Source organism: Arvicanthis niloticus, chromosome 14 (genome assembly GCF_011762505.2).
Source record: "Arvicanthis niloticus isolate mArvNil1 chromosome 14, mArvNil1.pat.X, whole genome shotgun sequence".
Classification (NCBI taxonomy): Eukaryota; Metazoa; Chordata; class Mammalia; order Rodentia; family Muridae; genus Arvicanthis; species Arvicanthis niloticus.
Window position 1 is genome coordinate 34,743,443 of NC_047671.1, and position 144,179 is coordinate 34,887,621.

Genomic DNA, 144,179 nt, shown 5'->3' on the forward strand with positions numbered 1-144,179 from the left:
TAGAACAGCTGTTCTCAACCTGTGGGTTGCAACCTCCACAGGGGCTGAATATCAGATATCCTGCAAATGGATATTTAAATTATAATTCATAACAATAGCAGAATTAGTTATGACGTAGCAACAAAAATAGTTTTATGGTTGGGGTTCACCACAGCATGAGGAGCTGTATTAAATAAAGGGTCACCACGTTAGAAAGGTTGAGAAACAATGTAGGAAGGTAACACATTCTATTCTGCAGAGAGGTGCCTTAAGCTTAGGAGGTAAAGAACACGAAGATTGAAGGAAGTCCCCAGATACCAACCAGGTATTCTAAGCCCCTCTCCCCACCAACCATTCTTAAATGTTAAGAACTACTGAGAGACGTTCTCAGACAAGCTGAGCTGTATTGAAGACTGTCAAACTGATTTTGCTGTGTGGAAAAGACACTCTTCAACCATTTGTGCTGTCTGCAGGCTGTGCAATGAGCTCCAGACTTTGTGATTTGTCACCCCCATGCTGGGCTGGACTCTGATGATGCCCCTGTCTTTGACTTATCTCTGCTTCCTTAAGTAACCATTCCCCCATAGTCCTGTAAGTAATCCCAGTAAAACTCGTTGGTTCGCCAAGTTGGACTTTGGTGGTAACCTTACTTTGATCTGTCATTTGGTTCTCTAGGATGAATAGACACTTGCTCACATCTCCCCAAGAACAGTGTCACAGAACACCAGGCTGGTCTAGAATTTGCTATATAGACCAGGCTAGCCTTGAATTCATAGGCCATTGTTCTGCCTTTGTCTGGAGTGCCAGGATTATGAAGATGTGCTGTCACACCTGGCTTACAATCTTCTTGCATCTAGGCTTCTATGAGCAGAGCCCAAGATATTGTCATGCTACTCAGTTGCTTAGTTTATATATACTACCCCCTCCATACCCCTCAATCAGCCTCTCCCTCAAAGTAAACTCAGTAACATAAGCAACGATCTTGTGACAGTTCACCCTACTGGTAAAGGGCGCTAATGCTTTGAATCTGCATGTTCAGACAGTGAAGGTTCTTATTCCCAATTGGTTTTTGATCTATCAATAAAGATGTCAGCAGCCAATGGCTGAACACAGGGTGGAACACTTGTGTGGGGAGGATGCAGAGAAAATCGCCTGGACTGAGGAAGGAGAATGGGACTTAGTAGTGGCAGTAGATAAAACCACCAGACCATGTAAAACTTCGGGTAAGTGGCTACTAGCCACTTCCTGATTGGGCCTGGGGTAGCAGGGGAAGGTGTAGGAATGCCCAGTCTTTGAGTTAGCCAAGGCATTTTAAAATTAACTGCCATGTGTGTATGTTTTCCATTCGAGAGTCAAGATAGCTCCTGGGTAGGTGTGGCTTTTTTCTTCGATCCACTGAGAGCACAATGCAGTACAGTTTTGAAAACTCACCTCTACAGAGGTGAGTTTCATTAGTTTCTTTACAACATGACAAATATATTCTTTCATGGTATCTCTTTTGTAGTTTATTTTCCCTTTTTAATTTTTATAAGCTTTAGCATTTGAAAAAAAGCTTGCAATAAAAATATCACATATTGAAATTAACCAGATCCAAAGGCTATATACAGTTAAAGTAGCCATTCCAGAACTATGGAGGTTGACACTGGATTTTAAACTTTCCTTATCAAATATTTTTGTGCCACCACACAAAATGAAGCCTGTGGCAGAGTTGAAACTAGAAAAAAAAACTAACTTCATAACCTCATGTCCATCTCATGTCCTCACCTGCATTCAGTCCATCCTTCCTGAATATTTACCTTTCTTCTTCCACATCTTATCTGTGTACATTTGTTTCTATTATTATCTGGATTTAGCACGTGAGAGAGAACATACAGTGTTTTTTCTGACCTTGTAATATTACACATTCCAAGTCCATCAATTTTCCTGCAAGTTTGTGATTATGTTTTTCTTTAGAGCTGAGTAGTATTCCATTTTTATGTTACTAAGATTTCATTATTTATCCATCCATTGATAGACGGGCAACTAGATTTATTCCAGTTCTTTGATATAGTGAATTAAGCAGCAATAAACATAGGGTGTAACTATGTCTATGATGAAGTATGGCGTTCTCTGGGTATATGCCCAGAAGAGAAATGGCTGAGGTGTGGTAGTTTTATTTTTAGTTTATAAAGAAATCTCCAAGCTGATTTCTGAAATGGCTATGTCAATTCTCACTGCATCCAACAGTGAATAAGGGTCCGTCCTTCCTTCCTTCCTTCCTTCCTTCCTTCCTTCCTTCCTTCCTTCCTCCCTTTCTTCCTCCCTTTCTTCCTTCCCTCCTTTTCTAACAAGCCCTGTGTCATTGAACTGTAGTCCAAGTTCTGCCCTTTCTACTATAGTACAATACTAAGTGTATTGTAAGTGAAATGAAATCAAGCCCCTCCCACCTCACATCCTCTGGAACTAGCCAAAGTCAGCATTATTTTCTTATTTTTTTTAAAAAAGATAGTACCAGGCCTTGAACTTGCTTTGCATTGGAGGATGGCCTTAAACTCCTGATCACCTGACTGTCTCCCAAATGCTAGGATTACAAATGTATGCTACCACACCTAGTTTGTGCAGTACTGGGAATAGATCTCGGGGCTTCAGACATGAGACACAAACTCTCTACCAACTGAGATACATCCACCATATCTTCCTCTTCATAACCACAGAGAGCGTCACATATTCTTGCTAATCCTTTCCCTCTTCTCATGTTCTCACTACAGGCTCCTCCCGTAAAACGTCTCTTTCACATGCTTCAGACTGTGCCACTCCCAATTTTGAACCACCATTTAAAAAAAATTGCTAGGATTAGATTTTTGTTTTGCACTAGGCTTTCTTCAAAGCAAGGCAAACCATGTACCCTATTACTTAAAATGCATCTGTTATCAGAAAAGGATCCCAAATATTAAGCATGAATAACAAAGGTTAGATCTTCCCTGGACCATAGTTTATGCTTGCTTTCCCTTTCTCGTACATATATCTCATGCTCATAGATATTTCATGTTCTTACCCATGCCTTTAGCTGAAACTCCTACTTATGTGCATCTTTCCAGAACATCTGTTCCTCTTATTCATTTAAAGTCTGACTTTAAATATAGGTCAAGTGCCTGTGTTAAATATTTTATTGCACTTCATTTTTGTTATGGTGATTCTCACAAGAATAATTAATTTATTATTATGGTAGATATTTAGGGAATCACTGCTCTACCAAACTAAAGCTTTAGGAGGTAAGAGACTGCATCTATCTTTTTCTACACCATATTCCTAGCTCCTAGGAGGTCTGTCCCAAGGAAAGACTCAGTGTTTGTTAGGTAGACAGTAGTGAGGGGAAAGGAGGAAGGGGTGGCAGGGGAAGCAGGTAGATCTAAGATGATAAATTGAGGAAGCTGTGTTTTTTGTGGCTTTTCCTTTTAGTAGAGTGGGAGACAAGAGAATCTTCTAGAAATGTCTAAAACTATAAAAGTGAAAGAGAGACTCGTGATGGTAATGGTCCGTGTTGATTTTCCAAGCTTGGCAAAATGGCATTCACCTGTAATCCCAGCAATCTGCATGTTATGGAGGGAAAAACTACAAGATCAAAGTCAGCCTACGATGCAGAGTGAGACCCTGTCTGAAGTAAAATGAGACAACTCGATCTAAAGAAAACAAGCAGTTGCTTATTGACTTGACTGGATTGTAAAGCACCTAAAAATTAGCAAATTGTGCTTCTAATGTGTCTGTAAATATGTTCCCAGAGAAGAGTGGCATATGGGTAAGAAAACTCACTGGGGAGGACTCTCCCTGAGTATGGGCAACGCAATCCAATGGAAGGAAGGATGGAGGAAGCTTGTGTGAATTCACTCTTGACCCTTCCTGAACAGGTGGGACTTTTGTGTGACTATTATTAGTATGGACATGAGATTCCAGATTCTTTCTCCTTGGACTTGGAATTGTGCTGGCAACTCTCCAGGAACTTCCAGGCCACTCCTTAGACTGGTCTCTCTCCCACTCTGAGACTTCTGTTTTCAGCTAAGCAGACATTTATCCCAGTCTCCAGGCAGCCATCACAGATACTCAGCCTCCCAATGTGTCAGCCAATGGAACGACTCCTCTCTTGTACTTGCGTATATATATTCTGTTGGTCCTGGCCCTCTGGAAAATCCTGACTATATGTTTTCAACCCCATCAGAAATCCAGAATGACTGAGTTAACTATAATTTTGGGAAGCACAAATCATAGTTTCTAAAACTTAGCCAATTTATAGAGACCTCTGAACACCTGGACACCCGCTCTACTTCAAAACGTTGGAGCATCTGTTCTTCTGCCTTCTGGCCCAGGATCATCTGACAGACCTTAGTGCTGCAGAATTATTAAGGGCTGATTACTCTGTCTAGGCAGATATAATCAGTCGACTATTCTGCAAGTGTGTCCTTTTCTGGACAGTAATTTGTCTGTAGAAGGAAAGTGGCAATTCTTGCCTAGTGGCTGTCTCGCCACAACTGGAGTAACTCCAAGGATGCTCAATTTCTTCTTAGAATTCAATATAGGAAGCTGTCCGGAGCAGACAGGTCTCTAATGAAAATGAACATTAATACTGAAATGTTTGTCATGTCAATTCTAAGGATTTCTGATGTTTTGAAAACCAGCTATCCATGTAAGGTAATCTGGACTGTTGCCTGTTAACTCCACTCAGCTATTTCTAAATAAAACATAGAGAACACCCTTATAATAAACTCCAAGCCATGAATTTGCTATAGTCCCTTAACTCACAGGCTGACCATCTCAAATCAGTTAAAAAAGTTAAAGAAGGACTGGGTCTAAGCTTTGTATTCCTAAATGTGTTATACTTGACCTTAAGAGAAAAGACTTGAGTGGATGGTCGTCAGCTGACATTCATCCTAAAGCCAGGTTCAGAACTACATGGTTTAGTTAGAATAGATGACAGAGGAGCTGGTTAGTCAACAAAAGGATGGACTGGGTATTAGGACTATCCTGTACCTCACTGGTACAAATTGGCATAATTATGTTCTAATTGTATTTTGAGAGAAAAGTTTCATTTTAACAGGAAGGGTGATGTGTAGGAGGAGCTAAGGTAGGAGGAGTACTGAGAGGAAGAAAAGGAGTAAGAAGAGGAGAAGAAGAGAGGAGAAGCTAGATGAAGAAAGAGAGAAAGAGGGGGGAGACAGGGAGGCAGATGTTCAAGTATCTCCACCAGTCAAAGATAGTTGTTATACCTAGGTTGGTCAGTGGGTTATACCTCTGATTGAACAATTCCAAACTTATAAAGCCTATGATTAACATTATTTTAAAAAAATGTATAAATGCAAAAAGGAAAAGGGGGCATGGGATAGGGGTTTCCTAAGGGGGGTGGGGTGGGGGAATGGGGAAAGGGGATGCCATCTGAAGTGTAAATAAAATATCTAATAAAAAAAAAAAAAGAAAAGAAAATCCTGACTAATACCAATTGCATCAGATTTGAAGGGAAATATTTTTTCAATAATCATTGAAAAAATTAAATGTAGGTAATGTGAGGGTTAAGGTTCATAATCTCAAATATATGGCAACATTAACCAGTATAATGTGGTATTTGTATTTAGTGTTTCATTTAGGGCTGTTAACATTTCAGAGGGTAAGATAGAAATACAATTGGGTGAGGAGACTAGGAACTGGAAAAAGAGTACTAAAATGTTAGCATCAAGCAACCTAGCTTTATAAGAAAGGAAATAAAACCAGAAAGTCGCCAGGAGATTGATATGAGGCCCAAAGTCTAAAAATACAGAAGGCTTTAGACAACCATGGCTTATTACACTTAACATGATGATTTCAAGCCATTGTCACACGCACTTTAATTGAGAAAAAAAGAACACAGTGAGAAAGAAGGTTTTAAAAAATGGTGACTCACTGTTCTGAGAACTCCAGCCACCGCTACCATGTGGCTATTCTCATAAGCTGTCTGGTCACTTAAGCCAGTAAATATTGGTCACTGGCAGCAGAATTACCTGCTAACCAGCAGTTGCCTGCAGTACACGGCTGATCTTGGTTAAGACCAGAAAGGCCACTTAGCCATGTTGGCTTTAAATTGTCAAAAGGAAACAGTACAAGTGAACTGCATGGCTATTGTTTCAATTACTTTAAATTTGGGAGTGGTTTGTTTCATGGTGCCTCAAAAGAATAAAATAACTGAAATTCAACAGTTAAAAACAGAAAGAGAGACATGGTGATTACTTTTAGTGAGTTTATGAGAAATTGTAGAATGAATGTAAGAAATAAAATGGAATCTTTTCATAAATTATTTATTTTTATTTTGTGTGCCTTGGTTTTGCCTGCATATATGTCTGCGTGAAGGCAACAGATCTCCTGGCACTGGAGTTTCTGACAGCTGTGGGCTGCCATGTGGGTGCTGAGAATTGAACCTGGATCCATCTGGAAGGGCAGTCAGTTCTTTTGCTCTCCAAGCAACCTCCCCAGCCCGTAAAATATAATCTTTTGCCCAGTTCTTGTGGTGCAACATGAGAGAGATGAATCTGGGGGAAATAAGAAAGTTTAAGGCCATCTGCTACTTACATAGGAACTTTAAGGCCAGCTTGAGCTATGGGAGGCCCTATTCAACTGCTACCTAGTAACAGCTTGCATCAATGCCTGCCACGCTCCAGGTGCAACAGCGAGGACTACTTGTTACCCCAGCTCGGTCTCCTTCTTTTACTCTCTTTCTCTGTCTGCACAGGTTCCTGACTGGCCTCTCTTTCTCTCTTCCTTTATCCCCCTTTTTTCTGCCTCTACTTCTTTCCTGGTTGTTACTACCCATTCCCTCAGTAAATCTTTAATTAGGTCTGTTGCATGGCGTGACACCTGGGCGTGGGCCCACCAGGTACCTCCTTACTCCCGCCGCATTATACCGCTTTGTAATTCATAACAGGAATGTTTTACTTTACCCTTCTTTCTGATTTTCTGGGAAATAAACAACTATAAGGCATAAGAGAGGTTTTTTTTTTTCCCCCAATTTTTTTCCACATTAAAACACCTGGGCCTATTATAATTATGAATTGATTTTAAATTTTCTTAGGATAGCCCTTCTCTACGTAGACTACCAGTTTGTTTTGTCCTAGTTTCTAAACTCCTCTAAAAATGAAGATGAGGGCAAACCAGGAGAAGCTGGAGGAGTTGGAGCACGTCCAGGGGGAGACAGGGATGAGGAGGAAGAGTATGGGGAGGGAGAGGAGAGGAAGGAGGAGAGGGAGGGAAGGAGGAGGAATATGGGGAAGAAAGGGAGAAGAGGGGGAGGAGGGGGAAGAAGGAAAGGAAGAGTATGAGGGAGGGGGGAGAAGAGAGGGAGGAAGGGAAGGAGGAAGAGAGTCTCTAATCTGGTGCAAGCATTGCAGCTCTACTGTGTTCCTAATGAGAAACTGTCACACGTTACAAAGATGATTTACTCCACAGGGGAAAAAAATTCTGCTTATTCATTCAATGTGTTTTTTCCCCTGATTCTGAAATGACTGTTTCCAAACACAAAAATTTCATCTATATGAGAAAGAAGTAAAAGCCTAAGGTAGAACGACAGCCTTGCATATATGATAGTCTGCAAAGGAAGGGAAGGACAGATGACAGTGAACAGCTGCCCTGGGCCTCTGAGCAGCAGCCTGGCACAGGCAGTGCATTTTGAAAGGCTTAACGGTCATGATTTTAGTGCTACATGGTCAACAGCAATGGTTCTCAACCTGTGAGTCATGACCCCTTTGGAGGCTTAACTGTCCTTTGCACATGGGTCCCATATCAGATATCCTACATATCATTCATATATATATATATATAAATTACAGTTCATAACAGTAGAAAATTACAGTTATGAAGTAGCAATGAAATAATTTTATAGCTGGGGGTCACCACAACATGAAGAACTGTAAAGGGTCACAGCATTAGGAAGGTTGGAAAACCAATGGCCTAGATGTGAATAATATTGCTCTATATAGAATATAGACTATTATTATTGCAATCTTCAGGATTTTATAGGATCCTCAAGTTTATCATCAAGAATATCATACACTATAGATATTTGGAGTTATCAGAGGATAAAATAGTAGGCACTATGCTTTTGCTACACATAAAGGGGTCACTCTGTAATTTGTACCTTATGTGTTTTTTGTACATAAAACATCGTGTGACCTTTTATTATCCAGGGGACAATGAGTTATTGCTAAAACCTAGAAATTTCTATATTATGTAAACTATTTTTTAAAGCTTTGAAAGGAGCATTTAAAGCTATGCACATGAAAATACATCACATATTTGAGATTCCTTGAATCCAGATTTGAGGCTTTAAACGTGCTGAGTCAGTGGGGTCACTGTGAATGGAGAGCAGAGGGCAGCACCGCTCTTGCTCGTGCTAAAGAAGAGCAGTGATGAATGAAGGGTGGACCAAACAGCAAGTGTCCAAATGGACAGCAGCCTGGCAGAAACTACGGCAAGGGTACAGCATTGGCAATTAGCTAATGTCATTGATACACTTAAGAAACACTGTGCGAGACAGATAATAAATCACAGCCTGCCATCATTAATAATCCATGACAGAAAGGAAAAGAAGGAGGGAGCAGTCGGTAACCAGATCCACAGTGAAGCAGAAGTGTCCTATAATTAGAATTATTTCTAATACCAGAGGACCTGGGAAAGGCTTTGTAGTGAGCAGCACAATAAATGGCTGTGGGGTGGGCAGTTGTGAGCTTGTTACTTATTCTACTTCACTCAGTCATATACAGGATGCTCTTAAGGGTATATGGTGTCGGATCGTGTGGGTATAATAGGGTTATCTATTCCCAAGGACTTTGTAGCTCCAGATGAAAAAGTGTATTGCCAGTCTATCCTCTGTTTGGAGTTTTTAACTAGACAGTCTCCCCCAAGACAGCAAATACTGCTACCTACCATTTTCAGATTCTCCATACACAGGGAACTGAACACTTTTCCAATATCCAATCGATGTTTCTGTCCAATGTTATTAACCTTATCAATGATGCCAAAGTTCATCGTAGTAAGTGTACAGTGCTAATTTTTAAGCACGGATTGGGTCAGTAAACTGGCAGTGTGGTGTGGGGTAAAATAAGTGAAACGTGAGAGAGAGGACAAGGCAGAGTTGCCAAGCTGAAGATTTTGAAGGTCAAGGAAAGCTTCGTGCAGGAAATGTCCTGCAGGAGATCTAAGGGATTTGTAAGAGGTAAGCAGGCAAAGAGGACGGAAGATAACTTTAAGCAAGAGATGTGTGAAAGCCTAAAACTGGAAAGCAATTTGCCAATATGGGAAACAAGAAGCGATTGAATCTCTGCTGCATAGATTCTGAGGTCTGAGTTGTGAGGGTCTAATTAACTATAGAGATCTAAGCTGGTGTGCTAGGCCTGGAGCAACTGCAGTCATCCCGGGGAGATCTGATGGAGAGAGTGGGCAGCAGTCACAGCAGTATTAAACAATGGGTTTTGAAGGGATTGAAAAGAGGCTGAATTTAGAATAATAGAATTTAGTGTCGATTGCTGAATCATAAATTCCTAAGAATTCTTTATTACTATTTCATGTAACACAGATTATCCAGTAAATATTTGTTGAGTGAATAAAGATATAAATGCAGCCAAACTTGCTTTTCCTTGCAACCCAACTTGGGAGAAAAGTTCTTATCCCCATTGTACTATATTGGACTTTAAACAATGACCTTTGTAGGATTATCTTTCATTGAGGTCTACAACATGGGGAAAGAGAGACTATTTTCCCAAGATTTTATTTTAGAAACTGCCACCCCCAAAAAAAGAGGATAATCAGGTACTATCTTTTCAATAACATGCTCTTCTCTTCTCTCCTCTTTCTCTGGAGAGAAAGTGTGTGTGTGTGTGCGTGTGCGTGTGCGTGTGCGTGTGTGTTACTTGAAAGTTATAGTCAGCTGAACGTGTTGGCTTACCTATACTCCCAGCACTAAAGAGAATGAGGTTAAAACCAAACCAAACCAAAAAAACAAACAAAACAAAAAACCCACAATTTTGTGGCCAGCCTTGAACTGAAAAACTATCTTCGAAGCCTGAGCTGCGTGGCAAGGTCCTATCTCAAATGAAACAAAACAAAACGAAAACCTGCATTTACCCTCCTTTGCTCATCGCTTTTAAGAATATTTGCATTTAGGCCGTATTTAAGGTGCATTCCTTAATTCCAGAGCTCAGGAAGCTGAGGCAGGAGCATTGTTAAGAAATCAAGGCCAGCCTTGACTACATAGTGACACTTCTCAAAGTACCAAATAAAAAATTACCCCTAAAAAATATAACAGTCTAATATGGTTTTGAACTCTTCCAATTAACCCCAAAATATCTTGCCACAGTTCGCAGTTGTGCTTGGTTGTTAACTCAGGAGAACGAGAGCTTTCTAAATAATGAATAAAAGCAGTAGAATGATTTAATCTGAGACGAAGGTGCCGAGGATAATTTAATATTCAGCAGGCAATGTTGAGAAAGCTTGCTTGTTTTCTGATTTCAAATACTTCTCGCTTTTTAGCCAATTAGTTCAGGTGGCAGAGACATTGTAATTTATGAGTCTCAGGTCAAGGGCTCACCTTCCATAAGGGTCCCTTCTTGGTCCTAGGAGGATAATCTCTGTTGGCATGATCAGACAGTCTGCTCCATGCCCCGGGTATTGATTTAAAAGAAAAATGGGCCTTTGTCACTGCAGGAACTGAATGAGCATATAAAAATGGTTATGTCAGATAGTAAATATTCATCTGGAGCCATGTCTTCATAACTAGTGTCCCTAAATAAGTCCATGCCTACATCATGGTGTGCCTTTTTTTCATTTTGAGATAGGGTCTTACTATGTAATCCTGACTGACCTATGTAGATCAGGTTGGCCCCAGGCTCAGAGCTATACATTCATCTGCCTTTTGAGTACTAGGATTAAAAACATATGTCATCGCCGGGCGGTGGTGGAGCACGCCTTTAATCCCAGCACTTGGGAGGCAGAGGCAGGCAGATTTCTGAGTTCGAGGCCAGCCTGGTCTACAGAGTGAGTTCCAGGACAGCCAGGGCTACACAGAGAAACCCTGTCTCAAAAAAAAAAAAAAAAAAAAAAAAAAAAAAAAAAAAAAAAAAAGACATATGTGATCACACCTGGCATGGTGTGATTGTTGTGTATGGTATTTCCACAGGAGGCTGGCTAGCAACACAGAATAAGCTGAGAGAAATACCAAAGGTAGATGGACATCAATCACTCCCTTTGGACCTGTCAAGTCATCAACACACAGACAATATTAAATACAAACATTGGAGCTTTCATTCAAGGGCTAATATTTTGTTTTTTTAAAATGTGTATACATATATGTGTATACACATATACACACACATATACACACATACACACACATATATATATATATATATTTAAGTCAGGGTCTCATGTAGCTGAATCTGGCCTTTAACTCATCATGTAACTGAGGCTAGTCTTAAAACTCCTGACTCTCTGACTCTCAAGTGTTAGCTCTCGGGAGTGTAGCATACTGGCCCGCTCGCTGTCTGCCCTCGTTTCACTGAGCTTTAACTCTTTCTTTCTCCTTTGCAAACACACAAAAGAGGTATGAATTTGGGTTTTGTTGCTGTAACAAACACGAAAGGCTAGGTACTTCTAAAGAAGCGGCCAATGGCAAGAGGGCTTAGGCAGTAAAGGTGTTTGCCACCAAGCTTGATGTCACAGTTTGATCTTTGAGTCCTACATGGTGGAAGAAAAAAACTGTCCTCTACCTTCATATGAGCACTCAGGCATACACCCCTACACACACACACACACACACACCACACACACCACACACCACACACACACACACACACACACACACACACCACACACACCCCCCACACCCCCCACACCCCCCCACACACACACCACACACACACACACACCACACACACATACACACACACACACACCCCATGGAGAGAGCAACAAACAAATAATGAATGAATTAAATGTAAATCAAAGAAACAAACAAATAAGTAAAAAGAAATATAAAACCAAACCGCAAGAGGATGGTGTAGCTCTCAGCCTCAAAGGCTTCGAATCCTAGCAATATGATAGTAGCCCTGGTGAGGACCCTGGTAGCTACATCACCTCATGGTGGGAATGTTTGGGGAAAGTGTGATCTCAGGGTGAGGCATGAAGTCTGAGCAAGTCTTGTGACCTTCCTTCAGGTCCTTCCCACCCTCTAAATGTCCCAGAACTTCCTATATTGCCACAGTGGGAGCCAACACTTAAATACGTGGGAGACAGAACGTATCCAAACTATAATGACGGAGAGTTCTTGCTTTCTTCTTCCTTTTAAAATGCATATATGACATCTACCTTCCTGTGCCATGTAGTCCGCTTGTATGTGAACACATGTGTCCTGGTTTTTCCATATTTTTTTTAACATAAATGCTTATATGGACTGGGATGATTGCATGCTCACATTGCTTGTGGGGTTCAGGTATGGTCCTCTTTGCCTATGAACGCCCTTTTGGGGCTCAGGGGCTGCTTCTGTTGTGTGTGGAGCCTGACCTCAGTGATGAGGCTTTTTCTCTCTTAAGGTCTCCTCAGCCTTTGTTTTAATTGTTGTGTGCCAGGCTGTGCCATCTCTTTTCTGACAATACATGGTCTCGAGGCTGAGGCTGCTCTCATGCAAATCTAAGGGATTTCTATGTAAAGCCATCTAGTCATGGTCCCTGCTCATGCAGCAAAATAAATGTATGCACTGTCAAAATGCAGAGATGGAGCGTTCCAGAAGCCAGTTGTTAACGATGCTCTTAAGCACTGTCCTGTTCTATTGATGCCAACTCAGAGGCAGAACTCACAGTGGTACGTAAGTGTTGTCTTAGTTAGGGGTTGCATTGCTATGAAGAGACACTATGGCCACAGCAACTCTTATAAAGGAAAACATTTAAGTGGGGCTGGTTTAGTCCATTATTGTCATGGTGGGAAGCAGGGCCACACATAGGCAGACATGGTGCTAGAGAAGTAACTGACAGTTCTACATCTAAATCCGTAGGCAGCAGCAAGAGAGTGAGACGCTGGGCCTGGCTTGAGCATCTGAAACCTCAAAGCCCACCCCTAGTGACACACTTCCTCCAACAAAGCCACACCTACTCCAACAAGGACACACCTCCTAATAGTGCCACTTCCTATGGACCTATGGGGTCACTTTCATTCAAACCACCACAAATGGAATCAGATTATGTTTTAGGATATATTAGCCATTCCAATCACCAATAGTATAGAAAAGATTAGTGAACCAGGGATTCCCAGTTGGTATGGTGGAGTAACTTAACAGAAAATCTAGGGAACGATTCACAGCTGGCCTTCAGATTATTGTGTACAGCCACAGCCAACTATACCTCTGATGAGGCTGTGGTGATGCAGGTATGCTGTCCTGTGTGCATGCTCCTCAAGAAAGCCCTGCAGAAAAGAGTACTCATGGCCCCTCACCCCAGTATTTGGAAAGCTCTCCAAATAGCCTCATACATATTCATTTTCCTTTCTGCTTGTCATCATCGTGTATCTCAAAGAAAAAGCCTTCTAGGTAATATTAAATCAGTCTATTGCCTGAGCTGGTATAACTTTGAATTAAACATTTGATTTCTTTTTGAAAGTTAATTTAGAACCTTGTTAATATTGTGGGAAAATGTGATGCGAACTGGTTTCAAGGAAGTGTGCACACTTGGGGCTATTTAACAGCACTGCACACACTCCGGGCTTTTCCTGTGCTTGCTTAGCGGTATGCCAAAAATATCACAAAAGCATATGGAAGCCTTTACTTTGTTTAGAAAATACATACATGGAAAATAGTGCAGGAATGTTCCATTGCCCAAAAGGGATCACTACGCAGGCAGACATTCACTACTTGCTTAAATGTGGTTTCAGGATTTCCTGACACCTTTGTGCAGCCCAGAAGGAAGGCATCAGAGCCACCATCCGAGGCCTGTGAGGAACTTCTGTTCAGGTTTTTTTCCAGAGCATGTTTGCAAGGCATTTTTCTCACTGAAGAATAGGAAGGAGACAGGAAAGGTAAGGTAATCTCTGCCTCATGTTGGTGAGCCAGAGACCCAAGCATGGTGCATAAAGAGGAAGAGAAGGGACTTAAAGGTGAATGTTCTTAAGACATGACATCTAGAAGGAAGAGAGAAATGTCTCTCCCTTCTGCGTAGAAAGGTCCATGACTTTGGTGTAGTGAGACTCCTGGCCATTCAGTTTTCGAAGCATCTATATTGTAGGATCAGCAATAAGGGAGTCCAAAATAACCTGAGATAGCGTAGACCCAAAGTGAGAGAGTATGGGGCCAGAGTTGGGATAACTTATGAAAACCACAGCTGGAATCCCAGAAACAAACTCCTGAGGTTTTAAATGGAGCTAGAATTCCTGCACTAGCTATCAAGGGAGTGAGCCAGTGTTGTCCCCTGAATATTAGCTTGCATGCAATAATGTTACACTATAAATAGCAAGCCTGATCATCTTATTGTCCTGTGTCATCAGCCTGTGAGATGGACGCTATCATTTATCTTTTATGAGAAAACTAAGGCAGAGGGGAAGTGAAATGATGATTTGCCTAAATCCTTGGAGTAAGTAGAACCACAAATCCTGCCCACCCAGGGTGGTTTGGGTTCAGACCCCACTCCTTACTCCTTTACTGAACTGTCTTACAGTGTGACACCAACAACCTGGATGAGACTTTCAATTTGACTTTTGTAACATCATCTGTTCTTTGTAAATCTCAATGAAAGACTATAGTACCATAAACTATCACTGAAAGATTTCTAGATATAGTTTGATTCATAAGATACATAACTTCTATGTGGTTTTATATATATACATATATGTATATATATATATTTTTTTAATGTGGTTTATATGTATGTTTATACACATATATATGTGTGTATATATGTATGTATATGTATGTATGGGTATATATCATTTTATTTGCTTATGTGTGTGTACATGCATGCCACAGCATGGATGTGGAGGCCAGAGGACAGATTTTACTAGTCAGTTCTTTTCTTCCACTATATGGGATCCAAGATTCAAACTCAGGTCATCAGGGTTGGCAGCAACCTCCTTTACTCACCAAGTCATTTTGTTAGCTCAGCAAATTGTATTTGCTTACTGTGGTTTTTGCATCAACAGCCATGATTATCTCGTAGACTCAGATTCTATACAAGCTGCAACAGAAGTGATTTCATAACATACTTCCCACGGGTCTCCTTAGGCTTCGTTCACCATATTCCCTCCCAGCCAAATGACTTTCTGTTTTATATCTTATTCTTTCCTAGAGTTCAAGTAACTCGAGGTCAAGGAATATTGGATTTACTTTATTCGTGTATGTATGTATGTATGTATGTATGTATTTACTTATTTATTTAGGCATAGAGGCTTGAACCCAGGACCTCACACATGCTAGGCAAGCACTCCACCGTGGCTATATATCACCAATCCTTTACCTTTTTTTTTAAAATTATTTAAAGAGTCTTGTTCAGTTGTCCAGGCAGGCCTTGAACTCACTCTGCAGCTCAGGCAGGCCTTGAACTTTCCATTCTCCTTTCTCAGCTTCCCTGGTCCTTGTAATTCCAGGCCTTGGACAACATGTATGACTGGACTTATCTGTATTCTTAAGCTCCTGCCAGCGAATAAAAATACAAGCTACAGAAGTATAAATATGCAGCCTATCTATGATTCATGAATAGTCATCAAGATGAATATATCAAGAAAATAGGAATTTTCAACAAGTGAAAAATGTAAATTCTCAAATAATTCTTGAATGGAAAACAAAGTTGTGTATTTTTAATTACTATACCATATGTTCTCAGTTCTGGTTTAAATTTATTTGTGTGTGTGTGTGTGTGTGTGTGTGTGTGTGTGTGTGTGTGTGTGAGTGTGTGTGTGTGTGTGTGTGTGTGTTTTCAACCTCAAATTGTCAAGCTGTGTGGCAAGCATCTTTACCTGATAAGCCATCTCACTGGCTCCTCAGTCCTAGTCAACATGCTTAAAGATATACCAATTACTTTGGGCTACTAAAATCCCTTTTAAGTTAAAATAAAAGCTCTTACTAAATGGTACCCTAGTGACCTTTAAGCATTAATAAAATTGGTTTGACATATTCCTGAGGCTAGCTCATTTTTCCAGTGAAGTTTCACCCAGAATACAGACATAAATAGAACCAGGGCTAAGGTCATTCCAGGGGAGATGAAGCTTCTGCTCAGCCTGCCAGGGAGCAGATGCTGAAGAATGTGGCTTAGTGAAGAAGTGTGCCCTGGAATCCTGCCTGCCGCCACCTAGCTCTGTCACATAAGCCAATCCAGGTTGAAGCACCAGTGCCCCCTCAGCTGCTGCTCACCACAAAAACAGAGAGCATTCGAGAGTCTTCTGAACAAATTCTAAGACATCATCATAGAAGAAAGCATAAAATGCAGAGAAAACATTTTTTGGTGTTTTATTGCTGTTGGTACTGCTATCATATATTGGTTTTCTTGTTCTGGGGAACCCAGGAGCCTGACGAATGAGTCAATACCACTTAAAAGATTTAAAATCTATGAAATGGCTAGAGATGTAGCTCAGTTAATGTGTTAGTTTTTGTTGCTGTGATAAAATTCCATGACCAGGACAATGCACAGTAAAAAGGGTTTACAGTCCCAGAAGTGTCCATTATGGAAGATATAGCATAACAGTAGGCAGCAGTATTAGAAAAGAAAACCACACTATCAACTGCAAGCATGAAGCAGAGAGGAGGGGGGAGGAAGGAAGAGGGGCACTGAAAGTGGGGCAGGTTTATAAACTCTCAAAGCTCATCCTCAGTGATGTAATTCCTCCAGCAAGGCTCCACCTCCTAATGGTTCCATAACTCCTACACATAGCACCACCAACTGGGGACCAAGTGTTCAAACATACTCACCTCTGGGCAACACTGCTCATTCAAAGCACCACAGATGGTAAAGTTCTTGCCTAGTAGCCATGAAGTTTGAGGTTTGATTTCCAGTACTATGTAAAATGGAAGCTGTGATGTATACAACTAGAATACCAGTATTCTGCAGGTAGAGACAGGAGGAGCTCTCAAGATAAGAGCTCAAGGTCATCCTCTGCTACACAGTGACTTTAATGCCAGCCTGTGATACAGCCTTGGGGGGAAAGGGGGGGGGAGGGAGAGACAGATAGGCAGAAACAGAGATGAAGAGATACGGAGACAGACACAGACATAGAGGCAGAGACAGAGAGAGATAGAAAGATAAAGAGAAAGACAGAGAGACAGACACAGAGGCAGAGAGAGAGAGAGAGAGACAGACAGACAGACAGAGGATACAGAGACAGAGATAGAGACAGCCAATGAAAACAATATGAGCCCTAACACATCTTTCATTCTGAAGTTCTAGGCCTCCTCTGTTAACAAATATTTGTGTGGAAGGAGACAAAGCTGTCAATGAGGCAGAATTTGTTCTAGCTTTCAAGCCAAAGCCGACCCATCACAGTAATAAGCTTCTCAAGAGGCTAAGCAGTCTATCTACAGTGAGCAGTCTGCCTGTAATAAAATAATGCCTGACTCCAAGAAGGGTGCTCCAGTCTCTACAAATTTAAATTTTACATCAAACAAATCTGCCACAAACAATCACAGTTACAAAAAATTAAAAATTACATTTATATTTTTTCCTTAGAGTTTAAGCAGATGAGACGTGGATTTTTTTTTCAATATTGCTTATTGTGTTTTTAAGAGGTAAACATTTTCTATTCTGTATAAAATGCCAAGTCCTTTTTTTAAAAAAATTAAACACAGTAAAATTATCTTGTCTGCATCTCATTGACAAAGGAGAACAACACAGTATGTTCCAATTAGCCTAAACAGACAATAGAGATTCCCTTCTCCCACTGTCCTCTCAGATCTCATAGGAGACACTGTGTCTGGCACATGTTATCGGGTTAGGATCAAAAGTGTTTTGTAGAATGATAGAAACAAAGTTACAGAAAACAGAAGGGACACAGAAACTGTAGCCACTGAGGTGATAATGAGACAAGAGCATGTTACTCTTTCCCAATGTCTGAGTTTCACTAGCAAGTCTAGACTGGAAACCAGCTGTTTTGTGGAACTAAAAGTAGAATCTGGATATGTCTAACATTCCAAAGGAAGAAAAAGGCAGAAAGTAAGTGATTGTTATAAAACTGAGAATGGAAAAGAACAGAACTATAAGAACAAACATATGTGTATATGTATATACACATTCCTTTTTTATGGGATAGACAGGCTCTCATGTACGTCAGACCTTGGACTCCATATGTAGCTGAGGGTGTTCTTGAACTTCTGATCCTCCTGCCTCCAATTTCAGAGTGCTGAGATTACAAGTGTCTTAGTTAGGGTTTTGTTGCTGTGAAGAGACACCATGACCGATGCAAGTCTAATAAGGACAATGTTTAATTGAGGCTGGCTTACACGTTCTGAGGTTCAGTCCATTATCATCAAAGTGGAAGCATGTCAGTGTTCAGGCAGGCCTGGTGTAGAAGAAGCTGAGAGTTCTATTTCTTCATCTGAAGGCTGCTAATGGAAGACTGGTTTCCAGGCAGCTAGGATGAGGGTCTTAAAACTCACACCCAAAGTGACATGCCTACTTCAACAGGGCCACAACCTTCTAATAGTGTACTCCCTGGGCCAAGTATATAAAAACCATCATGACAAGCTTATACCACAATCTCTGGTTTTATGTGGCAGTAAGAGTAGAACCCAGGACTTAGGGGCAGGGTGTAATTCAGCGGTAGAGCACTTGCCTGGCATGCATGAGGCTCTAGGTTCAATCCCCAGAACTGCTGGGAATGAAACAAAACAAAACCAAAAGCCTGGGGTTCCTGATGCTATGCAAGCTCTATACTAACTGAGCTAATACCAACTATCTTCGGCTATAGCAAGTGAGCTATACCACCATTTTCAGCTCCTAATCCATATGCATGCATGTTCTTATAGCAAATTGGACTTTATGGTTTCAGGTATATAAATTAGAGCCTGTTGTCCAGCATTGTATACTTTGAAGTAAATTAGTAAAGCAACAGGCTCCAATTAATATTCATGAAGCCATAAAGGAACACTGTAAATGTAAATGTCACTTTTATTTCCTCTGAGGAAGGGACGAGATGAGAGCTGTACTTACGTAAGTTGTGCGAATGTGTGGCTTGGACTGAACCCAGAGCATTTCTAACTATCCCTAGGCCTGGAAGCTTTTAGCCTCCATGCAATCTAATCTTCTGTAATCCCAGACCATGAAGGCCTTAGCTTTCAGCCTTCATCTGCTCACCTAGATCTAGAATGTTTCAGCCTCATAGACTTACTGCTGAATAAACTTGCTCTTTCTGGATCCTTCTGAACTCTGGCTGGCTGGTTCAATTCAACTGTTCTGATTCAAACTCTCCAAGCTGACTGACTCAAATTGTCTTCTCTCTGCTTCTGACTAAATTGCTGTGCTTAGAAAATCTGCCTCTGAACTCCACAAACTGAACTTCCTCAAACTGAACTCTATGTGCTCTTCTCTTTCCTGTCTGTTTTTGTGACAGTTGGGTGTATCCTAGCTCTGACTCATTCTGTCAAATCTTCCTCTGATTCTTCACTTTGTCTGTCCCTCAATTAGATGTCAGTGTCTAGGACTAAAGGCATGTACTAAAGTCCTGTCTGTATCCCAGCCAGAGGGATTAAAGGTACGTGGCATGTCTGCATTGCCAGAGCAGCCATGTTGCTGGATTAAAATTCCTCTCTAGAACATGATTTCTAGATGCAAGCTTCTAGACTATTACTGATTTTATGACTGAAACTGTTGCAATATGTGAAAATCTGAGAAAAATTTCCCCTTTGATCTCTCACATTTCTATACCTGTTGTAATTTCTGTTTGTTCTGCACATTTTTCAGGATATTCGCATAGGAAACAGATGTGGAAAAGTAGAGAAAGTGTTCTTTAGAACAAAGTATGATTTGGCTCATTGCCTTCAAAGCTACAACAGCAGCCTCAGGAGCAATGAGCAAGCAAGTACGGGATACAACAAAGATAGAACCATTCTCTAGGGCAAAGGGCAGGCATGCTTACTGTCCATTATAAAAAATTCTGGTTGTTAAGATTAGTTTTTTTTTTCTAGTAACTGATCAACAGCATATTATAGCCATCTGCACTTAAGTTGTCCTAGAACAGTTAATGCAGGGCAAGCCAAAGGCAATACTTTATGTTCTGGCTACTGCTATTAATGGCTTTCATGAGTTTTGCCTTTTCTTCCAGCATTTGACACTGTCAAGCATAGTTTGTAAACTAGCAAAATTTCAGAGCTCAGGTCTTGAGACTGACAGAAAACGACATGATCTCTTTTCTTAAGTTCTGGGAAAATCTGAAAAAACTCCATACCTCATCTGAGAAGAGACATGGGTGGTTTGTTTGACCATGATGATAAACCTTCTGAAGTACTACTACCTGCAGACCCATTTGAGGTACATCTTCTGGGTCCTTAGTGTTGACACAGCTCAGGGGACTAATCAAACTCATATAAAATTTGTAGAGGGTCTGTACTGTTGACTATCTTCATTTCCTTTTAAAAAAATCAATTTCCAAGGAGATGAGAAGTTTGTCTATAAAGATGGGGAGGAACCATGTCATATATGCAAAGCAATGGAATCATGTGATTGCTGTCATCAAGTCTGATACATGCAGCATGGTATGAATTTGAAATGTTCCCCTTAGGCTTATATGTTTGAACAACTGGTCCCCAGCGGCTGGCACTGTTTGAAAAGGCTATAAAGCTTTTAGGAGGTTGAGCCTCATCAAAGAAAGTGGGTCACTGGGGGTAGGCCTTGAAGTTTAGAGTCTGATCCTGTTCCTGAGCACTTGATGCTCCCTGACAGCAGATCCAAGGTGTATCAAGTGCCTTCCCCTTGATGGACTGTTTTCTCAATTTACTGAGAACCAAACAAACTTTTCCTCTTTCAGATGCTTTTGTATTTCGTCATAGCAATAAGAAAGGGAACTAATCCAAAGCAGAGCACGTTATGTGACAGTCCAGGTTGACTGTTCAATCATTAAAGACATTCTTTACAATGATGAGCAACTACAGATTTTACACTGGAGGGTTTCATTTCTAGAGATCCCACAGATCCACATGGAGTGCTGTTATTGTCAGTGTGCCATTCATGGCTGCTCTTTAGTAATTTAACTTCATTCTATGTATAATCTGGTTTTTTACCTGTGAAGGAATTGGCTATTCCCAGGCCTTTCCTGTCATACTTTAGAGATAATAAAATGATTAGTTTCACCAGCTGTGTTTCTGGCCTCAGATGAGTTCGGAGGCATTTCGCCTTACATGCTAAATACAGGAAATGAGCCACAGGCTCTGTGATTTTCCTCTTTGGGTTCTTAAGGCGCATCTCCAGGCCCCATCATTACCATCACTCAGCCACTCCTAAGGCTCCAGCTAAGTCTATTAAGTCTGGAATTCAAGGCGTGAAATCAAGTAAGTGTTTTGACGTGTCCTGCATTCTAAAGACATCGCATTAGGTAAATCTCATTAGATGAATAAGGCGAAGTCCAAAGGACCATTAAATTATTAGAAAGTATCTGATGCTTAACTGGGAATAAATCAAGCATCAGCTAATGCCTAAAGCTTGAATACTTTACTTTATATAAAGATATCTATGTTGATCTTTATAGAAAGCTGAATGGAGTATACATGGTGCCCCTATGCCATTTTTATGACTGGTTGTTGTGAAGCTATACGTATTTCAAGATACATGATTTTTTTTGTTTTTTTAAAAAGATATATATATATATATATAGACAGCTACTATATATATATATGTATACATATATATATATATATGTATACATATATATATATATATAGTAGCTGTCTCTTTCTCTCTCTTTCTCTCTCTCTCTCTCTCTCTCACACACACACACACACACACACCCTCTTTTGAAAAGCGTTTGATTTGTATGTAAATCTAAGGTGTTCTCACAGTACTTAAAAGAGGTATCAGAGAGAAGAGTGCATCAGATCCCATTACAGATGGTTGTGAGCCACCATGTGGTTGCTGGGAATTGAACTCAGGACCTCTGGAGGAGCAGTCAGTGCTCTTGACCCCTGAGCCATCCCTCCAGCCCCAGATACATGTTAAAATTAAAAGAAAAACAACAACAACAACAGAACCTCTCTGGGCATGTCAGTGAACACCTATAATGATGGTAAAAGTTTGGGCAATGGTATAAGGGCTACAAGATTCTGAGTCAGTCTGAGAAGACGATGAAGTCCAGGACAACCAAGGCTACATAATGGACCCTGTCTCAATACAACACACACACACACAAACACAAAATGCACACACACAAACACACATACAACACACACACAAAACACAAAATGCACACATACAAAACACACATACAACACACACACACACACACATTCTCTTTTGAAAAGTGTTTGTTTTGTATGGAAGTCTAAGATGTTCTCACAGTACTTAAAAGAGGTATCAGAGAGATTTTCTGGACAGCCAGTGTTACACTAGAATGTCCTTATGTGTTTGTTCTTCATACTGTAGAGAGGAAAATTGAGATTTGTCTCTCTTATAAACATCCAATGTCTATTTGGGAATGATAATGACAAGCCACAAACAATTAAGCTGTCAGTTCCAAAATGAAAAATTACACAGGCCGGGCAGTGGTGGCAAATGCCTTTAATCTCAGCGCTTGGGAGGCAGAGGCAGGCAGATTTCTGAGTTCGAGGCCAGCCTGGTTTACAGAGTGAGTTCCAGGACAGCCAGGGCTACACAGAGAAACCTTTTCTAAAAAAAAAACAAAAAAACCACACAGAGTTTGTGACAACTGTCTCAGAAGTTTTGCAACTTGTGAATATCAGGGTCTTGTTCACAAAAGCACCGGTGTAACTTTGTAGATACTCATGGATACAATCACGCCTCTAAGGATAAAAATGGCTATATAGCGAAGGTGGGAGGCTTCAGATGAAGATTTTCTATTGCATCCCAAGGTGAAAATGGAACTACAACTTCCATGCATCTAATAAAAAACCTATTGTAATTCATGAGTCCACCACTCATGTTTTATATGCAATGCCTTTATTCTTATTAGCATATATTAATTATACATAATGCTTCATTATGATATTTTCATACTTGTATATAATCCATTTTGATTCTACTCACTGATCCTGGTTACCCTGCCATGTCCCCCAAACCCCTAATATCTCTGACCTACTTCCATATCTTCTTCTTCTTTTTTTTTTAAATGTGGCTCAGTGAGTTTCATTAGGGTTCTTTACAGAAGCATGGGTACCTTGTCAGTGGCTACACCACTGAAGAAAATATCTCTCCTTCTTCCATCAACCTTAACTATGTATAAAATCCTCAGGAAGGCAGGGCCCAGTAAGCCCCATTCTTTCCATTAGCAGGATGTTGATGGGCCCAGCCCTGTGCTGGTCTTGTATACAAGGTTGCTTTAAGGTCAAGGTCAAGGCTGTAGATTCATTCAGAGCTCTGTAGTGACATACATCCACACATAGCTACTATTAATGACTTGTTTGTTTCTTTGTTTTTAACTGCTAGACTTGAAACTGGAGAAATGTCTCAAAGGTTGAGGGCGCTGACTATTCTTCCAGAGGAGCTGGGTTTGAGTCCCAGCATCCACATGATGGCTCACAGCTGTGATTCCAGTTTCAGAGGATCCAGCATCCGTCTCTGGCCTCCCTGTACACAAGGCATACATACATATAGGCACAACACCCTGTCTTAGTTAGGGTTTCATTGCTGTGAACAAACACCATGACTAAGGTGACTCTTAAAAGGACAACATTAAATTGGGGCTGGCTTACAGGTTCAGAGGTTCAGTCTATTATCATCAAGACAGGCAGACATAGTGCAGGCAGAGCCTAGAGTTCTACATCATCAGAAGGCTGCTAGGAGAAGACTGGCTCCCAGGCAGCTAGGATGAGGGTCTTAAAGCCCACAGTGACACACCTACTCCAACAAGGCCATACCTTTTAATAGAGCCATTCCCTGGGCCAAGCATATACAAACCGTCACACACTCATACACATAAAAAAATTTAAAACAAAGATTATTGATCAGCTCAAAAGTATAGGATAGTTTGGAAGTTTATAGAAAATTCGAGTAAAAAAATACCACATTTTCATACACTCCCTTGCTCCTGCTCCTTCTTTTGACCTCCTGGATTTTCTCCTATTTTTAATGTCTGACTTAGGCTGATGTGTTTGAGTTAGTTCCAACGCATTGTTAGCTAAATGTCAGAGTGTCTATTCAGGGGTAGAATTTGTGTGGCACAGCTATGGTCTTGGCAACTTCCTAATACCATGTGCTCACCATTACAGTCTCACGTAGAATAGATTCACAGCGCTAAGCATCCAGTGCACCAGTGTGTGTTTTTCTCCCTTATCCACCTGTGTTAATTATTTCCTCTTGTTGCCATGACAACATACCCACCAAAAACATCTTAAGGAAGGGAGGGCTGATTTTAGTTCAGCTTCAGAAGAGATGCTATGCTGTTCATTATCATATCAGGGAAGGCATGGAGGTAGGAGTGGGAGCAGATAGTCACATTGGGTCCCCAAACAAGAAGCAGAAAGGGGTGAAGTCTGGAGCTCAGCTAGATTTTCACTTTTTATTAGGAAAGAAGTCCCCAGCCATAGGGTGATGCTCTGACACTCTGTATAGGCCTTTCCATCATCTTAGTCAAACCTTTCTAGAAATATCCCTCTAGGCATACTCACAGGTATAGTTCCACGGTGATTCTAGAGTTAGTACAGCTGACAGTGAAGATTAACTGCCATCCTACATCAACCTCAGGTAGTCATAGACTCTTTTACAGTAGATTTGCCATCTCCAGAATATCATGCAGTCAATGTATTCCAGTCTGTAGCCTTCTCCAGTGTAATATATATATATATATATATATATATATATATATATATATATATATATAATATTTTTATAGACAGGGCTTCTCTGTTAGCCTTGGCTGTCCTGGAACTCACTTTGTAGACCAGGCTGGCCTCGAACTCAGAAATCTGCCTGCCTCTGCCTCCCAATTGCTAGGATTAAAGGCATGCGCCACCACTGCCCAGCTCCAATGTACATTAAAGATACAAATTTAAGTGATAAGATTTAGGGTTCCCTCAAGTCTTTTCAGACTTGATATGTCCCTGGATGGCTATACCAGAGTCGGTTTATGCATTCATTCATCTGTTGAGGGACACTTGGGTGCTTCCACGTTTTAGGAACTCTGGATAAAGCTGTCATTACCATTTACATAAAAGGAAGGTTTTGTTTGAATATAAGTTTTCAATACATATTTTTAAAACCATATACCAGGTGGTTGTGGTAGTGGTTGTGGTGGCTGTGTGTGCCTTTAACCCCAGACTTGAGAGGCAGAGGCAGGTGGATCTCTGTGAGTCTGAAGCTAGCCAGGTCTGCAGGATGAGGACATCCAGGGCTACATAGAGAAACCCTGTCTCATAAACAAAACCAACCAAACAAACAAACAAAACAAAGAGTATCATAGTCCAGCATGGTGTCCTAATTGTATTCAGCTTTGAAAGAAACTGCCAGGATACCTTCAAAAGTGGCCACATGCCACCAACCACCTTCCCTCCTTTATCCTTCCTTCCTTCCTTCCTTCCTTCCTTCCTTCCTTCCTTCTTTCCTTCCTTCCTTCTTTTCTTCCTTCCATTTTTTCCTTTCTTTAGAGCTATTCTAACTTTAAAGATTAAAATATAGCAGTTTTTGAAACATCTTACTTACTTAGAGACTCCAATATAATTTCCTCTTCACGTAGAAGAGATTAATAATCACATAGTACTGGGCGTGGTGGCACAGGCAGTTAGTCCTAACACTCAGGAGGTAGAAGCAGGAATTCAAGGTCATCTTGGGCTACAGGAGACCCTGTTGCAAACAGATCAAAAGAGGGAGGAGCAAGAATGGTTTCTTTAACTCGAAAGAGCCCTAAAACTTCACAAAACAAAGCTAAAGTCGAAGTCGGACTTTCTGAACACAATGTTTACAGCTTGCCACCTTAACCTCAGATACTAATTAACTTCCTTTGCAAAAGGACACTTTATGCTTTGTAACTAGCCTGAGTCACAGAATGGAATTCCAATACTTTATGCATTGTTGTTGAAAGTTTCTAAGGAGTCCACCGAAAATAACAACCGAGGGCGGTGCTAGACCGTAGGGCAGGTATTAATTTTCTTCTCCTGCTTTTCCGTCAGCGAGGGTAGAATTTTTTAAATCCTTTTCAGCCCTCTAAAAAAACATCTCCAGAGAGAGAAGCAGATGGTCCACCCCGCCCAGCACACCTGTTCCACTGATGACTCTCCAACAAAGCTTCAAACACAAAACACTCACGTGGGGTTGCTAAAAATACTGGGTAATTATAATACATATGTTTTCTTTAGACTGTCAAGGAGCTCAGGTGTTTCCCAGCTTTTAGAGAGCTTCATTGTCAGAAAGAAATGGAGATTTTATTTTAAAACAGAGAGCTGAGCAACAACCTTTCATTCTTACTGGAAAACATACTCATTATCATTCTAAATAAGGCAAAAGAATATTACAAATATTATGTTTAAACCTCCCTCAAATTTTACAACAAAGAGATGGTTTTACAAATAACATGGCATCTCTTAGGTTCAGAGAATTATAATATTTATATATGTTTTAGCATAAACTGTGTTTTAAAACCTATATTATATCTATACCACTTATATGTCAAATACCAACTTCAAATATAACTTTTAATGGCGGCATATTATTCGATCAAATGTTTCTACCATAAGCTATTTTTAAATCCTCTAATGAACAACAATTAGATTTTTCTAATTTCTTAGTTTGATGTACAATGGCCATATACCAATAAGATACTGTGGGGAATTTATTCTGCCAAAATGTTTGTACTAATCTATCTTACTCCAGTGTTACAATAGAGTTTGTGCTTTACAGGTAAACACAATACCAAACATACTTAGCTGTGTGGGGCATGTATGTTGCATGCATGTAACTCCGGGGGGGAGGGGGGGCTGAGGAAGGGGGATTTTTGTGAGTTCAAGGCCAGTCTAAGCCACATAGTGAGACCCTTCCCCATTCCATCTCAAACAAGAAAACCACTGGTGGAATGCTGTATTATCAGTTCTGTCTTTATATTTCTTTAAGTATTAAACATATTTCCATCTGCTCATTAACTGTTTTGGCCACCTTCCTATTAGATAACAGTTTCCTTTCTTTTTTGTTTGGTTTTTGTTTTAATTTCACTATGCAGCCCTCTTGACCCGAAACTCACTATGTAGACCTTGGTTCCTAAGTGTGCTGCTAAGTTACTAACGTTCTGTTGGGGAAGAAGACGAATATTTCTAGGATAGAACGACCCAAAAGGTTTTGCTTTCTAGTTGCAAAACACGTTTTTGGATGATTGTTATAAAAAGGATTAATTTCATTCTTTTTATTTTATAGTTAGACAGGCTCTGGATGTGCAGCCCTAGCTGGCCTTGAATTTATCAAGCCCTATTTAGTGATAATTTTAAATGTCACTATTGATAGATGTGGTTTTTACTGGTAGTGAGAACGAAGGCCAAAGAAGACAGAAGTGACTTACTTATATGTGCACACAGGTCCTTGTGCACTGTTCTTTTTATTACTTATTATTTATTATTATTATTTTACTTTTTATTTTATGTATGTGAGTACACACCAGAAGAGGGCATCAGATCCCATTGCAGATGGTTGTGAGCCACCAAGTGGTTGCTGGGAATTGAACTCAGAACCTCTGGAAGAGCAGCTAGTGCTCTTAACCACTGAGCCATCTCTGTACTGTTCTTCCTATGTTCTTTTCTACTCTAAGATGATAGATTGTAGCTTGTCTGTTTCCCTTACAGGAAAAACTGAAACTCAAAAGTAAATCAGCATATCTGGACAGGCCTTTGTGGAAACCACAGAGTCACAGGCATCCCCGGTCACACTTTAGTTAGGTTCTCCCTGCTGGGCTGGGAGATCCAGCCTTCCTAAATGGATGCTTTCTCTTTATTTCCTGCAGAACTCAGTGAATTAAGACACAGACTCATCCAGGGTTTGCTTTATCACATCTACTCTAAAGTGGCAGAGAGACTGAGGAGAGCTTCACCAATTGTCCCAGAACCTGGAAAATAAGTGGATTCCTTTCTTCCTATTTGACTGAGAAGAATAAAAACATAGAAGATGGAACTCTGTGACAGATGTAGGTTCATCATATGTGTGTGTATATGTATACAGCCATATGTATACATCCATATGTATTTCATAAATATATATTACATATGTATGTATAAATGTATATTTTTGGCTAATTTTTATGGTGATTTGTTTCAAATACATAGAGTTTTATTTTAATCCATTGAAGATGAACTAAATGAATGCATGTGTCTTCCTTAAGGTAGAATTTGGGATTGAACCTCTAGTCTCATTTGTTAAAGTCAAGTTTTCTACCATTGACCTACAGCCTCATCCATAAATGCACATCTCTTGTTAATAGAAACAATCACTGGGGCTGGAGAGATGGCTCAGCAGTTAAGAACACTGACCGCTCTTCCAGAGGTCCTGAGTTCAATTCCCAGCTCACAACATGGTGGCTCACAACCATCTGTAAAGAGATCCAGTGCCCTCTTCTGATGTGTCTAAGACAGTGACAATGTATTCACATACATAAAATAAATAAACCTTTAAAAAAGAAAGAAAAAGAAAGAAAGAAAGAAAGAAAGAAAGAAAGAAAGAAAGAAAGAGAAAGAAAGGAAGGAAGAAAGAAAGAAAGGAAGGAAGAAAGAGAAACAACCACTAGAGACTTAGGTTTTGATTCTGACTCACAAAAACAGATTTGAAGCAGACTCTCAGCCTTTATGAACTGTAAAATGGAGACAGACACAGTAGTGTTTATTTGGGCTCTCCTCCAGCTTCCTTTCTGACTTGGTGTGTGTGTTGGTGACACAGCACTGTGTTCCTTTGTTTGTTTTGCAGTACTAGGAATTTTGATCCCAGGGCCCAGCCTATGCTAGGCAAGTGCTCTACACTGAGCTACAGTCTCAATAATACTCTATTCCTGAAAGGTATGGGGTCACTTACCAAGATCAGATTATAAGGGGTGCATAGTGAAAAAGGAAGTTATGATTTTTCTTATTCTTTTAACTCTTACAGAAAGAGTGAATGGCGTGAAACCTTTTTATGAGAACAGAATTACAATGTCACTTCTTTAATCTATAAAAGCCTAGTCTGCTTATAAACCTACTACTTGCTTGTGAAGGTGTTTTCTTTGCTAATTGTAGTCAACAATTAGCTAATTGTAGGCCCTTTGGGGCAGGGCCTTTGGTTATTTTCTTGTATTCCCTCAATTAATACCTATTGCAAGGCTTCAGAAAAATGGGCTAATGCATGTGACAGAGTTTGTTAATAACAGAAAAGGTGCCTTGAAATTTTATAAACTCTCTTAAATTCTGGAAAACATGGCTAAATTGAAAATAAAGGCCCATTTGCTCACTTTCATAGAGCACGAAGAATCAGCTGTCAACAGAGTCCAGTTCATATGTACTGAGTACATATGAATGATATGTGTATATCTCCTGTATAACCCGATGTAACTGTTTACCCTAAACCTTGTAAGTAATCAAAATGAGAAGCCATGCATGGGGATACATGCCTATAATCCTAGCAATCAGATGCTGAGGCAGGAGAACCACAAGCTTGAGGTCAGTTGGGCTACTGAGCTAGAAAATCCTGCCTAGAAAATTAAAACAGAACATTTTGTGATATTAGGTTAACAGTGCATTATTTTTAAAAAGATCTTTGTTTTTCCTATAAAAATGGCACTCATCATAGAAACATGGTTGGTGCCATTGCATATGCACAGAGCTGAACCCATGATTCAGGTTCCACGAGTCTTTATTTTTATTAATCACCACCTTGGACCATAATTAAAAGATACCTATGTTCCTATGCACTTGCTTAGACACTTGCTTTCAAGTGACAGGTGTCTAAAAGATTTACAACATGGCAGGTGTTGTGGCCCAAGCCATTAATCTTGGCACATGGGAAGCAGAGGCAGATGGAATACTGTGAGTTTGAGGCCAGCCTGGTCTATACAGGGCGTTCTAAGGCTATACCGCTAGGACCATATAGCGAGATCTTGTCTAAAACAATACCAAAAAATGATATACAACATATACTTTTAAAATACTTTTATTACGTTAAGTTGTGGATATATGCATGTGAATAAAGGTGCCACAGGGGCTGGGGCTGTTGAATCCTCTGGGTCTGGAATTACAGGTACTTGTGAGCCACATGATTTGAGTGTGTGCTTGGGTCCTGTTTAAGAGCAGTACAAGCTTTTAACCACTGAGCCTTGTCTTTAGCCACCCCACATACACTTCTATTCACAAAAGCATCTTGTCTTATTTAGATACTTAGAGCTCAGTTATCATTTGACATATTTATAATAACCTGTATTAATGTCCTTTCCTGTTACCTTGAACAATATCAGTTTAATGATAGTATATATTTAAAAATATATACTATCAAATTATATATTCTGAATGCTGTAGCAACTAATTTTACTGAAGCCCTAGGTTGGCCTTCTGTTTATACATATAAAATAGTTTCACTGGGTTTTGAATATCGACATTTTAAAATTAGAAAACAAGTAGTGAATATATTTAGAAAGTATAGTGTAATGTCCTAAGTATTTCCAAATATGTTCTGATGCTCAACTTCTTTTAAAAAAAAAAAATGGGAATATGGGGTGGCCCCAGGTCCTTCAGGGCTCGATCCTGGAAACCTGACCCCCTGAGGTAAGACATTATGCAGTTGACTTTGTTTCACTCAGCATGTAAGAGTGCGTGGGGCTCCAGAAGTACATAAGGAGCAATGCATACAAGCTGGGGGCTTAAGGTTATTTGGATTTCTTATGTCTCAGTTTCTCATCTGTTAAGTAGCTTTAGTATAAAGCTTTATCAGCTGGAGAGATGATTCAGTGGGTAGTAGATTTCCTGTGCACATTGAAGACCTAAGTTTGGATCTCAGTACCTGTGAAAAACTAGTGTATTTGGTTACTTTTCTATTGCTGTGATGGTGCACCATGGCCAAGGCAATTTACAGAAGAGTTTGTGTGTGTTTACAGTTCTCATTCAAAACACAGAAGCCCCAGGGATGGGGGTTGTGTGTAGAGGGGGTTAGTTAGTCTCCATAGGAGGTCTTTGTATGGGAGCATTCTCAGGTGGGTTTAGGAGGAGAGACTGGCAACAAAGACAGTTGACTAATCTCATGGTACCACCGCAACCTTTAGTTCACACAGTAAATCGCTCTGATGATCTACTCTGCCCTGTCTCATTTTCAAGTGGCTCAGGTAACAAAAGCAGGAAGATATCTGTACACTGGAACAGATGGTTATCGATAGAGTTATTTTATGGTTTTATGGGAGCAATGTTTTTTAAAAAGATTTTATTTGTATGTTATGTGTATGGGTGCTTTACTTGCATATGTTGCTTATACCATGTACACACTTGAGACCTACGGAGGTCAGAAAAGGACATTGGATTCCCCAGATCTGGAGTTACAAAAGATTGAGAGCCACTGTGTGGGTGATGGGAACCAAGCCCAGATCCTCCTTAAAAATAAAGAAAAGAGAAAAGAAAAGAAAAGAAAAGAAAAGAAGCCGGGCGGTGGTGGCTCACGCCTTTAATCCCAGCACTTGGGAGGCAGAGGCAGGCGGATTTCTGAGTTCGAGGCCAACCTGGTCTACAAAGTGAGTTCCAGGACAGGGCTATACAGAGAAACCTTGTCTCGAAAAACCAAAAAAAAAAAAAAAAGAGAAAAAAATAAAAGATTTTATATTTTATATGTATAAGTGTTTTGTCTGAGTGTATGTCTATGAACCAAGTGCTTGCCTGGTGTCTGTGAAGGCCAAAAGAGGGCACTAAATCCCATGGAACTGGTGTTACAGATGGTTGTGAGCTGTCATGCAGATGCTGGGAATGGAACCTAGCTCCTCTGGAAGAGCCAGTGCTCTTAACTATTGAGCCATCTCTTTAGCCCTGTATCACTTTTGACTAAGCCTCTAATTGTCTCTTGTAACAAGGCATCTCCACACTGTCCTTGAGATCTATAACCTAAGGTTATCTCTCACTGAGGCACACTCTCTGTGACACTAGTGATCCAGAGAAAGACAACTTGTGCCACGGGACTTAAGCACCTGCCTCTAATGCATCCAGGACATGGTTCTCTGTCTCTACTAGAGCCTGACAAACGTTCTTCACCATACATCCACATGTAAACTATGTCTTCATGGGCTCTGAACTTCAGTTTTCTTTGTAATATTTCAAGAAGCAAGTTGAATTGACTTGGGGACGGGGGAAGTATCTTCTGAATTTGTTCCATTCAGGAAATATGTTGATTTGCCTGAGAGGCCCAGACTGAACAGTTTAAACAGAAATGATTTTCTCACATTTCTCAAGGCTAAAGACCATGATGGTGTTGTGAGCTAGCCCACTTTCTTCTAAAATGTCTCTTCTTAGTCTATAGATTGTATTTGATTCCTGCATCTTCAGATGGACTTCCTTCTTTTTGTGTGTCTGTAGCCTACTTTCAGAACAGCAGTAACCCTGAGTTAGATAATAGCCTTGTTGGGCATCAATGAAGAAGCGGCCCTTGGTTCAATGCCCCTGTGTAAAGGAGTGCTGGAGTGGGGAGGTGAGAGGAGGGGGGAACACCCTCATAGAAGCAGGAAATAGGGGGTTTCTGAAGGGGAAACCAGGAAAGGGGATAACATTTGAAATGTAAATAAATAAAATATCCAATAAAAAAAGGTAACACTTTGTCTCAACATCTTTCTAACTCTCACAAAACTAAACCAGTTTGAGCTACACAATCCCATCCAGAAGAGTTCATGAACATGGGACATACCCTGACCAACATGGCATGCAGTTACAGAATACTGAGGGTAATGCCTCTGCTCCCCAGTAGGTCTTTCGGCTGGCTCAGGGCCACACCAGAGGCCAGTCTCCTTTTACCTAGAATGACATACAGTAGCACAGTGTTGGCTGGAGACGGGTGTGGGCCCCTGGGCAGGACGTTAGGTGATATAAATAACAGTGACTCACATAGTGAAAGTGATTTAATTTCCGTGCAGTTCTGGGGAAATCCTTGGACTGACAGTCTGGGTTTGTTGGTAATGCTTTTAACCCTTGTTAATTTCTCCTTACCCAGTCTGGGACCATTCTTTCTCTTTCTTAAACAAACATAAATCTGGCTTCAGGCTCAGGAGCCTTTGACAAGCAACAACATCTAGATTTGACTCAATTTTTTAACATTTATTATTTATATGTATTACTGTGTCTTCTTCATTTGTCTGTGTGCCCTGTGCTTGCAGTACACAGAGAGGTCAGTAGAGGGCATTGGATTCCTTAGAACTGGAGTCACAGCAGGCTGTGAGTTATTTGTGGTTGCTGAGAATTGAACTCAGCCCCTCTGCAAGAACCACTGGTGTTCTTAACCGCTTCATCCCCTAAGTGTTTTTTCTTCTCTTGTGTACTTACTCTCTTTGAATTCACAAAGTCATCTTGCATTTTCGTTTGTGGCAAATAATACTATTTTCCAATTGAAACCGCACAACAAAGCAATATTGTTTGTTTAAAAAAAAAAATTGGGGGCTGGAGACATGGCTCAGCAGTTAAGAACACCCGTTTTTCTTCCAGAGGTCCTGAGTTCAATTCCCAGCAACCACATGGTGGCTCACAACCATCTGTAATGAGATCTGACGCCCTTCTGGTATGTCTGAAGACAGCTACAGTGTACTCATACATAAAATAAATAAATCTTAAAAAAAAAAAAAAGTGGGGCAGTAATAGGGCAAAATCATGAAGGTGGCCTGTTGTGAAAAGCTGCCCTACCAGGTTGGTATAAACAGGCAGACTTTGTTTCTCTAAGGGATGGTCCTTAAAGTGATGATACTTGTTGTCCCTCCCCTTTCAATATTATGCTCCGTATCATATCTCCAAGGGCCGTGGCTTACCTCTCTCACGGTGATTTAATTGCTGTCTCCCCTGGGGCCATGAGGAACAGAGTAGGGAAACATATATTCCGCTTGAATGCTTCCAAACACTGCCACATAAGGACTACATAAACAAGACCTCACTCGCAGACAGCACTTCACTGTATACCTCCGTTTCCAATTTCAGTCCTAACTTAGGAAGGCCCTTGTTCGAAAAACCAGAGTGAACGCAGTTTGATGCAGACCACTACAGACGAGCAACGTTGCTTACTTGTATCCAAAAACCCAGAAAATCCCCCACTTTATTCGTAATTCTTTTCCATGCTTGTTTTCTTTTGCTTAATCCTTGGGCTGTTTCATTCCTTCTTTCTCTGGATTCCTGATTTGATGCTGTGTGTGGAGCTTAGGCAGCCCAATAGGATGTTAGGATTTGTTTGGCTTGGAGAGTTTGGCTTTTCCTCAAAATTGGTTAAATAACCTATTTGTGCAACTGTGAAAGTTTTTAGCAGAATTGCTGGTCTATGAAAACAGCTCATGGTAATTTTAAACAAGAAAACACCATTTCTGGAAAGAGCATTAAAACTTAAAAAAAAAAAAAACAAAAACAAAAACGAATACACAGTGTGGATTCATACATGATTTGGAAACAATGTTCACTGTACTAATTGTATTAACAGTGGTTAGTTGTTCAGTGGGAGAACTAGAGATTTAATTTTATATTCTTTTTAAATATAGAGTTCTTTTTAAAATAGAGTTTTTAAATGTAAAGCAGTATTAGTATATGATGGCATTTTGCTAGATATTCAGATGAACATCATAGTAAAAAAAAAATTATAGCTGTGGATGACCTTGAACTCCTAATCCTCCTGCCTCTACCTCTCAAGTACTAGGCTTACAGAATTGCATCACCACACATAAAATTTATACAGTCTGGGGATCAAACCCATGGCTTCTGTGATGCCAGGCAAACCCCCTACCAACTAAGCCATATCCCTATGGAGATACACAGTAGCAACCAAATGCACAGTGCTACTCAGTCTGTATTCCTCCTTCTCCCTTCCTGATTATACCCGAATTTCTTCATTTTAAAAGTTTCCGTCAAACACAGCATTCAATGGGTAGGAAAAGAGATGAAGTTTTCGGCCATCACCAAGTCCCAAAGACCATAAAGCTCAGCGAGAGGATTTGCGCTCAGAGTCTGGTTTTGCCTGTAATGTCCTTGGCAGTGCTCTTAAAATATCAGTGCTGATAAGAAGTGATTAAAATACATCCCTCGGTGAATAATTCATGTGTTACATCATCAAATTGAAGAATTACATGGAAGAGGCATTGCAAGAGCTCCTCTGAGAGGAACTGGAAAATAATCCTTGTGCTTTTCGAAGGCAGTTCGCTGTCACATTGTTTGTTCTCCTAAATGGAGTGAGATAATTAAACTGACGTTATCATTATAAAAAATACAAGCATAGAAATAAAACTAAATAAAAAATACAAGCATAGAAATAAAACTACGAAATTAAAGATGGCACATTGGGATGCACCGAGCTCCGACTCAATCCCCCACCCCAAATCCCATCAAAGTAAAAGAAGAGAAAATGAAAGTGAGTTCCCTTAAAAGAAGGTGTGGAACTATCTCTTTTTAAAGTAAAATTGTTTCATTGTCTGTTTTGTGTCAGTACCTCAGTGTAAAAGAGGAGGATTTTTTTTTTTTTAAAGTTACATCTAAATTGGTTAGTGCCAAAGTAATTTTCTGGCACCTGAGCTACAGTTTGTTAGAAAAATCTTATGACTTTCATGCACACTTATGTGGAGTTCATAAATTCTTTCCATAAACAGGCTAGTGTTTATTTTGTACCCTATAAAGACTTATCCACTCACCTCCTCCCCTTCTTCTATCACCTGTTTTAATTTGCCAGGCTTAACCATTTTTACATATTATAATAGCCCAAGAAAGCAAAGGAAAAAAGCATATCCACGCTAGCTGAGTGTTGATGAGTGATATTTAAATTGATTTCTATTTTGTTGACACAGAAAGTAAGAAAAAGAAGTAACTACACCGAAAGAGAGGGCTCTCGAGTTAAGGAAAAGTCAGTTAAGTTAGCTCTGTTCTTCTCATGTCAAGATTTTAGGATAGAAAGTAGAATCTCCTAAGATCTAAACAAACCCTGTGAGCTGATTTGTGCTTTCTACTTTCAAAAGTCAAATCCAGTGAGAACAAAAAAAATGTGCATTAAAAAATCTCAGTGAGTGAAATTTTGACTGAAATAAACAATGTATCTGGATGGTATTATCTTTGAAAATAGCCATGGTTGACTTATTTAGGGGCTGGGTGAGGAAAGAAACAGTGTGTCCAGAATCAAGGAAACACTGTGCTGAACTACACTGCCTTGTTACCAGGTATCAAATTAAACTCTACTCGTCTCAAATGGATTTGAAGTTAATGAAAGAACAAACGGGCTCCTCGGCAGCTCTACCCTTTCATATCAAAACGATAGCATTAGGGACCCATACTCCTGAGAAAAGGTTGGCCGGGGGAGAGTTAATTGATCTGCACAGAAACACTTCAAGGGAAAGGGCAAGGAGAGAAACTTGACCACGTGTGTAAAATGAGTGTCCCCTAAGCTCTACTCCCAGAAGTGGTTATCTATCGGATGAGGTTATGAGAGGGTTCACTGAGATGCATTTGTTAAAGCATTTAATACTCTTACATGGGAGCAGACTTGAGCCCTGAAAATTCTGCTCAGCTTTCCTAAAACTTAGAAGCTTATTTTAATTAAAAACAAAAATTACCAGTGAACGCTCCTGGAAATGGATATGTGGCAAATTGATTCAACTCCCTTGTGTTGGTTCAGAGGCCGATTATCGAGATAGGCAACTATGTGGATTTTAGTATTTGAAATTTGAAGAAACTCTTGGGAATGTTCCAATACCTGGTGACTCTATGTTGGTTCCGTGGAGAGGAAGGAGAACGTTCTGGAAAATTTCTAGTGTATAATTGAAAACACTGAAGTGAACAGAGCTGATTAAAAACAAACCAAATGAGCAAACAAAAAACCTCTGCTACTCACCTGTAACTGGTGTTATGATCGTCTGTCTTAAAGAAATTCATAAACTAAGACACAGTTTATGATTTTGATGACTGTACAATGGAAGATAGCACTCATATACCATGTTAGCACAGGTCAGAATCCATTTGTAGCCTTACGTGTCTTATTTTCATTTATTAAATAAATATCGCAAATGTCTGCTGCAGTCAATCCAAGAACTTTTCTAGGCCTTGGGGATCAAAAGGAAAGCAAGCAGGATCAGCACATCACAGAACCTAAACCATTCCATTTCTTTGTTGTTCCGAGCCCCTCCGTGTCCCCTTCGCCCACAAAAAAGACACGTGAGGCAGTGTTCGGGTGGTTACTATAACGAGGCTTTACTTCTTGTATAAGCAGAAGCGGAAAGACGGAAAGACCAGAAAAGGCACTGTTTATATACACCCTAGAGTGACGTGTTCACTTCTGATTGGCTGTTCACCCATAATACGCCCCGGGATGGGCAGTGACTTTGGCGCGCTTTTTGCCTTTTGCACCTGCGCAGTCAGTTGTTTACTAGTGGGAGGACAGGATGCCCGCGCCATCTTGGAATGTCGAATGCTGACATGCTCACTGCGGCTCCCAACACTTTGTCACTTGTGCTAGTGACATAATGACTTGTTCATTCGACATGGATTTGGGATGCATTATGAGCCAACAGTATTAAGGTGTCTATGGAAAAATCAGTCAGAAAAAGTTCCTTTAGCTTTGATCTGTTGAAGAGACAATATTTTATTGTGTTTATTTTTCTTCATCAAGGTAATAATAAGAGCCAGTTGTCATTAAGCACTGTCTGTGATAGAGACATGTCTCACACTCCAGATCTTTCTTCAGTGCTGCTGCTATGGGGCGACTAAATGAGAATTCATAGAAATGGCTGACAGATACTTTAAAAAAATGAATTTATAAGAGTCTTGTTGTATCTGCAGGTATTGGTTGACATTTTGTAGATACTAGATACTAGATTGTTTTATTTTTCTGTCTCTTCTAATGCTTCTCTCTCTCTCTCTCTCTCTCTCTCTCTCTCTCTCTCTCTCTCTCTCGGTAAAAGATAGTACTGTGGTTTGACTCTAGGACATAATATATTGCAGGCAACTACTCTGCCACCGAGCCATATAGCCCCACTCCTCTTTATAGATACAACTTTCAAAATACTTTGATGTCTGTTTTTGATTCTTTTGAGAATTTTATGTGATGTTCAGATCATATTCTTTACTCTCCCCCAGGTCCTCTCAGATCCTTTCCTCTCTCTATCCACTCAACTTTACATTATTTCTCTTAAAAAAAAAACCAAAAAAACAAAAAAAAACAAGACAAAAAGAAAAGAACACACACACACCCAAACACAATACCCATGGAGTCTGATTTGTTGGCCAACTACTCCAGGGCGTGGGGCCTGTTCTGGAGTGTGGTTGACGTGGCCAGTGTTACTCCATTGGGAGAGAAATGATTCGCCTTTCCCATTGGGCATCATTTTCCAAATAGTGTCCTGGTTAAGGTGGGAGTTCCTGCCAGTTCCCCCTGTTCTGTGCTGCAATTTTGTCTGGTTTGAATGTGTGCAGGTTTGCACATGTGCCAGTCTCTGTGAGTTGATTTGTGCATCAATCCTGTTGTGTATGGAAGATGCTGTTTCCTTGGTGTCATCCATCACCTCTGGCTTCTACAGTTCTTCCTCCACCTCTCCCTCCATGTGATCCCTGACACTTGAGGAGAGGACTCTGATAGGGACATCCCATGTATGACCAAATGCTCCAAAGTCTCTCGTTCTCTGTGCTTTTTCCAGTTGAGGCCAGTTGTCTTACTGTGTTGCCTAGTCTGGCCTTGGATATTCACTGTAGCCCTGACAGTCCTCGAACTCCTGACCATGCTGCTCCCCCCTCCCAACTGCTAGCATTATAATTGTGTCTCATCATGTGCTCTTTCAATTCAGGCCTTGCTTCTGTTCCTCTATCTTCTCCATGAGGGTCATTCTCACTGGTGGTCAGTGTCTTATGACACTAGCTCTGATGACGTTAACATAACAGAGCTTGTTGGTATCTCTCTTCTTTAGTTCTCCCTTTTCCTCAACATTTTCAAAACACACACAAAGTACTGTCTGAAGTCAATCCGTTTGCTCTCATTTCTGACATCCCTCCTGAAAAATTATCTCTTTTTTTTTAAATTATTTATTTATTTATGTATATGTGAGTACACTGTAGCTGTCTTCAGACACTCCAGAAGAGGGCATTGGATCCCATTACAGGTGTTGTGAACCACCATGTGGTTGCTGGGAATTGAACTCAGGACCTCTGGGAGAGCAGCAGTCAGTGATCTTTAACTGCTGAACCATCTCTCCAGCCTCCAAAAAATCATCAATTTATAGTCAGCTTCTGTGAGTTTTTATTTACTGCTATTTCATACACAAATATAATGAACTTAGGTCATATTCTTCTCTTTACCTTTATTCCCTCCCCCTCCTTCTAAGCTTCCCCTCCCATCCCCCCCTCCATCTTTCCTGTCCCCTTCGTGTGTATGCCCTACTACATTTAATTAGGCCTGCTGCCGAGCATGGTGGAGGGGAGGGGTGTTTACTTGAGCAAGGGCAGCTGGCTACTAGCTATACCATGGAGAAGCCCCTTCTCCCAGCAACTACTAACTGGCTATGGTTTCTCAAGAAACTCAGGGAACACTTGGTCCCTATCTGCGATGGAATGTTACTGGATCCAGTCATGTGCTAGTCTTTTGCAGGTAACCACCAATGCTGTGAGTTTATGGGTACAACAGCCATGTCAAGTTCAGAAGACATTTCACAAGCACTTCTCCCTCCATCAGCTGGCTCTTCCATTCTTCCTTCCCCCTCTTCTATGTTCTCGGAGTCTTGAAGGAGTTGCTATCGATGCCCCATTTAGATCTGCACACTCAACGTTGATTTATTCTCAGCATTTGACCAGTTAGAAGTCTCCTCATCAAGGATGAGCTTGTTCACTACACACAGAAGCTTCTCTGACAAGGCTGTGGGTACCACCAATCAACATGTGTTAGCATAAATGCTTAGGAGATAGTGTCACTCCATGTCCACTTAGGAAAACAATAATAGGTTCCCTCCATGGGCTATGTTCTCTCTAGCAATGGGCTTGTCACCTGCTTTTCAGTAACTAACTTAATTTTTAAATGTTTTCTAAATGTTCCAAACCTTCCCCGGAATGGAAAGAGGTAGGCTCCCTTTGTTATTATTTGTTGAATTTATTATATCAGGGAGAAGCAGGGAACAGCATCATACCATCACAAAAAATTTATAATATCTGCATTCCAATACCCTCTGACACCTTCAACACCACTTCCAACGGCCATTACCAGTTCCATGTTCTGGAGATCTCTTAACAATCTACCTCAGGTAGAAGGCAGCCTGGGCTACACAGTGAGATCCTATTTTAAAAGTAATAGACTAACAAATGTGCTGACTCAATAATGTCATTTTCCCAGTGTCATAGTCTCTTAAATAAGTAAATAAATAAATAAATAAATAAATAAAGTGTGTGAGTGTGTGTGTGAGAGTGTGTGTGTGTCTTCAGGAGTGCAAGAACATTGTATGTAGGGGTGGGCACACTAGCTGCAGCATGTATATTGAAGCCAGAGGACAACTTCATGTGTTGGTTCTCTGCATCCACCTTTACATGGCTTCTGGGGATGGAGTTCAGGTCATCAGGCTTGTATAACAATTGCCTTTATTGCAATGGGACAGATTAAGGCAGTGGTTCTCAACCTGGGGGGTCACGACCCCACAGCTATCCTGCATATCAGATATTCACTTCAGATTCATAGCCATAGCAATTCTTACATTAAGATTCATAACCCATAACAATTTTGACATTAAGATTCTATAACCATTGCAATTTCTCACACCTTTTTCCTTTCTTTCCTTTTTTTAAAAAAATAGATTTTCATGTATCCCAGGCTGGCTCAAACTCACCTAGTAAAGAGGCTGGCCTTGGAACTTCTGATCTTCCTGCCTCTACAACTAGTGTGCCCATTGTTATGCATTGATAAGGATAGAACCTAGAGCTTTCCACATGCTTGGCAAGAATTCTCCGATCTAAGCAGCATCCCCAAGCCGTGAAGTTGCATTTTTCTATCCCTTTGTCACAGTTCCAGAACTTTCCCTAGATCTGCCTTCTTCTGCAGAGTAAGAAACGGCCTCCTCTCACCCTCCACTCTACACCTGCCCTCGGAAGAGCTACTGTGACAAACAGGATGTTTCAGAGCACGTTCACGCCCAACATTACCCTCAAAGCGGACACCACCAGGACAACATACAAAAATGTTGCTTTTCTTCAGCCCTTAGGCTCAACCCAAACTGCACTTAAGCTGGAAGTTGGTCCCTGTCATCACTGGCTTCCCCCTCCCCACTCCACTCCGCCTGCCCTTGAAACAGAGTTTACCATAGACAGCCACGGAGCAAGCGCTGGGGAAGTCCAAGTCCTGGGAGACCGCTTGAGTCTTTTGCCTTGCTGGTCACTAAGGAGATGCGAACCATCTGAACCTGCTTGGTTCCTGAAAGTCTAATGCATTAGTTGAACCTGTCTCAAATCAGAGGCTTGTGGAACTGAGGCAAAGATCTGCGGCTGGCTCTCCCTTTTTGAGACTCTCTCTAGGGTTCCACCCGGGAGTAGACTGTTAATTCTGTTAATCTCCGCCACTCCACACTCACTCCGCCCTTTGCTTCCCAGTTTTAGGCAGTCTCTTCCTGATTACGCTTATCTTTGCCCTCTGGAGGTACTGATTGTGATAAACACTTCTGTAGATTCGGGCTAGAGGTAACGAGCCTGTACGTAGCAAATATTTTGTTGTTGTTTGTCGTTTTACACTGAAACTCAACCTCGGTATTTAAATTTTGGATGGTTTCACAGCAGAATCTAGAATTCCCGCTTATTGTGATAAACAACCGTGTGCCAACAATCAGCCTGAGAAGAGCCGCCTCCTGCACAGCTGTGGTGTCCCGCCTGTGCCCAGGGACCTGCTGAGTCAGCACTCATTTCAAGCTTTGAGCTACTGGGATGTTCTGGCTTCATAAAAGCCAGAGAGTAAGATTGTTCAGGGGACATTCCCTCCAAGAGAACAGGTCTAGGCCAAGCTGGAACAGTTGTCTTTCTGAGTTAGAGTCAAGGTCTCACTCTACAGCCCAGGTTGGCCTAGAATTTACAGGAATCCTCCTGCCTCAGCCCCTTGAGTACTGGTGTTACAAAGGTAAATGCCTCCACACCCAGCTCATTCCTTCTTCAGCTGGGGACTGTTTTTCTAAGTAGTTCTCAGAGGTCAGGTTTTGGAATTGCATTTTTACAAACAGGAGGTATTCAATAAGTGTGTTAATTTTATTAGTTTTGGGAGCTCGTTTTAGTTTTATTAAATATATATCTCTGGGCCTGTTTTTATACATGGAGAGGAGCTAAAGAAAGAAAATATTAATATAATTTATAATTTCCTCTGTAGTATGCCACAGAGGTTGTTGAAAATAAAACATAAAAATACTACAAAGCAGGGTTTATCCAAAATGTGAAATAGATATAGAAAAAAGGTGCTTGCTATGAACCTATGCCCTTTTGATTGCAGAAATTTATAGAAATAGAAAGCTACCTAATACAATTAGCTAGCAGGTTGACAAACTGTCACTTTGAATTTGTATGCTGGTAGTGTGATGAATCTTCCATTATTTAATAGATACAATTTACATATGCTATAAACATTTTCTTATATATTTGGTACTTCATAAACCTGTAATAAAATTTCCTCTTTTAGAATTTAAACTAATATGCAATGCTTTGTGCTAGAACTGAAGCCTCCTCTTTAGACAAGAAGGGAATTAGATTATGGAACCATGGACTTAGGTGATGGCGGAATTCCAGTCCATTTGTACATGGCAACTTCCACATCATTAATTTTGTGCAGTCTCTGAAAATAAAGGCACCACGCAGCTGGTCAACAGCTCCAGTGAGGTGACTTCACAAATGACATTTAGTGAAACATTACTGCAATAACTTAGCAAGTAAAGGCACCCGCTGCCACACCTGACCTGATGACCTGAGTTTGATCCCTAGGATACCACATAGTAGAAGGAGAGAACTGACTTCCAGAAGTTGTCCTCTGACCTTTAAGTGTGCCCCCACAACACACACACACACACACACACACACACAATGTAATATGTTTTGAAAAGAGAGCTATATCAAAAATTTTACTACAAGAAAAACATCTCTGTGTGTGTGTGTGTGTGTGTGTGTGTGTGTGTGTGTCTCTGTGTGTATTTCACATGTGTTCATGCCCTTTGGAAGCCAGAGAGGTTGTTTGAATTCCATGGCACTGAAATTATAGTTAGTTGTGAGTTGCCTGCATGGGTGCTAGGAACTGAACTCAATTCCTGTGGAAGAACACCAAGTACTATTAACTTCGAAGTCATCTCTTCACAGCCCCCCCCCCCTCATCTTACTTCATTTGATTAATTTTACAGATTTTTTTTAATGATGTGACTATTTTCTGGAATGTAGTGATAATCTAATCCTGGTTTTCAGCCTTAGTGGATATCCTAAAGGAAAATAAGTGTATGTTTTAAATAAAAAAAATATATAAATTTTTTAAAAAGTCAGTTTTTATAGCGATTAAGTCATGTGATTATTCATGTAAAAAGATAACTATATAGCATTTAACATAGCACTTTGGATAGAAAAAAACCTGCTTCTCACATAGCGGGCTGTGATTCTTCTTACTTTTAGATATCCTCCAGAAAAGAATACAGTGCTCAATCATACACACAATTGAACGTCACTCTAGTTTTATATGAATACCACATTTCAGAAAAACCTCTCAGGATCCCTGAAGGGTTTTACAGGTAATCTAGTTCAGTCTCCACAGTGCAGAAGATAGCAGCAGGGCTCAGAGATTGAATTATAATTTTTCTCAAAACATCTTCTGGGTTTACAGAGCAAGAAAGCAGCAGTTGTCAGCACGCTTAGTCCACTACTTCGTGAGATCTCACTTCAGCTATTTTATCTTTTGCCCTATTACCTGTTACTGTGTTTTACTTTTGACTTTCCGGGTGGAATTCTTGCAAATTTTAACGCTAACAGTGTCCACGACGGCTCCAGCCGATTCACTTCTGAGGTTTTAAACTAGATGATCTTCAAAATACATCTAATCTCCGTCCCCCTCCCCCAAAAGAAGTTGAAATCCGAAGAAGACGTTCCTTCCACGCCTTAACTTTTGACCTTGATTTTGCAAATTTACTATGTCTGCGTAGAACCTCCGTCTTTAGATATTCTCGCCTACGTGAGCTCTCTCTCTCTCTCTCTCTTTCTCTCTCAGTGTTTCTAAACTACAGCTTAAATTACGTCAGCGCCAGCAGTTACAGTAACTACCATATTGACACTACTTGTTTTCATAGGACAAATAGTGGAAAGTGATGAGCATGAGTGGCTCACACTCAGGCCATTAACTTTTTTGTGACAATACATTCAGTTCTGTTGATACCAGGTGCTTGAGAACTAGCATTTAAAAAACGCCATTGTTTTATTTCTCAGATTAACGCCGAGCATAAGCCTAAAAACATACTGCCCACCTATTCTTTAAGGAGCCAAACTACGCAGGACCAGGAAGCAGCTAGAGCAATGGTGCGCTTGCGCGGCCTGTGACGGGGGATGGGGTGGTTCAAGGCTCCTGCCTTCTCGCGAGCCACCAGCAGGCGGCGCTGCGGGCTAATGCAGTCGTGTCTCTCCAAGGCTCTTGGAAAGAGCGTCAAAGGGCGGGAGGTGAAGCCGGCTGATGGGCGTTCTATCCTCGACCGCCCTGGTCTCTATCGCCCTTTGTCCTCCAGCCTCCCCCGGGCTCTCGGCTTGCGGGCCTGGTTGCTAGGCGGAAGCGGGGCGCGGCGGCGTCCGCTGCGGCTGCCCGGGCGTTTGAATAGCGGCTTAGCAGGCGGCAAAAGGTGCCGGGGTGGCGGGCTTGTTGGGCTGCAGGGCCGGGCAGCGGAACGGCGTTCGCCGAGCCGGGGCTGGGTTAGGACCTTGGCGGCGGCCCGGGGAACGGGGCCGGCCTGCGTACTCACTCGGCCTCTTTCCTGCAGACCCCGCCGCCGCGATCATGGTCCCCAAGTCTGACCAGCTGCTCATCGTCGTATCCATCCTCGAAGGTGAGCGGCCTCGGGTTTTTTGCAACTACTGCTTCCCGAACCTCAGCAGAGTAATGTGTGACCGAAGCTTTGTTAACCTTACGAACCCTGTCATCTCTGCTTTTGTGGTCCCCGAAGACTTGTTCAGTTGCATGGAGCGAGGTCTGTTAGGCAATTGATTTAAACATCTCTCCGGGGAACGTGAGTGCTATTAGGGATAAGTGATATTTAGCGTGACTAGCCATAGCCCCAGAGAATGTAGAAAAAAACGATTTCCATCAGAAGCAGCCTGTCGATGACTTTTATATATGAGCTAAAAGTGCCTGCAAAGCATGTTCTGTTCAGCAGTCCCCGCTAATGCCATTTGTAAGAACTTTGCCATTGACTTTAATATAAGCGTTGTACCATTTCAGATCTATTGCCGAGACTGTTCCCTTTACATGTCTTGATGGCCTACCTAGGGGACTAACCGTGGTTAAGGTGTATGTTTGTTAAGTGTGTGGCATTTGTTTATCGGGGACTTACTGAATGTCAGGCACTGTGCTGGCAATGCAGGTGGCTCAAGGTCTAGAAGCTTAGAGAGTAAGTAAAGTGGGCAGTGTGTCAAGCTGGAATGACCACCTCTTTTGGGGAATATTTTCCTGAGGAGATGACAGTTAAGTTTTAGGGTCTTAAAGCTAATTAGGAATGGGTCAGATGACAAAGGCTGGACGGATGGTCTAGCTGCAAAAAACACTTAAGGTGTGGAAAAAGAAGCCATGCTTTGCTCTCAGACTCATTCAACAAACGTTGCCTCGATTCATCGTAGTTAACTGATTGCAGCAAAATGAGGCTGTTTGGTAAACTGGACGGGTTGTCAGTGTGAGAGTGTCAGAGAGTTTAACCACAGGTGTTGGGCTCATCCCTTCTCCCCTCAGGAGAAGTCTGATACTGTTTGAAGAGAGGGAAGAAAAAAAAACCTGTAAAAATAGTTTCTGAGTTTGGAATAAGAAATTGACCAGAAGCTATTAAACAGTAGCAACATTATTGTTTCGTTACTGCTTAAAAACACAAGATTGAGCAGGGAGTGGTGGCTCGGGCCTTTAATCCCAGCACTCAGGTGGCTGAGAGCAGGCTAATCTCTGTGAGATCTAGGCCTACCAGGTCTACTGCACCCCAAAACAAACAAAACCCCCACAAGACTGAAATAATCTGTTGACTTCTAATTGGTTGGTGGAGGCCGTTAAATTTAGAACTGGGCCCTTCTCTATGAGAAAAAAAAAAGAATGTTTTCCTGCCTTCCGTGATATAGGGGTTTGTTTACTTGGGATGAACAAATGAGTGGGCAAGACACCATTTGATGGGCTGCACTGTAATAATAATGTGATGCGGGCCATAAACATGGGTTTGGCAGTGGTAGTGACTGAAGTAGCTTCTTTCCTAAGCACTAGACAGACAAGCATGGAAGAAAGCCATTTCTGGTGACTAGATCAGCCAGGACAATGAGAGTGAACATGGCAGCGGATGGAACGAGGCTGCAAGAGGGAGGTGAATATTTAGGAATATTGTACTTGGTCAGAAAGAACCAGAGTGAATGAGCTTTCCTCCTTCCCTTTCCATCCCCATCTTCCAAACGACCACCAAGTGCTGATTTTATTGTAGGTGTTACACACACAGTCTTTGCACTGAGTGCCTGGGTTTGTATTGTAGGTGTCACACACACAGTCTCTGCACTGCGTGCCTGGGTTTGTATTGTAGGTGTTACACACACAGTCTCTGCACTGCGTGCATGGGTTTGTATTGTAGGTGTTACACACACAGTCTCTCTCCACTGCGTGCCTGGGTTTGGACCTTCACTGTCCCCTAACCTGTAGTAATGGTCTCAGTCTGTTTTCTTAACATTTTCTTCCTTTCTGGAAATAGCTGGTGCCCTGAACTACCTGGCAATGATCGTTCTCATCTGTAGACACTGTCTTTAATTTTTTCAGAGTTCTAAGGGGTTACTATACTTTTAGAGTAGTAAACATGGCCCTTCCTGGTAAGAGCTTCTGCCCACCCTTTAGGTTTCATATATCCCCAGGATTCCGGTTACATTGAGCTACTTATAATTTCTTAGGTACATTTCTAGAAATGTCCCTTATTAAAAGGAACTGAATTTCTATGTCAGGCAAAACCATTCATTGTGTGCTGGGTTTCAGGATAGAAACACAAGGCTTCTGTTGGCTGCCTCTCACTGGGATAAAGACAAGGCAGCCTGGGGAGGAAAGGGTTATCTCATCCTACATCCCAAATACAGGTCATCATTGAGGGAAGTCAGAGCAGGAACTGAAGCCCCTATAGAGGCTTACTGGTTTGTTTCCCTTGACTGCCTCAGCCTGCTTTCTTTTATACTATACAAGACCACCTGCCACAGCCCACATCACAACTGACATGAATCAGGTAATTGACCCCCACACAGACTTCCTTACTTACAAGCCAATCAGATGGAGGCATTTTCTCCATTGAGGGTCCCTCTTCCTAGATGACTCCAGTTTATGCCAAGTGGCAAAACAAAACAATCAAAAACAAAGCCAACCAATCAAAGTAACTAACCAGCACAGAGTTTAAAATGAGAGCCTCAGGCTGACATTGTTAAAGGACGTTTTCAGATTTATTTACTTTTGTATCTGTGTGAGTGTGTGCACATGTGTGCATACCTGTTCATGCCTTTAGAGACCAGAAGCCATCGCAGAAACCAGTCACCTCCTCAAGCACTCTGCCTGTTCTCCCTGGGGCTGGGAGCCAGCCTCCCACAGTGATCCTGGTGTCTCACAGCTGATGCTCTAGGAGCTGCACTTACCTCACAGGCTGCTTGGCTTGTTACTCCCAACTCCTGTCCTCACGATTGAGCAGCAAGCCTGCGTCTAACCATCTCTCTAGTCCCTCACCCAACATTCTTAAGGTTGAATTCGCCTGCCTTCCTTCCTTCCTTCCTTCCTTCCTTCCTTCCTTCCTTCCTTCCTTTAAACCAGAGTATTTCTTTAGTGACTGATTGTTGAAATTCTCAAGTTGAACTGGATGCTGCGTGGTTGCCTCTCTTGGTTTGGGTGGTGGTGTTGATGGGATCCTCCCTGGACCATCTTTTAAGCACTTCATTGGCACGGTCTCGGTAAGGTTTTGTCCTTTACCTTGGCACTCCAGCTTAACTTTCTCTTTGATGGGAAGCCTGTGTTTGTCACAGGTGACTTGTGAAGGTGGTAGGCGTTTGGGTCACAGCAGTGGTGCACTGTGTGTCTTGCTGCAGTGCTTTCCACATGGTGCATTTCCTTTTCAGCTTCTGCTGACAGACCCTGGCTAGGGTTTGTTTTGGGGTCTTGTCATCCAGGCTCTTGGCTTCCATTTCGAAAGTGTTGGGGTTATGTATGTGCACCATCATCTCAACAGATTTAATCTTTTCTACCCATTTAATTCCTAACCAAGAATGGGGGAGTGGGTATTTATTTAATAGTGGTTAAAATTCCCTTCTCAATGATCCCCCAGAAGAGTGAAAGCCAAACTAATTGCCTCCATGCAGGATGGTTAGCGATTTTTACTTGTTGTTTACTTTCTCCAGTTTTGAAATTTTCTTTCTCTTAGGCCCTTGGTTTTCTTTTTAGGACAAGTACCTGTTTTATTCTTTTTGAAGCCATTTATTTTACCATTTGTTTATCTTTTTAATGTTCTTATCTGTGAGCAAGTGAGTGGGTGCACTCACGATGTAAGGCCTGATAACCTGTTAGAAATTCAGGCTTTCAGGCCCACCTAGACCTGCTGAGCCTGAGTCTACATCGGAACAGGATCCGAAGTGATTCATAGTCACATCAGTGCTGAAGAAGGGATAACCGCTAAGTTACAGCTTCCAGTTTATGAAAGTAAGTGCAGATGCATTTGAGGGATAGTTTATGCAACACGCCGGTCAGCTACCTGCAGCATACATCAGTATTTAAAACACGCACCAAGTGATCCTCTGATTTCTGTATGCATGTGTATTCTTTCTTCAGGTCGCCATTTCCCCAAACGTCCAAAGCATATGCTTGTGGTGGAAGCCAAGTTTGATGGAGAGCAGTTGGCTACTGATCCTGTCGACCATACTGACCAGCCAGAATTTGCTACCGAGTTAGCCTGGGAGATTGACAGGAAAGTCCTTCATCAGCACAGGTGAGGCTGCTCTCAACTTGTGTCAATGTCTTTGTCCTTTCTTATAGCTTTTCATGTTCTATAACTTACTGATTATGATGATAGTCATATTTGTTGATTGTTTTTGCATTTTTGCTTTTGAGACAGGGTCTCTCTTAGTTTTAGTTCGTGTTTTTGTGATAAAGCACCCTCATGAAAGCAACTTAAGGGAGAAAGGGTAATTTAGCCCTCAGTTCAGGCTACTGATGTCATTGTAGGGAAGTCAGGGTTGCAGGAACCTGCAGCAGCAAGTCACACACAGAGGTGCATTGACCCATGCATGCTTGTGCTCCGCTCACCCTCCCCATACTTCCACGTTCAGGACACCCTGCCTGGGAATGGAGCCACCCACAGGGGGCGAGGCTCCTGCCTCAACTGGACTTAAAGTGTACATTTTTTTTTTAAATGAACTTTATGACTAGAAACAGTCAAGAACAACAGTACTTTTATTTATTAAATGATTAAATATATATTTCTAAAAACTAGACATAGTATGGTTTCCCTCTAATCCCATACTTTGGAGGTGGAGGAGTTCAAGGCTAGCTTGGGCTACATAGAATCCCATTTCAGAAAAAAGAAAAGAAAAAAAGAACCTACCACCACCAAAATGCCCATATCACTTTGGTACTAAATTAAATCAGAACAGAAAATCAGCAAAATTCAAGAATTCTTATTGCTTTTATTGCTGGATTAGAACATAAATTTATTTAAAGGGCTTTTCTTTCTTTCTTTCTTTCTTTCTTTCTTTCTTTCTTTTTTTTTTCAGAGACAGGGTTTCTCTGTATAGCCTGGGCTGTTCCGGAACTTACTCTCTAGACCAGGCTGGCCTCGAACTCAGAAATTCACCTGCCTCTGCCTCCCAAGTGCTGGGACTAAAGGCGTGCGCCACCACCGCCCGGCTTGGAGGGCTAGTCTTAGTGAATGTTAGAGTTTTGTCTTTTCACTGGCATTCAGAATATTTGCTTAGGGTGAGTTCTATAATGAGATGTAATTGTCTTAGCACCATGTGATGCAGTCCTTTGGTCATTTAGGCTAAGAATTCCTAAGTGAATTTGTGCTACGTGAAGTTAAATAGTGATTCCATTGGATCAGTGATGCCAGCGTCTATTCAGCTGTATGCATGAGCTGTAATAGGGTTTCCCAGAGCCACAAAAGACTACACTATACCAGTCACCATCATCTCATCACAGAACATTGCCAAGTGGTGTAGTACTACATTTTATGGCATTTAATTAAATTTAGTTAAATTTAATTTAATTAAATTTAATTAAAATTTAGTTAAATTTTGTGGCATTTAATTATTAAGTTTACTTTTTTTTTTTTAAGCTACAAAAAAGCTGAAAAGCAAATCTGTGTCTTTTATATGGGATAGTACTATATAAGAAAATTAATTTTTTGTCACTTTTAAACATTCATGATAATTTCTGACTTGCAGAGAGGACTGGATACATCACAGCTATGTAGGAAGAACTGACCTAGTTGGTATACAGATAAATAGGTAAAAATAATAGTTTGTTCCAGGTAAGGAATCATTTAGAAAATACAGACTAGAGGCTTCTCAGTACTCCCAGGCACAAGCCAGAGCACAAGGGTCAGGCTGCTGCTACTTCAAACTGTCTCTAAAAAACATCTATTTTGGCTTGACACGAACTTTTTAAATGTCAGATTCTAGAGGCTGTTTGGGAGAAGGCGAGGTCTTAGTATGTATGTGGCCCAACAACCGTGTAATCTGGAGGATACAGTTGTCTTAAGGCTTGGAGAAAGCTAACTTATGAGAGGAAAGCCTCACGGTCTCTCTGTGCGTCCCTGTAGGCTACAGCGCACCCCTATCAAGCTCCAGTGCTTCGCCGTGGACCCGCAGACTTCCGCCAAGGAAACCATAGGCTACATTGTTCTGGACTTAAGAACAGCTCAAGAAACAAAGCAGGTATTGTTCTTTTGGCTTTGTTAATTATTACGATAAATAGTTGGTTAAATAAATACCATATGAAAGAACAGAATACCAAGCCAGGGGTCAATCATGGTCTCAGGATGATGTATAGACTCATGCTCTAGTTTTTGAGCTGAATTTGAAAATTCCAACCTTTCACTTGTTCTTATGAGATGTCTGTGGAGCTGAAACCCGTGTAAACATTCCTACCACCCATGGCATAGGCTGAGCTTTTCTCTTAGAGGTTGTCCTCCTCCGGTGCCCTTGGTTCAGTGAACAGTCCTCACCCCTCTCGGTTTTCCCAAGTTCCAAATAGAGAAGTCTGCTGCAGACGTTTCTGCTCCTTCTCCATAGCCATCGATGCAGGTGATTTTGTCCACATGTGATCTTTTCTGCATCTTCATGGCTGCCCCACCTAAGCTGCCATAGTTTCTTAACTTGGCTATCACAGCGTCCTGGTTGGTCCCTTGCTTTCTAGTTCTGTATCCTTGTAGCTGTCTGTATTCCTCAGTTGTTCTAATAAATCCTAACTCAGGACACTGTTTTCCCTAATCTTCCTCGTGAAACTTGATACTTTCCAGCAGTTTTGAGACTGAAGCAGGAGGATTACAAGTTTGAGGTCAGCCTGAACTACTTACATAATAAGACCTCGCCTTCTCTCAAATAGCCTCTAAAAATCTGACATTTAAAAAGTTCATGTCAAGTCAAAATAAATGATTTTTAGAGACAGTTTGAAGTAGCAGCAGCCTGACCCTGTGCTCTGGCTTGTGCCTGTGAGTACTGAGAAGCCTCTTGCTGCCTATGATCACACTCCCCTTGGCATCTTAGCTCCTCACACCTCCTCAAACCAGCCATGAAAGCCTGGCAGTGGTGGGAGTTAATCCCAGCTCTGGGAGTCAGGCAAGTGGATCTGTGAGTCTGAGGCCATCATGGTCTTCAGAGTGAGTTCTGGGACAACCAAAGCTACATGGAGAAAACCCTGTCTAAAACTTCACCCCCACCTACCCCACTGCCCCACACAAAACAGCACCAACAAAATTATACCAAAATAGACAATGTTTTTTGTTCTGATAAAAACATTAAGTAGGTTTCAATTGATGTTGCTTCTGGCTCTGCCCTGGGTTTCAGGGTGGAAGCTGGGGCTTCTTTGGTGCTGAAATGCATTCTATACTGAGCTGTATTTGTAGCTCTTCTTATTTCGAGACAGAGTCACACTGAGGTACCTCTGCTGGCCTTGCATCCTAAGTAGCTGAGATTACAGGTTTGCCTTAAAGTTTCCCTTTTATTGATGTGTCTATTTCAGGCTTTTATAAATCTTATATTTCTTATATTTTTATTATTATTTATAATATTATAGTAGGCTCTTTAAAAAAGAGCCTAAAGGTTTTTATAGTACTTTGCAACAAAAGCTCATTTAAGGACAAACATGTGGGCCCCTGCCTCAGCTTCTTAAAGTTCTCTCTCTCTCTCTCTCTCTCTCTCTCTCTCTCTATATATATATATATATATATATATATATATATATGTGTGTGTGTGTGTGTGTGTGTGTGTGTGTATACATATATATATGTGTGTATATATATATATATATATATATATATATATATATATATATATATCTCCATGTGCCAGCTACAATAAAATTTATTTTCAACTTTAAAATTAGTGTCTTCTTAATCTCCTTCATTGTTTTTGGTTTTTTTTTCTTTCCATTTTTTGTTTTTAAATTATTTGTGTGTGTCTGAGGTTAAATGTATGTATAGGTGTGAAATGACGCCCCGCTGACTGGTTCCTGTACCTGTGGTACACTTTGTCCTGGCTTGAGCCATGTGTTCTGGCTGGTCTGGGCACTGGAAATTCTGAGGGTGCCGTCTTGTGGGTGGTGTGGTAGTTTCATCTCCCACATCCTAGGAGAAGGCCTTGGTTGTCGGTTTCTGCCCAGAACTGAGCCTTCCCCTAACGTTTGATGCTACTTATTAGCAGTGCCTTGGTCACTGTTCTAATGCTGTGAAGAGACTGTGACAACTCTTGTGAAGGAAAGTGTTTAGTTAGGGCTTGCTTACAGTTTTATAGGCTTCCTTCATTGTCGCTGTGTTGGGGAGCATGGTAATAGGATGGCAGGCATAGCAGACACAGTGCTGGAGAAGGCGTTGAGAGCTGCTTCTTGTTTCACAGGCTGACAGAGTGAGATTGGGTTTGGTATGGACCTTTGGAACCTCAAAGCTCATCCCCAGTGACACACTTCCTCTAACAAGGCCACACCTACTCCAATAAGATCACACCTCCAATCCTTCTAATCCTTTCAAACAGTTTCACTCCTTGGTGACTAAGCAATGGGCCTATGGGGCCCATTTCTACTCAGAGGACCACCAGTCATAATGTTTTCATTTCCTTAGTTGTTAGGATCAAGGCAGAGTAGAAAAAAGAGGTCTAAGAGCAGCACTAAGCAAAGGAGTTATGGGAACAGATGATTAACTAGGCCTTTGTTATTGATGATGTTATGATATTGGAGACAAAAGGCTGAAGATAGATGTGTATTGTTTTCTCCTCTGTGATATTTACTTGACAAAGTGTTAGAATGGGAACAGAGAAGACTGTCTGAACACTTCAGTATGTTTCTTGAAGGGAAATGTAGTTGATGGCTTCCTAATCAATATTAATTTCTTTTGAAGAAGATGTGAGAAGAAATTTTGTTGCACTCTGAGACAGGGCATCAGTGTGCAGCTTTGGGCAGCCTGGAGCTCACTGTGTAGAAGAGTTGACTTGGAAATCAGATATTTGCTTGACTCTGCCTCCTTAGTACTGGGATTAAAGGCTGTGCCACCATATGCTGGGTTTATATTTTCTTAAGAGGGGAAAAGTACTGAGAAGCCTGCAGGGAAAAGGTGAAAACCTCATGACCATTCTGAATACTTAGCCCTGTAAATATCATGGTGCTTTCCGCTTTGTTATCTAGGCACCCAAATGGTACCAGTTGCTGAGTAACAAATACACCAAATTCAAGTCCGAGGTACAGATAAGCATCACTTTGGAAACAGATACAAAGGCACAGGTGGATAGTTTTAAAGCAAAAGGAGCCCCACCTCGGGATGGAAAAGGTTTGTATATCTCTGTCTCTGGTGGGTTTTGTTGTTGTTTTGCTTTGTTTGTTTGTTTGTGTTGAGAGAGGGTCTCAAGTAGACCAGCTGGTCTGGACCTCACTGTGTAGCCAAGGCTGGCCTTGTACAACTTACCCTCCTGCCTCTGCTTCTTTGTTGTTTGGGTTATAGGTATGCACTGCCGTATGTAGTTTTGTGCATCTTCTCATAAAGACCTTCTTGCACAAGTTGCTCTGTGTACTTACTTTAGGAAGGGTGATGTCCTGGGAGCTGTGTGCAGGAATACAAGCTAATTCACCCAGGGTGCCAGGCAGACACAGGATTGTGGGCACAGGTGACTGCAACACTTGCTGACAGAGGTCAGCTCTTACTTATAATTCTTAGAACTTGGGAGAGCTTTTGTTTTCTTAACTTTATAGATATTAGAACAAATAATTTTGTAGTTTAAAAATTGTTACTTAGAAAAAGTTTCTTTCCAGGATTAGTATAAGAAAGCTCTCAAAGGTAATATGTTTATTATTTGACTGTACTTTAACAAATGTCTAGGTACATTTTTGAAATTTTTATTTATTTAGAATCAGAATCTCATTGTATAGTTTACTTGGAGATACACACACACACACACACACACACACACACATACACACACATTTATAAACTCACTGAGATTTGCCTGCCTCTGTGTGCCAAGGGCTGGGATAGAGACATGCACCAGCATACCTGGCACACTTTGGCATCCTTTGTTGGGGGTCCTTTGTGCTCTGCCTGTTTAGCCTTCTCTTTCCACAGGTCCTAGTTGTAGGTTAGGTACACCCAGAGAATAATTCATGTGATAGGGACTTAATTTCTAAAGTCCTAATAGAATTTGGAATTGGAACCTTTGAGAACTAATTGGACTGCAGGGCTCTGCCTTTATGAATGAATTAATTCTGTTCATGGACTAATGGATTCTTATGTTACTGAGAGAATGAGGTAGTGATCATTGGAGTGGGGCCATCTTTGAAGTCCTATGCCCTGCACTACCTCAGGACCTGAATAACTCCATTAATAAGGGTCTCACTAAAAAAGGCTGTTCATGATTTCCCTGCCATGAGAACTGTAAGATATTATCTTTCCAACTTAACTAGTCTCAAGTATTGTGACGCAGTAACAGATGTACTAAGACAGCTACTGATCTTTCTTGCTACCCATATGGCTTTGCCTCTCAGGTGTCCTACCACTGGAATCACAGTTTCTGCACAGGAAGGTGTTCTGGTTTTGTTTTGTATTACCTGTCTTTCAGCTCTTGTTCAGTCATTCCTCTAAGGACCTCCACTTCCTTTAACTAAAACTGTTTAGAAGTAAAAGCTCAGGTGTTAAGTATGCCAATTGCTATTTCATTATTGCTCTCAGATCCATTTTGTAGACAAAGTTATGTAATGTGTGCACATGTGTTTGCATGCACATGCATAAATATATATGTTTGAATACAGAGTCTTAGCATGTGCTAACGGGTGATGTGTAAAGAACAGATTGTCTTACAGTTCTGGAGGCTTGGGCGAATGAGAAGAGACCAGTATCTGATGCTGGTCTTGTTGATGTTCTTCATATGACAGAAGGCTATAGGCAAGAAATGCACTTCCTCTGTCAAGTCCCTTAATGAGTACAGCAAGTCCCATTCTAAAGGAGCTGTCTTGACTTCACTACCTCACAAAGACTCTGCTGCTTTAAAATTTTATTTTTCTGTCTATTAGTGTTTGCCTGCATGTAGGTGTGTACAGTGTGCTCAGTTTTCAGAAGAGGTTGTGGGATCCTCTGGAGGTGGAGTTCTAGACAGTTGTGATGTGGGTGCTAGAAACTGAACCCAGGTCTTCTGCAAACCAGCCAATGCTCTTAAGCATCTGTCCAGCCCGAGACTCTGATGTTAAGACCGTCATCACAATTGCCATTAAGTTTCAGCTCCTGAATTTTGGAAGAGACACACATGAACTGTAACATACATACACCTATTTATACACATCCATTTTTAAAAAATTTTTTTAAAAGGTTTATTTATTTTATATATGTGAATATATATTGTCACTGTCTTCAGACACACCAGAAGAGGGCGTCAGATCCTATTACAGATGGTTGTGAGCCATGATGTGGTTGCTGGGAATTGAACTCAGGACCTCTGGAAGAGCAGTCAGTGCTTTTAACCCCTGAGCCATCTCCAGCCCTAATCCATATGTTTTTAATGTTGCATAGTATATATTCAAATGGATACTTTTAATTCCTTTCTATGTCACAAGAGTTATCCTTATTTCCATACTTACAGCTTGTTTCCTTGATCATAAGAAACCTTGTGCATTTTATTGTTGTAGTTGTTTTTAGATAGTTTTGCAATGTAGTACTCACTGTGTAGCTCAGGTTGGCCACAAATTTATAGCAGTTCTTCTGCCTCAACATCCGACTGTTGTTATACCATGAGCCAGCAGCTGGAGAAACCTGTTATAGTTACTATTTTTAACTTCTGAGCTCAGCCTTAACCATAACGGCTGCCCGTGTTGAAGTGCCCAATATCATGCTAAGTGCTTCGCTTTCAGAGTTTAATTTGATCTTCAACAACCACATAAAAGCTTTGTGGAAGGAAACATGGAAACTGAAGGACATACAGTTTTCTGGTACAAGTAGTAAATGATCCTCGGAATGGGATGTCAACATCTGTCTTATGTGTCTGTGCTCCTAACCGTAGGCTGTTGTCAGCCAGTGCTACAGTAAACATTCCTTTGTGAAGCGCTAAAGGAGAGGGGTTGCTTGCTGATGATGCGAGCATGCAGATTTTCATAAGCTGTGCATGACGCAGTCCCACTGGCTTTTGTTCATGCAGTTGTAGCACCGAGCACACTCACTCTGCTGCATCTCCAGCACTCTTACCGAGCACACCCACTCTGCTGCATCTCCAGCACTCTTACCGAGCACACCCACTCTGCTGCATCTCCAGCACTCTTACCGAGCACACCCACTCTGCTGCATCTCCAGCACTCTTACCGAGCACACCCACTCTGCTGCATCTCCAGCACTCTTACCGAGCACACCCACTCTGCTGCATCTCCAGCACTCTTACCGAGCACACCCACTCTGCTGCATCTCCAGCACTCTTACCTAGTTCTAGTTTTGTGTGTGTCCTTTCCCTTTTCCATTGTTAATCAGTTCGCAAACCTTTTCACACTGATGCACACTTGACTGTATTGGTCTTCTCTCAATTCCTTTAAATGGCTTTCCCTTAAAACTCAGTGTGCTGATGTCTGTCTCTGTCTGTCCAGCCACAGCTCGTTCTGCAGTCAGTCCTCACTCAGTGATCTGCCACTCTTGTCTCAGGTCTTTGCTTTGTATTTAATAATGGGCAGTGAATGTGAGCTCAAACTGCTGGGTAGGCGTCCTACTGAGGAGATGTATCATCAGCTCTTGTTACCAATTTTTTTGTTTTGAAACAGTATCATAGTTGCCCAGACTGGCTGTAAACTAGACCTGTGTCAGGCAGGCAGGCCGTGGGCGTGGAGTCCGTTTGCTCCCCCATATTTGGGATTATGAGACTGCTCCACGAGGCTTCCTCAGCCTTGATTTCTCTGGCTGTGTTAACTTGCACGTGCTCCTGTGTCTGTTATGTACTATGTCTGTATGGGACATGCCTGCTCTCTGTTCATTCACCTTTCTCTCTCAGCAAATTCTAGTACATTCTTCACTCCAGAGCTCATAAGTTCATAAAGAAACCTGTATCATAGTCCTTTTCTATGTGGCCTACTTAGTAATTTTAAAAATACTCTACTTCAGAATATTGTTTTTAATGTATAGAAAAATAAAGTTAAAGCTTCCTAGAAAAAAAATAAAGTAAACCTTTTGCAATACTGTGTCCATGGAAATGGCTAACTTCTTAAATCCAAATAGTGAGTTTTCAAATGTGTACAATGGGCCAGGCATTGTGACACAGGCTTGAATTCCGGTACATAAGAAGTTAAGATAAGACATTTATGAACTCAAGGCCAGCTTAGGCTTCATAGTGAGTTCCAGGCCAGACTGGGTAACATGGTAAATTCCAGACCACACTGGGCTATATAACAAGATCCTATCCAAAAATAATAAAATATGGGAAATGACAGTCTAACATAGTTGTGTTTTTGTCTGTGTAGTTTCTGCTAGCCTGTCAGGAGTTGACCCAAAGGACATTGTTGCAGTGTTGAATGAGGAAGGAGGCTACCATCAGATTGGACCAGCAGAGTATTGTACTGACCCCTTTATTTTGTCAGTGACCATAGCATTTGCCACCCAGTTGGAACAGGTAAGACATGAAATCACGTTTGTCGTCTGTGAACACTTGTACTTGCATGCACATACCCACACGTGGACTCAAACCCCTCATACACGTTGTTTAAAAAGAATAAAAATGTTTACAAATGTTTTCACGCTAGTAAGCATTTTTCTGTAGATTTCGACATCTTGATGTCAGGAGAGTAAACCAATTAAGGGATAAGGGACAGTGTTTGTACTTGTGTGTGTGGCATTGTGAAGGGGAAATTCTATATTGGCTTTTTTGACTAATACACTTTTTGAGGAAATTACCAATGTCAGGAACATTTGGGTTGGGTTGTTGTCATGGGTGCTAGCAGAAGATAGTCTGTTCCTGTGTGGGGTCGGGACTTTCTCACACTCACCACAGTGAGCAACATAAGCATGGGTGTGTTTTATGAGCTTCTCTCACCCATCCATTTGTTACTGTTCTGTTGCTGTGATAGAACAGTAAGCAAGGCCACTGCAGGAGAAAGGCTCTCTTTGGGTGCAGCAGGTCCAGAGGATTAAGTACATCACGACAGGAGATGTAGCAGCAGATGGCATATATGGTGGCGGGAAGCAGAGCTGTGATTTTCTGCTTCTGGGGACGGGAAAAGGTGGTTGTGATTGCTCGCTGGTTACATTGTTTCTATTTGGGTGAAACCAAGACACTTAGTGTTTTCCTCTCGGCACTTACTCAAAGGCAGGAGAAAGCATGAAAGCAGTTAGCACAAACTGAAGTCCTTTGCAGAGGCCAAGCAGCCACTGGCTTTGTCTACAAGAGTGCAGACAGAGCTGTAGCTTGTTCACTGCTGTATAACCTTGCTGCCCCTTTGAAGTGTTGAAAGCTTCAAATGGCATCCTGCGCCTGAATTCTAGAATGTTAAAGAATTTCTAAAAGACACTCTGCCTGTAGTAGGAATTACTTGGAAGTTAAACATACTATGAAATACATAAAAGCTACTGTAATACAACTCTTTTTGTATCATTTTTTTTCATCATGAAAGAAAATAAAATACGTTCCCTAACTTACCCGAGTTAATCAGTATTAAGACTAGTGCGTGCTCCTTCGGACACTGTCCCGTTATTTCAGCCAGATCTCTGATTGGCACTGTCATAGTACAATATTCTTTCCTTTCAACTTCACCGAAACAAAAGGAGGCACAGAACAATTATGTCATTTTCTGAAGGTTTCTCCAGAATTAGTTTTCTTTACAATTACATATCTCAGTTCATGTGACTAAAATCCTCTCAAGTACATTAAAATGTAGGTTACAACAATCAGTGCACATTTATTGAACGTTAGGTAGCTAGTGCTGTGGTGTCAGTGTTACAGGTTTTAAAGAATGAACTGTAGTACAACCTTGAAAAACATTTTTAGATTTATTTATTTTATATGAATGAGTGTTTTTCCTGTGTGCACGATGCCAGAAGAGGGCATCGGATTCCCTGCAGTTGGGGTTATGGATACTGGTGATGTCATGTGGGTGCTGCAAATTGAACCTGGGTCCTCTGAAAAGCAATAAGCGCTTAAACCACTGAGCCGTCTCTCCAGCCACATTATAACTTGTTTTAGCCTAGCAATCCATTTTACCTAAGTGTCATTTCGTGGCAGTGTATCGCTGTTCACCAAGATCTGTGGCACCTAACTGTATTGCAGCCATTTCTTACTGAGACACGAAGTGTTGATAGCGTAGTGCCCAGCAGTGTTAGTGAACACTCATAGTCTGCTGGAAATGTTTTGTTTGCCTGGTGTGCTGGCTCATGTTTGTAATCCTATCACTTGGAAGCCTGAGGTAGAAGGATCTGTTTGAGGACAGCCTTGGCTATAGCTGTAGACCAGCCTGGGCTACATGAGACCCTGACTCAGAAAACTAAAACAAAAAGACAAAAAAAAAAAAAAAAAAAAAAGATGATGTTTTCTGTCTTATAAACAAAAATACAGTCATACATTGCCACAAGTCAGCAGCTGAGAAGTGACATTCCTGGTATATTGTGCAGCCACTAATGCTTTGCCAAGTGCTTCACACTGAGCTTTGCAAGTTCCAGACCAGTCAGCTCTACATATTGATACTGCCTGCCCCACCTCTAAAATACTAGAGGCTGGAGAAATGGGTTAGTGCTAAGTGTGTAGGCCCTGGGTTTGGTACCTAGATGCAGGCCCACAACTGCCTGGAATTTTGGTCCAGGGAATCCATTGTGCTCTTCTGGCCTCCATGGGCATTGACTACAAATGGTGCATTTATATATATGAGGGTAAAACTCTCACATACATAAAATGAAAATAAATAAATAATTTAAAATTAAACCAATTAGTAATTTGGGTACAATTCTAGAAGTAAGCAGTGTGCTCCATGCTTAAAACCCACCACTCAGGGGACACTGTAAGGCAAGAAGATTGTGAGTTTCAGACCAGTTTGTACTATATATCAAGACCATATCTCACAAAATGCCAAAAACTGGGAATGTAGCTTAATTGTAAAGCACTCTCCTAGCATTTGTAAGACTCTTAGTTTGGCTCCTAGCAGTACCACCAAAAGAAATCACTAACTAAACAGAAAGAAGGAAAAAAGGTCATTTGGCAAAAATTAAAAATTCTGTTAATTTTAATACAAATCAATGGACATTCTAGGAAGAATCTTTTTGGAGTGCCTTAGATTCTAATAATCTTTTTTCCTTATATATTTAGTTAATTCCATGTACCATGAAGCTTCCAGAAAGGCAGCCTGAGTTTTTCTTTTACTATTCTTTACTGGGAAATGATGTTACAAACGAGCCTTTTAGTGATTTGATCAACCCAAACTTTGAGCCCGAGAGGGCATCTGTTCGCATACGTAGCAGTGTGGAGATTCTTCGAGTGTACCTGGCTCTTCACTCTAAACTACAGGTAAGTGCCTCTGCAGATTGTTTTCTACTGGGGATGTTTTTAAAGCATTGCACATAAAGCTGAGGTTAGTCCTGACCTGTATTGAGTTTCTGTAATAGAGATGATTTTACCCTTTCAGTTTTGTAGGCATTAAAATCTTGAAGTCATTGGAATTACAGTCGCTTCAGAATTTTTGGAGTTAACACGTTACCTTCCACCCAGTTACTAAGAAGAGCTGTACCAGTTATCATATATGCTATGAGGTAGAACTTAAAGCTGGGTGAGCTTGGTCCTGCCCACAGGGTGTCTGTACTGTTAGTGGAAAGGGTAGTTGTTAGTACATAGATTTAATTTTTGATGGCAGAATTTATAGGTTTTTATAAAACCTGCCCATAGCCCACAAATTTTTTTTTTTTTGTAACTATGTTTCAGTTGGATTCTGTTTAAATACAGACCTTGAGATTAGTAGAAGTTAGTCTGCTATCTTCTCTGATAGTTGGCTTTGATCAGCAGGAAGGTAGGATAATGAGATCAACATGCATAGTTACATAGCCATTTACAAGTCAAGCTCAGTTACTACACTCTGTATTTTGGGCAGCTCATGAGGTATTAAATGTTAGAGGTATTAAGCCTTAAACATATTTAACCCAGTATCTGCCAAACCCAAGATATTTAGAAAACTAGAGACTGTATACAATATTAAAATTTGAGGACAGGTACTTTCAATTTTATTCTTTACCAATATCATTGGCTTATCTGCTTCTAATGCACATTAAAGTTATGAAGATACTTTGTTGGGAGAACTGGAGAGCTATCTCAGTGGTTAGGGTGTTTGCTGCCCTTACAGAGGACCAGAGTTTCTTTCTCAGCACTGATGTCAGGTGGTTGGTTCACAGCTGCCTGTAACTCCAGCTCTAGGAGATCTCATGTCTTCCAGTAGATTCTGGATACCTGCAGTCACATGTGCGCACACACACACACACACACACACAAACACATACACACATACACACATACACAAAACTCATGCACATGAAATTAAGAATGTAAAAATGAATTTAAAAATGAATAAATAAATGAAATTGCTTTGTTTCTATCATATGAAAAATATTCTATCTAAAGGCTAGTAACATTGCTCAGTGGGAAAGCTGTTTGCCTCAAAAGCCTGGCAAAGGGAGTTAAATCCCTGACACCCACATAAAGGTGCAAGGAGAGAACCAACTCCACAGAGTTATCCTCTGACCTTAACCTTCACACCCTAAACACAAGCGCGTACACACACACACACACACACACACACACACCTTACATCTGCATGCATGCACATATGGTAGCAATAAGTAGGCCAGAAGTAACTTCATTTCTAGCTTTACAAAGACACTAGACTAGGACTTATAGTTAGAAGCATTAGCCTTTCTACCCAATCATGAGAAGCCACGTTTGGGTTTCAGCACCTTTGTAATCAGCTATTAGTGGTTTCATATCCTGTAATATTGCACCAGAGCTAGAGACGGGTGATCACCAGGGCCTGCTGGCTGCTAGCCTTACCATAAAACATGAGCTCCAGGTTCAGGGAGAGACCCTGCCTCAAAAGAATATGGTGGAAAGTGATGAAATGGACGTGGTCCTTTCCTGGCTGTTTCACTTGTACACACTCACAAAGGTGTGCAGGTACCACACAGTAAGAACTAGAAAGATGTTTCACAAATGAAGTCACCCCCAGAAGCTTTAATATAGTTATAGTTGCATACATTTGTATAAATCTGTAGCACCAGCATATAGAAGACAGAAGCAGAAGAAAACAGTTTAAAGCCAGCTTTTTATGTAGAGTAACACATTACCTCAAAAGTTACTGTATGTCTGTTGTAATTCTATCACTGCTAATATGAGAGAAAAATAATATAGCAATTTCTATATTCTTTAGTGTGTAGTATCTCAAGATTTGAGCATAGTACAGGCAAAAAAGAGTTCTCTCTCTCTCTTTCTCTCTCTCTCTCTCTCTCTCTCTCTCTCTCTCTCTCTCTCTCTCTCTCTCTCTCTCTCTCTGTGTGTGTGTGTGTGTGGCATCTTTAAGGGGTGGTAATGTTGAGCTCTGGCTTGGTTGTCACTGACTGAGTCTTCTTGCCCGGTGCTTTTCTCTCACCTTTTACTGGTTTTATAAACAAAATCTGGAAGCAAGATGAAGAAAAAGGTGCACTCAGTGTGTTTGATGAGTAACTAATACAAAAATTATCTGTGTTTTTAAAATTTTAAATCTAGCTGACTTTTTAAGAACTGTGCTTAAATTAATGAGACAGTGGAAGAAAAATTCTTGAGTTATTTGATTTCTATTTAAATTCACACTTATTTTATTACATATTTACATATTCAAAGTAGTATATTTAATTTAATTAAATATTAAAATAAGCACAGTTCACTGATGAGACTAAACATAAAGTTTATGTTATTTAAGAAAGGCAGGGGTATTGCTGGAGAAATGGCTCAGTGGTTAAGAGCCACCAGATGCTCTTCCTGAGTTTAATTCCCAGCAAACATATGGTGGCTCACAGTCATCTGTAATGATTTCTGATGCATCTTTTGGCATGTAGGTAGAACACTCATATACAATACATACATACATACATCTTTAAAAAAAGAAAAAGGGGGAAATGTAAAGCCCTGTTTTAATTTTTCTTTCCTACTAGATCCATCTCTGCTGTGGAGATCAGTCACTTGGCAGTACAGAAATACCTTTAAATGGATTACTGAAGAAGGGCAGTACAGAGATTAACCAGCATCCAGTCACAGTCGAGGGTGCTTTTACCCTGGACCCTCCAAACCGAGCCAAGCAGAAGCTTGCTCCCGTTCCTCTGGAGCTGGCCCCAACTGTGGGAGTGTCAGTGGCTCTGCAGAGAGAAGGCATCGATTCCCAGGCAGGTGGTAACTCTGCTTTCATTTGTCAGTTCTCCCATGCTCTTGATTACAAATGTTGACTCTTTGTGGGGTTCCCTGGCACACAGTATTTTTTTCGCCTTCACTAGTGCCATGCGTTTTTACCATATCTCCTTTCTGAATACATTTTCAGAAAGTCTACTGACTGCTGTTTGGGACTGTACGTTGGGCCTTGGCCTTTGGGACAGTCTTCTGCAGAGGAAACCGTGTTTCCCTGCTCCCAGCTCATAGCTATTTATGGTGCCACAAGGCAACTGGTGAGAAGGAACATGTGGTTTGGAGTCTGCAGTAGTGCTATCTTTTTTTGCTGGATACAGCCTCAGCCAAAGCATGATTCTTGGTCCATTAGTGCCTCCTTCTCTCCTTGGCCATTTGTTGTTCTTCTCTTCCTCCTCCTCCTTTTCTCATTTCTTCCTCTTCCTCATTCTTTTTCTTCTCTTCCTCCTCCTCTTCCTCCTCCTCCTCCTCCTTTTCCTTTTCCTCTTCTTCTTCCTCCTCCTCATCATCCTTCTTTTCCTCTGCCTCCTCCCCATCCTCCTCCATCTCCTCTTTTCTTCCACCTCCTCCTCTTCTGCCTCCTCCCCCTTCTATTATTATTATTAGTTATAGTAGTAATATGTTTAGCTTTGTTAAAAAGGATTTATTTGTAGGTTACAAACTAAAGATAGGAAAACTGAAATGAGAGTTTAAAAAGTCCACACCTGGAAAGAGCAGACTGGGTGGAGAGGGAGTGGGACAAGGTTGTGGAAGATGTTACACCCGATGTCTGGGCTTGCTACCACTGCCCTGTCTGTCTTGGTTCCCGGAGCCTACCCAGACATGCCAGGCCTCGCCTCTTTTCTCAGATTCCCCCTTTCTTAGCCATAGGATGCATTTTGGTACTCAGCTCTGGATGCTGTATTTCCTTCCTGTTCATCTTCCTTTTTCTGGTCCTAGATGCTTTAAGGAAATTTGCAAATTATGAAGAAAAATAGACTAGGAATATCCAGACTGGGAAAGGAAGCATGTACTTTCTAAAAAGCAACGCCAAGTTTTTTTGCTTAATTATGAAGGAAAGTATTTTGCAAATTATACTTTATTTTTAAAAATTGTTTTTAGTCTTTAATTGAATTAAAGACCAAGAATGGACATGAACCAGAGCATTCACAGAAGAGAGTTTTAACCCCCATAAAGGAGAAGACACTCACTGGGCCAAAATCACCAAGGGTGTCCCCTGCCCCACCTCAAAACCAGACACCTCCAACCAAAGACAATGCAACAGAAAGTGAAGTGGAGAGCCTACAGTATGATAAGGATCCAAAGCAAACTGTGAAGGGTAAGGTGTGCTGCTCACACACACTCGGGGGAGTGGGGTCTACAGTCACATGACACACACTCGGGAGTGGGGTCTACAGTCAGGTCATGTCTGAGAACATTCATGAAAGGCTTAGTGACAATCACAGACTTTATTTGGGAATCAAAAATATGTGGAGATATAAAAATTTCAACTTAATGTCACTTCAGGCTAATAAATTTTTAATAAGGGCTTGGTAAGGGAAATCCCATTGTACTTTTATATTATAAGTAGTCTATATAAAAGAAATGAAAGAATATATATTTTTCAAATAGATTTTTTTTTACACTGAAATTTTTAAAAGAAGAGCCATTATCTGCTTCCTTTTTTTCTTTTCTTTTCTTTCTTTTTTTTTTTTTGTTTTTTTGTTTTTTTTGTTTTTTTGTTTTTTTGTTTTTTTGAGACAGGGTTTCTCTGTGTAGCCATGGCTGTCCTGGAACTCACTCTGTAGACCAGGCTGGCCTCGAACTCAGAAATCCGCCTGCCTCTGCCTCCCAAGTGCTGGGATTAAAGGCATGCGCCACCACTGCCTGGCCATTAACTGCTTCCTATAGTAAATTTTGTAATAAGAAAGATTGGTAATGTATGTATCTAGTGTTTTTTAAATATTTATTTTTAATTATGTGTAGCGTGTGTGTGTGTGTGTGTGTGTGTGTGTGTGTTTATATGTGTCTGTGTGTCTATACGTGAATGCAGGTACCCAGGGAGGTCCGATGCATCACATCTCTTTGGAGTTACAGGACTTGTGAGTGGGTACTGGGAGTCAGACTTTGGTCTGTAAAGCAGTATGTGCTGTTAATCGTCACTGAGCTCTCTCTCCAGCACCATATGTATCAACTTTGACAAAGCTGTTCTATTCGTTGCTTGTAATGATATTCCATGCAGTCATTGTAAGTAGGCAGTTTAGACTAGCCTGAGTTCACCTCTGTCATTGAGTAGCTCTAGGACTCAGTCACTAAGCATCTCTGGTCCACATTAGGGTTGAACTGTTATCTCTTGTCTTTCTAAGATGTAACTTTTATTGACCTATTTTATATGGGCAAACAACTACATTTAGTTTATTACAAGTATTAAAATTATATCTCCAGTAAATCTTACAGCCATTCAAATGATCAGGCATGAACAGGTGCCTCTCAGAATGAAGTCACTGCTTGACAGCTTTGCTCAGACATCGTTGCCTCACTGTGTAACCAGGTTGACCCCTAGACGTGTGATGTTCCTGCCTTAGCCCGTAAGGCTGGAATTCAAGGAGCAGCCTACCTTAAATTAGGCAATTTAGCACTGTTTAAAATGCTCAAGGTAGAATCAGTTCCTATGTTCATAACGCAGACCTGTCAAATTCTGTGCTTGAAGGAATAGGCGATCAGAGCTTTAATTTTTTTTTTTTTTTTTAATGTTTAGGCATTGGTTCCATACCTGCTTCGCTGGCCCAGCCAGAGACAGCCTGCAATGCATCAGAAGTGGTGACATCAGGACAGAAGATTGCTGTTCCAGCAACATCGCACCACTTCTGCTTTTCAATAGACTTACGAAGCATCCATGGCTTGGAAATTAGTTTTCCAGTCAACTGCATATTGAGGTATGGTGTGATTTTTGTTCTGGGAAAATTGCTCTTCCTGTATAAAGAAGTTACCTAAGAATATGTAGCTGCCGTAAAATCAGTAGCCTAAAAGGCAGTCAGCTATCCCAATGACTAAAAGGCAGTCAGCTATCCCAATGACTGAATTTGAACCTGAGTGGCTCTGGGGATAGGAGACTAGGAAGCTTATATATCTTGGTATAATAGTTATTCATTGATGCTGCCATTTAAGGTGTAATGTTAAGATGTTTTAGTTGCTTGTTTTCTGGAAGAGAGCTACTACAGGTCAAAATCATGGTTTCGTATCTGATTTTTCTGTAACACTGTATTACAGTGGATGCTATAATTCTAACACCTGCATTTTATAGCTATGAGTATAAAAACCATGCTTAAAAATGAACTTGAAATGAAATTGCAATAGAAAGAATTACTGCATATAATCAGTTCAATGGCTTTCTACAACAATCTGTTTTAATACTGCATGTTTGTAGACATTGTAGACCATGATACAAGTTAAATGTGCTACAGTGCTGTGACTGGAGGCATACCTGAATTCAGCTGCAGAAATCAATTTATACTTGAGCGTGAATTTTCATTTGATGCTCTCAAGTTGTTTGTACATCTTTCATACTTGGGTGTGAGTCACTCACAGAAGCAGAGACTTTGCACTGGGTATGGCCAGGAATTCATTGAGTGAAAGTCTCTCATCTCTGCTCTGTTCTGCAGTCAACATACAAAATGCTTTTGGTTATTTTTAAGATGTTTGAGCCTGGCAGAGAGCATCTCAGGAATGCAGCTTTCCTCTATTTTAGGAAAGGTATTTTAGAGGGTTTGTCTCCTTTATTTTAGACGCTGAATTGTTACTTACAGGGTTCTCTTCTGTTTGTCTTTTTGCCCCTTTCATTGCCTTAAGATCTTTGCTGCTGTAGCAGAGTACGGTCTTAGTACACCCAGAGAGGGAGGAGCAAGGCATGTAAATAGGCACAACCTTAGCTCAGATGCCATGAGAGGGACCTTTAAACAGTCCCGTTTAGGAAGTACTAATTCTAATTCTGACTTTTCTGTTCTTGTTTCTTGCTATCAGGGCCATTTCTTTAATGGTTGAGTGCCCACATTATATCAATACTGACATTATACCAATTATATCTGATATTGGGGTTTATAAGAGAAATGAACCAATCAACTTAGGAGGGTGACAGATTTAGAAATGATTTGTACATGAAGGACAATAGTAATTCTCTTGGTAAAGAAAGAGGGAAATAATTTTCTAAGCAGGAAATACATGCTCATGACCTATTTGTCACTTAACATGGAATTACCCGATGCTGGATTGGTGTTTGGTTCACTGGAAGCACTTTTTAGAGTACTGACCATTTGTTCTGTTGGACCAACGTGACATCATTATGCTCTACATACACAACTGTGTAATGACATTTGTGAGGGAAGATTGGTATTTGAAAATAAGTATAACCTGCACGTCTGTTTGGATAGTTCTCTTTTAATTGCTAAATGCTGTAGCAGGATGGTAGGAGTTGAAAGTGTCAGGCATGAACATTGAGATACTCACTTCAGTGGGTGAGTAATGATATAGGATTGGAGTGATATACAGGATATATTTTTTTGTAGGAAGAACAGTTTTTTACTAGTTGAGTTTAAGTTTGATTATAGTTTTATATATGAGTAACAAAATGCAAGATGAAATTTAAGCAAGAATTACAGTGTCTATAAATTTGTGTTTAAATTTAGCTTTCACAAAATTTATAAATTAAAATTTAAACTAAAAGCAGTTAGGCTTCTTACATTTAATCTAGTGTGATTTTTATGATGAAAAGATGAAATTGTGTGTCATTCATTTGGTGTATGCATAATATATTTGTATTATTTTTATCTTTATCCTCTGTTCAAAGTCAGAGTACTATAAATTTGTTCTTTGGCGTTGCTTAAGGGCTGTTTAACCCATAAATACTAGACCATTACTGAATGAAGGAAACTATAGGTCTGTAGTTCAGTATATCAAGCGTTTCTTGAATGCCTCCTAGATTGCAGAAATTGCTTGTTCCTGTATAGCCTTCTATACAAGTCATAGTCCAGGATTTGTACTTTATCTTAAAAATTGTATATTCATAATTTGTTGTATGCTGTTTAAACCCATCTGGCCTCTTGTGTCAGCTATGGAGTGTAATGTAGACCTGTGTGTCCTGTGTTTCAGGTATTCCTACCCATTCTTCGGCAGTGCAGCTCCTATTATGACTAACCCTCCTGTAGAAGTTCGGAAAAATATGGAAGTTTTTCTTCCTCAGTCTTATTGTGCTTTTGATTTTGCAACTATGCCTCACCAGCTACAAGACACGTTCCTACGGTAATATATGAGATTCCTTTGCAGCATGGATTTATTATATATATTTATATATAGTCCCACAGTAGCATCTGCACTGAGGAATTAAGAAATGAGTTTACTGATGTCAGTCCTGTCTGCTCTGTAGCAGAGCTTCCATGGTTTCGTGTCAGTCCCAGCGTAGGCATTAGAAACATGTTAAGGCGATCTCAGGAACAAGAAGAGAGGAAGATTATTTCATTTTGCTCATTTAGCCACCAGATGTAGTATATTTTCCTCACTTTCATTTTAATCTAGCTATGGGAAATAGATTTTTCAAGGAAAATTGGCCTGTGAAATTTGCTTTTCTTACAGTATCATACCCCAAACTTACAAGTTCTTAAAAGAAGAATAGAGGCTAGCTCAAGAGTGTGAAATGACTTGTGAAGATAAGTGTTCAGAGAGTTCTCTTTACTGCTTAGAGATACAGAAGACAGTGCTTCAGATGTGTTCCCTGGGGAGCTGAACCTTTAACTGTTGTGTTAAATAACTTCCCAGGTAGCAAAATATCTGTTGTTTGGAAAGGACTGCCTCAGGCTTGCTAACTGTGGACATGGTGTCTCTCCTTAGGATTCCACTGCTGGTAGAGTTATGGCACAAGGATAAAATGAGTAAAGACTTACTTCTTGGGATCGCAAGAATTCAGCTTTCTAACATCCTGTCTTCAGAAAAGACCCGGTTTTTAGGTGCCAATGGTGAACAGTGTTGGCGGCAGACTTACAGTGAGAGCGTGCCTGTTATAGCAGCCCAGGGGTAAGCCTTCATAGCAGTGCTCTTTGTCTCTCCCTCATCCCTGTGAGGAGTCTCACTACGATGCCACAACCTCAGTTCTTCATGTCATCTTGCTGGTGGATTTTCTTTGACCTGGGGGTGGGTTTCTTATCATTTCTTCATTAGGTTTTTGATATCTATTTACTCAGAAAAGTATAAGAATTTTTGTGGCTACCATATCATGATTCTTGTTCAGACTGTTAAGTATTTAAGTATCCTTTCCACCTTTACCCTGATAATTGTAAATTTTATTATTTATTTATTTACATTGTGTGAGAGAGAAGAGGAGCAAGAATGTGTGTGTGGAGGTCAGAGGACAGACAACTCTTGCGAAGTCGAGTCTCTCCTGCCACTTGTGGGACATAGGAACAGGACTCAGGTTGTCGGGCCTGTGTATAAATGCCTCTTTGAACCACCTCACTGCCCCTAGGCTGGCATGTGTTTAAATTTGTGTGTGATTTAATTATATATGTATGTTTACCACATGTGGAGATTGGAAGAGGGCAAAATTCTTTGGATCTGGAGTTACAGGCCCTTACGAGCTACCTGATCTGGGTGCTGGGAACCAAACAGGTCTTATAAGAGATGCAAGTTCTCTTGACAGCGGAACTGTTTCTCCATCCCCTTAGTTTGATGATTTTATAATTAAGGAGCTGGTATTTCTTGTTTTGTTTTATTTGTAGCCCTGAGGGTTCTTATCCAGGGCTTTGTGTACATTGGGCAGTGCTCTGCTGCAGAGCTCTAGCCCAGATGTTAGGATCTGCTGTTTGATTATAGTAAGTTAAGCTTATGTATTTTGTGTTATTTTTCATTAGGAATGATGTGATTTCTTTTTCCACTTGAAAAATATTTTAAAATTTGTTTGAAATTTAAATAATGAGAATGTTATAAATGCCAGCCTTCAGTGGCAGTTTTGAAATTATGTTATTAGTAGCTTGAGATATAGCAGTGGTCAAACACTTATCTAGCATGCACAATCGATAGGTTCAGTCAGCAGCACTTACAAAAGAATAATGCCTTGGTTAGCTTTTATTAGCTTCACATAACCTAAAGTCAGCTGGGAAGAAGGACTCTGAAATGAAGTATGGCTTGATCAGATAAGTCTGTCGACATGTCTGTGTGGCATTGTCATAACTGCTGACTGATGTAAGAGGACTCAGCCCACTATGGGTGGTACCATCCCTAGGCTGATGATGAGACCATCCCTAGGCTGATGAGACCATCCCTAGGCTGATGAGACCATCCCTAGGCTGATGAGACCATCCCTAGGCTGATGAGACCATCCCTAGGCTGATGAGACCATCCCTAGGCTGATGAGACCATCCCTAGGCTGATGAGACCATCCCTAGGCTGATGAGACCATCCCTAGGCTGATGAGACCATCCCTAGGCTGATGAGACCATCCCTAGGCTGATGAGACCATCCCTAGGCTGATGAGACCATCCCTAGGCTGATGAGACCATCCCTAGGCTGATGAGACCATCCCTAGGCTGATGAGACCATCCCTAGGCTGATGAGACCATCCCTAGGCTGATGAGACCATCCCTAGGCTGATGAGACCATCCCTAGGCTGATGAGACCATCCCTAGGCTGATGAGACCATCCCTAGGCTGATGAGACCATCCCTAGGCTGATGGGACCATCCCTAGGCTGATGAGACCATCCCTAGGCTGATGGGACCATCCCTAGGCTGATGAGACCATCCCTAGGCTGATGAGACCATCCCTAGGCTGATGAGACCATCCCTAGGCTGATGAGACCATCCCTAGGCTGATGAGACCATCCCTAGGCTGATGAGACCATCCCTAGGCTGATGGGACCATCCCTAGGCTGATGAGACCATCCCTAGGCTGATGAGACCATCCCTAGGCTGATGAGACCATCCCTAGGCTGATGAGACCATCCCTAGGCTGATGAGACCATCCCTAGGCTGATGGGTCTAGAGTATATAAAAAGGCTAGTTGAGCATGAGCCAGAAAGATCCAATCCAATTAGCAGCATTTTTCTATGGTATTTTCTTCTGTCCCTGCTTGAGTTCCTGGCCTGGTTTATCTGTCAGACAAGTGAAAGCCTACCTCTCAAGTTGCTTTGGGTCATTGTTTTATCATAGAAGTAAAAAGTAAACTAGAATAAGTATATTGTTTCTTTTACTTGAACTTTATTGCTACAGTAAAAGCGTTTACCTTTTTTAAATTAGCAATAAAAATTCGGTTCAAATTAATATTATAGAATATTATTTTAAAAACTAGTGAGAATGTAGAAAAAATAAGATTCAGCAAAAATCAGAGATCTACTGAAAATGTCCTCCTTACTCCCATCCATCCAGTGTCACATCCAGAGACTGGAAGGTTTGAGAAGCCTTTCTTCCTTTCTGGATGTGGAGCAGTACCTGGAGTGGCAGTTGTTTGGGTAGCTGAGAGCTCACTTTATTTTCATTCTTGCGCTGGAAAAGAAACTCTTAAAGCTTGGCATGTCACCAGTAGGCTATATGATTATATATTAGTGACTAATATGACTGTATTAGCGGTCATGAGCAGTTGAAGCTATTTCAGTGCTTCTATAATTATTTTCATTGCTGTGCTTTGTAGACAGAAGTTTAGATTTACCTAAATGAGAATTTTGAGATGTGCTCAGCGGCTCTTCTTTAACATAGTAGTGCTTCATCTAGAATATTTTCCCCTTAGTTTTGTGGGTGCTGTGACACATACACAGAAGTCCGAAGACCGTGCTGTGGTGTTGGTTTTCTTCTTCTAATCTCTGGAATCCTAGTCACATCTTCAGGCTCAGTAGCAAGTGCCTTTACCAACGGAGCCATCTTGCTGGCCCAGGAACGTCATTTTACTTAAAGACTTTATTGTGAAAGTGGAAGGAAAACAATGTGGACTTGGTTAGTTGAGGAGCTGTTAGTGATATAAGATCTGTTTATTTCAGCTATGTTTTAAAGGGTTGTTCGGGCTAGACAGTACTATTTTCTAACTACTAATTTTTTTTCTTGAATGTTTCATCTTTGGTTAATTAATAAGTAATGGAGATCTCTGATACAGAAGATGCTGATTATGGCCAAAGTAGCATATGATTATCTTACGTTCATGGATTGTCTGGAAGTACTGTGTCCAGGAGAAGGTTAACGTATGTGTATTCATTTCAGGAAAATAGACAAATTTTGAATGACTTAGATAACCCAGAGTAGCAAGGCTGCTGAGTGTATTTCACTGTAAATTCATCAGTGTGTTTTAGAGGTGGTAAGAATCACAGTATTGTACTGGACGGAGGTCAGTGGAAGAACCAGTGCCTACCATGCATAAATCCCTGGCTCCCTCAACAAAACAAAGCAAAGAAAAAATGCACACATTTAAAAATCAATGCATATGACTTAAGCACTCAGGCCTTATTTAAACGGGAGAAGGTAACACTGTCAGTGTGCACAGTTGTACATCTGCAGCAGAGGAAAGAATAAGGAAATGTGACCGGCGTGCCTGCTCATGCCTTTGGTCCCAGCACTCAAGAGGCAGAGGCCTCTGTGAGTTTAAGGCTCTGTGAGTTTAAACTCTGTGAGTTTAAGGCTAGCCTGGTCTACACAGCAGTTTCCAGGCCAGCCAGAGCTACTAAATATTCATTAGCAATAATTATGTGGGCTATATGACTTTTTATTTTTTGGAACAAATGCACAGCTACTTAGGTAAGTTTTAGTAAGTGTAAGTATTAAGGTTCTGTGTTGGTCAGTAAAAGCACACACTTGAGAACTCCTGAAGCCCATGGACACTGGCTCAGTTGGAGCATTAAGAGTGGGGTATGAGAGTTGTTCCTTATTCCTGCATACTACAGATGATGGAAGTGGAAGGAAATACAAGTTTCCATGAACTTTACAATAATTCTCATTTCATTTGTAGGTCAAATAACAGGATAGTAGACCTTTCTTACACAATGACTCTGGAGGACTATGGCCTAGTGAAAATGCGTGAGATCTTTGTATCAGAGTCATCTCAGGTAAGTGCAGTTGTTACAGTTCCCAACCCAGGATCTAAGGTGTTTCTGGGTGTGCCCCATACTCTTTCCTTTCACGTTGTAGGCTCAGAAGCCATCGTCTCCTCCTCCAGCTCCTTGTCCTTCTGAGATCCAAGTAGAACCCCGAGAGACCTTAGAGTACAAGGCTGCACTCGAGCTAGAGATGTGGAAAGAGATGCAGGAAGACATATTTGAAAGCCAGGTAGGTTGAAGTTGTACTCTAAAATCTGTTTAACCACCTAGTTTAGGTTTTCCTTCTCTACAACTAGGTTTTCTCTACATGTTGTTGTCTATAGTTTCTTTGACTGTCAACAAAATCTTTTTGAGATTTACTTATGTGTACGCGTATGTGTTGGTGTGGGTGTGTGCACATGATGGAGCTGCCACGAAGCTGAGAAAAGCACTGGATCCCTGGAGCTGCAGTTGTGGTCCTTGAGATGTCTGATGTGGCTGCCAGGAACCAAAGTTGGGACTGTAATAAGAGCAGCCTGAGCTCTTAATGGCCAGCCCTCTCCATCCCCACAGAGCCCTCCTCAGAGAAAAGCAGAATTTTACAACATTAAAATACTTGAGATATGGCAGTTTCATAGCTACTATTCAGAAAGATTTCCCTGAATTTGACCACTATTGTTGGGAAAAATTAATGATGAGGTGGGTTTTGATTTTTGTTTTGTGGTAAACTCTGTACTCCTGGCTGTCCTGGAACTTACTATATACATTTGTCTAGCCTCCGACTCAGAGATGTGCCTGTCTGTCTCCCAGGTGCTGGGATTAAAGGCTCATACTGCCATGCTGGGCTTATAATGTTTTTTTTTTCTTTCTTTTCTTTTTTTTTTTTTTTTTTTTTTTTGGTTATTATATTTACATTTCAGATTTTATCCCCTTGCCCCCACTACCCAGGGACCTCCTATCCCATCCTCCCTCCTCATGCTTCTATGAGGATGTGTCCTCACCTACCTCCCCACTCAAATCCCCCCCCCCCCCCAGGTGTTCAGCCTTCATGGGACCAAAGATCTCCTCTCCCACCTATGCCCGACAAGGCCATCCTCCCCTACATGTACAGATGGTGTCATGGGTCCCTCCCTATGTGCTCCCAAGCTGGTGGTTTAGACCCTGGGGAGCTCTGGTTGGTTGGTATTGTTGCTCTCCTCATGGAGCCACAAACCCTTTCAGCTCCTTCAGTCTTCTCTCTAACTTCTCCATTGGGAAACCCTTGATCAGATCAGTGGTTAGCTGTGAGCATCTGCCTCTGAATGTGTCAGACTCTGGCAGACCTCTAAGGAGACAGTTATATCAGGCTCTTGTCAGCATGTACTTCCTGACATCCACATCAGTGTCTACCTTTGGTGACTGCACATGGGATGGATACTCAGGTGGAATGGTCTTCAGACGGCCTCTCCTTCAGTTTCTGTCCCACACTTGATCTCCATATTTGCTCTCTTGAGTATTTTTGTTATTCCTTTTAAGTAGGACCAAGGCATCCACACTTGGTCTTTCTTCTTCATGAGCTTCATGTGGTCTGTGAGTTGAATCTTGGCTATTGATTCAAGCTTTTGGGCTAATATCCACTTATCAGTGAGTAAATACCATGTGTGTTCTTTTGTGATTGGGTTACCTCACTCAGAATGATATTTTTTAGTTCCTTCCATTTACCTAAGAATTTCTTGAATTCATTATTTTTAATAGCTGAGGAATACTCCATTGTGTAAATGTACCACATTTTTTGTATCCATTCCTCTGTTGAATGACATCTGGGTTCTTTCCAGCTTCTGGCTATTATAAATAAGGCTGCTATGAACACAGTGGAGCATATGTCCTTGTTATATGTTGGAACATCTTCTGGGTATATATATATGCCCAGGAGTGGTATAGCTGGGTCTTCAGGTAATGCTAATGTCCAATTTCTGAGGAACCGCCAGACTGATTTCCAGAGTGGCTGTATCAGCTTGCAATCCTACCAACAATGGAGGAGTGTTCCTCTTTCTCCACATTCTCTCCAGCATCTACTATCACCTGGGTCTTTGATCTTAGCCATTCTGACTGGTGTGACGTGGTATGCTTATAATGTTTCTAATCTTGGGCACTTATTCTCCTTATTTCCTGAGACTACCAACATGAGTCTCTCAAGCAGTGAGTTAGAGACCAGAACTCACTACCAGCTCTGATGTTTGCAGGGTACTCATAAGGGATTATTTCACTCAAGAAAGTTTCTTTTTTTTTTCTTTTTTTGGTTTTTCATTGCCTGGCAAAAGTTTCTTTTTTTATGCTTAAATTTTTTAAATTTATATTTTGTGTGTGTGTGCATGCATTTGTGATAGGATGTGAGCCTCTGAGTTGGTTCTCTACTACCATGTTGGTCCTGAGTTAACAGTTTCAGGTCTCGGGCTTGACAGCAAGCACTTTCATGCTCTGAGTTCTGTTGCTGACCCCTGGTTTTGAGTTTTGAGAGCATCTCACATAAGCTAGGCTGACCTAACTAAGTAGGATGATTGATTAGTGTCAAGGATGACTTTTTAAGTGCTGGAATTATAGGTGTGTGCCACTATATGTGGCCCAAGCTCTATTTTATTTGTCTGTCTGTCTGTTCATCCATCCGTCCAGTCCGTTCGTCCATCCTTCTGTTATTTTAACAAATAAGAAAGGGACTAGATAGACTCTCAGTTAAGAGCACCCATGTAGCAATTCACAACCATCCGTAAATCCAGTTCCTGGGGATCTGATGTTTTATGGCCTCCAGGGGTGCCAGGCACACACATATAAGCAGGCAAAACATTCTTACACATAAAATTTTAAAGTAAACTTAAAGTTTTGGCGGTGGTAAGTTGGCTTAGTGGTTTAGACATTGGCTGTTCTTTCAGAGAACCTGGAATAACACCCAAATAGAGGCTGTTCTACTTAGGGTTACTCCTGCTGTGATGAGACAGCGTGACCAAAGCAACTTGGGAAGAAAAGGGTTGAGTTGGCTTTCACTTCCTCTTCAGCTTTCATCATTGAAGGAAGTCAGGACAGGAACATGCAGGCAGGAGCTGATGTAGAGGCCATGGAGGGGTGCTACTTACTGGCTTGCTCAGCATGCTTTTTTATATAACTCAGGACTATTGGTTCAAGGGTAGCACAGTGGGCTGGGCCCTCCCCCATCATATCAGTCATTAATTATAAAAAGCCTTACAGGCTTGCCTACAGCCTCATCTTATGGAGGCATTTTCCTAATTGAGGTTTCTTTTCTCAGGTGACTTCAGCTTGTCTCAAATTGACTTGAAACTAGCCAGCATAGAGGCTCTGTAATTCCAGTCCCACGGGACATGATGCCCTCTTCTGGCCTCTTTTGGGCACTAGGCAGAGAGAAACATGCAAATAGACCATCCATATATATATATATACATGATATAAAAATAAAACAGAGCACTTTAAAGATATTGGTAATCAGTAGTAGTTCCTAAACTAAAAGTTTTTTTTTTGCTCATTTGAAGTATTTATCATTTTTACATAACTGTTTTTCTTTCTTTTACAGCTGAAGCAGAAAGAACTAGCTCACATGCAAGCTCTTGCAGAAGAATGGAAAAAAAGGGACAGGGAAAGAGAATCACTCGTGAAGAAAAAGGTAAAGCAAAAGCTTGTTTAAAAACCGAGAGAGAAAAGGAGAGAGTCTCTGTGGTTATAGCTTCTTACTGTACTACAGAGTTTGGGAAGAAATAAACTTCTTAATTCTTAGTACAAACAGACAGACTTGAATATCTAATGCACTTTGAACTAAGCCAAAAGAAAAGGACACTTTAAAGTCTCCATTCCTAAGAAATGTTCGTTTAAACGGGCCTGCATACATCTTAAATATTGTCCTTGTTTACTCTTTGAGCTTTATTATAAAAGTAATGTGGCCAGAACTCACATGTTGCATATTACTGATGTAAGGTTAACGTTTTGAAGTTTTTATTTTGAGACAAGCTAAGTTCCTCCTTGGACCATTTCATTTCATGCTATTGTTCTTTAACGTCAATGATGAACTAATTTGAGAAATTTAATAAAATCGTTGCAATGAGACAGATCCAGCTGTGCCCTTTCATTCCCAAAGAAGTTGTTTTAATATCATGAGGTTAAAAGTAAAAAAATAAAAAGAACCTACCATACCAAAACTAGGATGTAGCACAGTGGTAGGCATGCATGCCTGGCACTCGTGTGGCCACATGTTCAGTCCTTAGCATTGCAGAGCACAGGACAGGAGACCCTCCCAAGTAAGTTTGGGTTTGCTCTTATTTTGGTGATACTTTTTTTAGTTAATATTTTTTATTGGTTTCCGTGGATACTATCATTTCTAGCATCTGAGCTTGAATTTGAGCCCATGGCTACTTAGTAACTCTTCAGAAAACAGACTCTGAGGCTGGAGACATGGCTGTGTCAAAGCAACTACTTAGCAGGGACACAGCATCCTGGGCTCCATCTCTTAACACCACAAATAAAGAAATGAAATTGAAAATAAAAGCAAGTAGATTTTAATGCTACCTTGCATTTATTCCTCACATTTGAAGGCAGATGTGGAGTTGCCATTTCTTCAATCCCAAGTACATTTTTTTTTTTTTGTTTTTTTTTTTTTTTTATTTTTTTGTTTTTTGAGACTCGGTTTCTCTGTGTAGTCCTGGCTGTCCTGGATCTCACTCTGTAGACCAGGCTGGCCTCGAACTCAGAAATCCACCTGTCTCTGCCTCTCAAGTGCTGGAACTAAAGGCGTGTGCAACCACTGCCTGGCCCAAGTACATTTTAAAAACTGGAGATTTCATTTGTCTTAAAGTGTTTTATTTTGAAAGCATTTTGAAACCTGGGAAGTGCTAAGATACATGATTGGTCTTTAACAAACTTTAACAAGCCGCTGTAAAATCAAGTCAGTGGGGAGAAAGACAACTTTTCTTCAGTCAGAGGTCCTTTAAAGCTAGTTTCTTTTAGAAGTTCACAATGGTATTTTTATGAGCACAGCATTTGAGCCCTTTCTGTCAATTTCTTGTTTTCATTTGAAGATTTTTTTTAACGATATATGACGTCTTTAATACTTAGATGGTTTACCTGAATCAATATATACACCTGGTTGCTGTCTTACATTCTGGAATAGCTGATAAAATTTTAGTTTGCCCTGTACACAATTATCCATCATATAGCTAGCTCTCTTGTCTCCCCAAAGCAGGCCACATCAGCTGTATACATAGGGAGTGTAAGGAAATACTTAATTGATAAGCTCAGGCCTGCATTTCAGGAATGGAGTAGCTACTGTCACATACGTTCTGAAGCCATTCAAGAGAGAAAAAGCTCATTGAAGGTGCTTGAAAACAGGCACCACATTAAAATATGGGTGGTGTGTAAGAGGAAGAGACATCTCAGCACATCGTAATTTATAGCATCCTTTCAGAAATAGGTCACTTGAAGACAAATGCTTAGTTTAAAAAGTGTGCTTAGGAGGAAAGGAAAAGTGTGGAAGAACTGCAGGACATGCTGAGGAGGTCTGCATGAGCAAGTGTTACAAGGAGGAGGGTACAGCCGAGCAGAGGCTTGCTCACCCATGCTCATGTCCCAGAGGTGTCCAGTGCTGTCACTGTTAGCTTTTCAGCCATCTCGATTGTAATGTACCATTTCAGAGAGGACAGTAGCTGCAGTTTCTGTGTTCTGAGGTTTGGATGACCCCAGTTGAGAAAAAGGAATTTAGATGATGATTTTATATCCATGCATGCATGCATACATACATACATATATACATGCATGCATGCATGCATGCACACATACATTGTGAAGAAGAGGCAATGGGTTTATAAGAGCTGATGGGGGCCTTAGCCCACCATACAACCCCACTGCTTCCTCTGCTCAGTTTACTTTCAGACTCCCAAGTAGTTGCTGTCACAGCTTTTCTCTTACTAGACAATGCCAGCTCATCCTGGCCTGGCCTGTGGGAGACACTAGGCTTCCTTCTCTGTATGTCCCTCACACGCTACTGTCTTTACTTGTCTTGTTCCTGGTTTACATGCCAGATCCGACATCTTGCTTAGTTGACTGGTTTGTCTCAGGGTCCTGTCCATGTGTCCTCTTTGTTCTGTGTATCCTCACCTGTTTGGTGATCTCATCCTAGCTTGGCATTGTATGTGTTGAATTGTATACATTATACACACATGTGTGAGCTACACCTTTTCTGCTTCCATCCCTGACTTCTTCCCTGGAAACTGCTTGGCCACGGAGCTGCCTGTGCTGCTGCCAGCTGACTGTCTGACATGCACCTCAGGTCCCGAATACCTGAAGCCAGTTTCATCTCATTTTCTTTGGATTTGTTCTACTTGATTCACATGTAACTAAATGACATTACCTTTTCCTTAGTTCAGACTTGAAGCAAGTCCTCTTTAGTTCTCTTGTGCTTGGTGCATTAGTACATCCTTCGGCTTCACAGTGCGCAAATGTTTCGGAAGGTAACCACTTTCCATCACATCCATCACCATGTCCTCTAAGCTAGTTTGGTCTTGTTTCTAAGAGTGCAGGTTACATTCTACTTAGCTTGTCTCATTCCTTCCTGGCCTTTTTACCTTGTCAGCCCATGTCATCTGCGGCACCTCGGTGTTGTCTTCTATCTACCTCATGACTTTTTGTTTGTTCCCATCATGCTGGCTCCTGGAACTCCTCACATGTGCTAATAAGCCTCTCCCTTTCTTGGGATATGTGGAACACTTGTCTCTGGAGATACTTTTGTGGTCTGCTCAGAATAATCACAATAAAGCCTTCTCTGATTGTCATATCCAAAGTAGTGTCCCATTTCTGTCATAGGCACCAAGTCTCCCCTGACTCTGCTGTATTTTTTTCCTGACATTGACTAACATTAGATGTACACTTGTTTATTTATAGTCCATCTTCCCCCAGAACACGGGTTCCGCTTGTATTTTGCCCAGAATATGCTAGTGTATAATAAATAGTCACTAAAATAAAGGATATATGTTTAAAGAATAGACATATTCAACAGGCATTCAGTAGGTATGTATGTCTGAAAGTGCAGGGAGGTTAACCTTATAATATAAATTTGGGAGTCCCTGGTGGACTAGTCCCTGAGAGGTCACTGCATGAGAGCAAGTATCCAGAACCAAGCATGGTGCAAGCAGACATGGATGTTTGGGTATTTTTACATTATGATTTCATTAAGTTGTACTTGCCACAGTTTATAAAAAACAAAGCCAAATGTTGAGCTGGAAGATTGATTGGTGTGCTAGTTCTAAGAAAATCAAAATAGCAATGTCAGATTTTGCAATCAGATTAAGAATATGGATGGTGAGCACAGTCATGCTAGGTTTACAAACAGACTTCTGGATTTTTTTTTTTTTTTTTTTTGCCACCAGTATTGTGAGTAGAATTTTTAAGTAACGGATTATAGAGTGAGCCTGTAGATGTGGGCTTTGGCAGTGCATCTACTGGTGTCTAAACAGTACGGCTGCACCTGGATATCATAGTTTTGAAAAGATTGAGTCCAGAACCTAAGTGTCTGTCTCCTAAGTTAGATTCAAGTCATTGAAGAACATAGAAGCCATAGTATGTAAAGTAGTTGCACTGTGTACTGATCTTGGAGAAGAACAGATCAGGAGAGGAGGGAAGGAAAGACTGTGCCAGCCTTGGATATTGTGAAGACAAATTTCTCTTTTCTTTCTCTACAGAACTAGATAAAAGGGTAGGTTTCTGAGAAGTGTCAAACCAGGAGTTCGTTCATTAGCCTTAGGAAAGAGGAGCTCTGGATCGGGCCTAGGTCCTAGAGCCTGGGGATGGTGAAGGTGGAAATGACACTGGCTTTGGAAAGTCCCAGTGTCACATGAGTTAACTGATGAAGTGGAGTGTCCTCCACCCTGAGTGTACACTGAACTGGGAGCATTCTATCCTGAAGGGAGCTCTATTTGCAGAAGTGCACCTTGGGTTGGATGTGATGGTATACACCTTTAATCCCAGCATTTGGGAGGAGTTCATGGCCAGCCTGGTCAGCATAGGGAGTTCCAGGCAATCAGAGCTTCCAAGAGAGACTCCGTCTCTACAAAACAAAACAAAACCAAAATTCAGGTCATAGGCCTAAAGGAATAGGCTATTGGTACAGAAGCACGGGATTTCTGTAGCACTTGACATCTCAGTAGCAGAGTGGGCTTTCTTGGGAGACCCCAGTGCAAATGTCCATGCAGAAGCATGCTGTCTTCCTTTCTCGGAAGAATTTCTGCTTTGACTTGGTACATGTTATATTTCTTTCTTATTCTTAAATTCTATTTTAGTGGAAGTGTATGTTGTCTTGAACATGAAGATCACTTTCTTTTTCTGTGTTTTAGGTAGCTGAATACAGTATCTTAGAAGGCAAACTTCAAAAAGCCCTAACGGATCTGGAGAACCGAGAGCAGCAGCTTGCCAGTGCAGAAACAGAGGTAGTGACGGCTCTTTGCCCTTCATTCCCTAGGCTGTGGAGTCCGTCCCCCTTTGCACTTGTCCTGTGCGTTATGTAATCTGCCTTGCATGGAGACTGCATTTTGGACACGGAGACACTGCTGTGGAACTGGTACAGCATGTTCGGATGGTGGGGTGCAGCAGAAAAGCCAGTGCCTTTCAACCAGTTTTGCTCACTTCTCCAAGAGTGGTTTTGTTTTAACTTCATTCTGAGTAAAGAGTGGTTATTTTCACTGCCCGGAGAAGGGAATCTGGGGCATGTTCAAGACCATAAAAACCTGATTGCGCTTCAGAGGGAAAGAGTATCCCTTTATTCTTTAAAGGTTTGATCTCATGTACCTATAATTCAGGAGGCAGAGTCAGGAGTATCATGAGTCTGGAGCCAGCCTGGGCTACATAACCAGTTCCAAAGCGGCCTAGCTACATAGCAGAAAAAATAAATAAATAAATAAAAAAGATTGGCATCCAAGACACATGAAAATTTATTGTAGCATTATACATAGTCAGTAGTACATTAGATCTTAACGAAACTGTACCTTAGGACTTTTCTATAAAATACAAATGTGTAATATACATAAACTTATATGTCCCTTCCTAATTATAATGTTTCTTAAGATTTCATCAGTAAATCTTATTCTCACCGAACCACTGTTACATTTCTGGAGGTTTTTAGTAAGTTAGGTGTATTGGCCTGCTTAAATCCTTCTTCTACATCAGTGCTTTCCAACCTTTCTAATATTGTGACCCTTTAATACAGTTTCTCATGTATGGTGACCCCCAACCATAATTTTTTGTTGCTACTTGCTAACTGTAATTTTATTTATTTTATTTATATGAGACTACTGTAGCTGTCCTCATACTCACCAGAAGAGTATCAAATCCCATTACAGATGTCTGTGAGCCACCATGTGGTTGCTGGGAATTGAACTCAGGACCTCTGGAAGAGCAGTCCTCTTAACAGCTGAGTCATCTCTCCAGCCCACAAGATAACACTTGAGGAACTGAACTGTCTCCCCGGCTCAGTGTGTACTATTCTGAACACTGACTGATCTAAGGCTGACCATGCTAGTGGTGGTAGGCTAGCCTCCTAACGGTGCTTTCCGTTTCAGCTTCAGAGAGAGAGAAAGGAAGTGCAGTTAGAACGGGAGCGGAACCTTCAAGAGCTGCAGGACTCTGTCCGAAGGGCCAGAGACGACTGTGTGTACCAAGTGGAGCTGGAGAGGCTGAAGCTGAGGCAGCTGGAGGAGGACAAACAGCGGCTTCAGCAGCAGGTGGGAGAGCTCTGCTTTGAGAAGTGCAGCCTGGGGAGTGCTGGCACCCGCGGGTCGGACTGCTGTGCTCACTGCCCAGAGGGTCTGACTAAAGTTGGATTGGTTTTTAAGTTAAAGCCAAGGACTATGTTAGTATAATTTTCTTATCCTTAGAACCATTTTTGTAAAACTGTATCATTTCAGGTAACTTAAAATGTAGGTTTTTCTGTAAATCTCTTTTTAACAACATAGACATTCATTAAGACATTAATGCCTTAAGTATCCTAAAACAATCCAGTGCTTTTTAGATCATACATTTTGTAAGAAGAGTTCTGCCCTCCTCTTGCTATCATGGTCCCTTTGTATGCCCATCCTTTATACAATTGTTAGAGTCCACCCATGGCTGGGTCACTTGGGTGGACTGGGCGTCTTCATTGCTGTGTTTGCTGAGCTGGACACATAGAAACACTGTTGTTGCTGGTCTTGCATAACCTCTGCTCCTGTGCTGTCCCCTGTCTTCCTCCACCCTCAGGCCTCCTGCGCTGTCCTGCAGCCCTCTTCCTCTGTCTAGACTCAGCCTTCAACTTGCTCCACTCTTCCACATTTATATTCAAGACTACACTACGTTCGTGCTTCAGCCCCACTTGGCGCACACAGTGTCATTTATGTCAGTCATGGGCCATCTGAGCTTATGTTGCAGCAAGGTAGTTTTGAAAATTGAGGAGTGTAGCACACTTGAAAACCTACTACTGCCTTCTCACCACTTACAGGGTAATGATCAGGATCATGAGCCTCACAGCCTGTGCAGTTTCTACCCATCTGTGTGATGTATCCCCACTCTGCACCTCTGTATGTAGGAGAAAATTATTTAAATCTGGCCTGGGGTTTCTACACCACCTTTGACCTTTGGTTACTGAGTTCCTGGATAAAAACCCATACAAATAAGCCTTAGTCAGCACAATAGCTGGGCAGCTGCCTCCCCTTCATGCTGTTAGAATCCACTTTTCTATCGATAACCCGAGTTATGACTTACTGTTTCCTGTGTTCCATCTGGGCTGCTCTTCACTCCAGTTGGGCAGCCCTCAGGGCCCCTTTTTTTATGGCTCAGCTAAGCCATGGCAGCTCCTCCTTTCCCCATCAGCACACCCTGCTAGCTTCTCCCACAGGACCTCACTGCATTCTGTTTTCCATGGGCCTGTGTATTTTATGAGTCCTTCTTTTACTTACAGTAAAATGTCACTTTCCCCAAATAATATTTTCAAGCTTATGTTGAGTGTACTCCTGGAATATCACTTTCTTGCTCTCTGCTTTACAACGTGCCAGTTTCTATGATCAGTTAATCAGCCTCAGATTGTTGCTCCATAAAACCTTTTTTGTTTATAGTTCTGTCCTGGAGTCCAGCCTGGTGTCGCAGTGATAGGAACGAACTCAATAAATATTTGTAGAAAAGGGCAGGGGTTGGGGGGAGATCACATTGTTAAAAATTCAACCTATCTTTCTTGAAAAATTTCAGTGTGTATTAGATGTGTATGACGAATGCTTCGGGGCCTTCTGTCACGAATAGTTTCCATAGTAGCTCAAGGCTCTCTCACCATACTGTTTATATGGTTGTAACTGTGAATTTGGTTGTATTGAGGGTCTCCTTCACCATATAAAAGTGGGTGTTTGTCATGCGGTTCACCAGTAGTAGCGTTCTTCTTCCACCTCAAGATTTAGGCACCTAGAGCAAAGGCATCAACAGCAGAGTCAAGGGACTGCTTGGAGCACACGCCCACCCTCTGTCATGTGCCTGTCACCCACCCCAACATGGTGCCACTGACCCAAAAAGTTCTATAGCAGGAGTCTTGGTGTGAAAATTGGTAATTTGAAAAAAATATCAAAGGCATGTATTTATTCTTGAAGCTCACTTTTTATCAGGGGAAAAATTGGTGAATAACCCAATTTGCTCAAGGGAAAAGCATAACGGAAATTTGGGGTCATGACACTGACAAGGTTGCATATATTAAATATGTCATTCAAATTAGATTAGTAGAAGAGATAGTTAAACAGAAAGAGAACTGATGGAGATAAACCCATCTGTATTCACGTGAGACCAGGTACCAGAACTGGGTCATGGCAGTGATGCTGGCCTCCCAAGGAGCATCCTCTGCCCTAGCAGCTTTACCCCACAACTGCAGGGTAACAGCAGTGGTTGCTCATCATAATGTCCCTGAACAGTGAAGAACCAGATGCACCTATTATTAGTATGTTTTTTGTTCAAATATAAAAGTGGGGGCTAGGAACATGTCTTGGTCTGAGAGAGTGTATGCCAGGCAAGCGTTGCGACCTGAGTTGGGATCCCAAGCAGCCATGTAAAAGCTGGGCATGCTGATAATGCCCTACAATCCCAGTGCTGGGAGGGAGGCAGAAACAGGAGCATCCCTCCAGCTGCTGTCCAGCCCAGCTCATCAGTCTGAGAGCTCCAGGTTCAGTAAAAGACCTCTTTCAGAGTATAAGTTGGAAAATCATGGAAAAAGATGCTGATGTTGACCTCTGGCTTCCACACATGTGTACACACACACACGCACACACACACAGACACATACATTATGCACATAAAACAAATGTATTTTTATAAGCGAGATCATTTCCAAAGGTTTTTGCTGGTTTTCGAAAAGTGAATTACCCAGAAACTTTTCATGTAGGGGCGGCTCCTTCTAAAGATGCTGATGATCCATGAGGACCATCCAGGCAGCTTCACAACAGTGTCACGGCCGTCCTTGTGCCGGTTGAAGTCACCACTGTTGGTTTAAATTGTACCTGAGCCACGCAACTTGTCACTGTTTCAGCTTAATTACGTGTGACGTCATAGAAAAAGAGCCTATAGGTTTGTCTAACTGACATCAGTATATGTTTTCAGAAGTCATCCTCAACAATTGTCATTTGCATTTTAATCTACATTTGAAAAGATCTTATAAAGTATTTATTATATACTTTTGTTTACTTGCCCTTTAAGACATCCAGTAGCTCAGGATAGCCCAGAAAGCATTGTATCCCTCAAGCTTACCTTCAACATAGGCTGTCTTCCCACTCTGTCCTCAAGCATTGGGGTTACAAGTGTTACATAGATTACACAGCCACCATCCTCAGCCAAAATGAATGTCTTCCTGCCCTCAGTTACAGTGCTTAATTAAGGCCACCCACTACCTGTCTGTCCATCTGTCTGTCCCTCCTCCCCTTCCCTGTATGCCCCAATAACTTTCCAAGTATTGGGAGTTGTGATGAGAGCCAGTCCAGCAGGATGGGCAGCCCCTGCTCCTGGTTAGTCCCTGGGGTCTTTGGCATTCCTTCAGGCGTTAGCCCTTCAATCCTTCATTTTTTACCTAGTTTAAAAACAGAAAAAGCTCTTCTGTTAGTTAATTTGCTGAATTCTTAAGTACTGATCATTTTCTTTTTCCCAAATGTTCTACCATAACATGTTTTAGACTAATAATGACACTATTAAATCAGATTGTGCAGTATCAAGATCTGTTTGTAATGGCTGTCATACACTTTCTCTTTCAATACAGCTTAATGATGCTGAAAATAAGTATAAGATTCTGGAAAAAGAGTTTCAGCAGTTCAAGGATCAACAAAACAGCAAACCAGAAATGCGGCTGCAGTCAGAAATAAACCTCCTCACCTTGGAAAAGGTAACTGTGTCAGCTCTGTCAGTGTAACTAGCTCTAGTGATCAACTTATAAAGTCACTAAGCAATACGTGTGCACCCAACTCCGTTCTGGTACAGCACGGCAGAGCAGTCAAGGTGTGTGACATTGGTTGTGTTTGAACTGGTTGTGTGCTATCAGTAACAGTTTGCATAAATAGATCTGTGAACAGAAGTGACTACTATAGGAAGAAAGGAATCAAACCTTGTCAGAAGATGAAAGGCCCAGACCCAGAGTCTGAGTAGGAATGTATAGAAGCAGGGTACAGCCAGTGTTTGTTCCAGTTTATCCAGGGTAACCCTGCTGCTAGTGCCATATCTGGGACCTCAAATCCTCTGATTTAGTGGTGAACTTTCAGTGTTGAGGCGGTCATTGTGACTGCTCTATTTCTGTGCTTTCTGGATTCTGTGTCCTGCACAGGAACATTCAGGGCAGAGACCCATATTCCCTAGCCTTTAGTTTAGAGAAGGAAGATTCACTCCACTCCATTTTCTGTGTTTAAAATTCAGTCATGCCTGCCATTTATGTTGGAATTCCTCCATAACCAAAATGTGCAGTACGGCATTACAAAGTATAAAAGCGGGATATCAAGATGACACAGTGGGAAAAGGTATCTGCTACTCAGCCTGAGAACCTGAATTCATGCTCCAGCAAAGAGAAATGACTCCTGCAAGTTTTGCTTTGGCTTCACATGTACATTCTGGTGATCACAAGCACACACACACTATCTTATAAGATTTATGTTACTGTTTTTATTTATATGTGTGTGGGAGTGTATGCCATGAATGTGAGGTCCCACAGAAGTCAGGGCGTCTGCTCCTAGAGCTGGAATTAGGTGCTAAGAACTGAATTTAGGTCCTCTGGAAAAGCCACAAATGCTCTTAACTATTGAACCATGTCTCCAGCCCCATAAAATACTGGTTTAAAAGTATGAATGTCTAACAGCCATCCAAAGGTGGGCATTTGCTGAGGTCTGAGAGGAGGACGCAGCAGTGCAGAGTGCTGTGAGAAGTATCCAGGGAGCTGCTGCTGACCCTGAGAGACGGCCCGCCTAGAGAGTGATGTGGACCAGGGAGATTGTAAAGCCTCGGCAAGGGAGGTAGGGGGTTTCTAAGTTGTGCATGTGGCAGTTACCATCTGGAGCACAGAACCATGTGACTTCTGTCTCTTCCTGACTCAGCCACTTCCTTCTGTCACAGTGGACAGCTTCTTCACTTGTATTTATTTCATATCTTTTAAACAGGATTGATAAAATGGACAAAATACTTAGCATAGAACCTGGGACACTGTCTGCATTTATTTAAATACCAGGAGTGTATTGAGAAAAATTGTTCTGTGACTGTCTCTGTCTTAGAACTAAAGCATGCTTCTAGCATTCCAGTTTTGAGTGTAAATGAAGTAAAACAACCTTTCAGTTAGTTGTTTTGTTTTGTTTTTAATTATCCCCTGTAAGTCTTTTTGGAACCAGAAGAGGGCAGAGTCTTACTCTGAAATAGTGACTGATAAAAGCATAGAAATGCTAGGCAGTGAAGCAGCATCTGCAGTGGCTCTCCTGGCTTCCAGTGTCTGCAGAAGAGCTCTTCCCTTTTCCCTTCCTTCCTTTCTTCTCTCCTTCCTTCCTTCCTTCCTTCCTTCCTTCCTTCCTTCCTTCTTTCCTTTCTTTTTAAATACAGAGACACTGTTGTAGCCATGGCTGGCCTTGAACCCAGAGATCTGAGTGCTGGGATTAAAGCTGTGTGACACCATGGCTGCCCATCTATTAATATAGCATGTCCATTTTCATCTAAAGAGTCTAACACTAAGATATAGTTTTTATAGAATCTTAATTCCTTTTACCTTTTATTATTGCAAAAGTAAATAGTTTATGGGTTTTTAAATTTTCATTTTGTGTGCATGTGTGTGTGTGTGAGAGAGAGAGAGAGAGAGAGAGAGAGAGAGAGAGAGAGAGAGAGAGAGAGAGAGAAAAAGAGCGTTAGCACAGGCACTTGAATGCCGTGGTGGTGCAGGAGTGTTAGAGGACAGCTTCAGGAGGTCAGCTTCCTCCCTCCCCTGGGTCTCCAGGGTGCTGGTCTCAATGCTGTCAGTTCTGTGCCGCCCACGCCCTGCCCTCTGAGCCATCTCATAACACCCGCACCCCAACCCCATTTTTTTCACTTTTTTTGAAACCAGGTCTTACCTTGCAAGATGGTCTAGCACATACTCTGTGGCTTAGACTGGCCCCAAACTTGGAGTGGCCATCCTTGTTGCTGAATTATGTTTGTGAGCCATTGCACCCAGCTTTGTGAGTTTTCTTTCACCTAGAAAATATTCTTTACATAGTTTGTAAATTATTAGGGCTTTAAAAACGTAAAATATGGAAAGCATTTGTTTTAATGGGGCATATAGAGCTTGAAAATTTAACATTATAAAGTATCAACATTTTAATCATGCTAAAAGTTATGTAGTATTGAATAATATTTTGGTATCTAGTGTGTCACCACTCTTAGAAAAAAAAGAGAGATAGGAAAAGAGAGAGCGAAAGTATTTATTATTCTTGGGTACTGTAAACACTGTTGCGTAGTTTCAGAGAGGACCACAAGGAGTAAATGACCATGACTAACCCAATCCAAAGAAAACCATTTGGTGTTTCATATTGTAGCAGATTCAAGACAGCCTCAGATAGAGGTGAAATCTGAGGCATGCTTTAAGATTTAGGCAAGCAGAAGAAAAGAATTGGTAGCCCAGGCAGGTGGGTGAGGATAGTTGTGGGGCACATGGCTGAGCAGTAGGGTTTTTTGTTGAATCTTGAGGACGGTTGAGCAGGAAGTACAGAGATTGTATTTTGGACCCTAGGCAAATAGCTGCAATAGATTTTTCAGTAGAGAGTGTTGGTCGCAGTTTGCAGAACTTACAGACATACTTACAACTGGATGCTAAGAGACACGTGTATAGTTGAGGTAAGAAGAGAGAAGCTGAGCTGCATACATGGAGTAGGAATAGAAAAGGGGAGTTCCTTGTCATAGGTTAGTCCAGGAATGGACTCAAGACAAAAATGAACGCTATGTCTTTGGTAGGGGGAATGGGAAGTTTGTCTTCTGCACTCTGAGTTGACTTAGGTCTTGATCTGTCTCCTTTCAGGGATATTTCTCTTAGGTCTGTGACTTTAATCATAGAACAGTGAAATCCTAAATAAAATTACAAGTACAGGTATATACCTGTACTACAAGCACTGTTGATGTAGGAGGTCAAGAGTCAAGGTCAGTTTGAAAACAGCAATGAAAGTTCTGATACTATATTGACAATTTGGAAATCTTCTATAAGAATGTGTGTCCTATAAATGAGAAGGAAGTCCCCCCACCCCATACACACACCTCAACGATATGGCTGCCTAAACAAGGCCCGAACAAAGGCAGCGTAAATAGTCATGCTAACTTAGAAGTGGAAATCTCACTGAGTCCTACCCATAGACAAAGAACCACAGGCACCCGAAGATTGCTGAGAAAGAGAGAGATAGCTTCTCCCAGGGATGAGCCCCCAAAGTACTTATGTAATACAAAATGGTCGGCTTTGGAAACTACACTTACAGCAACAGTAAGTGGATTCAGCTGATTGTTTTATGTGTTTATATGCATGTGTGTGTACGTGTGTACGTGTATATTTAACAGTAGTACAGAAAAGAGGTCATGCATTTGAGAGGGAGTCGAGGAGGCCTTGGGAGTAGATGGAGGGAGGAAAGAGAACAGAGAAGTACTGTAATTATATTTTAGGTTTTTAAAGTTTTAGTAAATAATAAAAATAATTAGGTTAAATAAAACCAAAAGAAATTTTAGTTACATGTATTATTCTAGGAATTGGGTCCACATAATTCTTTAGACTCATAAGCATCATGTCTAAAATAAAAATTAGGGATTTTTGATAGTAATGAATTTGTACTTCAGATCTGCAAGTATATTTTTAAGAATTAAATATGCAGCCGGGCAGTGGTGGCGCATGCCTTTAATCCCAGCACTTGGGAGGCAAAGGCAGGTGGATTTCTGAGTTCGAGGCCAGTCTGGTCTACAGAGTGAGTTCCAGGACAGCCAGGACTACACAGAGAAACCCTGTCTTGAAAAACCAAAAAAAAAAAAAAAAAAAGAATTAAATATGCAGAATCATGTGTGTATGTTTTAAATTAGTGTATATAACTATGAAAGAATGAATTATTTTTATATTTATGCAAACCTAGTAGAACTGCCTAGTTTTTACTGTTAGAGTGAGTCTGTTAGGCCTCATCCTTGATCTGGTCTCAGATGCAGACCTTGTCCAGGACCCATATGCATGCTCTCAAAGACTGTCTCCACTCTTCTGAAGTACGGCTTGTTGTTAAATTACCAAGTGATGTGTATGAATCACTGGGCACAAGTGGAGGGATTATCCCCAGTAATCTCAGCAATATCACTCAGCTCAAGATGCTTGAGACTGGTTGTGAAATGTCAACACATCTGAGTCCTAGCCCTGGGATTTGTAGAGCAGGAAGACCTCGACTCCAAGTGTCATATATAACTGCAGAGACTTCTGGCCTTTGTGACAGGGACTTGGCAGTCTGCTTTTCCTGTCATTTTATTTTGCTCTGAGTTTTCTAACATTCGAATTTTGTAGAGTCTTCATCTTTTGTTTTTCTATAAAACATTTGGAGTTGTATGTATGGGAAAAAAACTAAACTTGATATTAAAAAAATGAGCTAGTTCAGAGTGACAATGTTTTGCTGTAATTCGAGCAGATTATTACATTATCACTTAACAGTAAAACTGTCTCTGGCTGCATGGGTTTGTTTGGTACATGGTTTGAAGCACTAGTGAGTGCATTCCAGAACATAGCCAACTTGGCCTTAGTTCAGGCCTAACAGATTGCCTGCTGCAAGCATAAATAACCAGATTTTTAATTGAATCACTTTAGTGTTTTTCTTTATATATTTCAGGAAAGATAGAAAATAAAAGTGAGATGTGTGTTATTAAGGAACGTTATTTTTCTTCTTCTTGGGTTTATTTTAACATTCTTAAAATATTTTTTCATTTTTGACTTTGCACCTCTTAGTAAATTGCTTTTTGATAAAACACTGCACTGTTTCCAGTGTTCTGTGGTTTTGCCAAAAGTTATGAAAGTATCTCTCCAGCTCTCCTTATTACAGGCCAGAATTCCACCTAACGATAGGCCTTCCCCAGGAACGTCCGCCTGCTGAGATTGGAGGGCCAGCTGAAGTGGAATGCTAACAGTTAGAGCTGCTTTTCGTTAAAAATGAATGTATTTTTCACTCTGTGGAATATACACGTTTAAATACATTTATAGTAACTGTCTAGAGGTTAAGACTAATTCAGTTCTTTTTAGTCTAGCCTGCAAGGCAATAAAAATAATACTATATTTTAAACAAGAAAATGTTCATGTGCCATAATATTTATAGTAAATTATATAACAGCTTTAGACGATGTCATATGTCACGCTGTATAAACTCTTTTCTTAAGCCCGACTCTTTGTATATATTATCTTTCAGTGATTGCACACAGTGGTATAGTGTTTCACTTGATACGATTTTAATCACTGCTAGGTTGAGCTTGAAAGAAAGTTGGAATCTGCAACCAAGTCTAAATTGCATTACAAGCAGCAGTGGGGCCGCGCTCTGAAAGAACTTGCCAGACTCAAGCAGGTATGTGGTTGAGAGAAGACTGTCTTCCCTTCACAGCTTTGTAAGTTTCATGTTTGATACTCCTATGTTAGAAATCTGCACTGGCATCTCCAGTGCTGTGTTCTAAGATCAGAGGCTTTGGGTTTATTTTTTAATGTGTTTTGTTTAATTTGTTTAATATGACTTAGGGATGATGTCTGAAGGGCAGGCAATGTTTCCGATGGACCTCTGGAGTCATTAGAATATTAATAGTAAATCTGGTTGTGATGTAGCAACCGAGTAGGGAAAATGTAGTCACTGCCGTGGTTATTGCAAAGAATCGTTAAGTGAGGAAGCATAATCTCTTCTTAGATACAGGAGGCTGCATTTTAAAGGTCATTTCCAGAACAGAGCCTGGAACTGTAGCAATAGAAATGAAACATGATCCTTGTAAAGATGATGCCAAGGGCTCAGCCAGAGATTCTGGGAAGGCTTTCCAGTTTGAGACATACAATGTAAGAAGCTAATGGAGCCAAGAATGCAGTGCATACCTGTAATCCCAACATTCTGGAGGTTGAGGCAGGAGGGTTGCAATGAGTTTGAGGTCAGTCTGGATTACATAGTAAGTTCCAGGCCAGCCAGAATTTCATAACAAGACCCTCTCTTAACTGGAGCAGAGGAAGGAAATGAGATTTGCAAATGTGAGTGGGCATTTTAGGTTTTAGATTTAGAAATGTGCATCTTTTTGGAATGAGATTGACCTCAAGTGATGAAGTAGGCAAAGGAGCAATCTGAAGCTGTGTAGGCTAGAGTTTGGAGTTCTTGCTTGAGGTGAGTAGCATATATTAGAGAAGAATTTCAGTGATGATGGTATAGTGGGGTTTTTAATTCTATAATCCCTAGATAGCAGATGAAGAACTGGACTGACTGTTGTCATGTGATGTGTGCTCACAGAGACACCAAGTGATAGGACTTAGACTGAAGCGTGATCGAGCTCTTCCTGTTGCAGTTTCAGTGCCTAGATGACAAGACTTTCCCACAACAGCCCTGGAGCAGAAGTGAGAAGTTGGCATGGCCTAGTAGAAAACATGGTGTCATTGCCTGCTAGAGAGAGTAGTGCTGAGGAGAACTGACTGTTTTTGAGGAAGAAACAGCTAGACTTTATAAAGTCATAATGCTAAGATACGATGGTTTCATATAGAAGCATTGGGGGGACTTGTGGAGCAGGGAGCCAGGAGAGTGGGGACAGAAGTAGATAATAGCATGCTACTTCTGAAAGGGCCTCTCCCTGAGCTGCCCAGACTGCTGTTGAATTTACAATGCTCCTGCCTCAGTCTCCTCTAAGTAGTTGAGATGTAGGCATAAGCCACTGCATCTGGCTGAGGTAGGTTTTAAAAGTAAGAAAAGGTGGGAACAGAAGCTCAAGGATCCAAGGTTTCCCTTGACTGTGTGGCTAGTACAGGGTCAGCCTAGACCAAGAGAGACCCAGTCTTAGAGGGAAAGGCTGTGGTGTGTGTCTTCTTGGAGGTGGATCAGTGGGTAACATGCCTGCCAAGCAGCATGGCAGCCTGAACTTGAGCACCAGTACTCATCTAAAATAGACCAGGTGCTGCTGCGGGGTGCCTGTCATCCTGGCACTGGAGAAGCTCTTACAGAAGGCTCTTGGTGCTTCCTGAACAGCTAGTCTATCCAAGTTGGCAAGCTCAGGTCCCTTTGAGACTCTGTCCCAAAGAAATATGATGGAGAAGATTGAGGAAGGCACTGGTGTCAACCCCCGGTCTCACTGGCATGCATGCAGGAAAACACTCTGAAGGAACAAAGCGACTCCAAGGAAGGGATTATGAAGTCAATCTCCCCACCCCAAAATTTCTCTTAGCCAATTCTACTTCCTCACATCTTGGTATCCTGTGGATTTTCTCATTTACCCTATTTCCTATTTGTTCTTCCTTTCTGTACATTTTTACCCTCTGTCTCAAAAAAAAAAAGTAATGTTTATTATTTGTTCTAATAAGAGAGGGTATCACTTTTAGATTTTTTCTTTCTCTTGAATTGCTATAAATTTATTAAGGAAATAAACTGTTGAATTAATACTTCTCTAGAACTTACAGTCCATTAAAGGAACTGAGAGCGACAGGACTTGGGTGATGGCACATTGGGTAACCATACTCACGATGCATGTGAGGACCTGAGTTCACTTCCTGTGTGGCCATGTGTGCTAGGAATCCCAGCTTTGGAGGAAGGAGATAAGTCCATCCTCGGAATTTGGTGGCTGGCAAGCCTAACCAAAACATCGATCTCTGCTAGTTCAGCAAAATACCTTGTCTCAACTTAGTAAGGAAAGAACTCACTTCCCAGTGTCCTGCTCTGCTCTCCTCATGTGCATGCATAGACATGGGTGTCTTCTCACATGTATACATCACACACATGCACACACACTAAATATTAATTTAAAACTAGCAGTCTGAATGAATGCAGTGTATTCTTAGTGCTTTCTTACTTTGGACTAACTTTATCCTTTATCCTGTAAACTTTTTGCTTTAGAAACATTATAAACAAGTTTTGAGGTCACTAGGAACCTTTGATGTTTTGCAGGCCATACTGAGATGTGGTAATTTAAGAAGAGCAATAGCCCTTGGGGTCTTCATAGTGAATTATGCTATGCCACTAACAGTTTTTGGAAGATTAAAATTAATAACTTCATCAAATTGGCACATTTCACATGTGTGAAAATTACTTTAAAATTTTCCCCTAAAACTCTTTATTAAAAACACATTTATTTTGTGTTTGAAAATAAAATTGGAAGTGTCTCTTTGCTTTTGTTCAGAGAATTGTTTGTGCAACTTTTTGTTTAAATTGGATTAGTACCATGTTAATTTTACATTGCCTCTGGTGAATAGCCACGAGGCTATAATCTCTGCCAGTAATTTGTCACATTGAGTCCCTCTGGAGGGCCATAGAAAACATTTGTGTAGTGCGGATTAGACGGTGAAAGCTGTATCTTAGATTGTTAATAAATGGCAATGACAAAACCCAGCTGGTATGGCTTGGAAATGAGATCTAATGCCTGGTGCCCGTTGCCAGAACAATGTTTAAAGAGGGCTCTCCATCACTCAGAGGCAACCTAGTATAGTCAATTTATGAATTAAAAAATTATAACCTTCTGATAGTTTAAAAGAAAACTTTCCTTTTCATTCTCAGCCTCAACCCAACTTGTAAGTTCTCTAAAGTTTTTTAATAACTGATGGCAACAACTGTAATAAATAAATAAATAAACAAATAAATAAATAAGGCGTGAAATGAGCCCCAATTTAGAAAACAAGGAAACAATACTGTTATATTTTGGGTTTAGAATCTTGGGTATTCAGACTACTTGTTTGATATGCAGGGGCAGATTTAGTTTCCTTTTTCCTCTTTGTGAAAACATGCTGTAGAAATATTTTTAAACAATACCTAAATAAATGCTTGAATGATAACAAATATCTAAGATTGTCTGCACTGCTCTTCACATTCTAAATGAGAACACTAACCAAAGCCCCTTCTAGAATGTAGATCTGCAAGCAGAATAAAAGCTGCATTGTTTAAAAATAAATGAATCATGCTATAAAGCATGAATTAGTCATAAAAATGTAACATCTTCACTATGTTACATACTTTAAAACTCTGTATATTTGTTCTCAGGACAGGAAACAGAACTAAGACTTTATTTAGTAGCATGTGGGTCCCTTACCATATTTGTGCACAGTAGATGTATTTAAAACTAAGCCAATATATTTAGCTAAAGCTACACAGACTTCATCGGCTGACATCAGCACTATCTTGTCCAGCCTCCTGCTTATCCACTCAGAGTAATTAATTTGATTAATTTATAAGTAATTTAGCCAAGGATGAGGATGTAAATCTTTGTTTAAGAAAACAGTTGGAGGTCCAAGTCTTAGTTAAAAACTGTGTCTTGAAACCATCCAGGCCCTCCTACTGGCTTGTCAGCTCTGGGTTATTTTCAGAAAACTGGACTTGAGTTCCTTCCTTTAGTTCTGCGTTTTTCCCACAGACTTGGATGGTATGTGTGAGTGGGAGAGTAAGTAGTGGCCACTTTGTAGCAGCTGTTTAGTCTACTGTATGCGTGTTTACATCTCCTTTCTGGATTTATAGGCAGCCAGGGCAAAATAAAGATTATACTCACTTGATTGAGGAGCCTTTAACCCAGAGCACCTGGCAAGGGAAAGCATTTGCCCTGGCCCTTGTTTTTGCACACATATGTAATTACTAACAATATGGTATACTTGCTTTAAAAGTCAAGGCGTTTAAAAGATTTCTCTGGTATGCTTTAGAATAAAAATATGTCAAGTTTGGGGAATATGTTAAGTTCATTTTATAAAGCAGCCTAAAGTTAAATAATCAATTTCTGTTCTTTTTTTCTCTTATAGTCATACTTTTTCTCATTACTTAAAAACAATGCAAATGTTTCCAGTTGTAGTGGTACACCTTTGTAATCCCAGGGTTCAGGAGTTAGAGGCGACAGGACCAGTTACCGCAAGTGCCAGACTAGACAGGACTTCACAGTAAGAACACTGACTCCAAAAACTGTAGATGTAGTATTGTATAATATAATATTGTATAATATAGATATAGAACATAACATTCTTACCTCCTTCCCAACTAGAGACAATCATTTACTGCACTTTTGCTTAGATAGTTTTCTTTTTTTAAAAATAACTTACCTAAAGAATACACTTATGGATAGGTATGCACACCCAGGTGTGCACCCATGAAGGCCCACACAAAGGTCACAGAAACTTCTCAGTTGTTCTCTAGTGAAGCAGGACCTCTCAGTTAACTTGGTGCCCACCAGCTGGCTAGCCTGTCTCCAACCTCCCAGTACTGTGGTATAGATGCACACCACCATTAGTCCCTGGCATTTACCGTAGGCCATGGGAATGCCAGTACACTTCCTTTAGGCTTATGCAGAAGCACTTTCCACACCAGGCTTCTCCCCAACCCGTTATCTTTAAACTGTACCTGCTTGCTTTCCACTAAATACCATTATTCTGAGTCTTTTCTTTGTAATTTCAGCACATAAGATATTTTTAAAAATGTCCAGGAAAGCCTGTGGTAATCTCAAGTCCGTGTAAGGATGGAGCAGGAAGAATGAATACAAGGCCAGCCTGGGCAAGCTGGTGAGACCTTGCGTCAGTGTGTGGGCCTGTCTGCAGGCTGTGGGGAAAGTGATAGAGCAGCACAGCCACCCCACTCCACCCCACCCCACCCGACCCCCTTCAGTGCACGGGCATTCGTCTACAAAACCAGTAAAGAGAGCTGGGAACAAACGGTAAACTGGTGGCCTCACATGTTTGAGCGTCCATATTCAGTGCCTACTTAGCACTGGGCAATTTTAAAATTCTAAAAACATGTTTTACTCTCTAGATACATGGAGTAGTATTTCATGAAAGTGTTCCACATTTATGTAGGTTTTATATGCAATCTTTAGTAAAACTGCTTTTTACAGGTTTCCCTATAGTAAGGCAGTCCTAAACAGTTCTCACACAATTAACAGTTTTCAGATGTTTATATCCAAAAACAAAATTTCAGATACTAGAATACATTCACTTTCTTTTTTAAGTTTTACTAAATGTTGCTCACTGATTTCCTGAAGTGGTTGTGCTAATTTTACGTTTCCAGCAGTCATACAGAGCTGCAGGTGTGGCCTGGGGAGAGACTTGCCTAGTGTGTATGGCACAAGGCCCAGGACCACGGAAACCAGCACAAACGATAGCACAGGATAGCTCCTCTTCTTCACAATCTTGCCAGTGATTGCCTACTATTAGACGTTTTAAAATTCTGATTTGATAAGGTTGAAATAGTAGTATTGAGTGACTTTAATTTTTCACTCTCCAGCTCACTCATGACTTTTAGCATCCTCTTTATAGACTTATCGGCCACAGCAATCCTCATCAGTGGGAAACCTGGTTGTCATTTGTTCAACAGAAATCTTTCAAGGAGTATTGTAGATTTTAGAGTAATCAAACAAGTCTGAAATGGTATGATTCCTGTAGTCTAGAGAATAATTGACACAATGGAGGAACTGTTAGAGAAACAATACTCTGACTTGGGAATTCTGGGAAGTATTGCAAGGCAAATTAAGAACTAAAACTCATTTGTTGAAGATGGACTAACAGCTGACTATAAACAACGGAAGTAGGGTATGGCAACTGGAACATGGGTCAGTAAAAGTATTCAGATGGAAAATAAGGCTAGGAATTGCAGCAAAGAGAGCATAGCATATAGGTAGGGGCTGGGGAGATAGCTTCTTGTGCAAGCATGAAGACCTAGTCCCTGGCACCTATCAAAGGTAGGTGTGTCCACATGCATCTGTCACCCCAGCTCTAGAAAATGATGGAGAGATGATCACATCTCCCAAGTCAGGTGAAAACGTTTCTTAAGGTGGAAAGCAATAAAAGACAACACCAGCATCATCCTCTGGCTTCTATACATGCAGACGCACATGCACACACACGCACTAAGATCAAGTTTGAGACTACATATGTAATTTAAGAAGTTTGAAACACATGTAAATTACAAACTCATGACAAAACAATACAAATGTGAAGTAACACAGTTCAAGTATATGAGCTATATTTTGCTTTCTATAAGATTGTCACAGTCCTAATTCATACTGGGTTTTGTTAAGTAAACATCTTATATCTCAGAAGAAGCTGAAGGAAATTTGACATGAAAGAGTTGATTAAAAGATAATAAACAAAACAAATGAAAAGACTAGAAAATGGTACAGAGGAAAGATGGAAATCTACACACTCCAGGTTGCTTTAAAACCAACCGAGCTAAGTGCTTCTGTAGAGAAAATATGAATAAGCCCACATTCCAAAGAGCCCAACAGTGTGCGCTATAAAGAACAGACCTTCTCTGTAGATTTGACTTAGCATAGCAGTAAGTCCTGACTCAGGAAGCATCCCTGGGGCAGCTTTCACAGTTATGGTCAGATTAATAGAGTGAGGGAGGATGTACTCATCACACAATACAGGTGTGTATAAAAGCTTAAACAAAACCAAGACAGTTGGATGCCTATGTGGATCTGATGACATGACCACAAATGAAGATTCACACACTGCAGGTGACCACTGGCTTCTCCAGAACCAACCCTGCAGGTGACCACTGGTGTATAGAGAACAAACACTTCCTTGAAAGATTCCACAGTTTCTGATACACAGAAAGCATTTTGTCAAATCGTGCAGAAACTACATTAAACCACAGTTGGACACATTTCAGAAGATTGTACATTAGGATATGTCCTACTTGCAGGGATACTGAAGTGTAAATTATTAAAATTTAACAACATGGGACTTTTTTTTAGTAGTTTATTTCTAATAACCATTGTAAAAGTCAAGACCATGTGAGATTAGGAAATATTTGAACTCAACATAATAAAATGCAATATATCAGAGCAGGAAATTGGGGTGGGAGGATTGTGCTTAGAGAGGAATCTCACCATAGCCGCATTACAAAATAAGAAAAGAAAAATGTATCTTGTAGGCAGAGCGTGGGAGATAGCTCATTCAGTCAAGTGCCTCCCATGCATGAGGACCTAAGTTTGAACTCCATTACCCACGTAAAAACCTGACATGGTAGCTTATGCTGCTAATCCCAGCACTGGGAGGCAGAGGCAGAGACAGGCAGATATCCTTGGCCCACACCAACCAGATAGATCTGCTTATCAGTGAGCCCCAAGCCTCAGTATGAGCTCAAAAAACAAGGCGCCTGAAGAGCACCTGAGGTTTACCTCTGGCCTCCACATGCAAGCATACGTGCATACCCACACAAAAACCAAAAGTTGTTTCTTTGAGAGGAAGCCTTTGGAAGAGAGACACCCTTTTAAATATCAGAATATTCAAGGGAGAGAGGACTCGGGATCCTACCAGCATGTGAAAAGACTAGGATGATACAAATAAGTGAGTTTGATTACCTACTAAAGTGACTCCGAAGTTAAAAAGTAATTGTACAGCAATTGTAATGGATAATATATAAAAAAATACCTGACTCAAATAATTGAATTTACATAAATAGTATAGGAAGAAATAACCCTAACCCTACAGACTATTTAAAAAAAAATTTTAAATAAGAGACCAGCATAGTAACCATGATTCTAAATCTTAAAATTAATCTATAGATTCAGTAATAAGGAAATTACAAGTGCAAAACTAGTTAGTCTCAAACAGGCCCAAAACCTGGAAGGGTTGTTCACTAGACAAGGTAGTTACTTAGTACCATAGATACATAAGGAGAGCAAGGCAAGGCGGTCCATACCTTTAATCCTGTCATGCACAAGACATCCTACCCACATGGGAGCCAACACTGCCCTTGTTCTCACATTGTACACAAGCCAGTTGTTCACACACTGATCTAAGTAGCCCCAGGCTGGAGAAACTGCCCAGCGGTGGAGAATACTCACTGCTGGTGCAGGAGTTTGGTTCCTAGCACCCACGTCAGGTGCCTCATAGCAGCGCGTGCTCTAACTTAGGAGTTCCAGCGCCCTGCCCTGGCCTCCATGACCAGCTGCACACACACACACTAAACTTAAAACAGCATCCTCAAGGCTGACATGGGTTAAAAATAAAATGAAAGGCATAGAAGGCCAGCTAGAAAGGAATTGATGGAGCCATGCGGGCTGTTTCTGTTCATCCTGAAACACATGGGGTGAAAGGACGAAACAAAGAATGATGGGAGATCTTGAACTGTGACACCAGTAAGAAAAGATAAACAGGTATAGAGAGAAAAAACCTTGAGTTTTCATAAAAACTTTGCTGATAAGCATATCCAAATGCCATTAAAATGTATTGAGACTTGTTTGGGAAAAGATGCAAAATAAAATCAGGACAAACCACAATGTGATGTATCAGAACTGTTTTTAAAAAGGAGAAAAAATTACCAAGTGTTGTTCAGAATTACAGGGCCTAGGAACTTTGACAATAACCATTCAGTGATGGGCTGCCTTGCACACAGTCTGGCAATATTTTCTAATTCTGCAGTTGTGCTTTCTGACCCAGCAGCTTGAGTCTTAGGTATAGAGCTAGGTAAAATGCATCCTAATGTGTTCGGAGGGCGTGCATGTTAACATTGGCAGTATTTATAATGTGAAGTTGGAAGCTGCCCAAGTGGTCCTCAGCTGTGCGTAAACTGCGAATTAGCTGAGTGGAAGGTTGTGCATTACTGCCAGTGACAAGCTGTACAGGGCAATACACATGACTCAGGTCAGTGTCAGAGAAAGAAGCCCAACCCAGAGTAATCTGGACTTCACGTTTCTACACAGAACTCAGTACACTCAGCATACTCACGCCTGGTGTTAGAGTTAAGGTAGTGGTTACCTGTGGACAGTGTAGGGGCTAGTGACTGAGGAGACAGGGAAGCAGACTCTGTAACTTTTTCTTTACCCGGATGGTAGTTATGGGAGTGGGTCACATTGTAACAGTATAGCAAAATATCCCTTGTGTTTGACCAGTGTTTTATTTGCTGTAATCTAAAAATAATTTACTTAGTTAAAAAAAAAAATCATGAGCTGGGCATAGTAGCACACACCTTTAATCCTAGCACTCGGGAGGCAGAAGCAGGCCGATGTCTGAGTTCCAGGCCTGTCAGGAACAATGAAACGGTACAGACAAAGAGATGCCACCTGTTGCCCCTGCTGTCCTAAGGAAAGAATAGTCCTTGTCTGTAGAGCAATATATGGGTGAACTTGGAAGTTTCATGTTACATAGTAGGAGGTCTTACTGCAGCACTGTCATGATAGAGTCTCTCTTACAAGGCATGGAATATCTTCTGCCTATAGAGTGTTACATTTATTTTAGAAACTTTTATCTACTTCTATGGAGGAATTGTTAATTTTTAAATGCAAGTTAAGGTATATCATTTGATCACATTTTTATTTATTTATTTATTTTTTAAAGATTATGTACTTAGATTTTCGTATGAGCCTAGAGAAGAGAAAACTTTATCAGCTAAACTGGTTAGGATTATTGCTCAGAGACTGTTGATTTTTTGTAGGCACACTGGTGTGTAGATGAGGCTCTTAGATGCTTGCAGACGCAGGCCCTTCTGTGATTCTTTATGTTGGCAAGTGGCTGTCCCTGCCTTCACATTCCTTTATACTGTAACTGTTGAGCAAGCCTCAGTCCTCATGAGTTAGGACATCAAAAGGAGAGAAAGATAAAAAAGATAATTAGGAGAAAAGTTGAGCGTTTCTAAGTTTCATTTGGTCCGGAATTGGCAGCATATCACTCTGTCCCAAGTTGTGTCCATAAGTCAGAGTCCTATGAGATGGGCATTCTTACAGTGGTACATGCCAGCTTCTCTGTTTCTTTAAGAGGGAGCAAGAAAGTCAAATGGCTCGCCTTAAAAAACAGCAGGAGGAGTTGGAGCAGATGCGGCTGCGTTACCTGGCTGCTGAGGAGAAAGACACAGTGAGAACTGAGCAACAGGAGCTGCTGGACATACGGAACGAACTGAACAGGTACTGTCCTGAGGATGGCTCCTTCTCCAAACACAGGTCGAATGTGCAGCTTTTTAAGTTGGTCTTCCCTAAACTAAGGGTACAGTGTCCAATCATTCAAAGATAGGTAAGACAAATACACATATATACTTGTTGATATAAGTCATGTTAAAAAGTAAGATTTATTTTTGTATGATTACAAATTTGATAGATAAAATTAAAAAATTGATCCTCACTTACCAAAATAGTATTTAACACATAGCGTACTGCTTTTTAAATTGTTTTATTTTATAGAGATTTGTTTTATTACTTTTATTTATATGTATGTCTGTGTTTGTGCATGTTTCTGCCATGTATGTGAGTTCCAGTGTAAACCAGATACGAATATTGGTTTCCCTAGAGCTGGAGTTAGAGGCAGTTGTGAGCCACCCAACATGGGTGCTGGGAATTGAACTCAGACCTTCTAGAAGAGCAGCAAGTGCTCTTAACCACTGATCCGTCTCTTCAGCTCCTTTAAAATGTTTTATATGACAGCACATTTTGGAAGGTATGGATCATGTTATTTTCTTAAAGGACAGTGCCATCCAAGCTTATAATATTGGATTTGTCCAATATGTGTTTGTTGAAGAGAATAATAGTACATATTTAGCCCTTAAGCACGGCCTAGAGATGACCTTTACAATTGACATTCAGTGAACTTCTAAGTTCTCTTAACTGTTGGACTCTGGGCCTACATTATGTTGTCACTGCATATTTTTATACATGGAGCTACCATAGAATATCAGATAGATACACAGTGGGCATAAACTGCACCATGCTCCTGGAAGCCACCTGTGGAAGCCAAAATGGGAAAGTATTTGGAGATGAAGTCTTTAGCTGACAGGAGAGAGTGGAGCCTTCACAAGGGGATTCTGCTTATCTAAGAATGTTGCTGGATATTTAATTACACTGTAAACCCTGAGGTTATATTATTTACTGAGAAACAACAACAACAACAAAAAAACTGTTCCTAGTTGTAGTGTGGCTCAGCCCTTAGCACACGATTTTTTAATCTCAAGCAGTGAAAGTATGTAGAAGGAATCACCCATGTATAAAGTGATATGTAATTGAGTGGCAGACAAAGTGATGAATCAGAGAAAGATTGACAGACTAGGATATGCCCACCTCTCATAAGAAGAGAGAGGAAAGGAAAGCTACTTAAGAGAGAGCAACACAGAGAAAGGAGAAGATAGCTTTCCTGGGACAGTTGTAGAGAGACGGGTTGCAGAGAGAGAACAAACTAGACACAGCTGAAAACAGAATGACCCAGAGAATGAGAAGGAGCCAGAAGATAAGAACAGATTGCCAGAGTTAGGTTGAGGCCAAGCAGAACAATACAGGAGAAGCCAGATTGGATCCGTTAGTGTGGAGAGAAGTTTGAGCCAGAACAGGTGAGTAAACCAGCCAGCAAGAGTTCAGAAAGAGCTAGAAAGTATGAGCGTATTCAGCAGTAATCTCAGGGGCTGAAAACATTCTAGGCCTAGATAAGATTGTCCGGAGGCTGGAAGTTTCCAGGCCTAGGTTAGCAGATGGAGGCAGTAAGCCTCAGAGACGATGATTATGTCAGGTGACTAAAAGTTACTGTTACCTAAGAGAGACAGCGGGAACACACTCTCTTCCCCTTCTTATGTGAGGAGAGAGAAAGAGGGGGACTGTGCCAGCACCCTATCTTGGACCCACTAGAACCGTGAATAACTCATTCTTTGAGCTACCCAGTCTGTCCTGTTTTGCTCTGGCAGCCCAAGCCTGCTATAAGTGTGCTGTGCCCTTAAAAATGTGCTTGTCCCATGAATAAATGAAGTGAAACGTTTCCTTTCAAAATCACTGTCTAAAAAACTATACAGTAGACACTCAAATAGCAGAGTCCTAAACATTGTAGATTAGACATAGTAAGAAATTATCAATCAATAAAATTGAACAATTAAACACTATACTGTAATAAAAGTTCTGTGAACATTGGGCCTCTGTCAAAATATCTTGTACTTCTGCTTCTCGTGATGACATGGAACCTGATAGGTAAGTGGGCTACTGTGACAGGTCATTTGAACACATGCCCTCAGATGCTGTGATAGTCCCATCACAATTGAGACTAACAGACAGAAAGCAAATACATCAGAAAAAGGCTGATGGATGACCTGGGCAGATCTACTGGACAGCCTGAGACTTCAGCACAGAAGCACAGCCTCTTCAGTCAGAGGGCATGTGCTTTAAAACTTAGGACTTACTTATCTGGGGGCATTTTCCATCTAATACTTTTGGACTATGGAATACTATGGGTTAGTTGAAACCACAGAAAGAGGCCCAGGACAGGGTGTGGTAGCTTTGTGTACAGACACTGCTTAGTGATTCCTAGCATGAAACGGCTGATGTTAAGATTAAGGTGAAAACAGTGTTCCAGGTAAGGCAGGGGAGCACTGAGGTTAAAAATCGTTTCTAGAATCCTAGTGAGCTCAGGCTTTGTGATATTAGCTATGTGGAAGTCTTTCTCTTTAATCTTGTCCTCATCTTTAATCTCATTTCCAGTCTTACTGAGTGAGTTGCTTTGAATTTTTTAAAAAGATAAGACAGGCATATAAATCATTTAAAACAATCCCTGGTTTAGTAGGGTTTAATTAAAGTTATTCTAATATGAATAACTAAATAAATTTCTTATATATTAATTCTAAGTTACCGTTAATCAGTATTAACAGTTATCCTCAAATAGTCTCACAAAATCAAACTTCCAAGTATTAAATGCTATCAATGAAACACCAACTCAATTAAAAAAACAAAACAAAATAAAAAACGTTAGCATGAAGAATCCTTGGTAGAGGCTAGAGAGATGGCTTATCAGTTAAAAGTATTGTCTGTTCTTCCAGAGGTCCTGAGTTCAATTCCCAGCAACCACATGATGGTTCATTACCATCTAGAACATGATCTGATGCCCTCATGCAGATAAGCACTCATATACGGAAAATAAATCCTTAAGAAAAGAATCTTTGGTAGAATGTTTAATAACTATTTGATGTCTGCAACACTGTAAACTTGGAAACCACAAAACAATGAGTTAGATCATGATCTCATTCAGACCTGGCTGTCCCAACTAACACAGAAACCAAATGCATGCTGTGCATTCAGGTCTCTTGATTGCCTAGAGAAAGATGAAAGGTGCCTGTCAACCTGTGCATCATACACAAGTGGGTCTTAGTGTCATCATACACCGTGACTGAGAGCTGAACTAGTGAGATGGCATACATTTTGTCCTCTGTAAGTTAGAAGAACCACCACTGTGTGATAGGAAAGACACAGAAACAGTTCACACCGAGAAGCCATCCACAGCTGCTCTTACCACTGTGGCTCTGCTGCCAAAGAGTTGGTGCTGCTAAGGACTGTCACAGGCACTGTGTATTTGCTGCAGAAACTGTCTCTGGTGTTCTCACCAGTGTGTGATGTCCTTTAAAGGAAATTAGATACCTAGACATTTTCAGTGCACTGGGACCATTCTAGCAAAACATGATTTATCGTAGCATCCAGATGACTAGGAGAGCTGGGATGTATTGAACATGGAGAAGAATACCCTTGGGAAAGTTGTCTGAAAATATCTGGAGGACTGTCATATTAAAAGGAGTGTTTTTCCACTCCTTTTGGGGTGGAAAAACAAACAGCATTAGGAGGATTAAGAGGCATACTCAGATCACACAACAAGGACCTTTCTAGCAGCAGTCCTGTGGACTCTGAGGGAGGAAGCAAGTGAGGAACACAGTGTTTGTCAGGCATTGTTATCAAAGCTTCCTGTTGGAATTCTGAGGGCTCACTTAGCTACCAAGTTTAAATGTTCTATTGTGATCATAACAATTCAGTAAGTACTTGATAGAGGTGATATACTTGTATAAAAATACATTTTTCCTCCTTATATAACCAAATAATTTTAAAAGGGACATGATTAAACCTGTTGGTCTATAGTTTGGCACCATGGATCATGAATTTGCTTAGAAGGTCCCTTCATCCTAGGTAGCTATGATAATTAACGTATGGAAGGAAGGGAGACAGCTAAATGGATAAAAAGTGCTTGCCCTGCAAGCATTCGGACCTGAGTTCAAATCCCAAGAATGCACAGTAGTGTACATCACTTATCCCAGTGCTCTTGCTCCTGTAGAGAAATAGGAGGAGGAAACAAGAAAATTTGCAGAAGGTTGCAGGTCAGCTAGCCTGGCATACACCACAGAGTAACAGCAAAGAGGTTCTTTCTCAAAGTGGAAGGGCGGACTGATACCTGACGTTGGCCTCTGCCCTCTGCACATCTACTTTAGCATGTGTGAATGTGTTCTCTCTCCATATCCTCACAGTGCCCAAACACCATCTGCTCCTATCTCCCTCCAGACGAGCTCATCAAAATTATGACCAGGAGACACACAGACCAAATCTTTGCACCTCATGGCCTCTGGGCCAGGCTTCCGTGTTCAGAAGCTGTACTTTCCTCAAAGGAATTAGAGGAACTAGAAGTAATTAGAGAGACAAGCTCTTTCACAGGGTGCACTTTCCCTTTTGATTTACTATGTGTGATGTACGATGAGTAAATTTAAAGAAAATACTGTGTCCAAATAGCAGAGATACTGTGTTCAAACACCTTGAGGTAAACAGTAAAGGATGGTTAAATGATGGCACGTCTAGCTGATGGAGCACTGAGGTGATCAAAGTCAAAGAGTCGGACATAGCACTGCCTATTGGGCATCACTGAAAACTCAGGGCTGCAGAGACAGACAGCCTTGTGCTTAAAGTGTGCACTGCTCTTCCAGCAGACCAGAGTTTGGTTCCCAGCACTTACGTCACGTGACCCACAACTCTGTCCCTCCAGTACGGACACCTGATGGCAGCTAAGCTTGTGTGAACATCCCACACACATTACATATAATTAAAAATAAATTGTTAGCTGGGTGATGGTGGCACATAACTTTAATCCCAGCACTCAGCAGGCAGAGGCAAGTGAATCTGTTAGTTCAAGGCCGGCCTGGTCTACAGAGTGAGTTCTAGGACAGCCAGGGCTACACAGAAAAACTCTGTCTCAACCAATAAACAAACAAATAAATCTTTAAAAAAATTTAAGTATTTATATACTTAACATATAACTAGTATTTATAATTAATAATAATAAAGATGCATATATATGCATGTTAATTTAAAGCAAAATATTCATTTTCCAGTTTCTGTGTTTGGTGCTTTTTTAATTTTTTTTTTTTAAGTGACAGGAACTGAACCAAAAGACTTAAGTGACAGACAAGTGCTGTCCTACTGATAGTGAGTGAGCTGTGTCCTGCCCCTGGCTTTTGTGTTGGAAACTGTCTTGTACAGCCCAGCTGGCCTGGACTTTGTGGTCTTCCTGCCTCGCTCCCATATGCTGTGCTAAGGGGTCTGTTGTACTGTGCCTTACCGTTTGCATGCATTTTGTAAGTACATACACAGGTTGTGCTTTTATAAATATATCGCTTTTATCAGGTGGTAATTATTGGTTTTTGATTTCTTAAAAAAAAACCTAGTAAAACTTATGAATTGTCTTATTTTTAAATAGTGCTATTAAGAGTCAAAATAGTATTTTGTCTGCTACAGTGGCATTTGTTCTTCATTTCTCAGGTTAAGGCAGCAAGAACAGAAACAGTCCCAGGACTGCAGAGAGATTGCAAGTGGGAAGCTGGGCAGCCCGCGGGGCTCTGGGCTGGAGGAAGGCCTGGATGACTACCTGACGCGTCTGATAGAGGAGAGGGACACTCTGATGAGAACGGGGGTCTACAACCATGAGGACCGCATCATAAGTGAACTCGACCGGCAGATCAGGGAGGTTTTGACAAAAAACAGTGCCAGTGATTAAAAGCACGGGGAGGCTTTGCAGGTACTCTCGGTCTGCAGTTTGAATTTTTTGTAAAATCCTCAGAAGCAAGGAAAATGCCTACTTTGGAATGCTCTTTTTAATTTTTTATAAGCTGAATTTTGTATGTTACTGTACATAGTATTTATTTGATTTTACTTACGCTACCTCTCCAATGCTGCTTTCATTTGTAATTGTATTTTATATGCTCATTTAAAATGACTTTTCAGTGTTCTTCAGTTTAAAATCTGTTGTTTGACTTTAAAAACAGCCCTTCACAACTTGTTCCAGGAGAACTGGCCACAGTAGTTCCCAGTATATAATTTTTTATGTTGAGCCAAAAGAGAATGTATTGCACTTTAAAAATGCTGTGCCCTGTTCCCTTTGATTGTAGATATCTTCAAGTTGAAGCTAATTATAAGTGTAGCCATTTTTTTAAAAGCATTTATACGACCAGTCTTTTTTCCTCAACCTGTGGTATTTGCAAATGACAACTTTGAAAATAAAGCAGTCTCAGGCAGAGAATCTGTGTGACATGTTGGCTGACAAATTAGTCATTGCTTAAACACAGTTCATGCAGATTAAAAACAAATCAAATTCCAGATTTCATTGGGCTCCATTTTAAGAACATGAGAAAATAGCTTGGTCTGATCACAGCCCCTGCTCACAACTGTATGAGGCTTCTTGTTCTTAAAATTATAGTTGCCTTTGTTCCTCAGTGATGGCAGTACAGCTTCAGACAGACTATGGAAACACGCCTAGCGACATTAGCCGAGAACACCACGTGAAGCCGAGCTCTTCCACTCCCTCCGCGGTCAGTCTGTTCAGAGGCCCCTGAGAGGCAGTGCAGCTGTGATAGTGACTCTGCAGACCCCCGAGCTCCTTCACTCCGTGTTCTCCACCACCCATCCTCATGGCGCGCTTATCCCTATCCCTGCGTGACACTGAACAGTTCATTAGCAAACTCCCAGTTCATGCGGCATCTTAAAACATAGACAGTCAAAATTCTGATTCCCAAAACTAACAATTTAAGTGTATACTTCAGCAAGTGTGTACTAATTACCAGTAACTTCAACACATGCAAAGCAGGTTATATGGTAATGTTCATTAAGTATATTTCTTGTTTGTGAAATTAAAACCTCTATAGGCATCATATGCTTCTTTTCTTTAATTAGCAAAGTGTTTGTCTTCGAAAAGCAACTGAGCATAAATAACAGAAAGGTTGCTAGATTTGAGGGTGATGACACAGATAATCATAGCAGGGATTTGAAATATGAATTATGGTTACATGTTCCTGATTTTTTTTTTTTTGGTGACATGAATGGAGCAAAAGTATTTTTGTTTTAGAAGGTCCTGGCCCAACGCTGGTTCTTCCTCCTGTATCCTTTGAGGCCTGGAGCTTTCAAACACTAGAGGGGGCCTTAGAGTAAGGGGAAAGGACTTCTAAACTGTGTGTGTGCTTCGCCTTCGAGAAAGCCATCTTTGAGCTACTATAATTTGACAAATAAAATCCTCACTGTGTGCATCCTGAGTTCTGTGGTCTCTTTGTTTCTAAATGGAATGGTAAGGTGCCGGCCTCCTCTTGTATGTTTGTTTTTCCGGGGCTCTTCCTCCACATTTTAAATGACATAAAGTGAGAAGAAGCTAAGATGTTACATTTCACTTCATCAGCAATATGCTAGCACATTCCCGCGTGGTGCTTCACATATTCACACCGAGCTTTGTTCAGGAGCTGTCGGTGTGTGGGTGCACCTGCAGCAGCTAGTACCTGCGTCTCTGAAGCCTGGAGTTTTCACTTCTAAAGAAGACGCATGAGAGGGCTGCACTGTCTGCAAGGTCAAGCTAGCACAATGTCTGTATACACTTTGAGAATTCCTTTACAGGGCTGTCCCATTGATGCAGATACTGGTGTGTAGGCTGAGGTAAGGATGGACTGGGGTTCTGTACAAATGGAGGTTATATGATTTCCTCTACTGACTGCCCTGGTCAGATACTGATAAGAGTTCATTGGTTGTTCCAGTATGATTTGTGTATCTGTCTGAAGATACTAGAGAGTAGACTGACCTGGCTGTTACAGGAAGGATTCACCACCCCACAGCTCTGATCTCACTACCATTGCATATGGCTTCCCTTACATGATTAAAAAACAACAACAACAAAAAAAAACTTTTAAAATGGAATAGTGTATGTTTGCATGATGTGTGTGGGCTGCAGTGCACTGTGTGCTGTGAAACATGCGTGGCGGCAGAGGACAACTGTGTAGAGTCAGTAATTTTCCAGTGCCTTTACCTGGGATTGAACTCAGGTTACCAGGCTTATATGGAAAGCACCTTCATCCTCTGAGCCATCTCGTCGGTCTCCCTAACATGATTTTACTAGGTAAAGTTCATACTCCACATAAAATCATTTTGAAATAAATAATTCCATGTTTTTGTGTGTTTTATAAGGTTATGCCAGTGTCATCACTATTTAAGACTCTTTTGTTACTCTCAAAGAAAACCCCTAGACCACGCAAGTGTTTTTCCTTCTTGTCTGTGCTGACCCAAGTAACCACTAACCTGCTTTCTGCCTCGATGAGTTTGCCTCATGTAGACATGTCACATAAGAGAATCCCAAGCTTTATATTTAAAATTCAAAACAGTTAACAAGCCTAAAGTGTAAATTTTGTATAAGTAAATATTTGTATAAGTAAATATAAGGATTGACCCATGGAGCCAATCCTTAGATACTGAAGTTGACTACACTAAGTCCAAAGGAGGGTGAATAAAGATACAATTGTGTGTGTTTTGCCTGTTAGAGTACAGGCTCCCCTGGCTTATGACAGTGGGTGACTGATTGGCTGCCTCTTTGTTGAAGTCAAGGGATTGGATTCTATTTGCCAGGTAGGGTAAAAAAAAAAAAAAAAAAAAAAGCAGAGCCAGTGTTTTTAAAGTCAACGATACAGAAAACAGAAGACAGGTTTCTAAAGGGTTGAGGGTTGCTGAGAAACGGTTGTAGAGTCATTGCTTTCAGTGAGGAGATAGTTGTATGGCCCAGGATTCCTAGGCCACAGGCTGACAGAGTAAAATGCTGAGAATGCCAAGCTTATGTTCTTTGTTTTACACCAGTTGAAAACTATTGGCCTCAAGTGTTGTCTGCCTTCTCCCAGACTGATCGTCTGTGTCCACATGTCACCATCAAGCCAGCCCTTCGTATATGGTTATAGCACCTCTGGGCACAGAATCCTGAGCTCTAAAGATAAAGTCAAGGGATCTTGAAGCTGAGAATGATAAATTCCTGTTGTATAATATTAAGACCCATTGTTCTTAAGAAAACCAAAGTAACAATGAAAAACAACAAAAGAAGAAAAAAAAAGAAAATACTGCTTTTTAAATTTAGCAGGGACTTCAGACTTTAGACATAAATTCCAGAGAATTTTCCTAAATGGTAGTTACAAAGTGACTTGGTTGGAATGTGGAATAAAATCTGCAGTTACTTAGAACTTGAAAACTTGAACCTGTCTCTGATGTCTTTCCTTTTGCAACTGTGACCTTGGAGCCTACACTTGACTGATGGACCATCTGCATATCCAGGACTTGGGAGACAAAGATGGAATTCATCCATCTTGAGGTAAGTAGGAAAGAGACTTGATTAAGGACCTGAGTTTTTCTGGAGCCCAAAGAGCAAACCTTAGCCCGCGGGCACAGTGGTTCTCAACCTGTGGGTCATGACCCCTCTGAGGGTTGTATATCAGATATCCTATATTTCATAGAGCTGCGTTCTGAATCATAACAGTAGCAAAACTTCAGTTAAGACATACCAATGAAGTAATTTTCTGGTTGGGGGTCAGCACAACACGAGGAACTGTATGAAGGGGTCATGGCATTAGGAAGGTTGAGGACCGCTGCTCTTACATAACCTTTGGCATGGAGGTGGAGTCCACGAGTGTCAGGAATGTACCAGTGGGAAGGCCACCCTAGACTTAACACCTCTTTCTATTTGCTTCTCTGGGGGTTGTCTTGGTGTTTTCATTAGAAATGTTTGTACAGATGTAGGCCCTTCAGATACAATGTTGCTGAAGTGGAGACTGAGAAGCAGAGCTTTCAAACTGAAAGGGCTGGAGATCTCTTTAGAGAGATTAATGTGTAGATAAATAATTTACTGACTCTCATTCCTAAATGTACAATAGTCCCTAGAGGCTTTTAAAGTTGTAGTCATTATATTCTCAAGATTGTAAGAATGTTGTTTAACCTGTCATTCATAATAGGGGACCTAAAATGAGACCCATTTGTCATTTCTTCTTGGAAGCACTTCACCCACACATTCAAAGAACTTAAATAAAATTGGGCAGCCCAGCTCTTTTCCCCCAAGTAACTTGTTAGCTAGTCAGAAGTGGATTAAAGTTGGCTAGAACAAAGAAAATATCCCTGAAAAATCCTACTTGGTCCTGACTGCCATCGTATATGAGCACTGACACAGTAGAAACAGCGTCAGCTCGACTGCTGCCTTCTCCAATGCTTCAGTCCATTCTCATCCTAGCAGACCGAGTAGGATTGAAGGCATTTCCAAAGCAATTTAACAACCCAAAAAGGTTTGGTTTACTAAAATCTCCATCTATTTTCTTGAGAGAAATTCTGACCCTCTAACCCAGTGTTTCTTGTGGGTTGTGACCACTTTGGGTTCAAGTGCCCCTTTCACAAGTGTCACCTAGTGTCTATCTTGCATGCCAGAGGTTTATATTACAATTCATAACAGCAAAATTAGTTATGATGTAGCATAGAAAATAATTTTATGGCTGGGGGGGTGGGTCTGTGTTAAAAGATAACAATAGGAAGGTGAGAACCACGGCTCTTAACAAGAATATTTGTACGTGACTTGAGTTCAGGTTGCACAAAATACAGCTGGAAGTCACTTGCCAAACCAACACCTTGAGGCATTAATGTCCTCCCCCAGTTTAGATTGGAGGAGATGGTTGAGCAGGCCGCTTGCTGTAGCCACCTGATTGTAGCTTTGAAGAAGGACATTTCAATTCCTAATTTGGGTTCCTTGTTGACAGATGAGATTAATGGTCCTCTCTTGGCTTCTGGCAGAAGTTTGTTTAGGTAACTTAATTGAAATTTATAAAATTGGCACAAGGAAAATAAAAGTACCAAATAAGAAATAGGTGTGTAGCAGAGTTTTTAGATGCATTTTAGCCCACGGACTTTTTTTCTTTTCGACAATAAAAATTGCATTTGCTGCCACAATCAGATCTAACACCTTTATTCTGACTTAAAAAAAAAAAAATTAAAAACGGCAACAGAAGAAAACTTCACTAGCAAGCCTGAATTAGTCTACCATCCTTCCCTCTGCCATCAATCCACTCGGATTCCTCTGCAGCCCTGGGAATGTGTGATTTTCTAACAAGCAAACATTTGCCTTTGAGCAGGCTTAGGGAGATGGCTCAGTCAGTAAAGTGCCCACTTCGTAAGCCTGAAGCCCTGAGCTTGAAGCCCAGGATCCACATACAAGCCTGGCCATATCTGTAACCCCAGTACCCGGCATAGAACAGGCAGATCCCTAGTGCCCATTGGCAGGTCTCATCAAATAGATGAGATCCAGGTTCACGGGGAAGATCCTGTTGCAAAAAGTAAACATGACATGAAGCATGGATTTCTGAGTTCCATGCCAGTCAGAGATACATAGTGAGGAAAGGAAAGAAGGGAGGGAGGGAGGGAGGGAGAGAGAGAAGGGAGAGAAGGAGGGAGGGAGGAAGATGGATGGAGGCTCAGGGGGATGGCTCAGCTGGTCATGGCACTCACTGAGCAAACAAGCATAGTAATCTGAATTCTACTCCTGGAACTCTATAAAGAGGAGAGACTGACCTCTACAACTATACTGTGCCACATGTGCCCTCCTCAATATCACACACACACACACACACACACACACACACTTACTTTCAAATCTTGCTATATACCAAAAGTAAAATTGAAGTTAGAAAAAAGAATGAAGGTAGACCTGGTGGAGGCTGAGGTAGGAGGAGCTCGGGCGGGCTCAAGGACAGCCTGGGCATCCTAGTGAAGCCCAGTCCCAAAATAAAAAGTTAGAAGAGGGCTGGGGTTATAGCTTCATGTTAGCATATGACTAGTATATGTGAGGCCTAGGGCTGATCCCCAGCACCAAAATCAAGTGAACAGATCTAAAAACTGAATGCATTAGCATGCCCACGTCTCCCTCCTCGGTGCACACTTTCCAGTGTTGGCTGCACTGCTGTGCTGGAAGGTAGACAGAAGCTGCAGATTTCAACCTTGTTCTTAAAAGCTCTAGCTATGCCTGATGTCACGTGAAAGGGGACTTGTGCAAATTTAGTAGGAGTATTTTGATACTGAGTTTAACAGTATCAAAATTTACGGGATTGTCAAAGCTGTTTGAACCGGAGACACAATTTGTGGTACACACATCCAGATAAGCTTGCTAGTCATGGCCAATCTCAGAGGTAGGCTGTGAAACTATTTATTGCCTTGTGCTTTTTGAAAAAGGGTTCAGTAGGGAGGTGGGGTATAGGCAAACCTGCTGTAATCTGAGGGGCCCCTAAAGTCTAGGACCCAATGTGATTCATAGAAGATGACAGTTAGCCATTTGGAAACACGTACTGCAGTAGTCTGAACGGATCCCCAGGACTCCTCCTGGATACCTGATCACCAGCTGTGAGATCAGGAGACAACCTTTGGGAGAGGGAGACATCAGGAAGGTAAAGCCCTTAGGGCTGGGATTTGTAGCCTGGTGAGGGAGACTCAGTGTGAGTCTACCACCATGTGAGGTCATGCTCACAAGGTACCATGTATGAATAGAGTTGTCCCTTAAGGCACTAACGGAACTCAGCTTCCGGTGTTCTGTCATAGTCATCCAAACAGATTAAGACAAGTGATACTATTGGTCAGGTGAATAAAAGCTTTGGCAAATAATAATAATAATAATAATAATAATAATAAAAAAAAATATATCCAATATCCATTCTTTAGTAAAAAAAAAAAAAAATCCCAGCAAAGTAAGAAGAGAAATTCTTCCTAGCAACAGGAGGTTGTTTGTGTGAAAACCCACAGCTAAAATAACCAGGTAACCCTGAGCTTTCCTTGGAGATCAGGAACAAAAACAAGTGTCTTCTCTGCCTCTGTTCAATATTTTATTGATGTTCATAGCCGCTGAAATAAGACACTAAGGGGAATGAAATACATTTAGATTGTAAAGGTAAAAATAAAATTCTTTTTTCACAGAAGATATGCTCAAATGTCTAAATCAAATATCCAATTCAGTCTACAAAGTTACCAGAACCAGTAAGGGAATTCAGCAAGGTTGCAGAATCCAAGATCAATATGAGAAACTTAAGAATCTGTCCCATCTCCATATACTATTGTTAACAACCTTAGCATAAAGATATGCTGGACTTTAAAATAAATGCAGTAAAAAACTGTAATATACACTTAAAAGGCTCCTGGGGGAAAGGAAAGGATAGCTAAGCAACTCAAGGCCACATTTGCCTGTCAGGTATTTTGCTGGGATTAAAGGTCTGTACCCAATTCCAATGACATTCTTTTTACACTAACCGAAAAAAAATCATAAAGTTCATATGGAACCATAGGAGACCCTGCCCCCCCCTAACCAAATCGATCGAGTAAGATGATGATGGCACCAAAATACCTGATTTCAAACTATACGACAAAGCTATAGTAAACAAAACAACATGGTACTGACATAAAAACCAACATATAGACCAAGTACCATGTAACATGTTCACACTACATGTAAACAGGTACCATGATGCTTCATCTTGATTGCCCAGTTGATGGGACTTAGGATCACCATGGAAACAGATTCCTGGGTGTCTGTCAGGGAGTTTCCAGACTGGGCTAACTGAGATGGGAAGACCCACCAAAACTGTGGGAGGACCATTTCATCGGCTGGAATTCCAGACCGAATTTCACTGGAAAATGCAAACTGACAACAGTCCTGTCTCTGCTTCCTGTTACAGATATACTCCTACTGTGTGCCTTCTCTCGTGATGGACTGTACCCTTGTCAGGTTAATGTTTCCATTACTGTGACAAAACAGTATGACCAAGACAACTTGTGAAAGAAAGGATTTGACTGAGTGGCTCATAGAGGGTTGTCATCCACGGTCGTTGTGGTGGGGAGCACCGCGGCAGACAGGGAGGCACGGTACAGGAGTTAGAGCTGAGGTCGAAAGTGAAGAGAGAGCTCACTGGGAATGGTGTGAAACTTCAAAGCCCAACCCCTATAAAGACCACACCACTTAATTCTTCCTAAACAGTTTTTCCAGCTGGGAACCAGTATTCAAACATGAGCCAACGGGAGCCACTGGCATTAGAGCCACCACAACCCTCAAACTGGGAGCCACTTCTGTCAGAGTGCTACCCTACCATGCACCACACGCAAAAACCAACTCAAAACACCCGAGCTTAAGGCAGGGAGAGACTTCTGAACAGGACTCGGAAACCATAGGCAGCAAATGAGGGACCACAGCAAACTGACGCCTCTGTGCAGCAAACACAGTCTTAGGGTTTGATATTACTTACAGATTTATACTTTGCTTCCTTTTGCAAGGAAATGGAAGCAGTTTGTGATACTATACATAATATGGAAGGAAATGAACATTTTGAAGGAAGTCAAAAGAGAAAATATACCTGGCAAACACTAAATTTCAGGGAAACACTCACGGGCAGGAATAATGTCCTAACTGGTGATGGAAATCCAGCTTGAAGTTGCAGGAATGTCACATAAGCTACAAAGTAGTGCGGTGGTAGATGAGCGGCCTCGTGGTAGATAAGTCCCTGGGTTCCATTCCATTCCACAGCAAAGCCAAAAGACGAAGCAGATCAAACACCCATGGTGTTTACGTAAGGACTAACTGAAGCAGCCTGAGATGACTGAGTCACTGGTGTAACTGGAAATAGATATTCTATACCCAAAGACAGATAGCAAGCCTTCAAAGTATACCTAAGTGTTTGGAAAACTGGAGCATGTATTAGGCCAGGGGAAGTGTTAAATACCCAAAACAAAAACAAACAAACAAACAAACAAACAAGCACAGACTTTGACTAGCAACTTATAAATCCCAGGAGGCAAGAGTTGCTTTGATATAGAAACTACCTAAATGATGCAGATGAGCTGCTTAGCTCGGAAAGATGCTTGCTACCAAGCATGACAGCGTGAGTTCAATGCCAGGAACCCACATGGTAGAAAAAGAATGCAGCTTCCAAGCTGTCCTCTGACACCCACGTGTGTGTTCTACGGCACAGAGGCGTGCACATGAATACGTATACACATAGATTAACAATGAATGCAATAAGAATGTTTCAAAACAGCAAGCCAGCGGTGGCGCACGCCTTGGGCAGTCGCTTCCAGAGGGCAGCCGTGCCCTTCTTCCCGAGTTCGAATCCCGCTGTGTCTCTCTCTTCCCGTGTGACTCTCCCGCCTTGTCTCATGGGGAAAAAAAAATGTTTCAAAAGTAAAAGCTACCTAAATGTTCCCTTCACCTGCAAAGAAAAGAATAGAAATCAAAACAAATGGTAAGACTGCCACAAAATAAAGCATATTTCAAACTGTGAGTAAAACTTGTTACAATGTCATTGGCAAGATAGGGAACCAAGAAGTTCCAGACCCTCCCATTCCCATGAAAACATCAAGTAAACAGAGGACTCAAAGGGTTCCATGGTTGCTCTAGCAACAGGTCAAGAATCTGCAGCATACAAATGAACACACAACCAGGGAAATTACAACCCCAAATGCTGAGACATTTGGTGATGATTTGTCTGTGTGTGTTCCACCCTCTCCTTGTACTGAGTGGTGCAGGCAGGAAGAAACAGTTCCTTTGTTTTGCCTTGGAATGGAAAGGAAAGAGTAGAGTTAGCCTTCGAAGTGCAGAGCGGCTGATACCTGCCTCACTTGACCCAGATCTGGCTCAGCTGTAGTGGTACCACTGCCAGCAGGATGGAGACTATGCAGTATCAAGCACGTGTGACTGACTGCAGGGGACTTCAGATCAGCAGGTGACTGGGAGGTAAAGTTATGGGCTCAAGAATCGAAGAGAACACCTAGGGTCTTGACAAGAAGCAGGGGAAGGACTCTGAAATGTTAATCCACTTTAACACAGCCATGTTTATAAAGGTAAGTAGGAAAGGGGCCATCATTTACATATTAGGGTAGAAAATACAATTAATAATATTAATATTAATATTAATATTAATAATAAATAATATAAATAGAAAGGGACAAAGTTTCTAAAAGTTACCAAAAGACCCTTATAAATCCTTATGCCAGGTTAATCATCAAAGGTTTTCAACCTCTAATGGTGCCACATTGCAAAATTAAGAGAAATATTCCTTCTTCCTTCAAATGCCAAGTTTTCAACAGGTCATAAATTATGAAAATAAACAGTTAGACATAACCAACTAAAAGAAAAAAAATTAAAATCTCCAAGAACCAAGTCTACAGAAACTGGGCTTCAGACTTCAGAGACCCTAAGGACGTTAATAGCTGTCTCAAAGATGCTCGAAGAGCTAAAGAATGATGTGTGCACAGAACTACAGAACAGGATTAATGAAAATGGTGACAGCGACAGAGAAGTGGAAATGTTTAAAAGACCTGGACAGAAATTCTGGAGCCAGAAAGTATAATGTTGAAGTATTCACTAGCACTTTGTCAGTAGATTCAAGCAGGCCAAAGAATCCGCAGACTCAAAAAAAAAAAAAAAAGTCAGTTGCAATTGTCAAGCCTAAGAGAAGCAATGTGTCCTGTGGGGACACCACTCTGCACACCAATGCAGTAGCAGTTTGAAAATCCCAGAAAGGGGAAAAAATGGACAGAAGCAGAGAGTCTATTTGAACAATGATTAAACACTTCCAAACACGGGGAAGCATGTGGACATACAAATTCAAGATGCTAAAATTCATTTTGATCATCAACTTGATGGGGTTTAGCATCACCATAGAAAACTTCTGGGCTAATCTGTCAGGGACTCAGAGGTTGGCTTCATTGGAGTGGGAAGACACAACCCAAATATGGGCTGCACCAGTCCACAGGGAAGGTACTAGTGAGTAGGAAGGAGAAAGTGAGTTGAACACCAGCATTCATCGCTCTCTGCTTCCTGACTGTGATGATGCAGTGTGACCTGTCCTGTCTCCTGTTACTGTCCCTCTCCTACCATGATAGGCTTGTTCCTCAAACTGTGATGGGGGAGAAACTCTCCCCCATTGAATTGCTGTTGTAGAGTATTAGATCACAGCAAGGAGAAAAATAACTTTACACACATGGTCAGAAGGATAAACACTTTATAATTGGAGCTCAGAAGTCAAAGACAAAGGGAAGCCTCAAAAGGAGAAAGTGATGTCATGCACAGTGGGTGACACAGACAGCTCTAAAGGGAAGTGCTAGCCAAGCAGTCTATCTGAGAACTTCTTCAAAAATGAGGACAAACAAGACATTCCAAGGCAAACAGAAGCTGAGGGAGTTGCTAGCCATTAAGCCAAGAAAATTGCTAAAGAGGAGAACTTCAAACTACAGTAACATTACATCGGAGGATAACTTCAAGCCATGGAAATACAAATTTATCTGGTAAAGGCAAATGCATGAGCAAATGTAAAATTCTATATTATGTAATTTTGATTGTTAGACTGCTTTTTTTCTTTTATAATATTGAGGAAGAATATAATATATATATATAATTTTTGCCTACATATATAGATATATATGCATATAAGCATATGCATATGTACATATAATGATGTAACATGATAGAAAACAGGGTTGGAGGATCTGGAGGAGCACAAATTTTATATGTAATTGAAGTTAAGTCATTACCAGTTTTAAAATGGATGATTTGGGGACTGGAAAGATGGCCTGGTTCTCAGAAACACTTGTTTGTCCAGAGGACCTGAATTCTGTTCCCAGCACCCATGTCAGGGGGCTCACAACTCCTTGTAGCTCCAGGTCCAGAGGATTCAGTGCCCTTTTCTGGGCTCCATAGGTGTCCACACAGACATGGCATGCACACATACATAACATAGACATGTAGGCATTAAGAGAGATTGTTTTTAAAAATGGATGAGTTCAATTTTAAGATTTTATACATAATCCCAGTGTAACAGTGAAAAAAAGTATATACACAAGATTTACATAAAACAAAATGAGAGAGTAACCAAAATATGTCACCACCTAAAAATCCACAAAGGAAAGGGAAAAACAAATCCTTAAAACATAAAAAAAAAAAAAAAAAACAAAAAAAAAACCATGGCTGTAGGAAGATGTTCCATATTTATAATTGTTTTAAATGTAAATAGATCAAATTTCCCCATCAAAAGGCATAGATAGGTTGGGGGTTCTAAGAGTGTAGCTTATTGGCAAAATGGCTTAGTATTACCAGGTCCTGGGATTCATCTCCAATAACACACACACACACACACACACACACACACACACACACACACTGCAACAAAGTCAAAAAGATGTACATTGCCTGAAGGACCAAGAACAAATTTATAAACATGTGCACCACACACTAGGGACCATAAATACGTGAAGAAACTTTGACAGAATTAAAGGGAGAAGTAAAAGTCAGTAGCAATGACAGTGGACTCCAGTACCCCGCTTTTGATAATGAATGGATGAACCAGAAAGGAGATCAATAAGAAAATAACTGATGTAAAAGGCACTGCAGACAACTAGACGTAACAGATAAATCAAAAATGTCCCATTTAGGGCCAGAGAGATGGCTCAACAAATAAAAATGCCTATGACAATCCTGCCCACTGTGTTTGATCATGGCCCCCACATGGTGGAAGGAGAAAACTGACTTTTTCATATTGTCCTCTCACTTCCACAACAGCATTGCTGTACATGTGCATATATGCAAACACACCTGTGCATGTGCGGACACACACACACACACACACACACAAATAAATAAATGGTTTTCTTTAACCCCTTTCAACCCAACAAAAGAAGATGACAGTTTTCCCCCAAGAGCGTGTAGAGCATCACACAGTACAGTACACCTGTGTATGTGAGCATTCACCTGTTGGAGTGCAATGCCCTCAGTGACCAGAAGAGGGTGCTGCAGCCCCTGGAGCTGGTGTTACTGGTCATAATAAGCTGCCAGTTACCCAGCCTGGGTCCTGAGCACTGAACCCCCGGAGAGCTGTATCCTGACCACTCAGCACTCTCTCTAGACTTTTAATTTTTTTCTAAATAAATTTAAAAGACTGAAGTCATATAAAATATCTATCTGTTAACTTCCTCTTTTGTAATTATTTGGGGATTTATTTTTTATTTTTTGCTTTCAGTGTGTGATGGTCTGGATGAAAACAGCACCCACAGGCTCATATGTTTGAATGTGTGGTACCCAGTTGGTAGAACCATTGGGGAGACACTAGGAGGGGTGTCACAGCAGGGAGAGGGAGTAGGGAGGGATGGTAACCAAAAGCTCACATCATTCCCAGATAGCTCTCTCTCTCTCTCTCTCTCTCTCTCTCTCTCTCTCTCTCTCTCTCTTTCCCTCTCTACTCAGAGTTGTGGATCAGATATAAGCTTTCAGCTGTTGCTCCAGAACTATGCTTGTCTGCCTGCTGCAAAGCTCCCAACCATGACGGTCATGGACTCTACTACCCTCTGCAAACATGAATCCCAAATTAAATGCTTTCGTGGTTATTCAGCTTTTATGAGTTGCCTTGTATGATCGTGTTTTTATCATAGCAACTGACAAGTAGCTAGACAATGTGTATGGATGTCTTGCCTGCATGTACCTCTGTGCATCACAAGTATGCCTGGTGCACCCAAAGGCCCAAAGAGGGTGTTGGATTCCCTGGAACAGGAGTTATAGTTAGTTGTTACCCACCCTGTTGGTGCTAGGAATTAAACCCAGGGCCCCTGGAAAAGCAGTCAGTGCTTTTAGTCACTAGGACATTTCTCTAGCCCGTAAGTATCTTTTTTAAAATAACAGAACAACAACAACAACAAAAAAAACATAGCATGTAAAAATTGATCAAAGACTCATAAGAGACAGTGGAAAAAAGCTATTTTGAGACAAAGGAATGGGACAACAATGTGCTCAGACCCTTAGCATACAGAAGAAGGTTTATAGCAAAGAGTACATGCATATGGCATGATCTTTTATATAAAAATGTCAATGTGTACATATATAGGTACTGTTAGAATAAATAAGTTGAAAAGAATTTCATAGTATCAAGCTAATAGGCAAAACCCCATTGTATCAGTGAGGCACAGTGACTTATGTTTGAATTCTCCCAGAACATGGAAAGCTAAAGCAGGGGAACTGTCATGAATGCGAGAACGAACCTTGACTGTGTAATACATTCCACACCAGCCCAGGCTCTAGAGGTGCACCGTATGTGTGTATGTGTTCCACATCCCAACAAGGCAAAGCAGATAAACAAAAAATCATTTTCATATAGTAGGAAATGACCTGAAAAAAGAAATGAAGGGAAAGAGGTTTTAAGTAGTAGCTTCAATAGCATATGACGGGAATAAAGTTCACCAAGGAGACTTGGATGGTTAATATTTATTGCTAACTTGAACGAACTTGGAATCACCTAGGAGACACACCACCGGGGATGTGTGGGGAGGTGTTTGCAGAATGTTTAACTGAGGAAGGAAGAATGCAGGTAGCACCATCTCAAAGGTCCCTAACTGAATCAAAGGAATCACATCCTGGTCTGTGTGTCCTGGCCTTCTCAGGTATGAGAAGCCCAGCTCAGAAGCTCATGCAGCTGTGAAGTCTGCCATGTTCTTCCCGACATGATGCACAGAGCTCTCTTAAACTGTGGACTAAAAATCAATGTTTCCCCTTATGTTGCCTTTTGACAGGTATTTTGCTACAGTTGACGAAAAAAAAAAAGAGCTAACAAATGCAGAAATAAAGACTTTACACTGAAAGACTGAGGAAACCAATAAATGAAGAACTAGAAAATATCCATAGTTATGGATTGAGAGACTCAGTCTTGTTAAGAGGCCAGGGCTGCCAAAAAAAAGGTCTACAAATTCAATGCAATATCTGTCAAAACCTATCTTGTTTTCTGAGAAAACATATTTAAAGGTCATGTGGAATTTCAAAGGGTCCTACCTTAGTCTGTTCACACTACCATAACAAAACCACCAAAAGCTAGTAACTCATAAGGAATAGAAACTTATCATCTCCCATAGATTGAGAGCAGAGGAAGTTGAAAGTCAAGGCTCCAGCAGACTTGGTGTCTGTGAAGGCAGCTTACTCTCTGGTCTCAAGATGGTGGCTTGATGACGGTCCTTCAGAGTAGGTACACACTGTCTTCAGGTGACAGAATGAGAAAGTACAGCTTCCAGCCTGAGCCCTTTTATAAGGGGGCTCCTGTCATCACTGAGGGCTCTGCTCTCATGTCTAGTAGCCTCCGGAAGGCCACACCTCTCAGGACAATCGTGGTGAAGTCCAGGCTTCACCCTCAGGAAACTACGAAGAATGAGAACAATTCTCAAAGGGGAACAAACCAGAGTCCTAACATTTTTGATTTCCAACTGTACCTCAAAGCAACAGTGATCAAGACCTTGGTACTTGCATGAAAATGAAATAGAGCATGGGATACAGAATCCAGAAATAAAGCCTCATGCCTACGGCCCAGTATAACAGATCTCGATACATAGGGAAATATGTGACCTGGAGCCTTTGCAAAGAAAAGAGTCTTTTTAGTCCATGGTTCTGGGTAAGTGGAACATCCCCTCACCTGAGAATAAAGCTCACTTTCTATAGATTCAGAAATTAACTCAAAATACACCAAAGGCCAAATGTTAACACCCAAAATTATAAAACCTCTAAAAGATGACTTATGGGAAATCTTTACAACATTGGTTTTAGCAATACTTTCTTCAATATGACATGAAGGCAAAGGCAAAAAGGTAAAACAAGTGATGCTAAATTAGACTCTCACAAGCAGAAGCTCCTGGGTACAGGATATGATTCAGGTAAACTCCAGGAAGGGAAGAATGTTTTCAAGACATAAATGGAAATACTCAGAATTCAAACAAATTCCCGTGGCTTAAGAACAGTAGCCTACAGGTTGAGAACCAATTTTAGAGCGGGCATAGAGCTCCCATGTTAAGATGACAGGAGCAGAATGGGGCTTCACCTTTACTCCCTGTATTGGCACACAGCTCCTAAGACCCCAGGGATCTTCAGAGCGAGGTCATTCTAGGCTAATGAGAGATGTAGGGTAGCATGTAGCTTCAAGTGAAAGATTGTATCCATAAGACTAAGAATTGAGCCCTGAAAAGCCCTCATGTGAACCCAGACCAATATTTATTTACTAGACTGGCTCGAACCAGGAAGCTGCCTTGCAGAATTACCTTCTCTTATTCTATGTGTTCCTTTTCCATCATCCTTGGCTTCCTGAACCTGAGTTTGAATTTTAGAAGCTACTCACAGGCTTCCTATGAATAGAAGCGCTAGGCCAAAGGTCATGACATATCCATTACCCTATAATCCCAAACACACAGCCACAACACTCGACATCTGGATGGGCCACATACAGGGATCGATACTTGTGATCAGAGATGCCCAATGGCACCTAGCTTGGGCATTCTGTGTGAGAATGCTGGAGAAATAAGGAGGGAGACTGACCAGAGCAACCAACCTAGGGTAGAGTCTAGGGTAAGTGGTTCTCCACCCTCCTAATGCTGTGACCCTTTAATACAGTTCCTCACGTTGTGGTGACCCCATATCATAAAATTATTTTCACGGCTATTTCATTACTATAATTTTGCTACTGTTATGAACTATAAATGTAAAAAAGATCTGATATTTCCAATGGTCTTAAAGGGGTCAAGACCCACAGGTTGCGAACCACTGGCTAGGGCTTCTTTCTTTTCTTTTCTTTTCTTTCTTTCTTTCTTTCTTTCTTTCTTTCTTTCTTTCTTTCTTTCTTCCCTCTATGACTGGAAAATCTAATTGTAAAGGTGTTTAAGGGCATTGTGTAAAAAAGTTGAGGTACCTGTGCAGAAGACTTTAGATACTTATCTCAGTACCCTGATCATCCTGTAAGGCTTTAATAATACTACAGCTTACTGAGAGGCTGAGGAGATATGTAGGGAAAGGCAGAAGGGTTAGGACAGTAGCAGCCTGCTGCTGTGGGACTCTGGGTCTAGGCAGGGCATGGAGGGTAGCTGAACTGCAGTCAGCTTCCTAGAACTCACCAAGTTCATGAATGACAGGGGTTGAAGAGGGTAGGAAGAAGTCAAGTTAGTCACACATCAGAGACTGGGACAGAGAGAGGCTGCACAGGAGTCCCTGTCCCTTACAAAACCCACCTGTATAACCCACAAAAGAGTTGCTTGGGACCTGCTACAGACAACACTTCAAAAATCAGCCATATCAAAGAAATCACAACATCCCCCCCAAAGATACAAACCCAGGCCAGGGCACACAGCCCACTTTTTATACCCATGTCCCACCTAAATGGGGACTCTGCAATCTTCAGAGGAAAATGAAGCATGATTTTAGAGCATCCTTGTAAGAGATCTTCTGGGTAGATAAGTGTTAGCATTTTGTTTAAGCTCTGCCCCACAGTTACCTTATGAAGACCCCCTCTCTGGGGAGACCCTCACTCAAGTCTTGGGAAGTCACAGGCACCCAAAAACTCGCAAGACACTGAATCTGGATGCAAACAGCAGAGGCTTTATTTGGGAGACTTAGCCAGCTAACGGTCAATTCGTTTGCCCACGCAGGAGCTGAATTGAAAAGACTGGCTGGCTGAGGGGCTTTTTAAAAGGGGGAAACCACAAGCCAGGGGAGTGAGGAGAGGGTGAGGGGTTACTAAGGAAATATAACCTAAAAATAGTGGAGAATTCCAGAGGAACCCAACCTAAGTGAGTCAGGGTCATGTGGAAAACACTCTGTATACTCATTCTTCTCAAAAATGTTGTCTTGCCCTGTCACTGTGGCCTTGCCTTGTCATTGTGGCCCTGCCCTGTCACTTGCTCAACTATTTCTCAGTTGCTTGGACATGGCCCTGCCCTGTCATCATGGTTACTAGTTTCTCAGCACCATCTAGATGACTTGCATTCCTCTCTTCCAGTTCCTGAAACCAGCCAGTTTACATTTTTAGCTTGCTTCAGAGAAAAATTTTTCATGTCCTTTAAAGTGAGGCTTAGAGAAAAGCCTATATACATTTTATTAAATGATTTTTATAATTTTTCACTCTACACTTACAACAGCCAGGTATACCTGACTCACTATAAAAGGGGGCTGCTTGCCCCTTCCTCTTGCTCCTGCTCTTCCCTTCCCCCTCTCTTCCTGTTCCCTCCCCCCACCACGTGCTCATGGACGGCCTCTATTTCACTTCTCCCCCCCCCTTCCCTCCCTCCCTTTCTCTGTCTCTACTACCCTCTTAACTCCCCTCCCCATGCCCTGAATAAACTCTATTCTATACTATACTGCACAGTGGCTGGTCCCTCAGGGGTAAGGGTTGCCTCAGCATGGGCCCACAGAGGCACCCCCTTCCCCCATACCTGACCACACCTCCACCAAACATATTCCCTCTCTCTTTATCTTTTTATAAACACATCAGTAAGGGTGGCACTGAGCATGAACCATTTCTTCTTTTCTCCTTTCAGTTAAAAGGATAAAATGGTTGAAATGAGGTGCTCTTCTCTGTCTGCAACAAGTGACATGATAAAGCCGGATTCCATGTGGCTCTGAGGTCCTCACAGGCTGCTGAGTCAGAGTGAACATTGGAGGACACTTTCCAAGAGCAGCTAGCAGGTTATAGCAAAGGCAAAGCTATATTACCCTAGGACTCTTTAGCTTCGGCTTCTCAATAAAGCAGGTGCAAATGTTCACAGGGAGATGTAACAGAGTACATGACCCTTGATTTACAATTGCTACAAGTTAAAAGTAACGACCCACTGCAGGAAAATGGACAGACTGCGGCTGTTTAAGGGAGAAGTGCTGATATGTGAAGCCTCATGGATGGATATCAACATCATGGCAGCCCATGAGATGCAAATAGGCATACCAAACACATAATGCTTCCGTTTATATGAAACAAGGACAGGCAAAAGAATGGCACGAGGACAACGTTCTCTTTCTGGGAGAGCCAAATCTTTACCTCGGGTCATGGGTGTGCACTACTATGCTCAAGCCAGGTTATATATTACTTACATAAGAACTTGTAAGAATTATGCATTTAGGATACTATACATTATTGACATTCTAAAACTATATTCTCATCTCTCTTCCTTAAAACAGTTATTTTCTTTTTTTAGTCTATCTAATTCTTGCCAAATGAGAGACAGTCCCTGGTGCCCATGTAGACACTGGCCACAGAAAGCCCTCTATCCCTGTTACCTGTGACTCTGAAGACCACTCAGATTATTTTGGGACTGACAATAACCAGGAACGGGAAGGCATATGAAGCCTAACCAAGTAATAAGTATTCGAAAAGAAATAATGTCATCTTGTAGGCCAAAAAATCCCACTAGGGAGAGGTTTTTTTTTTTTTTTTTTTTTTTTTTTTTTTTTTTTTTTTTTTTTTTTTTTGAAGGGTTTGAAAGAGTTTTAGGGTGCTAAGGGTATTTTAGAGCAGGACAAGATGTCTTGACATGTAAAATGCTGGCTGCATAACCCTGGTGACCCAAATTCCAACCCTCGATCCACCCCCACAAATTGGCCTCTGGTCTCCACATACAAGCTGTGAAATACACATGCCCACCCCTATCTCTCTCTCTCTCACACACACACACACACACACACAAATAAAAAAACATGAAGACAAAGAAATGTTCCTTTAAGGAAAGGATACATTTAATTTCATTAAGTCAAAAACTAACATAAGTCAAACCAAAATGAGGACAACAAGCTAGGAAAACTACTTACATCACATGTGACAGACTTCTGTCTTTAATTTATTAGGGATAATAGTTGTGTGCAAGAATGTATACAAAAAATTTTTATAATAGTAATAAGTAGTAAATAGTAACTCAGTTACAAAGGGAAATGCAGCTTATGGGACTGGTCCCAGAGGGAATATTAGACATTTGTTACAAATGAGGTGATAAAAGAATCCTTGGTAAGTATGTATACCTGCAAACAACATATTTATTTAAAAAAAAAAAGAAATACTCAGAAAGTATTTACATCTAATTAAATAAAATTATGTCATGACACAGGATGTTTGATATCATATAATTTTAAGTAAGTATATTCTTTTACAAAGTGGCCCCAATATGACTACCTCTCAGAGATGTAATTATTAGTGTCTTAATTTTTCTATTGCTTTTTTGTGTTTTTCAAAATTTTGGCAATGGACATACTTTAATCAAAACACCAATGTTTTACCTTAAAATATACCACAGGCAGACTAAAAACACAGTGAGTGGCTGAAACATTTCAACATACTTTAAAAGTATGAATGTTTAAAAGACTGCTGGAACCAAAGTCAATTGTGCCTTTGCCCATTCAACTTACGTGTGTATGCAAGTAACACTCTTTCAGTAAGGTTTCCTGGGACTGTTGAAAATCACAACCCTCTTCTGTCCTAGAACTGTTTGATCTTCATGCTCAACCTGCACTTTTCCCATGCCCCCAGTATGGTCTATTATATTACATAATTTTATTTTTGTTAAACTGCTCTTCTGTTTCCCATAGAATGTTGCCAGGAATTTAACAAGAAGTCATTGACTGGCTGGATGACCATGGAGAGATACAACAAACTTTTTAGAAAGAAATACACACAGTTACAAAATGTGACTCCTTTTAGATTGTGCAATTATTGGTAGTGACTATTCAGATTTACTTAGATTGTATAGTTTTTCTGCACAGAGGAAAATGTAAGTACACACACCACCACCACCACCACAACCACCACCACCACCACCACCACCACCACCACCACCACCACCCATACACGTACACCACACACACTCACTTTAAAAGCTATTTAGCCAGGTCTTTAGGTAGCTATTTATCCTCAGAATCATTCTAGACACCTCGTTTTTCAAACACCTGGTGAGGAAATGCTTTTACACGCCTCCCCATCAACCTGTGTTGGGGTTTAGTATCCCTGAGAGTTAAATTCGTTTTCTGTTCATACTGTTGCCCTTGGCAAGTTAAGTGGTGCCTGTGGGTCTCTTTCAAGGCAGAGAAAGGTTGATGTTTCTCACCATGGATGACCAAGGAAAGAAAGAAAGGAGAGAGAAGAGGAAAGGCACAGCAAACAGGGCTGTGTTGTGCTTTTGTCTGCTCTGGACTCCTGAGGTGAGTGAAGGCTGATGCAAGTGTAACAGAGCCCCTGTCCTCAAGGGGTTTTTAATTCCACAGAGGGCCTGGGGCCTGGGGCCTGGGGCCTGGGGCCTGGGGCCTGGGGTACAGTGTTTATTCTTTGTCTCCTCTTGGAACCTGAGCCAACTTTTACTCTGCAGGCATCTGCTCATTGGTAGCTCCCTTTAGTGGCCCCCTGCTGGGGGTGAAAGTTGATAAGTTTGGGTAATAAAACTGTATCCATTGTTAAAAAAAAAAAAAAAAGGACCACTTTTCCTGTAAAGGATTATCCTCCACAACCATTATCTGTGCCTTCTTCTGTGCCCACCCCCCTTGGGTAGTGCTCTTCTCCTTTCTTTTTAATTCAGTAGCTGGCTTTTCCTTAACACAGTCATAAAACATGTTTAGGAGGTTCTAGAACAGTAGTTCCCAATCTATGGGTCACAACCCCCTTGGGGTAGATGTCAAATATCAAATATCTTGCACATTAGATATTTCTAATTAGCAAAACTAGTTATGAAGTAGCAACAAAATAATTTTATGGTGTGTGTGGGGGGGGGGGGGGAGAGGGGGAGATGTCACCACAACAGGAGGAATTGTATTAAAGGGTCACAGCATTAGGAAATTTGAGAACCACTGTCCTAGAACAACTTTCAGACTGGCCTAGGGCCTTGGACATGATTCACCAGGTAAGAGTGTTTGCTGCCAAACCGGCAGTCCTGAGTTCCATACCCTGGACCCACGGGGCAGAAAGAAAGAACAGACCACACACACACAGAGAGAGAGAGAGAGAGGGAGAGAGAGAGAGAGAGAGAGAGAGAGAGAGAGAGAGAGAGAGAGAGAGAGAGAGAGAGAGAGAGAGAGAGAGACTAAATAAATCTAATAAAAAATTTTAAAGAAAAACTGGTCTAGATGAGACACATAAACAAATCTGGACCAGAAAACCAGAGCCAAGTGTTGAATAGAAAACAACCGAGCCTTCTGCTGTTGCGGCCTTTGGTCTGACAACCAAGACAAGGAGGAAGTGACTGCGTTCTGGTTTCCAGGAATCCTGCTTTCTCCTTCCAGGACGCGACACAGGCTAAACTGGTCATTTCTCTCACAGAATGTTTTTGATAAGCAAACTTTGATGGTTTTCTTCAAAAGAACCCAGATTCCTTTTCCTCATGAGCCTTTATTTTCTAACCAATATTATTTCTCGCAGAAATTATTTTCACCTCTCCACACCATCCTGAAGCCGTGGGGCCCTGTCTGACACCAGGGCTGCGGCTGGTGTTTGAACTCTGTCAGCTCTCACGATAATTTGGCATCTGCTCGGATTCTGAACTATATTTCCATTTTTACATCCAGATAAAACATACTTCCTCAGGCACCCATGGTACTGGAATTTCTGCTGACTTGTCTGCACGTTCAAGTCGCTTGTACCCTGCCCTTTTTAGCCTCCGGTTGCCGGGTCCTTGTGGTTTGATGCTATAGTCCTGCGGAATTGGGAGTCGGGACACCTGGTCTAGTTCTGACTTTGCCCTTCCTCATAGGCTTTGGCTAAATCTAGTTTAAATCTCCCAGCCTGTACTTGGTGGCTGTGAGCATTACCTTCAACATTCAAAGTGGAAATCCTTTCCAAACTGGCTTCATAATGGGTTGGGCTCAGAAATATATTCTCTTCTAGGTCTGTTGATTTGCTTTGTGTCATGCCCCTCAACATCCTTATCCCTGGTACTGCCCTTGCCCTCAGATGCCACCCTCAAAGTTCCCAACCAGTGAGCTTCCCACCTCCACCTGGACCTGTTAACCAGGGGGTTTCACCATTCAAGCACCATTCAAGCGTGCTTAATAGTCCCACCGTTCCTCCTCAGTTCTTGGAAGAACTAAAATTTTCAGTGCATGTTCTAATTCTAGCACGTCAGGGGTGCAGGTAGGAAGGTCGGGAGCTCAGGGTCATCCTTGGCTACACAGGGAGTTTGAGGATAGCCCAGATATCCTGGGTTTGCTTTCTACTGCTGAAAAAAAAAAAAAAAAAAAAAAAAAAAAAACCACACTGGCCAAAATGAACTTGAGAAAGAAAGGGTTTATCTGGCTTGCAGGTTATGGACTGTCCTTGAGGGAATTCAAGGCAGGAAAACTCAAGGGGGAGGAGGACCCTGTGGGTAATCACAGCAGTAGAGAGAATGAAACCCCCTTCAGAATGATGTTGTCAGACTTTTGGGAACTCTGGTGCCAGATGGTTTATTGCCAGCATTTAAAAACACAGTATAATTTAGGGAACGGTTTCCTAGTCTAATACAATTCCTGATGCACGAGAAAGTATAATTATATGGAAGCCCTGCTCAGGGGACATGTCATTTCTTCCAAGAAGATGGGTTCTTGAAATAGGTTACCCATAGTTAAGGACCAAAGGAAGGATCCAGCCTGGTCTCAGTCATACATGTGAGCTAGAGATTATTTAGGCTACTAGCCACCTCTGGTCCTGGTTGTAGAAGCTTTACATGGCCTGCTTAACAGGTAATGCAGATCACCAGGTTGGTCATCACCTCCAGCTCACAGACTTCTGGGTGGAAGAATAGGTTTGATTTTTTTCCATTTTGTTTTGTTTTTGTTTTTTTGGGGGTGGGTGGGTGGGTGGGTTGTTTGTTTGTTTTTGTCCATTCTTTGAGAGTACAATCCTATGTGCCTAACATTTCTGATTTTCCTGGAATCTGTGGGTAAAAGGATCTCCGTGCATCAAGGCAGGAACCTGGAGGCAGACACTGAAGCAGAGGTCTTGAAGGAACACTGCTTCCTGCCTTGCTCCCAGGTTCATGTCAGCTACCTTTCTTATACCTCTCGGACTCGGGTGGCACTGCCACAGTAGGCTGAGTCCTCCCATCCTAATCACCAGCGAAGAAAGTGCCCCCACAGACCAATCTGAGAGAAGCATTTTCTCAGTAAAGGTTCTCTCTTTCCAGACGACCACAATTTGGGTCAAGTTAATAAAAAAATAAAGTTAACCAGCATATTGGGCTACCTAAAATCCTATCTCAAAAACAAAACAAGCAAATGAGACAAACAAACAAGCAAAACATAAGTAACTAAAAAAACTGCTAACAGAAAGTCAGTGTGGCCCAGGAGTCTGCTCCTTGTTGATGCTTACCGGTTGTTACATTTTTCAAGCACTGGAGGGGATATGCCTGTACCTCAGCTGTTGAGCACGTAAGGTAAAGGTGACCATAGTTGCCATCCATATGACTCTTATGACATGTACATGAGTCAGAGCGTCGATAAAGGCTGCCTGGCATTGTGTGAAGGGCACTGCACGTATCTGTATCCTCCACGGGTCTGGAATTCCCATGCTTTGTTCCTTATAAGTGTAAGACAAAACTAACTTAGAACAAGTGTTCGATACAGGTTTGTTGAGTTTAATGTATTAGGTATACGTGGACACAAAGGTGCAGCCCTCTTTTTACTCCACTACCACACTATACTGAATCAAGTAAAAGTAGAAGGGGCCAGGGATATAGCTCAATGTCAGTGCACTTGTCTAACATGAGCAAAGGCCAGAGGTTGATTCCCCAGCACGGAAAGCATGGCTGGGAAGGCTTTCAAAACCTTAGAAAAATCTCTCCCAAGTCTCAGCTAAGACATCTGTGGTAACTATTTGTACACAGTACAAACTTCCTTTCATGGACATCTGTTGCTTGTGAAATAATTATCAGCCATTAACCAAAGCACAAACACTTCTGCAAGGCACTTTGAATAACACAATGAGTCAATTCAAGATCCTTGTTACAAAGTTACGATGCAGTGTCAGAAACAAAGCATGGGGCTTCCAGAAAAACGGAAAAATGCAAAATTAACTCATCTTGCTTCTCCCTCCACCATGCCCATTAGTTTGTTAAAGAGAGAAAATTTCTGAATTTACTTGTCTGAGGCTTCTGTCCTGTATTTCTGGTTTCTCCCTTAAGTAATTTTTAAAGCTTTGTTTTTAAAGACAGCTTAAATCATTTTCATAGTATCAAGTTTTTAGTCTTAAACACCCCCCCCAAAAGATATCTTGATTTGTTAAAAAGCAAACCTATTACATCACCGAAAGGTTTTATTCACATCCTTTCCACAAAGAAATCAGTGTGTCTAAGAAGAATTAAGAGAGCCAATGTGTACCATATACCCAAGTGTCTATCAACAGATGGTGGAAGGAAATGTCATCTCTCTGTGTCTAGATGCAGTATGACATGTTATCCAGCCCTGCCGTTTATGACATCCTAACTGAATCTAGAGGGTATTATGCTGAGCGAAATGAGACAAAGAAAAAGTATTTCTGGATCTTGCTTATACGTGGAATCCAGAAACTTTAACCTCATAGAGAATAGAAGCTGCCAGGGTTTGGGGGAAAGGGAGAAATGTGTTGAAGGGTAAACATGTCATTATATAGGATGAAAACGTCCTCGAGTTAATAGTTTTCAGTTGTTAGAAACAAAGAAACTTGATGTCACACAAAGGAATACACAAAGTGAAGTAGCTCAGCAAGGCATCTTTTTTTTTTTTTAGGGAGGGGGTGGTAGTAGAGAGGGAGTGCCAATATCAAACCCAGCTAGCAGGGACATGGGGCCAAGATGGCTCCTGTCTTTTCTCCTTGATTTGGTTGGTGATTTGTTTCATTTATTGACTTCACAGTCTGATGAGACCGACTATTGGGTAGAAAGATTCAGGAAGTATGAGTCTTTAATGGGCTTATAACTACCTTTGAGAAGGAGGAGGGGGAAGAAGAGAAGAAGGAGAAGGAGGAGGAGGAGGAGGAAGAGGAGGAAGAGGAGGAGAAAAGCAGCATTTGCTGCCTAATCAATTAACTGACCAATAATACTTAAAATTATAAAATTTTCTAAGATCTTAATATTTTTTCTCTCTCCTCTCTCACTGTAGTTTTCTTTCTCCTCTCTCTCTCTCACGGTAGTTATGGGAACAGATAAGTCAACTACATTGGCTGTGGCAAGCACTTCAGAGTTAGTGTGTATAGAGTGCACATAGCCAAACATCACACTGCATGCCTTCAACACACACAGTTTTTTATTTGTCAGCAGCACCTAAAGCTAAAATAAATCCAACTACTTTTATTTTAACAAGGTATATGTTTCAGTGAAGTGAACAAAGTTGACAGTTTGAGTACAGACAGCTTCATCTGGCCAGGGACGTCTCCTAGGTGAGGAATGGCCTTTTGTGTGGGTTTTGTTTCTTTTGAGAGAGGGTGTCTTACTCATGATCATACTGCTTCAGTCTGACAGCGGGGTTACAAGTATGTACCCCCACACCAGAGGACCAACTTTGCAAGTGCGAATTCGATGCTATTCTGTGCAATAAGGTTAAGCAAGTGACTTTAGAGAGTGAAGTGTAGATCTGATGTGGCAATCACTGATTCCTTGGTAGTAGGAATTTAACTCTTAGAGATGCTCATACCAAGCCAAATAGTTGGGTTCCCATCTTTGCTTATATAGAGAGTGTCGATTTATGTTCCAAGGGACTGGGTGGAAGTCAATTGAGGGATTTCTGGGAAAGAACTTTTCCCCTAATTACCTAAATTAATTAACAAATAAAGTTGAGCATCCTTACTCGGTGTGTGTGTGTGTGCAGATTCAGGTAGATCTCTCTGAGTTCAAGACCAGTCTTGTCAAAAACACAGAGTTTCTGGCTAGTTGGGGACACATAGTGACATCTATTCTCAAAACCAAAACAAACCAACCAACTAAATACATAAAATCTTTTAGAATTAACTTTTTTTTTCTGTCTGGAAACTGCTGTGAGAGAATGTGATGGCTGGAGCTCCAGCAGCCTTCCTGGGACTCTGGGGCCAAGCCAGCATATCGAACATGTTTTATCACAAGAAAGAGAAGGAAGTGATCTTCTCATGTTACCAAGTGCTGTATTCACCATCCTGGCACAAGACTTACAGGCATGTGCTAACAACACCTAGGCTTACTCGACTGTCCTGATGCTTCAGTGCCCTTTGCCCTCCCTACTGTACAACCCATCTTCAGACTAGCCTCCAGGGATCCGCAGGATGCTAAGGGCAGCGGGCTGGCCAGTGGGAGTCAGACATAGTGTTCTTGCCACTTCAGTTCGGGTATCACCTAATTAAGCAATATTGCTAGAAGACTGCAGGGCTAGAGCTGGTAGTCTGGCTTTGCGTTAGCCAGTGGCTGGGGGAGACAGTGAGTGGGAGCAGTCTTGAGTGGAGTGGCTCTCTATACTCTCTAGCTAGCAAAGGCAATTCACAGATGGTGTTGAAGGCCAAGGGTTTTGTGTGTGGATACTCCCAGTCCTGGCCCCCACCCCACCCCTTAGAAAATCATTGCTGGACTGAATGGGGCAGCTGAGCAGTACACCCACCCCTCACAAGGTTTATAACTTTCTTTTCTTTTTCTTTTCTTCCATCCTTTTTGCTCCTCCATCTCTCCTTCCTTTGTTCCTCTCTCCTCCTCCCTTTCTTTTTCTCTCTTTCTTTCTTTCTTTCTTTCTTTCTTTCTTTCTTTCTTTCCTTCTTTCTTTTTCTTTCCCTCACCATCCCTCTCCTCTCTTCTCTCCCTTCCCCCTTCCTTTCCTTTTTCTTCTGTCCTGAGGATCAAACCCACAGCTTTTCAAGGCTAGGCAAGACCTCACCATAACCAGCTTCTTCTCCAGCTCTCCTTATTTACAGCTTAATTACAGAATTAACTAATTTTTTTTCAGTACTTAAAATCTTAAATGTCTGCTAGAGTGGAGAGATAGTGAGCTTCCATCTGCAATCTCCCAGACTCTTGTGAGAGTCTCATGTATTGTGACTCTTATGTCTCATGTTCTTTCTACCTCTATGCCTCCCTCCACCCTGCTGGAATACCTTAAAACAAACTCAAAATATTAAAATAACTACTTAGGGTTGATTAAGCTCAACACACCAGGGATTAGTAGGATATCCACGTGTGCCTCTACTCTTTTATTTTTAAATGTATCTTTTGAATTATTTATTTATTTTATATGTGTGAATGTTTTCCCTGCAAGTATGTAGGTATACTATGTGCATGCCTGGTAAAAGTGGAGGTCAGGGGAGAGCATCAGTTTTCTTGGGACTAGAGCTGCAGAGGGTTGTGAGTCTGCTGGAAACTGAACCTAGGGGCTGAGTGTTCTTAAATACTGAGACATCTCTGCAGTTCCCAGTGTGTCTCTAGTTTTGAAAATCCTCACTAATCAGAACATTTAATATCAGCCACACACAGCTTTCCCCTGCCCCTGAGTTTATTTCAACAGCTTCTCAGGAGACCTGGAGAGATGCCTTCCGACCCCTCCTTTAACAGAAGGCAGGGTACTGAGCAGTATGGCCCTGGGTTTCAGTGTGAGCCACAGACCCCTTAGCAGCCAGTGAGGGCGCCTAGTGTTCTGTTGCCAGTCAGAGGAACAATCGGAAACGATGAAGCTTGGCTTGGAAAATGAAGAGTTTTGTAGTTCCCAAGGTCAGTAGATCCAGGTTTTAAAATAGTGTTTGTTTTTGCTATGGCCTCACTTTTCAAAAATTCTTCCCATAATGACCCTGTTCAATCATGTTCACTTCTAAACAGCCATGTCTAGTGACACTTCTTATAAAATGGAAGGTCTTGGCTCTATTGCCATAAAAGGGATTCTAGACCCTAGGATCACTAAGCAAATGAAAGATTTCATCCCTCTAAAAATGGCTTAATCCCTTGTCCCAGGGTGGAGATATTGAAAGGCAGATGCTCAGGGGGGATTGTCAATGTGTCAGAGTTTTAAGGGACCTGCTAGTCACCTTTCCTTCTAAGCATGAGCTTTAACCTAAGATTATTTTCTCCCCTGTAAGAAGCCTGACTATAAAGTCAGGCAAACTTTAAAAAATCTTTCCCCATTACTTACCTTCATTTCGTTCTCACATAGGATCTTGTGTAGCTCCTGCAGACCTTCAGTTTAGACAGAAGATAACCTTGATTTCGAATCCTTCCCTCTCTGCCTCTTGGGAGATGGGATTACAGGCATGGTCCACTATATTTGGTTTTGTTCTGTGTAAGGATTTAAACCCACATCTTGGTGCATGAAGGCAAATATTCTACCAACTGAGCTACATCCCCTAGACCACACTTGAACATTCTTTCCAAAAATGACGTACGAACATCTGCCTTCATGTATGTTTGTGTGTCACCTGTGTGCCTGGTACCTGTGGAGGATGTTGGGTCCCCTAGTAGAACTAGAGTTGCATGTAGGTGTTAGGGACTGAAGCCAGGTCCTCCGTGAGAGCAGCGAGCACTCTAAGCTCTGAGCCATCTCTTCAGATTTTACTTTTCTTTTTTTTCTTATCTAATCAGTTTTTTTATCTTTATTGAATATTTTGTTTACATTTCAGATGCCATCCCTTTTTCCCATTTCTCCTCCCTAGAAAACCCCTATCCCATCCCCCCAATTCCTTTTTGTTTTTATACTATTTTTTTATGTTAATCAAAGGCTTTATAAGTTTGGTAATGCTCAATAACAAGATGCCCACACAATCAGAAGTGTTACCCAATACTCAACCTAGATATACCAACTACCTTTGACTGGTGGAGACACGCGAACATCTGCCTCCATGTTCCCCCACCCTCTCTCTATTGTCACCTAGCTCCTCCTCTCCTTCTCCTCCTCCCCTCCTTATTCCTTCTCTTCCTCTCCTTACTCCTCCCACCTTAGTTCCTCCTACATATCACTCTTCCTGTTAAAATAAAACTTTTCTCTCAAAATACAATTAGAGATAACTACCAATTTGGGTCAGTAAAGTACAAGATAGACCTAATACCCAGTCGATCATTTTGTTGACTAACCAGAATCTCTGTCATCTCTCCTAACTAAAACACTTAGTTCTGAACCTGGCTTTTTTTCTTGGCTTTAGGATGAATGTCATCTGAAAACCATCCTCTCAAATCTTTTCTCTCAAAGTAAATAGCTGGGATTGGCTATGAGACTGTAAGTCTCCAACCCTGTCAGAAATCCAGAATGACTGAGTTAACTGAAATTATGGGAAGTACAAAGCATAGCTTCTAAAACTTAGCCAATTTATAGAGACCGCTGAACACCTGGACAGTCCCTATACTACAAAATGTTGGAGCATCTGATCTTCCGCCTTCTGGCCCAGGATCATCTGACAGACCTAGTGATGCAAAATTATTAAGGGCTGATCACTCTGTCTTGGCAGATATAATCAGTCGACTATTCCACAAGTGTGTTCTTTTCTGGACAGTAATTTGTCTGTAGATGAAAAGAGGCAATTCTTGCCTAGTGGCTGTCTCACCACAACTGGACTAACACCAAAGATGCTCAGTTTCTTCTTAGAATCCAAGACAGGAAGCTGTCAGGAGCAGATAGGTCTCTAATCAAAATGAACATTAATACAGAAATGTTTGTAACGTCAATTTTGTGGACTTCTAATGTTTTGAAAACCAACTATCCATGTAAGGCAATCTGGACTGCTGTCTATTAACTCCTCTCAGCTATTTCTAAATAAAATATAGAAAACACCCTAACAATAAACTCAGAGCCATGAATTTGCTATAGGCCCTTAACTCACAGGCTAATCATCTCAAATCAGTTAGAATAGTTAAAGAAGGACTGGGTCTAAGCCTTGTATTCCTAAATGTGTGATTAGGCACAATGCTTATGAGAGTAACAGTATTAATCTCACTTTTATATTAATAAGAAGCTCATACCAATGAAAACCTTAAATTTGAAATCAAAGTAAATCTTGTACCGTTTAAGAAATTATAACTTCATCTTAATAACAATTATACATATTTCTACCAATAGGTTATGGCTATGCAATAAATCCTAGCTAATCCTCTCTGTTCCACCAAAACTACTACTTTTCCCTAGAAAGACAGCCCAATATTAACCACAGTCCCCAAGCCCAGGGAATAGAGGCGCCGACTCTTCATTAACTTCTTCAAGCTGATTATGGGCGTTGAGATATTAGAAGAGGGGCAGGGGGAAGAGTAAATTGATAAGCCTCTGACACTGCATCCAGCTAGAATTCTAGGACATCAGAGGTTCAAGCAGGTCTGCTCAGCTTGCTTGATGAGTAGATACACTGAGGCTGTGTATTCTGCAATATACAACTCTCAAAACAAATTTTAGTATCAAGATAATTGTTTGTTTAAATTCTGGAATCTAGTCTTCTGGTGGCCTGCCTCTGTCATGTCTTATCCATATAATTGTGGGAGTTTTTATGAGGGTGTGCTCCCACCATCCTCCCATTCCAGCCTCACTGCTCTCCAATTCCCCAACACTAGGGAATCCAAACTTCCAGGCACCAAAGCCCTCCACTTCCACTGATGCCTAACCCCTTACCAAATCCCCCTTACTCCAATTACTATGAGGGTATGCTCCCATCATCCTCCCATTCCTGCCTCCATGCTCTTGAAATTCCCCAACACTAGGGAATCCAAATTTTTAGGCACAAGGCCGTCCACTTCCACTGATGTCTGGCAAGACCACCCTCAGCTACCTATACAGGTAGAGTCATGAGTCCCTCCCTTTGTGTTCTCGGGCTGGAGATTTTAGAATGGCTACTCCAGCTTGTTTCTTAGGATCATTTGCTTGAAAAATTGTTTTCCAGCCTTTCACTCTAAGGCAAAATATGTCTTTGTCACTGAGGTGGGTTTCCTGTATGCAGCAAAATGCTGGGTCCTGTTTATGAATCCAGTCGGTTAGCTTATGTGTTTTAATTGGGGAACTGAGTCAATTGATGTTAAGAGATATTAAGGAACAGTGATTGTTGTCTCTTGTTATTTTTGATAGTAGAGGTGGAATTATCTTTTTGTGGCTATCTTCTTTTGGATTTGTTGGAAGAGGATTACTTTCTTGCTCTTTCTAGGGTATAATTTCCCTCCTTGTATTGGAGCTTTCCTGTTATTATCCTTTGTAATGCTGGGTTTGTGGAAAGATATTGTGTAAATTTGGTTTTGTTGTAGAATATCTTGGTTTCTCCATCTATGGTAATGGAGAGTTTTGCTGGGTATAGTAGCCTGGGCTGGCATTTGTGTTCTCTTAGGGTCTGTATGACATCTGTCCAGCATCTTCTAGCTTTTATAGTATCTGGTGAGAAGTCTGTTGTAATTCTGATAGGTCTGCCTTTACATGTTACTTGGCCTTTTTCTCTTACTGCATTTAATATTCTTTCTTTGTTTTGTGCACTTGGTGTTTGGATTATTATGTGACGGGAGGTATTTCTTTTCTGGTCTAGTCTATTTGGCATTCTATAGACATTTTGTATGTTTATGGACATCTCTTTCTTTAGATTAGGGAAGTTTTCTTCTATAATTTTGTTGAAGATATTTATTGGCCCTTTAAGTTGGGAATCTTCACTCTCATCTATACCTATTATCCTTAGGTTTGGTCTTCTCATTGTGTCCTAGATTTCCTGGATGTTTTGTGTGAAGAACTTTTTACATTTTGCATTTTCTTTGACAGTTGTGTCAATATTTTCTATGGTATCTTCTGCACATGAGATTCTCTCTTCTATCTCTTGTATTCTGTTGGTGATGCTTGCATCTATGACTCCTGATTTCTTTCCTAGGTTTTCTATCTCAAGGGTAGTCTCCCTTTGTGATTTCTTTATTGTTTCTACTTCCATTTTTATGTCCTAGATGGTTTTGTTCAATTCCTTCACCAGTTTGGTTGTTTTGTTTTGTAATTCTTTAAGGGATTTTTGTGTTTCGTCTTTAAGGGCTGCTACCTGTTTGCCTGTGTTCTTCTCAAATTCTTTGAGAGTGTTATTTATGTCCTTCTTAAAGTCCTCTATCATCATCATTAGAAGTGATTTTAAATCTGAATCTTGCTTTCCTAGTGATATGGGGAATTCAGGACTTTCTAGTGTGGGAGAACTAGGTTCTAATGATGCCAAGTACCCTGGGTTGCTGATGCTTATATTCTTGCACTTGCCTTTTGCTATCTGGATCTCCTTAGTGCTACCTGCCCTGTCTCTGACTGGAGCCTGTCTTTCTTATTATTTTGGTTGTATCATAACTGTGTGGGGTGGGTGTTACTACTGGGGTTAGAGCTGGGGCCCAAGATCTGCTCAGTGCTTAGGCGCAGACCAGAAGGAACCAGTGCTCTGGGCCAGGAGTGACTTTCTGGGTCCTAGTGGGTCCCAGTTACTCCCTGTTTGGGGCTGGTGTTGCTTTCTCCTTACTTAAGATACTACCCCGGTTAGAGCTCCTGGAAGGCCCACTTCCTCTAGGATCTGTGGGATTGGGGGCAGAGCTGCCACCCAGAGTCTGTTCAGTCCAGACTCTACTTTTCATTGAGTGATTGTGGAGAGTCAAAAGGCTTGAGATAGGACATTCGCAGTATGCAAGGATGGAGCTTCAGTGTCTGTCCTTGAAGGAGCAGATAAGCCAGTCCAAGCGTGGTGACCTCACAAATAGTGACTTGAAGCACAGAAGGAAGCTGACTGTAACTCTTAAGGATACAATTACATACATGCTGCCCGAGACACATAAGTACTGATCGCAAAACTCCATGAGTTTTTCAAACAATGAGTTAAAAGTTTAATATTTAAAAGCTGCAGAATGTAGCTGAGGGCTAAAGGATATCTTTTATGATGCTTCTAGGGAACTTATGGAACAGGTATTTCAAGGCTGCAACAAAGAATGCAGGTTTAATATATTTCTAAGGTTCTGTATCATTGACATTGGGCAAAGTCTTGGGAAATTATTTGTTTCAAAGAAATAATGACGTAGAGACTCAAACATGGTGGTGTGTAATTATAATCCCAGAACATTTAGCACTTGGGAGCTGAGATAGGAGAATCATGAGTTCAAGGCCAGCCTGGATTACATAGCAAGCAATCAAACTAGCCTGGGTTATAGTGTAACACCCTGGTCCAAAACCAGACAGACAAAATATATAAAATGAAGTTATACATCAAAATTGAGTTTTGCCGTGATTATGAGGTGAACTTTTACACTTGAATAT

The 144,179-nt window shown here is 41.2% G+C and overlaps 1 protein-coding gene across 3 annotated transcripts; it reads left to right on the forward strand.

Moving 5' to 3' along the window:
• Positions 1–44,936: 44,936 nt before the first annotated feature.
• On the forward strand, positions 44,937–111,480 carry Cep120 (centrosomal protein 120). Of its 3 annotated transcripts, XM_076912647.1 has the most exons (22): positions 44,973–45,075; positions 45,214–45,279; positions 49,004–49,127; positions 49,257–49,413; positions 51,244–51,358; positions 54,318–54,459; positions 58,608–58,756; positions 61,436–61,633; positions 64,297–64,524; positions 65,642–65,858; positions 67,278–67,455; positions 69,665–69,814; positions 70,400–70,582; positions 74,491–74,587; positions 74,670–74,807; positions 78,117–78,206; positions 82,918–83,010; positions 84,139–84,300; positions 87,828–87,950; positions 93,526–93,624; positions 103,953–104,098; positions 109,724–111,480. In XM_076912647.1, exons 4-22 carry the CDS (start codon positions 49,286–49,288, stop codon positions 109,956–109,958), a joined length of 2,871 nt encoding a protein of 956 aa, XP_076768762.1. In that variant the 5' UTR covers positions 44,973–45,075; positions 45,214–45,279; positions 49,004–49,127; positions 49,257–49,285; the 3' UTR covers positions 109,959–111,480. The 3 variants fall into 3 exon arrangements, with proteins under 3 accessions (XP_034374151.1, XP_076768761.1, XP_076768762.1); XM_034518260.2 differs by lacking the exon at positions 49,004–49,127 and having other exon boundaries at positions 44,937–45,075; XM_076912646.1 differs by lacking the exon at positions 49,004–49,127 and having other exon boundaries at positions 44,937–45,075; positions 74,676–74,807; positions 109,724–110,207.
• Positions 111,481–144,179: the final 32,699 nt, after the last annotated feature.

Coding starts and splice junctions, on each gene's coding strand:
- Cep120 (XM_034518260.2), top strand. CDS start 45,231: ATGGTCCCCAAGTCTGACCAGCTGCTCATCGTCGTATCCATCCTCGAA. Junction 83,011..84,138: donor TTGCCAGTGCAGAAACAGAG/GTAGTGACGGCT, acceptor TTTCCGTTTCAG/CTTCAGAGAGAGAGAAAGGA. Junction 87,951..93,525: donor ACCTCCTCACCTTGGAAAAG/GTAACTGTGTCA, acceptor AATCACTGCTAG/GTTGAGCTTGAAAGAAAGTT.